General features: G+C 38.9%; 1 protein-coding gene across 1 annotated transcript; it reads left to right on the forward strand.

Moving 5' to 3' along the window:
• The first annotated feature begins 880 nt into the window (after positions 1-880).
• Positions 881-94,612, forward strand: Hs3st3a1 (heparan sulfate-glucosamine 3-sulfotransferase 3A1). The gene is made up of 2 exons (XM_026390660.2): positions 881-1,482; positions 93,991-94,612. The coding sequence occupies exons 1-2, from the start codon at positions 881-883 to the stop codon at positions 94,610-94,612; spliced, it is 1,224 nt and encodes a 407-aa protein (XP_026246445.2).
• Positions 94,613-144,179: the final 49,567 nt, after the last annotated feature.

Below are 144,179 nucleotides of genomic sequence, written 5' to 3' on the forward strand. Positions count from 1 at the left end.
ACGCCGCGGTCTGCGCCCCATTGCGCTGGTCCGGGGGCTGGTCCCGCCCGGGCCGTTGACGTCACCGCCAAGTTTGCTGCCCTCCGCGCCCCACGTGTAGCTGCGGCGGCCTGGGAGGCGGCAGTGGAGCGCCTGCGAGAACTGGGACCGCAGCCGCTGACAGGTCCCGCGCAGCCAGCCTGTGCCACGCGGCTCACAGGTGGGGCCCAAGAACAGTTTGCAGCCTCCTGGAGCGCACCAAGCTGGGTGGACTGCTCGGGGCGTAGGCCTTCTGGGTCACTCTCGGACAGAGGGACTAGGGGGCACCTCGCACCAGGAGGATCCAAGCCCAGACCTAGAGGGCGCGCCCAGTCGGGCAAGGAGACCAGAGGAAGCAGGGTCTGGGGCACAGTCGCTCAACGCTGTCTGGAGCGCACGCAGCTCAGCGGCCCTGGAGCCGCGCGTCCCTTCTACGGGGACCAAACCCAGAATGCACGACCTCTGAGGGAGATCCGCGGGAGAGGACGCTCAGGATCTGGGCTGAGTCGCACTTCTTCGCCACTATCCCAGCGACTCCTAGGGAACTGGGGCGCGAGCGCTGCCCCCAAGCCTCAAGATTTGGGCGAGTTTAAGACCTAAGACGATGGTTTCTTAAGCACGGCATCGGTCCCCCCCTCTTCTCCCCTTCGACTGGAGGCAGGGATCCCGCTCAGGGCTCCCGGTGCTCGGTTCCCTGGAGGAGCCCGGCTGCCGCCTCCCAGGGTAGCTCGCACCGCCGCAGGGGCGCACAGCCTATGTGGCCTCGGTCCAGAGCGCAGGCCCGCTTAGGGGATGTCATGGCACCTGGCGGAGTACCGGCCTAGCATGGCCCGCGCGCTGCCCCAAGTCGCCTCCGGCTAGGATGGCCCCTCCGGGCCCAGCCGGCGCCCACCCCACCTCGATCGAGCCGTTGTCCCGCAGCATCTTCCGGAAGTTCTTACTGATGCTCTGCTCCCTGCTCACGTCCCTTTACGTCTTCTACTGCTTGGCCGAGCGCTGCCAGACCCTGTCCGGCCCCGTCGTGGGGCTGTCGGTCGGCGGCCAGGAGGCGGGGGCCCCAGGTCGAGGCGTCCTGGCCGGAGGCCCGAGGGAGCTAGCGGTGTGGCCCGCGGTGGCGCACAGAAAGCGTCTCCTGCAACTGCAGCAGTGGCGGAGACGCCGTCCTCCCGTGCCGCGAGACGACGGCGACGACGAGGCAGCCTGGGTAGAGGAGACCCCTGGCCTGGCAGCCAGTCCCGGAGGTTCAGGGGCGGGAAGCAGCGTGGCTGAGGCTCCGCCGGGGACCTTGGCTCTACTTTTGGACGAAGGCAGCAAGCAGCTGCCGCAGGCCATCATCATCGGCGTGAAGAAGGGCGGCACACGGGCTCTGCTGGAGTTCCTGCGCGTACACCCCGACGTGCGCGCTGTGGGCGCGGAGCCCCACTTCTTCGATCGCAGCTACCACAAGGGACTCGCTTGGTATCGGTGAGCGGGCGCAGGCCCTGGCGGGGAGAGTCAGAGCGCAGGGGGGCTGGGCTGGTGGAGACTCCTGAGAGCCTTTGGAACCACTAGGTTCCACATTTCCCTCCCCGCTTCTTGCCGAAGGCAAACCCGACTCTAAGTTGAGGAAAAGAAACCCATTCCTCAAAGTACCTTCTCTTCTGAGGGAGCGGGGAGGTGGGTGTTGAAGGAGGGAGCGAGTGGGAGGGAAATTTTTGTCTTAATAATTTTGGAACTTGGGATTCCCTTTCCCCAAAGCCAGTCTCATCTCTTTTCTCCTGCTCTGTGAAAATATGCGCGTATTTAGCTAAAGGGGGTGGGGGGATCGCCCCCCACTGCCTCCTGAGCCCCATAGTTAGAAACCTGTTCATCATTACTAAGTTACCTCTCCCAAGGAAATCTGTTTTTATTTCTTCTTTATCTTTTGGGCAATTGCCTTCGACTAACACAGTCCTTACCATCAGGTATTTATTTACCTTGACGCTTTGCCAGATAGTTATCCGAGGTGGTAAGTCATATAGAGACACAGTGCAAGTGGCGGAGAGTGGACATAGTTTGGATAATCTAAGTCTCAGCAAGTGCCAGCAACCAGTCACCAAGTTTTAAAGAAGCTTCCTTGGTAATCACTTTTGTTTGGGGCGAGGAGTGAGTTCGGTAAAGGGCTTTTGATATTTATAGGGAAAAGGAACTTTTGTCTCTGGACTAGCAAAAAGTTTTCTAAGGAGCTTCCAGCAATCCTTTTTACAAATAAGGTAGCTAATTTTAAAAGGTGGTGAGGATATGAAAAGTAAAAAAGTACATTGTGGAAAACTCTGAGAATACAGTTTAGGAAATAAGTCTCATTTAGACATTAATGTTCAATTTGTCAATCTCTTCAAATTTAGGCCACCTTTAATAAAGGAATTGGCCAAACTCATAAATTGTAGTGTCACCTGGATTTTGTTTGCCATAAAATATTGACTTTTTTTTTTCTTCCCTCCGAGTACAAGGAGAAATTATGGGACTACATAACTTTTACTTTATAAAGTTTATTGTGTTCATAAAATATTCATTCTTGTTATTTTAACTGAAACAATATTATCAAGAGTTACAACACAATTTACATATACTCCAAAAGTCTGCTCAATTAACCATTCATTCACCAAACAGAAATGGACATAATTTGACAAGTTTATTTACTTGAGGGGTCAAGCACACCCTCAGATTGATTTCAGAAGCCGAATTTATAGTAATTCAGCTCATGAGGAAAGGTTTGGTCCTAAAAATCATATCCAAACATTGAATGCTTTTAAAAGAGTAACTTTCCATTTCTTGGAAAGAAAAACAAACAACCTTCCCTTAATATAGAATATATATCATTTAAAATCATCGGCCACTTAAACTATCCCCTTGTGTTTCTGTCATTTATGTTATATCCTCTGGGAAGTTGTTATAAAAATGACCTGTTGAATCTGGAAACAACAGGTCCTTCTTTTTAGCACAAAGGCAGCTCTGTTTTTTTCATCAAGGACACAAGAAAGAGTGAATAAAGACCCCTAAAACTCTTATCTGTAGCAGCGTGCATTGAATTTGGGTTCCTACAGTGCTAGAAGGGAACACATTTCAAGCCGACAGTCTGAACCATCTAATCTAACATTGGGCTCTGAGGTGCTATTAAATATGGTGAAATATTTAGTACTAAACCCCTTTATTTTCATTTTGCCATATAAACTTTATTTCCACAAAGTAGGATTGTTTCTTCTCACTCCAGCCATGAGTATTTGAGGACACAGTATATCTACAGACCTGGATCTTATTTTCTGTAGAACTTTTTGAACTCATGTAAGACAGGAAGGTTTCAAGGTAACTAGAAACACAAGTATTAAAAAAAAAAGAAAGAAAGAAAGAAATAGTAAGAAAGAAAAGAAAAAGAGTCATAAACTTTGAGGCCTCTCCTTTGGAAACTGGATGCATGCTGTAAAGTAAATCTCTGCTTGGATTGTTTATGCCGGCAGAAGAGTTCTATAAAACAATTTATGGTGGTTACAAAAATAACTGCACAGTAGACTTCATGGTTTGGTGAATTTAATTTTCCAAGTGTTGGAGCAATGTCTTTGTTTTACCATTTGCAACTTTTTTTTTTTATTGAATGCATAAATTTAAGCTTAACTCAATTACATAGAAAACTTTTATTAAAAAAAAAAAAAACCAACCTACGGAGCCTGGATTATGTGATTATTTAATGAAATTTCCCCACAGTTCTCTTTCATCTTGGCTCTGAACTTGGAGTGTAATGTTTGTAAGAAAGACTGAAGATTTAGCTATATTAAAAAAAAAAAAAAGTACCACACAGAATGTCTCTTAACTACTAAATGCATTCTCACCACTTATATTTAACTAATATTCCAGAATAGGGTATTCAGTTAGTCCTTCCTGAGTTGCCCCAAATTTGCAATATAGGATTTCTACTCACCCTAAAGACCACACACGTACACATACACACAAACAGAAAGAAAAAGCCCAATATTTCACCCTAAAGTGAATGATGGAAGAGAAAAATATCTAAAAAATATTTTTAGACACAGACTGACTTGGGAGAATCCTTGTGGTTTTTTTTTTTTTTTTTTTTTGCTCAGTGGAATCTCTCACATTGCCATAATAGTTTGCTGTGGCAGCGCCCCCTACTGTTCTCATGAGGAGACACTGCTATTAGGAAGTTTGAAGAAAAGCTCTTGGAGAAGGAGTTTGAAAGTTAGAAATGCTTGTTGCCGAGATGTTCCAATAAATTTCCCTCACTCAGAAGAAAATAAAATTATTTGTAAACTGTGTCTCTAGAGTCGAGTCATCAGCTCTTTGTTTTGTATTAAAAACAAAGAAAATGAGTCTGTTAGGTGAGATCTCCAAAGAAAAAAATTATTCTTATTGATTTAAAATGTTTTAATATCCTAAACAAACCTCCTGGCAAACTTTTATATGTGTAGGACTTTGTTAATAATAATTTAGGACACTTCAGTGGAGTTCACCGGATATGAAACTCCACCCTGATAGGGTTTAAAAAACATTCCTCATTACTTAATTTAGCAGACATGATATCAGTACAACAAATGTCTGTGGCTTGCATGTCATGGGAAAGCAATCCTTTGCAATGAATAGTCTCCATTTCCATTGTATGTGTGGTGGGTTCACAAAGGAAAGTGGAAAATTGTTTCATTCATTTTAAAAATGTCGAGATCTCTCCTAGAGGTCTAGACCAATTGCCTCTACTGTAGTTCCAGAGCATGTGAGCTTACTTTAAGAACAAGAATTTCTTCTCTATTTATTTATACCTGCACCAACTAAAAGGTATGTTTTTTTAATCCTAAGATAATAGACACTTACTTATAAACTAGTTAAAAGATATATACATATATATATATATAATACAATACACAAATATATACACATATATACATCTAAATGTGTATATACCTCCCCCCACACACACATAGGCACACTGTGGGGGATTGTTCTATGACCTGCTATGTGTACCAAACTCAGATTTTCAAGTACCTTATAAATGGCATGATATTTTGTTATAACCTATGTACATGCTACTTCAAATTATTTCTAGATCAAATACAATGTAAATATGTTGTAACAGTCGACTCTTATACTGTATTGTTTAGGGAATAATGACAAGAAAAAACATCTGTATATGTTTGGAACAGATAAGAATATTTTTCTGAGACTTTGTTTTGTTTTCTATTTTATCTTTTGAAGTAGGGTCTTGCTATGTTCCCCAGTCTGGCCTAAGACTCATGATCCTCCTGCCTCAGCCTCCTGAATAGCTGAGATTACAGGAATGTGCCACTACTGCCTGGCTTAGTTTCCGAATATTTTTTTTTATCTGTAATTATGAATCTGTGAATTAGGAACCTGCAAACGCAAAAATCCTGCTATGAGTCTGTCTTTCTATCTGTGTGTCTATGTACATATAAACACATATATAAGTAGATTTTATGACACGTTAGTCTCTTATTTTGGTATAAAATAGGAAGTACTCATTATAGGGTTTCTTATTCTGGCATGTCTACTTCGTATATTTTCATTTCTTTGATAAGTCTGGACAATTTCAGCAGAGAAGAACATCACTAGAAGCACTTTTTAGTGTATAGGAAGATCAAAGATTACTCAGCTTGGGGTATGAAGTTAGTACTCCCTTGACTTTAACAAAATTTGAAATCTTATGGTCTCTAGTGATCATGGCCTTATTTTTCGAGGCCATTGGAGAGACAAATTGAGCAGAGGCACTTTCGGTTCCTATAAGGAGAAATCCTCATTTTGTAGCAGCTGGGAGCAGCTGCGGAGTACCTCCATGTGCAGTTTCCCACCCTCCTGAACGGAGAGCCCTTCTGCGTGAAGGGTTTGAAATGAAATTGGAGCCAAGGGAGCTGCAGGGCTGGCCACCCATGCAAGGCCATATGGACTGAAGTCCTAAGACTCTGACCTTAGAGCAAGGGAAGAACATTGGGAGAGGCTAACGGCTGGGAACAGGGTAGGAAGAAATTGCTTTGGACTCTTCCATGCTCATGGAAGAAGAGGGTATAACTTCTTTCTTGCATGTAGTTCTCAGAGTCTCTTAGTGACTAGACACTTGCAACCCAGCAAGAGGTTGATGTGTCAAAATGCTGTCATTTTTTCCCCCCTCAACTCTGGGCTCATCCCCAGTAGTGATGGAATGCAAGTCAATCAGCCTCGTTCCTGTGTGCGTGCATGTGTGTGCACACGCATGCCCTCACGCACATGCATGTGTGTGCAAAAACAAATACCTAGAATGTAGGGAAAATGTAATTGAATTTTTAAGAGTAAAGTCATTAATTGGTTGGGGAGCTTCTAAGCAATATCAGACATCATGGGTATGGAACAGGCTTTAAAGACATTTTTGGTGAATCTCAGAATTGGAGTACCTTGTATGAGTGTACATTCCCTTATTATGATGAGGTTTATGGTATACTAATAGACTTTACACGAAAGTATAGGCATCTTTGGGTAGAAGCTCACTATAGCATTGTGTTCTCTTGCCCTCCCCTCAAAAAGAAAACACTCTGGCCAAAATATTTGTCTCATATAAATAAATCTGTTGATTGGCCAAGGAAGAATAAGTGCCAAGTCTGTATTTTGGAGGGGTCATGGGAATAAAATAAGCCTGTGCAATTAATGACAACAGGGACTAAACTTACATAGACCAGATGCTCACATAATGAGAAGAAGAGTGTCAGTCTCAGAGCAAACAAACCTTCCTGATATAAACAACACAAAAGGGGCCTCATAGATCTATTTGGGATGAATTTGAACAATCACAAATTGCAATTACCATCGGTCAAATTGTTAGGCTCATTCAGGAACTTGATATTCTTAGTTCTTTTCCTTAGGGGGAAATCTTCCACCATGAAGTAATAATAACTCGGCTGATAAAAAAAGCACCATGGCTTGGTCTATGCTTCCCAATGACATGAGACCCTAAGTTTTTAGAAATTTGTTTCTTGCTTACACAATGAGTTATAATTGTGAAAATAGACTGCTATTAAATATATGACTTTTATATTGTAATTGGAGGAAATTGCACAAAGTAATAGCTTAGCTCCCTAGTCTTTGTCATTCTAAGAATGTCTTAAAATATTTGTCAGCAGTTTAAATTCTTTGCTAATTTGATACAGTTTTAAAATCTCTTTGGGAGTATATGAAGATAGTTAACAAATACACTTACGTGAAGCCAAAATTTAGATTATATGAAGCCAAAATTTAGATTTGAGGCAAATGCTGAGTTCAGCGAATCAAAGAATCTATCCAAATTCTTGCCTGTAATGATGTGATCCTTGAATTTTTTTTATTTCTCAAAACTATTCATGCTCAGTGAAAATTTACAATGATCCTAAGGTCACTTGAGTACTATATTCCAGAGTTCAGATTTGGCTCATTTCAGAAGTTGTCTGGTAACAGTAAATTTGAAAAAAGGAAAGGGGAAATGATTATTAAGAATGCATTAAATGCTTGCCATTAGAGAAAATCTTGCAAAGGTTATAAACAAAATCTTGTTCACGGAGAGCAGCTTAATTTGAATGTGATGTGTAGTGCCACCTAGTGGTAGGGGGGAGCATCAAAGACCCCCCCCCCCAAACAAACACACACACACACACACACACACACACACACACACACACACACACACGGCCTCCCCAGAGGGAGAAATTGGAAAACTTCATCTCCATCAGGGTGTATTTGCAGTCTCATTTAAAAGAAGAAGAAAGAAACAAAACAAACTGTGTTTCGGTAGCACCCATAGCAAGTCTATTTTCCTAGCACTGCTGAGCTGTACTTTGCCTCTTTCACACAAGGATAGTTCACGTCGGTTAGGAAGGGAGTTTATTATTTGGAAAGAAAGAAAAGAGACTTGACTTGACAATAAACCTGAAAACCAAGATATAAATGATTAGAGGATTTATATTAGAAATATGTTTGGCGGAAAGGAATGCCATATGCCCCAGATTACTTTTGTTAGTGTGTTTTGCCTCTGCTTCTGAAAGCCGGCTTCAGATGAAAATACTTCCAGATGATTTCATTTCAACATCCCTAATGCAGACTTATTCCTTCCCCTGTGTGGTACAGGCTCTGGAGGAGGGTCCCCTGTTTCCTAACAGGCAGCAAACAGAAGCCTTTTTAACCCTTAATGCACCTGAGATACCCTTGTGGAATAATCCTGCCCTTTGCACCAGGAGACAGCTTCAGTGATCTAGCAGTTCCACAGCAGGGAATTTCTGTGCTTGCAGTCTGGGGACTAGGGACAGTAGGTTGGGAAGCAGGGTGATGGTTGGGTTAAATCGAGGACTGGAGGAAAGAGATGAATAGAAAACATTATTACATTGGGGGAAACCTGGCAGACACCCCCTTAATCAAGTGACCAAGGTTAATATCCCTGGTTATGTTGAGGTCATGTTTCCCTGGTGTAATCCAGAGAGAATGATGCTTCCTCTCTGTGGACTACTCTTCTCCCACGTCCATAAATCCAGTCTGACCAGGAGGAAAACATTGGACCAACCCAAATTGAGAGACATTCGGCGAAGTACCTCAGCAGTATGCTTCAAAAGCTTCCTGACCATGCAAAGCAAGTTAAAACTGATAAACTCTCTCAGATGAGAAGAAACAAAGGTGACTCATTAATATGAGTAAATAAATATAGGGATAACCTCTGATTGGATTCTTGAACAACAACAACAACAACAATGAAAAAAAAAAAACTAGGCATCGATGGGAAAAAAATGTGAAAATATGTGTAGTTTAGTTAACGGTATTAGACAGTAGTCCTCCCTCTTATCCAAGGTTTTATTTTCTGAGGTTTCAGTTACCTGTGGTCAACCACAGACTTGAGAATATTTAATGGAAAATTACAGCAATAAACAATTCGTAAGTTTCAAATTTCCTGGCTTTCTGAGATGCTACTCACACTGTCCCACTAGGATGTGACTCAGCCCTTTGTCTAGTGTATCCATGCTGTATACACTACCTGCCTGTTAGTTACTTTTAGTTACCTCACTTTCTAACTCCATTGTTGTGGTCTCATAGTGTTTGTGTTCAAGTAACCCTTCATGTACCTAAAGTTCTCAACATATAGGAGTAGTGATGCGATGTGTATACTAAAGAGAAGCCACAAAGTGCTTTCTTTAAGTGAAAGGGTGAACATTCTCAATTTAACGGGAAAAATCAGATACGGAGTCTGCTAAGTGATATGGTAAGAATGAGGCTTCTACCTTGGAATTTGTGAAGAAGAAAAAGGTAATTTGTTTCAATGTGGCTGTTGCTCAAAATACACAAGTTATAGCTACAGGGTGGGATAAGTTCTCAGTTAAAATGGGAACAGCATTAAATTTGTGTATATATGTGTAGGAAAAAATATATGGGGGGTTCAATAACATGTGCAGTTTCAGGTATTCACTGGGGTCTTGGAACATGCCCTCCTACTGTACTAAGCTAAATGTCTTTTTTTGGATCATCATATTGTACTAAGGTTGTATAAGATGATATAACCTTAGAGGAGTCTGGGTGAAAGGTATAGGGAATTTCTCTGTGCTATTTTTTTTTTTTTGCAATTTTAATATCTAAATTAATTCTAAAACCAAAAGTGAAAACAGTAAAGGAAGAGCCTAACCAGCCTCCAAGAAGGAAGGCTGGTGCTGAGATACTCTGCGCTAATTTCCTTCATTCTGTGCTCTTGCTTTCCTTGGGAAGGGCCCTGGGATGGGCCTATTGGCCTCCCTCCTTCTAGCACCTGTTGCTTCCAGACATGCTGATTCTTCCCTCAGAGCTAATTGCATAATAAAACTGGCAGGTGGCTTCCCCACCTATTCTCATATCCTTGAAACCCGCATAGAGAACTTTGTGGGTTTTTTTTTGTTGTTGTTGTTGTTTGTTTTTGTTTTTTTAATCTTTCTTCCTCTGAGATGATGGGTAAATGTAAAATGAAGAAGGTATCAAAGAACTCCACCTCTGATTGATTCCCTCCAGTGATGGAGAGCAAAACCTTTCCTGTAAATGCAAGGTCTTTGAGGACAGAAAGGGCCCAAGTAGGGGTCAGAGGAAAAATGAATGGGGGAAGCTGGTGATGCAGTGAAAACCTGGAACCAGGGTTGTGGATGTTCCTGAAGGCTAAGGTGACATCATGATCTAGATTTTCCAAACCTACTTAAGCATTCTGTCTACTTTCCAGACTTGTTTTTTTAACCCTTGGCTGAAGTACTATGGCTTATGGACCAGATGCAGGAACAAAACAGACCTAGAGCAAATATGGTGTTCAGTAGAGAGGGAAGAAGAGAGAGTCCAAACTCCAGAGCTTGCAGGACCAGGTCTCCAGCATCCTACAGCTATGAGTGGTCTGTGAAGCCCTGACCACCAACATTGCCAGACTCCAAGTCCCCTCTCTAGGTGCCACGCTAGCAATTTCTACTTATGTTTTTAAATACAAGGTTGTGTTGCTGGGCTTTTGGGTTAGCAGAGAAATGAAAATCTCCCTCCAAACATTTCCCCTTTGATATTTATAACAACTGTAAAAATAGTTTTCTCCACATTGTATTTTCACTTAAGCAAAACAACACCTGCTCCATCTAGAGACTCCAGGAAGCTAACAATATTTTCTTCTATTAGTTGATTCACTTATCTTTATTGAGTCGATTTTATAAACCACTTTTATGCAAGGCATTGGCTGCAAATGCTTATTTAGATAAAAAATAATTTCTGTGATTTAATACTTTTCTCCACTTGTAGTTTCTTTCATCATTCTACTGGGTATATGCTGTTTTTTTGTGCCCTTTGAATCAGTTTTAGAATAGTAAAATATTTGAACCCTGTAATGTACATCTGATAAAATCCATCATATCAGGTGAAAAGTGAAAATAACTAAATATGTTGAGCCCTCACTAAGCCCTCAATGAAGTTGAATGATCTTCTGAATAGTATTATTAGTCCTATTAAATAGTTTTAAAGAGGTCTATCATTTTCTGCATTTTATATATTGGAAAACAGAGGCTCAGAATGGTGAAGTAAAATCTCAAAGTCAAAGAATTAAAAAACTCATACAATTGGTGCTGAATCCAGAGCCACCCACCTGGGGAATGGCAGTGCTTCCCTAGTAGAATATTCTATGATGTTCTTTGACTGAATTTCCCATATATAGTTCCTCCCCAAATAGCAAGCCGTCATCATCCACAAACAGAGTGGCCTTTGAAAGGCTGTCCCATGCTGGAGAGTTGATTAGGACACATTTGACCCTGATCTTTGACCTTCCGATAGAAAATTGGGCAACACATCAAAATTCAGTTTAAAAAGATGAATTTTAAAAACTGTTTAAAGATCCACATTAGTTTATTGGCCTATTATGTGGCATAATCAAAGTCACCTGGTTTTTGTCAACTTTTTTTTTTCTCTCATCTGATCACAGAACTCATCCTGTTGGACCCATCAGAGAAATCTTATTTTTGTTTTGTTGTCAAATTTTTTTTTACTGATTCATTAAAAGTTGAAGTAACCGCTACAGAGACCTCTTCGGTAGACCAAATTCTAAACTGTTTCAGGAAGAAGCCAAAATATTGTTAAGAAGTAAAATCAGCAGGATGCTTATGGCTCCTGTAACTGGGCAAGAAGAATTGATGGTCTTGGGTCTCATCAAGTGGTCTGTGGTCCCTTCTGCACTTGCAGGGATAACCCAGTGAACATTCTCCCGGCTCAGCACTGTCTTTCTCATTCTTTATATATTTTCACCTCTCAAGTGACAAAAATGTCAATTTTTATCCTTTAGATATGTTAATCCCTCCAAGCAGAGCACAGCCCCCAAGAACTATCCTATCTTCATTGCTTTTGTTATTGATAACTTTCATCTAAATGATTTCCTGACAGTTGGTCATTATTAGCACTAAGCCCTTACTAAAGTGACCAGGCTGTTAGTCTCAGAAGAAATGGCTGTTGATTTCCTTTAGTTCCAGTGAGACAGAAATGCAAACCCATAGCATGTTGGACAGAGTAGGTATCTTAGTGATAAGGATCAACTTTTACATATGAAGAAGCAAGGGGTGCTTTGCAAAACTTAAAAGACCAAAGAGACTATACATGGGAAAAAACTTGGTGTGCCCTAATTTATATATATATATAAGTTTGGGAGGCTTTGCAGCAATGATACACATATTCCTTGAATGGAATCAGTTACAGCATTATCTTTTTCTTCTCCCAGAACTGGTGAATTAAAGCATTGAATTGAGTTGGATCAGGGGTCTATTCATCTTTAGATTTCTGTTTTTCATCTCAGTTGTTTTCCTCAATATTTTGATGCATATAGATTTTGCAACCCAGCTAGCATGATTGGCCTTTGGATCCTTGTAAGTAATTTGTGTTTTATGGTTGTTGCCTGCTTGTAAAAGATTAGTGGGAGAAATCCGAGTACAGACAGGAAAAAGTTTGCTTTTTCTCTCTTGGGTGTTCAGAGTAGGAAGTAATCCATCAAATTATGGGAATAAAATTCCTTTTCCCTTTTGCAGAGTTCTTACTTGGATTCGATCTCTTCTTTCACTAGGAAATATCAAAGTTGCCAGGCCGGTTTGAATGACAAAGTAAAAAAAAAAATGATGTGTTTGTTATGGTCATAAATCTTTGCAGATTCTCTTTAAGTTCAGGTATTTAACAAAAGGAACTGGGTTAAGCTACAGAAAGTAACCTTCCTGGAGCTAGGAGCTGGCTCTCCTCATCACCTTTCTTAACTGAAGCCTTGTTGGCACACACTTCATGTTTTGAAAAGTTCTGGTGGGAGGGAAGAAAATGCAGCAGCAAAAAGCCCTGATTTTATGTCACAAACAAAACTGTTTAAGTAAACAAAAACGGGGCATCTGTTTTTTCTTTCTTTTTCTTTTAATTTCCTGGTGGACTCTAATTATTCTTGTAGTTTCTTTCATCAAATGTTGTGGGTTATTTTATTTTAGTTTTTTTTTTTTTTTTTTTTTTTTTTTTAAGAAAGAAAGGACGTTTGTTTTTCTTTCTAATGGGGCTTACTCTTTCTTCTTGGTGTAGGAGGCCTTGGGATTACAACAGTATCTGTTAAAAAGCCTTTCTCTGAAGCCAGAGGGTCTACTAGAATGCCCTACGAGGATTTAATGATGGAAAGAAAACAAATTGGATCTGTTTTATATTTGTATGGGGGGAGGTTCGTGGGGAGCTAATGTACTGTGATGAAAATTCTTGGGATTTTCAGGTGCATTTACCCTGTGGCGAAGGGTAGCAAGTTAGCAAGCACTGGAGAAAATTCTTCTCAGCTCCAACTGATGATTACTGGGTAGGAAAAAGGGGACTTATGATTTCCATGTCCTCTGATTTTCCAAAAGAACATCAGAATATGGAAATTTTTAACATTTTTGAAAATAATGCATCTATTAAAAACCTGAATGAAAACAAAACAAAAATTCTGCAAAGAATGAGTGAGTCCATCTCAACTGAAGCTGTGGTGAAGACCAGAGTTAGACCATAGAAAGTGGTCCTGCACCAAGACTTTTTCAACCTGTGAATCACAGGACATCAATGTATAAGAAATCAATCTTTTTATTTTATTTTATGTTTTTAATGGAACTACTGTAAAGATAAAATCTGCAGAGATATAAGAGTTGATCCTGTGTAGTAAGCAAGGCAAAGGCTACTTTGAAAAATGTTAGTTCTGTTTGTTATTTGCATATACAGAAAGGGTTAGGTATACAATCTACCTGTTATTGTGGATCTTAAAAATTTTTTGAAAAACACTGAATAGTGTAAACACAAGTTCTGTTTGAAGAGGCTAAGGTCAATGTGTTTCAAGGACCCTTTAGAAACTATGAGTTTTCTGTGCTATGAATTCTAGGTTCTTTATCAACCTTGCATGCTTGGGACCTGGAACTATACCTACCTGTCACATAATGGATTTACATTTTTTAAATGAAAAAAAAATTGTAAATGACCCCTTAAGCTAGGAGTCAGCAATGTTTTTCTGGAAGAGGCCGGATAATTAACATTCTAGGCTTTGCAATTCTGCTTTTGAATAAATGAATGGGCGTGGCCGTGTTCCAATAAAACTTTATTCACCAACCAACACCACAAGACCACTGGCTATAGTTTGCCAACTTCTGGGCTAAGCTAAAGTCCTCACACAGCTCGTGCACTCTTCCTTTGTATTATTTCACTTACTTTCAGATAAGCACCCCCCAAAATATCCAGGGGAAGTGAGAGAATACACAACATAAGCAAATAACTTCCCATTCCAGATCCATTCAGAAATGACAGAGCCCCCTGCTGTTGTGCGGGAGAAGTGAATTGGGATCCTCCACCTGCAACTGCAGGGCAGTGACATAGGAGGAGATTTTGGAAATTTGCAGAGCTGTTTGAGATGAGGTCATTTTCTATCAGTGTGCTGAGTGATTCCAACTACAGCCATTCTATTTTGGAATGGGCCCATAAGCACCAAAGAAGTTGTGTTTTATGTTTTTAAGCTGAATAATCCATAGATGTGTCCGTGACTCTGTACTTGAGTGTTTCATTTACAGATCTTCTCTACTCACCCTTTTCTTTTTTTTTTTTTTTTTTTTTTTTCCTTTGGATGCTTGGGCATCATGCGGATCATTTCAAAGGATTAGTAGATCACACTTATTCCCCCTGACCGCTGCATACAGAAACCATCCCAAAATGTGGTTTCCTGCAGCATTCTTTAGGTACATCAAATTGGGAAACAAGGTGGGAGAAAGAGTTTTGAGGATTATTAAATGGAATATTTGAGGGTCTTGGACTTTAATCCCCATCAGCAGAATGTAGAACTGTGATTTGAATATTCCTAACACAAATGATCAATGCTTAGGGAGATGGAAATGATAGTTATCCTGATTGTTACACCTTGTATAATGTATCAAATTATCACACTACATTCCATAAATATATACAATTATTATTGAATAAAAAAGATTTTTTTAAAAAGAAATGCAATGGAAACTGTATGTTTAAACTTTCTTGTAGCCACCTTAAAATGGTAAGAATAAAAAGGCGAAGTTAATTTTTAACAATATTATAATTTAGGACCATGTCAAAACATAGTTCAATAGGTGATCAAAATATAATTTAAGTGAATATGTCTAAAATTTACTATAACATGTAGTCAAATTAAACACGATTAAAGAGATAGCTTGCATTTTTCATACCAATTCTTCAAAATCTCATGTGCACATCACACTTACATCACATCTTTATTTGGATTAACTACATTTCGAGAGCCCAATGGCTCCATGAGGCCATTGGCTACCATACAGGCTCCGCGTAGCTCTAAAGGCAGCATTGGGAAATATTGAAGCCTTTTATCAGAGGACTGTTTCACAGACGTCCTGGTTCTGCTTAGGAAACCTAATCCTTAAGGTGGCTTCTGAATGCATAGTCAGGTAGGTGGCTGTTGAAGAATCTAGAGGATATTATCGATGGTGGAGGCAGGGACTTACACAACTCAGGGAGCATGGGAAGTGGGGAAAGATTAGCTGGATGTTTTATTAATGGGAACTATAAAACTGTGTGCGGAATGCTAGCAATGAGGAAAAGGAGAGAAACTGGAGAATATTTGACGATTATTAGCTTCAGCATATTTATTAGTAACTATAACTCTGATAGTGAACCAGAAAGGGGAATATTAGCATTAAACAAACTAAACAACTGTAGACACATGAAATGGAAAGTGCCCTGGGTATGTTCAAGTTTGTGAATAAGGTCAGACTTAGGAGCTATCATAGGACATGGTTGCTGAGGTTGTGTCAGTTGTCAGCAAAGCTGGGGAGCAAAGATGCTCAAAGGGAGCTAGTTTCTGTAGTTTATGTCCCGTCTGCAGAAGTGTTTAAAGCAACTGTATCAATGCCTATGATTTACTTTTGAAAAGTGGATTGATGGATGGATGGATATCTTGAAAATTTTGATAGAAGGATGGAGAGAGACATGTCAATAAAAGAATAAAAATACACATTTAGAATTAAGTTCATGGGGAGATAGGTGTTTGTTGTATAGTTCTCAAAATGAATTTTTGCTGTATTTAAAATTTTCATAGGTTGTCGGAGGGGGCGGAGATAGTTTCAAGTTCAGTGGTATCAACTGCTCTAAGGAAAAGCTGGAAAGAGATTTGAGAGTGTTAACCTTGTCAGTGAGGAAGTCATTGGTGATCCTGTCTCAGTCTCTCTCTCCTCTTTGTCTCTGTCTCTCTCTCCTCTCTGTCTCTGTCTCTCTCTCCTCTCTGTCTCTGTCTCTTTCTCTCCTCTCTATTAATTGCTGACTGTGTTCTTGAAATGGATGCTGATGGTTTCCTGCATTAGTTACTGAACACAGGCATCTGATATGCCTGTTTATTTTTCTCGAGTATTTTAGTAAAAGAGTAGTGGCTCCTTTCCAAAGTAGTACTATACCAGCCTATTCTCAATCCCAGGACAAGAGTGAAAAGAAAATCAAACTTGCTTTAAGCATCTCTATTTTTTTTTTTTTAATACTTGTTTGAAAGTTCCACGAGACAGTGAAGAAATTTAAATACTTTTATGTTTTCTTTCACACACACACACACAAAATTGAAATTTTCCTTTGAAGCCTCACCTGTTGGCTGTTTGTCCATCAGAACATGGATCCTTATTGCTTCCCCATGAGCATCAAATACCCGATAAAGTTCAGACACTCTGTCCCCACTCCTGAGACTTTCCTTTCTCTTCTCTGGAAATGTTGGTATTGAGGAGAAAGCATCAGAAACAAAACACACAGAAAATCCCTGAGAATGAGAAAAAGCAAAGCAAACCAATTGACTTCCCTACTGTCTGACTCACAGATCTATTGCTTGTGCCCCCAAAGCACATGGTGGCAGGGTTTAATTTCTCATTTAATTGACAGTGACTGGGACTGGAACACTGCAAATAATTCATTCATTTTCCTATCAGTGGCCTTCTAGTCTGCTCAAAAATCTACCACGGAGCCTTTAGCTTACAGATTAAGGGGATGTATTTGGAGGATATGAGGGAGTTGGGAAGAGGGACCCAGAGAGATGAAAAAGAAAAAAGCTATTGGCTTACATTGACACAAATAAGTGCAAAAAAATATTTCCATCTCTAATACCCTGATAGAAAATAGAGGCAGCCTCCAGGTGACCCTCTATGCACGTGTGACAGGACTTCAAATGTTTCACTGCGTGACCAGAAACTCCACAAAACTGGAGAAGAGGGGAAAGTAGGAAATTAGAACAGAAAAGAGAACGTACCACTGATCAAACGCTTCACAGGCCAACCCAGAAAAGCACCAAGGGGCCACCAGGAAGGAGGCCAGTTTAAAAAGCAGTTCCAGGTTTTTTTCCTTCGTGGTCCACCTGGATATTTTCACGGGGATAACTCTGGAGACTTTCATGAGTCCTGAAGTTCACAGGTGTTGAAATGCATGTCCTGACTCTCTCGCATCTCCCCAATTTCGTGCCTCTCTGTGGTCCCGGGTTTTAGTGAATGTTCTGGTATCCTCAATTTAGAGTCCTTTCAGTTTCCGCTGTCATTTGGTTCCCTGGGTCTGTCTTTCACAAAGAAGCATTTCTCCCTTTTTCTGGAAAATAAATTGCTGTCCTGTTGTCCCAGGAATTTCAATGATCTACCTCTGCAAAATTGTGCAAGGTACTTACATGTGAATTGTGCAGGGTACTTACACGTGAGCCGTGTGAACCTGTGCATGCTGAGGGTCTCTGTGGATGCCAGTGTTAGTTTAAAAATATGGCATTTGGAAAGAAGTCACAGTGTTTCAAATACAGCTTCTAATAGAGTACTGATTTGTCAGTGGGAAGAAGCATGGAAATCCTTAATCAAGTATTAAAACTAATGAGAAAGCAGTGCTATGCAAATATAAAAATGTGATTATTATGAAATGCTTAGAAATCTTTCAGATATGAAATATATATATATATATATATATATATATATTTTTTTTTTTTTTTTTTTCCCTAAGCATAATCCTTTGGTCATTCATCGAGCTACACAAGTGGATTGATTGTATTTTGGCTTTATTCCTCCTAAAATTTATTTTTTAAAAAAGCAAATAACCAATAGTTCATTTAAACAGCTTTATGAGTATATTGATTTAGACATCTTAATTATATAGACTTATTATCCTAATATGCAAACCGGGACTGAAAGGTTTGAAGAAAGTCATTGCCCTTCAAAACAGGAAATTCTAAAAAAAAATAAATAAATTAACCATCGGATTTTTAAGCAACTGAAATCTATTGATTTCTACATCTTACATTTTATATGTGTCTGTTATCAGACTTTTGTAGAATAAGCTGGTTCGGTTTTGAAAGCTCAGGCAAAATCATTTTCCTTGAAAACAGAAAGTTCTTTTTCTTCCTCCCCAAGGCCTCTAGAAATTTGAACTATTGAACTCAGATTTGAGTGATGATGTACTATACTTTGCCAAACGAGTTGTTTCCCCTTTTATAACATCCATCAGGAAAAAAAAAAGGAAGTGTTTAGTTGGACAAACTGTTCTTCAGAAAAGACCTTTTTTGTATTTGTTTATTTAACTCAAGGTAATTTTAAAATGAGAGGAAGACTTCACACTGTTCTCAGGTAACATTTAGGTGTGGGTCTGTGGGTTGTACTTTATTGACCCAGAAATGCCAAAATAGTAGTTAAAAAAATACATGTTCTCCCTTACTAGAAGAGAGTAATTTAAACTGTCTAATAACATTGTGTTTGTAAAAAAAATAGTGAAAATGAGAGATATTTCACATATTAGCACCTTATTTTTGAGACAACTACAATAAAGTGCCTTTTTAAACATTTTTTTTTTTTATAAATTAGAATTATGAAGTCTCAGGATGGTGTGACTGAATTTACTTTCATTCTATTTTTATTTGAAAATCAAGGAGCTTGTACCAAATCTCTACCCTTTGGGAACTGAACTTATTTATTCTTATCTAAAAATAAAGTGCCTGATTATGAAGTGAAACGTGCACTATCATTAAATCTCATTATTAGCATTGGAAATGACCTGGGGGTCATTTAGTTCAGTACTTATCTGATAGAACAAAGTTTATTAAAACAGTTCTATAGTTATTCCTGTCATAAAAAAATGTTTTTAAGATAAGTTCTCAAAATATTGATATAACATAATTTATTTGGATTGTCAAATATTTAGTTGTTCCATTGCTTGTTTTGCCTACTCTTTGCCCAGGAGATTCTTTTTTTCATGTGACTGGTTGTTTGGGGGATAGTGTAGTGAGTGTGGGCAACTTTGAAAATTTATTTTATTAGCTTGTATTAAAATTTATTTATTAGGAAGATATCAGTTTTGCAATTGTGAACTGGGAAACCATTGGAGCATAACGTGAATTTTGCATGTGTCTTACATATGTTCGTCCACAAGAAAACACAGGATGAATGCGGAAAACTGCACCCAGCCATGCAGGAAAACACAAACATACACCTACATACCTCAGCTACCTGACAGAAACCTTGGTTCCCATCCACGTATGATGTCTTCTAAATAATTTTAAATAATTTTCTAAAGTGCAACTTTAAAGAATTTTTCTCCCATCACTTCACAGTAACTCACGAGCTGCATTCCTTGCAGTTCCCACTTCCACATGAAAACCTTAGGGCTTTTTCAAGAGCAAAGTGTCATAGTAATTATAGTATTTATAGGTTGCTTAACCATTTAACATGTGTAAAATTTTGCTCCCGTTGTTATTAAGTCCCTTCCTTTTTTGGGTTTAGTGTGGGAATGAGAGAGTTGTTAAATGCCATACCTTAACCCTGTTTTTCCCATGAACCCTGATTTTTAGTTTGCAGAATTTTATATGGACCAGTGACTAGAAGTGCATACATTGGCATTATCACACAAATGACTGTCTTTGCTCATCCATTACAGAAAATGTAGCAAGTGCAAAAAAATGACAACCTTTACAACCAGTTTAATGTATTTGCTCCCAGGCATTTTTACTGTGGATCACAGTTTGTCTCGCTCTAGTGATGTGTGTATATTGTTTTTAGTCTAATTAGCATAATAATACAGGTACAACTTTTTGTAATCATGACTTAGAAATGTGGCATGAACATTCTCTTACTCTATTGTTAAGTCTTTTGTAAATATTGTAATGACTTTTAAATTCTCTTTTAAGAAGATATCATATTTTACTTATTTCACCTTTTGGATACTTTCCAATCAGGGCTATTAGAAACAGTGCCTTTGATGGAATTTTTTGTAATGCTTATTTTACTATGGAGTTATTTATAGTGTATTTCCAGAAATAAAATCACAAGTTCAAAGGCTAAGGATGTTTGGTATATACTGATAAACTGATTTCCAAAATGATTATATGAATTCATATTCCCATCAATATTGTACAGACAAAACTATGATAGAGTTTGCCTGTCTTTATGATGAGGAAGCGACAAAGATGGAAACATTCACTTAAATGGTAAAATATGTTCATTATATGAATGTTTTGATTTTTTAAAAAACATAACACACTCGATATTAGGCATATGGATATTTAAAATATACACTGTATGATATAGTCAAAAGTGTTCATTTTATCTAATAATAAAATATTTTTTCTAGACATTTAGACATCAATCAGCTACAAGTTGCTTGCATATTTTGTACAAATGAAAAATTTGGATATCATTAGTAATGGAGAATCAATGCCTGTTTTTACAACATGAGGTAATTCAAACTCAGATAATTACCATACTTGCAAATAATTGTTTATATTGACATAATCTTTATAATTCATGGGGTTAAAGTTTGTTATTTGGGTGATCCAGTGTCATGCTAGGAACCTAACTATATCATGCATTCATTTACTCATTCATCAAGTCCTTCTCCCGTATTGAGCACTGTGACATGAATAGAAAGAGAAGCCAAGGGATCCAGACTCCAGATTGGGTTAAATCAACCTTAAGATGACACCGCAGAAACCCTGTCTTTAAAGTAGATTTTAAACATTTATAAAAGAAAAATCAAAAGGTTGCACGATTCTGTTATCTGGATGTGTCATAAGTCACTTGAGCATCCATTGTTTAACTTGATTCCAATATTTCATGCTAACAAATACTGCTGCAGTGTGTTCCTTATAACTAAATCATTAATGCTCACCCATGATTATATTTTCTTAGGATAATTTCTCAGAAGAACATGGTTGACTAAAACTGTACTTATATTTTTTAAAGATTTTGGAGATCTTTTGCAAATTTGCCCTTTGAAAAAGTTGTGTCGAATTCTCACTTGGATTGTGTGGAAGTATATTTGATTGGGTTCTAGATTGATAGCAATTTTGAGAACTTGTTCACCACATTTGTGTGTACATATGTGTGTGTGTGTTTATGTGTGTATGTTGTGTGTATGTTAAAATATTTCTCAGAACATCTGCACATATATAGATAGTACCTACATTATGATGGTTTGATTTGCAACTTTTTTACTTTACTATAGTGTAAAAGCCATATGCATTCAGGAAAAACCATAGTTTGAATTGTGAATTTGGGTATTTTCTCTGGCTTGCAGTATGTGACCCTGTGATCCTATCCTCTCATACCAAGCTGGGCAGGCCTAAGGAGCCAGGGAGCCTCAATTGTCCATTCAGCCCTTACCCCCATCACATGGGAAAACATTGAGACTCTACAGCATTTTTTTTTCTATTTGGTTTTGTGTTTTCATATCCAATCATGTCTACAAAATGCCCATCTATGTGTACATGAGATATCCAACCCTTCGTTATAAAGTGGGCTTGTTTTAGATGTTTTTGCTAAACCATGGCTAATATAACTATCTTGAGTATTTAAAATGAGCTGTGAGGTCCTGTCGGTTAGGTGTATTACATGGTATTTTCAACTTATGATGAGTCAGGATGTAACCCCATCAAAAGTTGAGGAGCACCTGTATGTATTATTGGGTGTGAGTATGCATTTTGTTATAGATATAAAACAAAACCTGTTATCAAAATTCTTGGCTTTCTTTGGGTAGTCATTAGACATAAAAGTTGGTGCACACCTGAATTTGATGTAAATGGCAATCATATTGATTATGGTAATAAAGTGTTTTCCAGTGCGATCTAGACTTGGCTTTGTCATAAATTAGATTTTACAAGACACTTGATTACCTTGTGACTGAGGTTTTTTTCAACTTCCAACTAAGAATGTCAAATCCAATGATTTCGATCAGTTCCCTTCAAGCCTGAAACTGTGCTATTCTTATATGTGTTCTGTACTGTGCTGAATGAATATGGACTGGGGAGAGCTTGTAAGTGGGACTCTCTCCTTCTTTCTTAGGAGGGGCAGTTAGATTTGCAGGTTTCCTCAGACCTAAAGGCTGGGTAGTGTGGAAGCAGAGGGAAAGACAGCCTTTCTTTAGTGAGGTGGCTAGGAAACAACTCCATAGACACACTGGAAACTGAGAACCCATAGTGGCCTGGAGGACAGGGTACTTGTAAGAGCTCATGCAGACCAGAATCAGAATTTATGGAAACCTTAATTGCATGAATTAATAGACTGCTGGAGAGCTCGTCCTCCCAAAAAAATACCTGCCACATCATCATCATTGGTGCTGGACACGAAAATTGTAATTAATCACACTAATCAAGTTCCTGCCCCCCCCCAAAAAAAAATAATTCCTTTAGAGTAGTTGCTTGCTCTAGGAACAATGAACTAATTCTCAGGATGTCTCTTGATCACCCACAGTGACCAATTCAATTTTTTGATGCTGGTGCTGGTGCTGATTGAAGCCAGGGTCTTGCACAGGCTAGGCAAGGGCTGTACCATTAGCTGTGCCCCCAGCCTCCCGTGGTGATCACTTTTAAGTAACATTAAAATGAAAAGTCTAGATTCTCTGTGCTATTTAAGGTTGCTGGACACCTCTAACATTGTTGAGTTGGGTTTAAGGCTATGCCTCTCTCTCTTTCTACATATCTCTTCCATTATAGTATGTGATATATTATCATGTATATATAATGTATATATAATTATAAATATATATCACCTGGAGGTCCCAAGTGATCCTGATGCTGCTACATAATTATTATATTTGCTATTATATACTATTAGTGTTCTTATTATTTTAAGTTATAATATATAAATATGTATAATATAAATATATTCATATTTATATCTGTTACTCCATTTTCAAGAAGTGGAGATTAATCTTCCTCTTCTTAAGTGTGAGTTGAAGCCTCACCTGTGCAAGACAAGCACTGTACCATTAGCTACATCCCCAGCCTCTCATGTGATCACTTTTAAGTAACATTAAAATGAAAAGTCTAGATTCCCTGTGCTGTTTAAGGTTGCTGGACACCTCTAATATTGTTGAGTTGGTTTTAAGGCTATGCCTCTCCTCTTTCTACATATCTGTTCTATTATAATGTGATATATTATAATGTATATATATATATATATATATATAATGTATATATAATTATAAATATATATCACCTGGAGGTCCCAGATGATCCTGATGCTGCTATGTAATTATTATATTTGCTATTATGAAAGGGTAAAGTTTCTAAGCTGGAAAGCTTGAATGTAAAAGATTAGGTATTATTAAGTTCCTCTGTTACACCCAGAACCTGAAATTCCTGAGATAGTTAAAACAACGCCCTACTGGCCATTTAGCCTAGGGCCCTGTGCAGTTCCTCACAGGGCCCGAACCAATCAGTTTGAATGTGTAACCGGCTTACGAATGACCAATCACCCTCGCCCGCCAATGAATGTGCCAATCACATCTCAGAGTTGTTGTTCAATTTCCCCGCGCCTCATGATGATTTGTTCTGATGTATGCAAAGCCCACCTCCCTCTCCAAAAAGTGTACTTAAGCTCCACCTGACCTCCGTTCTGGGCTCTGAGCCGCTCTCCCTTCTTGAGTGGGCACAGAGTCCCAGCGGGCTGGAACGGATCCCTAATAAACTTCCCCCCCCTGCGATTGCATGAAGTGAGTCTCTTGTGTGGTCTCTCCCCTCCGATGCTTCGCTGCACCCCAACAATTACATACCACTAATGTTCTTATTATTTTATATATTGCAATGTATAAATATGTATAGCATAAATATATTCATATTTATATCTGTTACTCCTTTTTCAATAAGTGGAGATTAATCCTCCTTAAGGGTGGAATGAAGCAAGTGACGCACTTAAAACAAATTGAGCAGAGGTAATGCCATGTTAACTTCTAGGATTGGCTTATAAGAGACTATGCTTTGGGTCTTGGGGGGGGTGCTTCTGTCTGGGGCTACTTGGAGTGGGAAATCAGCTGGGATGTCTGGGGACAGCCCTCTGGAGAGGCCCACGTGGCAAGCAGCTCTAACCTCCTCCTCCAAGAGCCAGAGATGGATCTTCCAGTCTAGTCTAAACATGGCAAAGGCAGCCCAAGCTGACAACTGTCATCTCAAGGGATAGGCTGAGCCACAGCTACCCACATGAACTGCTCCAGGATCCTGAATCCTCCGCAGTGTTGTGAGCTAATCAATGTTTGCTAGCTTAAGTTATTAAGATCTAGAGTCCCTTGTTAATACAACCAGCACGTGTTTGCTAAGGCACTGCTTCTCAAGCCTGAGTGTGTGTTTAAATCACCTGGAGAGCTCATTAAACCACAAATTCCTGGGCCTGAGTCTCAGAGAAGCTGATAACGGTGGCTTAAGGTGAGGCCAGAGCATTTGCATCTCTAAGCAGCTCCCAGGTGATCCTGTTGCTGCTAGTTAGGCACCATCCTGTGAGGGCAAAGGCCTTTATCTGCTTCCTGGAGAGCTTGCTGTGAGTAGGCTCCCCTCAGCAGGGGAGAGCTTTTCTATTCTGCTTTCCTGGGAGATTTTTCCAGCTTTCTCAATCCACCTGGAGTCTGTCTGTGTTTACTCCTTAGCCTTGAAGGTAAGGAGTGCAATAGTTAAATTGGCAACCTTTCTTTCCCTCCCTTCTGAACTTCTGTTAGTTGGATTCCTTGAGAACCTTTTGCATGGTCTTGTGCTATGAAGAAATCTTTTAGACAAATGCAGAAGGAGCTAAAATCTCTTAACCTATAGTATGAAAACTGTGAGCTAAAATGATTTTTCCTTCCTTCCTTCCTTTCTGTTCCCACCCCCCCCAACAGAAGTCTCTACAATTGGAAGAGATGGAAAGAGCAAACCTACTTAGTTGAAACTAAGAATCAACTAGATATCAATTTATGTTATGAGTCCAGAGTTTCTGTGGCTCCTTCTTCCAAAAAAAAAAAAGTCTCTGCTTTTATCTAACCAGAGCAGTTGCATTTCCAATGTCTTATCAGTTTGGAAAAATTATGAAATCATGATTGACGCTGAGAATTTCATTCCTTTTAAATTTCAAGCATCATTATCCAACTTTCCTGAGCCCCTTAAAAGCACTCTCCACCCCCATAGTGATGGAGCTTGCAATTTATGCAAAGATCAGCAAAGAATCTCAGGGTAGCACAGCCTATGCAATGCCAGGTAAAAGGTTCAGGTCACTAGTATCAGGGGATTTCAGAATTGAGAGTGTGGAAGAGAGCTGGGGCATATGGGAAAAAGCTTCTTGAAGCCAATGATATTATTATTTTTTTAAAATGGTAAAGATTGGGTAAACAGACATTGGAAAGAAATTCCAGGAGGATCAGTTGCAAAATGGTGTGGGAAGGGAATAATTTTAGATTTTTTTTTCTATATGGATATAGAGAACTTTTGGGGGCAGAGTAATGACATTTGCCCTTAAATTTATTTTTAATTATTTTTTATTTGTTCTTCATGAATACACATGATAGTAGAGTATATTTTGACATATTATACATACATGGAGTATAAGTTATTTTAATTAGGATCCCATTCTTGTGGTTGCACATGATGTAGAATTTCACTGGTTGTGTATTCATATATGAGCATAGGAAAGGTAAGTCCCATTTATTATACTGTCTCTTCTATTCCCATCCCCCTCCCTTCTCTTCATTCTCCTTTGTCTAACCCAATAAAATTCTATTCTCCACCTGCTTTATTATGTGTTAACATCTGTATGTCAGAGAGAATATTTGGACTTTGGTTTTGGGGGATTGGCTTATTTCACTTAGCATAATAGTTTCTAGCTCTATTCAGTTACTGGCAAAAGTCATAAAGGCATTCTTTTTTATGGCTGAGTAATATTCTATTGTGTTTGTATATACCACATTTTTTAAAATCCATGCATCTGTTGAATACCCTTAAATGTTTTAGGAAGATTTATATAACAGTATGGACAAACTGAAGTAATTTGGAGAGATGTTGAATGAGGGGACAGAATATTGGAAGTCCACCATGGAGACTGTCTTAGTCCATGTGGGCTGCTATAACAAAAAATACTGTGGAGTGAATGGCTTACAATAACAGATATTTATGCCCTATCGATGTAGAGACAGGAAAATCCCAGATCAAAGCACCAAGTGATTTAATGTCCAACAGGGGCAATCTTCTTATTTGCAGACCACTGTCTTGATATATTCTCACATGGCAGAGAGAATCAAGCAGACGTAAGCACTCTTACTTAAAGGGCATTAATCCCATCCTGTCCCCCACTCGGTGGGGTGACCTCCTCTAAAACTAATTACCTTCCAAAGGTCTGACCTCCCAATACCATCACACTGGAATTTTAAAGGAATACAAACCTTAAATCTATAACATCTGGGTAGATGTCGGTTGTGAGGGAAGAGGGTACCAAAGGTGGGCACTCCATCAAGGGATGACTGTAATCCTTTGATGGTTCACAGGTAAATGAAGACCTGGGCCAGGAAGACTAGAGAGGAAGGATCATGCAGTTTTGGAGTCTGATTGGTTTGGGAGAATAAAAAGGATTAAAAAAAATAGCATCACTCTGAGCTTTCTGTGTGGCCGTATGGGAGTGGGTGAAGCAGGTGTATGGAGAGGTGGCCATTCCGGGTGGACAGAGCGAACAGGCCAGGGAGATGGTTAAGTTTCAGCTGGAACCTTCCAAATCAGAGAGGGGCATAATGTTGCAAATGCAGACTTGGAGTGATCTGCTTTGAAGGAGAGGTTTAGCGATAGAGACCTTGGAAGAAAACTTAGTGGGGTCATTGGGCTATGCAAAGATGTTTTAAAATGCTAAGAGAAACTGAATCCCAAAGAGGGCTTCTAGAATGCCTTGGGACTGAGGGTAGGGGACATTTTAAATGTGGACAGGAAGGAGGCTCTGTAGAACCAAACTAACTAAACATTGAATGGTTGGTCAGGATCAGCAATCTCACACATATTCAATATTGTGACCGAAGTCAAGATATAAAGGTAAAAGATCTACTAGAGTCAGTTGGACCTCCTGATCTCCAACCTATACCCAAAGAAAGAAAAGAAACAAACAAAAACCCTTTCTGCCCCCATTGGGGACCAACCTGTTAAATGAGCAGGATCTAAATGGTGGTAAAGGGTCATCTGTTTTCTCCGATTCAACATATAAAAGTTTAACTTATCCTTTTTGTGTCTAACAGGATGTTTAGTTCCTTGAGTCTGTTTTGCTTGATTTTTAAAAAAAATTTTCCTGTGGTTTCTGGCACCGTGCCTGGCACATGGTAGAAACTCAGAAAATAGCTGTCGAATTCCCCATCTCCTTAATCCTGTAAAATAAGAGCTCAGGTCTGAAGACCAGGCAGGCAAAATGACCTTAGCAAATTAAAATACAGCCAGGACCCCTCCTCTTGGGACCCCAGCTGCTGTGAACAGAAGCCAGAAGTTCGATAGCAGCCAATTCAATTTTGTTATCAACCTCGGGGGCTCCAATCCCTGTAAGCAGTTCTCACATCTCCTCCGCTAGCCGTCTCCGGGCCTTGTTCATGGGCAATCCCTGATACCCCAACTTTTTCAAAACCTCCATGTACCATTTCCAAATGCATTAGCTCTCTATGCTTTCCAGTAAGGCCTGATTAAAAAGAAATTCAAGTGGTCATCCTCTCGGAAGGGACGTGTTTATTACATTGTCATCTGGGAGCTAAGAGACAGAGAAGCCTAACTTCTGTGGCAAACTTGACATAGGATGACTCTGTTTGGGATCAGTCATCTCTCTTCTTTAGGACTCAGTTTTGTCCTCTCAAAAATGGGTTCATCTCAGTACATTCTGATCCTATTTGGAGACTGTTAGTAAAATGTCCCCAAGCAGTGAATAGAGGGGAAAATGATATGTCAAGCGGTGAGATGAAGAGAGATTGGGGGGGCGGGTGATCTATCTAGCAGCATTTTCCTATAGAGTCTTCATGTTGTTTAAAAATACCACTTTATTATTTTTTTATTGTGCCTTCTCTTTTTTAAATTATTTTTAAAATTTATATATGACAGCAGATGCATTACAATTCTTCTTACACATAGCACAATTTTTCATGTCTTTGGTTGTATGCAAAATAAATTCACACCAATTCCTGTCTTCATTCATGTACTTTGGATAATAATAACCATCACATTCTACCATCATTTCTAACCCCCTGCCTCCTCCCTTCCCTTCCCACCCCTCTGCCCTGTCTAGAGTTCATCTATTCCTCCCATGCTCCCCTCTCCCTTCCACACTGTGAATCAGCCTCCTTATATTAGAGAGAACATTCGGCATTTGTTTTTTTGGGGTTTGGCTAACTTCACTTAGCATTATCTTCTCTAACTCCACCCATTTAGCTGCAAATGCCATAATTTTAATCTCTTTTATTGCTGAGTAAAAGTCCATTGTGTATATATGTCACATTTTTTTTTATCCATTCATCTATTGAAGGGCATCTAAGTTGGTTCCACAGTTTAGCTATTATGAATTGTGCTTTTACAAACATTGATGTGGCTATGTCCCTGTAGTATGCTGTTTTTAAATACTTTGGCTATAGTCTAAGGAGAGGGATAACTGGATCAAATGGTGGTTCCAGTCCCAGTTTCCCACGAAATCTCCATACTGCTTTCCATGTTGGTTGCACCAATTTGCAGTCCCACCAGCAATGTATGAGTGTGCCTTTCCCCCCACATCTTCACCAACTCTTACTGTTGTTTGTATTCTTAATAGCTGCCATCCTGACTGCAGTGAGATGAAATCTTAGAGTAGTTTTGATTTGCATTTCTTTAATTGCTAGCGATGCTGAACTTTTTTTTTCATATATTTGTTGATTGATTGTATATCTTCTCTACTTGATTATTGAACTTTCCAATAAACAGCAAGTTAAAAACTTTACATGAACACCCATCTCCCCACTGCCCAGATTCTATTCTTAACATTTTCCTCTACTGGTTTTATCACATATCTTTTTGTTATCTATCCAGTTGGGGATTCCCTTTTTTTAATGTTTTTTGTTTTGTCTTTTTTTTTTTTTTTTTTTTGATCCCTCTGGGCATTATCGCCCTCCTCAGACTCCACAGGCCTTTAAGAATATCAGAAAACATTATCAATTAGCCATGGAGACAAACTGGAGTTAGCAAATTTGTAATCCACACCATCTTGGATGCCCTCTGAACAAGATTTCCTTCCTATAATCTCAAGAGCAGTGCATTTGCTAAAAGAATGAATCAACAGAACCATATAAAACACTAAGAGGAGAAAATTGAGTTACAAAAACAAAATAAAACAATGTATAGATCCAAATAATTAATGTTCATCAAAGCAGTATTCAGCAGAGGTTATATATTTATTTCACTATTCCCATCCCACATAGTACTTTGGGGGGGGGGCTATTTTTCTTCTGGAATTTTCCCTCAGAAGTATGTCTTACAAAAAAACAAAAAACCCAACAACAACAAAAAACAAACAAACAAAAAAACCTTACTTTATTGTACTTTATTGCTTCTGAATAGGCCACGAACTGATTGGGCCTATAATCACTACTACTCAAAACCACTCTTTTCTCCCATTAAATCCATCTGTGCTTCTAGTTTTTATCACCTGTTAGTTTGTGTAGGCTGAAGCAGCCCATGTGGATTCCCTACCAGCAGTCCTACCAGCAGTGTATGAGCGTACCTTTTCCCCCACATCCTCACCAACACTTATTGTTGTTTGTATTCTTTTTTAAAAAAATATTTATTTTTTAGTTGTAGTTGGACACAATACCTTTATTTTATTTATTTATTTTTATGTGGTGCTGAGGATCGAACCCAGTGCCTCACGCATGCCAGATGAGCGCGCCACCGCTTGAGCCACATCCCCATCCCTGTTTGTATTCTTAATAGCTGCCATTCTGACTGGAGTGAGAGGAAATATGAGAGTGTGCAGACATCTAAGGAGAGAGCTTAAAAACACAAGCTTCCCCAGACTCTCTGGGATCCTGAGCAATTCACTGTCAAATGCCTGTGCCTCTATTTCGTCTTCTGTAAAATATGGCTAGACTTTTTACCTTGCCCTTAATAGAGAGTTGTTGTGAAGAGAGAGAGATTGGTTTTCTTAGGAACATAAAATCCCGGTCAATATGAAAAATACATAGACATTATGATTTTAACTATGTTTAAATAAAAGCCAGAAGGAAAACAAAACAAAACAAAAAAAGGAATACAGCCAAATACTAGCATGCTAGAATTATAGATGAGTGATGATTTCTTTTTCTTGTTTCCAAAGTCATTTATAATATGATATTATCTTTATCATGAAAGAGTGTATTAGAACGAAACAGTGGCTGTTCTTATCATTTTCGGACAAAAAGCAATGATTTTTGGAACAGTTGGCTGCAGCAGGAAAAATTAAAAAAAAACAGCCATTTGGGAGAGAAATTTAAATATCATAGAGCTGAGACATTGTGTCGAATAATAGTAGCTCCGACCCTGATTTATACCTTCCGAGGTCCTAAGATCATTCCTTTACTTTGCATTCCCCCTGGGGTAACAGCTGGAGGTTCTCAAATGTGGGGAGAATATCCGAATGTCACTAATTCTTGAAGATCTTATCACTTTTGAGCTATAAGAGGATTTGAGGAGGTTAGAATAACTGTTTATTAACCTGCTCACTCTTTATCTTCTGCATTATGCTGCTTTCCAAGTGGGATTAATGGCGACTCCCAAAATAGACTCGCCAGCCTACACATCCAAGACAAAGCTCCTGTGAGCAGGAAGGTGGGTGGAGTGTGGAATGGCTAAAGACCCACTTTGGATGGATTTGAACAAAGAATGTCCCAACAGGGAGGTTACAGCCAGTGCTAACGATAAGCCCGCTCCAAGAAGGACATAGCTTGGAGATTCTTTGGCTGGGCTCTTCTGTTTTACCATTCTTTTTCGCTCCACATCCTTTCTCCAGGGGTTGAGGTTACATCAGAATTTTACTTCCAGGCTTAGTCTCTTGCATTGAAGTTTTAGACATTGATAATTGTATAAAAAAAAAAAAAAAAAAAAAAGAACATTTTTAAAATTGTTACTTGTTGTATAAAGTGAAATGGAAGGATTGGCAGGGTCCAGCCAGAGGACCCCAGCAGTGAATCACCTGATTCACTCTGGTTCTGTGTACCTGATTCCATCCTGTGCCATTTCACACCATGGTGTGTGTATCGGCCCTGTCTTAAAGTAAAGCATACAGATGGTGAGTGCTACCCTGCTCTACCTAGACAGCCTCATAATTCAGACTTTTCATTCTCTCAGAAACATTTCTAGCAATGAGATGGACTCAGCTAGGGAAAGAAGGGATCTGCTTCCCTCCTCCCTCTACCCGCTGACAATAAACACCTAGCTCATAACATATAACAACCACCATCATTAAAAGGAGGACACTAGCCCAAGTTCAAAGAAAGGTGATCTGTGGGGACAGGAAGTGACGCTCAGGAAGCAGGAGACAGGACCTAGGGCTGAAGGCTGATGATGTTGTAGGATTTGGCAATAACCTGCATTTGTCCTGAGAGACAAAACTAAAAAAAAAAAAAAAAAGCCAAATGTCTTTCCAAACCTCTTGGCTTCATAGATTAGAAAGCTTTCCTTTTTCAGGTTCAGAAGAAATTGCCAGGAAGCTTGCTCCTTCTCTGTAGACTTTTGGACAAAACAAACAAACCAAAATCACCCCCACAGAATTAAAACCCCAGGTCCGAGCTCTGTGTTTGCTTGTGGTCTGGGTTCCTGCTTCCTGTGAAGTATGAGAAACCAATGAAGAACTGGTCTCAGGGCCACCAAAACTCTTGGTGTCAAAGGCAAAAGAAAGACAAAAACTACTTTGGGTGATTTTTTTCACAAGTTGGTTCTCAAGAGACTTCCCCAGAATGACCCACCACAGTCGAGGATGAGTACCCAATTAGAAATTTCAATCATGTGAGGAAGGAAACCAACCATGAGGATAACCATGTAGACACAGCAAACCCCAAGACAGATGTCAGAAATATGACCCTTAGAAAGACACTCACATGCTTGTCCAAAGAACTAAGGAACTAGAATACAAAAATCATGCTGAAAAAAATCAGGACAGCAGAAAAGAGATCTGAAAAGGAACTGAATAGAATGTGAAATGAGAAATCTGGAAGGTTGAAATGAAATACGCAAGGGCTAGGATACATCGTAGATTAAAGCAGCAGAAAAATCTTGTAAGAATGAAAAGTTAAATGATCAACTTACCGAAGAGCAGAACAAAAACACCTGAAAATATTAATAATGGAAAGATTCGAGAAACTTACCAAGGAGATAAAGGCATGGGAACTATAAAAGGGTGATTTGCACAGAGACTGGACTGAATAGGTCCAAGATTCATTTAATAAGACTTGCAGAGGGCAAGATGTGAAGATCTTTCACATAAACAAAGAGAATTAACTGCACGTAGACCTTTGCTGAAGCAATTACTAAATGACATGTTACTGTAAGGAAAAAAACTGAATCCAGAGGGAAAGCATGATGTGATAAAAGTAACAATGAACCAAGAAACTGGTAAACATGCTCATACATATAAATATGCAATAGCTACAAAATTAATAAAAGGAAACACATGAGTTGGATGAATAACATCTTTAATAGGGCTAAGGTTAGAATAAGTGCAAGGTGGATTAGAGACCACAGTCAGAATGTTTTAAACCCTTGTATTAATGGAAGGATTGCAAACTTGCACTAGATTTTCTTAAGTTAATTACCATACTCTTCCTCCCCTCCCCCCAAAAAAACCTCTTAAATATAACCACTTTCAGAATAAAATAAACTTGGCCTGCTGGGGTGGTGCATACCTGTAATCCCTGCTATTTTGGCAGGACAAAGCAGGAGAATTGCAAGTTCAAAACCAACCTCCAAAACTTAGTGAGACTCTCAAGATAGATAGATAGATAGATAGATAGATAGATAGATAGATAGATAGATAGATAAAATAAAAAGGGTTGGGGTTGTGGCTCAGTGGTAGGGTGCTTGCCCCTCAACCCCTTCAATCTCTAGTATAGCAATAAATAAATGAATAAATTACTTCTAAACTAGAGGAGAATAACGCAAAATTAAAATAAAATTGGTTACACCAATAGAAGAAACAAAGAAACAAATATCCTATGGTCAGGGAGCATGTCCAAAGCTGTAAGTCATCAAAATAAATGTAAATGAATTAGAATCAAATATTAAAGTATTCTCCGATTGGATAATTGCCCTTGGAAATATCAATCTCTGTCCAAAAGCTCCCGAACATTTTGAAAACTTGCCTTCAAACTGCTTCAATTCTATTTCAGTTCTGTTTTCTACTGTGCAAGGGGTAAAAATGCATGTTTCTGTGAACAGGCAGAAGAAAGCACGGTATATAGAAAAAAATATCATAAATATCATTGACCCTTGTTATGAGGGGCTGATGATGGAAGCAAAATTGCTTTCTTGGATTAAGAGTAAAAACTTCCTAAAAGTTGTCGACGTTCTTTAGCTTCCTAAAAAGAAGAGGTAATTCAGCCTTTGGGTCTATGGGACTAATCCAAATGTTTCATGATGTCATTGACCCTTTCATTCAACAGTAATTAATTAAGACAAGCTATATGCCTGGTGCCAGTGCTGACAGTTGCAGTTGTGTGATTTTTCAAGTTGCTCCCTCACATCTACTTAATAGTACTTAAAAAATACAGAGTGCTGGGCAAAGTGGCAAGTGATTGTAGTCTCAGCTACTTGAGAGACAGAGGCAGGGGTTCAAGAGCAGCCTAGGAAAAATAGCTAGACTGGAATTCTGTATCCTCTGGACTCTATCCTTTTAGTGATTCCTAGAATCAGAGTGTGTCAGAAAGAACCTGCTGCATTTCCAACCCATGAAACTGTTACAGAGATGAGAACAACTGAACCCCCCACCTCCCAGCCTATGCACACGTGCCTGGGGGATCATCATCACAGAGTAGCAGGACAAATGGCATCTACATTTGCTTATGTTCTTCTCCTATATTATCCACAAGAATTCTACTCCAGTTCCCCAGGTCCTGGCTGACGTAAGATCCATAGGTGTGATGATTTGTGTGAAGTGAATCATTGAAAACCAGCCCACATAGGAACACCTCAGGTAACTGTAGGAGCAGAGAATTTGTCCTTCTCTTTCTTCAGTAATTAGTCCCTTCTAAATCTCTTCCCTCCTCTTGTGTTCCAAGTTCACTTTCCTCCAATACCATGACCAACCTCAAAAGAAGTGACTATGGGTCTGGGGTTGTAGCTCAGTGGTAGGTAGATCACTTGCTTTGCATGTGTGATGCACTGGGTTTGAATCTCAGCACCACATTGAAAATAAATAAAAAGATATTGTGTCCATCTATAACTACAAAAAAATTTAAAAAATTTAGAAAAAAAGATGTGACTCTGCCTGTTCCCAGGGTTGAGAGACCCCTAATTTTCTTTCTTTCCAAATGAAATCCACTTGTCTCTGGAGGAAACAGGATCTGGGAAGAAGAAAATGTCTCCTTCTTCCACCTGCAGCATATGAGATAACAGATATATAATTTTCCACCTTTGGGTGCACCTCTGAGAATCTATGGAATCTTGTTTAGGGTCCCTTTAAGTCTGATTTGGTGCCTTTACCCCACCAAAGTGATTGAGTAACAGCTGGCTAACTTAGACTCTCAGGCTGTGCGTTTTTGCATTCGATACACACTCCTCTTGTTAAAAAAAAAAAAAAAAATGGCTAGGTACCTTTCAGGCAACCAAACGTAGGCAAAAATCATCTTTTTATGAACTCCAATGCTGGCTGTCATAGTAAATACAAGATGGTTTACAGTCACAGGGCACACCGATTGGCTTCATAAAGACAGACTCCTGGAACTCAGCTGGGTGCCTTGATATTTGACTCTTCAGATGGAGTTGGGCCCAGTGGAAATGTTTGCCAGTGATTTCCATCAACGTAGAAAAACAGAACTTGCAGCCCATAAATTCTCTGCCTGGCCAGGGAGGATGGGGGTGGGGAGGGGTGGAGGTGGGGTGTGTGTGGTGGGGGTGGAGGGTGGGCATAGTCGGGTCTGGGGGCAGGACCAGAAGACAGAGGGTGGATGATGTTAAAGAACTTCCATCAGGATAATGTTTCTTGGTTTTTTTTTTGAATCTGTCTTTCACGCTGGACATTTTTATAGGGCCATTCAATCCCAGGATGTAATGGAGATCAGAGCCAGGAGGGAGGGGGCTGCGATGTCAGGAATTGGATAGGGTTACTGTCCCCCTCCACCCTCTGTCCCTCGTGTGTGCCCTGGCTGCCACACTGGTGACAGGATGTTAAATGTTTGCAGAATGGACCAGGGTGTCTGTGCACAACAGACACGTTTGCCCCCCGGCATAAGAGAGAGCTTGGCTTGTCCCAAGCCATGCATGTCTGACTCATCTCCTGGCACATGGAAGGAGCTCCATAAACTGTTGCAGGCTGTGGGAGCTCCTTTTGACTAGAGACACAACCAACGTTACTATTCTTTTATTCCCCCAAAGACAGTGGTAAAGGTGGTGGGGAGAAGGAAAAGAACAGGCACAGTCAAATCTGTCATTTGTTTCCGTTTTTTAGGTATTTTTGAGAAGGTAAAAACAGTGGTGTTTGCTTGCGGGACTCACTGTCTAAAAGGGACATTTCCAGTGTGACTTTATCAACTATGGGTTTCTCTTCCAGCAGAGCTCCCTGGCCCCATGGGAGCCCATCACCACTAAGCCCTTGTGAGTTTGCTGGGAGATGCAAATTCAGATGCAGATCAGGGTCACCAAATCCTCTCTCTGCCCCTTGTTGTCTCTCCTCTCTGCACCCTTGTGATTGAATTTTGGCACTGGCAAAATGCACAGCTCTGTCTTTTTGATGCTTGTGTGAGTGAATTGCCTGCCCTTTGGTATGATTTTTTTTTTTGGTCGCCTGTTGGAATTCCCGTGTCTCCAGCCTGGCGGCATGTCTGATACGATTGTTGCCAATGCATTTAGGAATGGTTCTGGCCTGGCAGTATCTCAGGGTGAATGCTTTTAAGAAAATCAGCAGCAGAGGCAAAGAAAAATGTAGGCTCCTGTTACCTCCTAGGAAGCGAGGCGACTTGGTGGTGATGGAGAAAAGTACACCACACCCAAAGTTTGAGCTTTCTGTGCACCAGGGCAGTGGGTCTCTGGGCTGGCTGCTCATTTCCATCACCTGGAAAGCTTGTAAATGCCAGTGTTTCGGTTTGGTCCTCAGAGACTTGAATTTTATTGGGTTAATGTGGGCTCCAAGGCATCAGTGCCTCTTTTAAAATCTCCCAAGATGATTCTATTATGCATTAAGGAATGGGGACCTCTGCCTGAGATGTGTTATAAACAGTAACGGGGGATATGGAAGCAATTTGATTCTTGTCTCTTAGTGTGTCTTTTATACCTGCATTTTCCATGGGCTAAACATTTCAAGGTTTTGCACTTTGCTGAATGGTATGGCTGGGATTGAAGTTTGAATTTCACCAATACTTCCTCAGTGCGTGAATTTGAGGAATGTCACTTTTATGTGCACATTTTCATTTCTCTTTTAAAAAGAAGAAAATGTTTAAAGTTAAAGTTTTTCCTGAAGTACTAAGTACTTTTAGTTCAAAGCCAGAGTTTGTATCGGGCACCTGTCATGCAATTGCACTTTGAACAAAATAGAATTATAAGGTTTAATTATGTAGTGATACTTATCTATGATATTTACTAATAGAGTTAAATTGGCCTTGAGCAAGATGGTTTGACTCTCTTATTTAGTGCATTTCTGCTTGGTCTTCTCTCTCTCTCTCTCTTTCTTTCTTTTACCCTTATACAATTCTACTTTATGATTTTTTTTTTTTGCTTATCTAACTTCTTTGCTCTTCATTTTACTTTTCAAAATTGTTCAGGGATGCTTTGTTGCAGCTGTGTCTCTGCAAAGCTGCATATTGCTCGCTATCTTTTGTTGTTTTCTTAATACCTGTACTGATGTTAGGGGTTCATTTCATTTTCCTTTGTGCATATGTGACTCATATTCGTTGTTTAACACAACTGTATTCCGGATCCTATTCATTGAATTGCGTAATTGTTACAATCACTGCATGAGACATGTATCATTATGAGCCCTCCTACAAAGGGAGTGACAAAGACATTGTCATTTGCCTAAAGTCACACAGCCATTAAGTGGTAGAGGCACAATCTGAACACAGACTGATATTATTCCTCAAGTATTAAGCCATTGGATGATACCTCCTGAGACATTTTTATTACTTTTAAATAACACTGGATTTTTTTCGTGGGCTAATTTTTCACACTGATATTTTTAAAAAATTTAGATTTTCACATTCAGCTTATTTGATTATTAAGTCTTTTATTCTCCTGTCTCCCCATTATTCAGTTCTTTAAAAAACAAATTATATATAATGCATCAAGCATACAAATGATTCAAACAATCTCTCATGTATCCGACTTGTTATTTTGACCATATTGGCTTCAGACACAGCTGTAGTTGGAGATTTTGTGTAAAGAAGTAAACTGGTAGAGTTATAGGTGAGCCTCTCTGTGCCTCTCTTAGATTCTGCCATCTTCCCTGCTCCCCTAGTGGTAACCACCATCTGAATCTGCTTTTATTTTTAATCATCTGTTTACATTCATTGATTTTTTTAAAATTAACTATTATTTTCTGTTTAAAATTTTACATAAATTTTTATGTAAAATTTTGTTTTGATTTCTATGGATCCATTGTGGCTTAGGGGTAATATCTTTAGCATTTCATTAAGATTCTTTGGAGGCACTGAGATTGTAGCTGAGTAGTAGAGCCCTTGCCTAGTATGTGGGAGGCCCTAAGTTTCTTTGCCAACTCTGAAATGAAAGAATAAAGGATAAAAGATTTTTATACATCCAGTTAATTTAAAAAAAAATCTTCCCTTGCAAATGAAATTTTGTAAAATGTAGTCATAGGTATTTTCCTTCAAAATTCTGCAGTCTGATTATCTGATTCCTGATCTTATGGTATTTGGTGGTATGAAGTAAAGGCTTTAGACAATTTCTTTTGTCTTATTCTTAGTTAACTTGTAGAATTCTGCTTTTATTCTTAAAATCTCAAACATTTATAGCCAGGCACAGTAGTGCATGCTTGTAATCCCAGCTACTTGGGAGGCTGAGGCAGGAGGATTACAAGTTCAAGGCCAGTTTCAGCAATTTAGCAAGGCCCTAAATAATTTAGTGAGACCCTTGTCTCCAAATATTAAAAAGCCTGGGTGTAACCAGGCACGGTGATGCATACCTGTTGTCCCAGCAGCTTGGGAGGCTGAGGTAGGAGCATCGTGAGTTCAAAGCCAGCCTCAGCATTTAGTGAGGCACTTAGCAACTCAGTGAAACTCTGTCTCTAATAAAATATAAAAAAGGTCTGGGGATGTGGCTCAGTGGTTAAGCACCCCTGGGTTCAATCCCCAGTACCAAAAAACGTAAAAAAGAAAAGAAATTGAAAATGTGAATAGCACACATCACATGATCATCCCTTGCAAGTAATTTTGTAAATGGTGAACATTTTCTATCTGCAGATGCAAGGGCTTGGAGTTTTTTTTTTTTTTTTTTTTTTGCCAGAACTCCAAATTACCTACATCGTGAAGCTGCATTCTCTAATCCATCTGCCCTTCTTTCTTCCTTTCTTCATCTCCTGATAGCTTTCCTCTGCAACCTGGGAGAAAATGCTTTTAAGTTTGCCTTCCACATTGATAATCTGTCTACTTTTGCATCGTTAGTTTCTTTTCATGATTTTACCTGACCCCTTTTCCTTTCTATCTACCTCATAGGCTATTCTTCCTGTTAGTATTTCCAGTTCTGTCTTTGTATTGATAAAGCTCCTTTTTTGATTTTTTGTGAATTTTGGACAAGTCTTATTAAAAATGTACCTCGGGTTCTGTTGGTTCTATTTTTCCTCTAAAACATACCTTTGCCGTCTCTTCCGAGTTAGGATTTTTTCCTTTCCTCTAATCTTGCGGCTTCTCTTTCTAGAACTTAGGTTGGTTGTTATCTGTTGACTCATGCTTGACTGTTCAAGGTTTTATTCAGGCTTTTAATTTGCTCAGAAAGTAGAGTGTGTGATTCACTTCAGATAAACAGGAGGTTCAGCTAATGAAAAAATCCATTCTAATTAAGTGATTCAGCCACTGCCAGGAGGGGAAGAGAAGCTGGATCTCAGCACACACCCACGGAGAAACATTCCTGGGTCTTGCTCATTTTTATTTATTTATTTATTTTTTGTGAATCAGCTGGGTTGGATGGTTGCTCTCTCCATGTGCTCTTGTTCCTGGGGAGTTTATTGTTAGTGTATTTAATTTGGGTCAGCTGCTCCCTCTCTCTGGCTATGCTATTTGCCTGGGTCTGACCTACTGGCTATACTGTACTCTGCTCTTTCAGGGAGAATTCCCAAGATTTTGAGGATTTCCTGCTGGGGACAAGCATTGCTGCCCTTGAGAACTGTGGTTCTCTGTTTGTCCTGTGACTTTTCCTTATGTTCTAACCCTCCCTAGATGTAGGGAATTTGAGGCTCTGATGTAGCCCCCTACTTACCATTGACCACACAACGCTATTTTACCAAAGGGACCTCAAGTCCATCCCTTAACCTGATTCCATCTAGATTATATCCACAGAGGTATCTGGAAGCAGAATATGGATGGTTGCTGTTCACTTCTGTTCAGTGCTAAAAGGAAGGCTTCCAGAATATTATCATGCTCCTTTCATTTTGTTGGCATGGGGTTGTGGAAGGGACATGAGAAGAAGGAAACATCATGAAGCCAACAGCATCTCTTACTTCCTAATTGGAACCTTGGCTTTTATTCTTAGGAAACACCTCTCTAGGAATGTGTGCGTATTTCTCCCTCAAATTCTGAAATTAATATAACTACACGTTTAACTCTTCACACCTCTGGAATTGACTTTTGTATGTGGTTTAAGGTGCCAGTGGAACTTTATTTCTTAGTTAGGTGATTGTCCCAGCGCCATCCGTTAAATATCATTCTAGTTTTCATTGTTTTGTGGAACAAAACATTTACTTTGTAAGATATAAAGTCTTACAAAGTCTTCGGTGGAAGTTAGGTCTTAAACTCCATGTGTTGGTCCGTAGTTCTGTTGTTATAACAAAGTACCTGAGACTGGACCATTCATAAAAATAAAGGGTTATTCAACGCACTACTCTGGAGGTTGGGAAATGCAAGAATATGGTCCTTGGCACCTGCTGGGCACGTGGCAAGTGTCTCGTGCTGCATCATGAGATGATGGAGCACCACATAATGAAGAAGGAGCAATTGAATTGCTAATTCAGGCTTCTCTTCTTCTTCTGATAAAGCCACTAATGTCATCCTCCTGGCTCTACTGTCATGACTTCTTCTAATCCCCAAGGGTCCTACCTTCAAATACACTTAACATCGGAATTTGGGGATTGAGTTTCCAGCACACTTTAGGGAACACCTTGGAACCATGGCTGGCCACACGTCAACAGGTTCTTAGGTGGTCTGACATCAGCTGAAGTAAACTCTCTATTCAGGTCTAGAGAGATATAAGGCAAGCTGTTTCCACTCCACAGGACCCTGTGGGATGTGAGACTTTGGGAGGAGACTGGCAAACCCCAGCACTCCTTCCTGTTTTGCCGAGAACCTGCTCCCAGTGGAACATCCATGCAAGGAACTGGCACTATGTCCATTGTGTGTCTCTCTGAGTTGCTGAAAAGAATCTGTGTAAGTCACCAGGACTCAGTGTTCAATGTGACACCCCCCTTTAAGCACGGGGAGGTTCTGTTTTCCCCTGCACCTGTTCTGATCCCTGCACTGTGAACCATGTTGTAGGAAAAGCACTGAGGGGAAGGTTCCTGGAGTGGATGGAGGGTGGATGAGCTCCAGGCAGACAGGGACCCGTAAGGAGGCAAGAAGTTTCAGTCTGGGCCCAGGAGCCATGGTGTTTCAGATCAGCAGAAATGCAGGTCGTAAGCTGGGGAGAGGTGGGTGATAATGCTGTAGAGGTAGGGAGCGTGGGACCAATTGGAAACAGCCGGGAGTTCCAGATTGAAATGTTAGTACATTATTTGCAAATCAGCCAGGTGCTTCTGAAAGAGTTTAAGTAGCACTGTTATCAGGGAGCTTGAGGAATAGCAATTTGGCACACATCCCTGCAGGATGGAGTAGAATGGGGGGAGATGATATATGAGGATATTGCCGAAGTTTAATTTCAAGATAATAGTTGGAGAGGTGGTGGGGATGGAGGTGATGGTGGCGGGAGGTGACATCTCTTAGAATCTCAAGGATGGCATCTTATCCTATCCCAGCAGGTTTTAAAAATCTGAATGAGCATTTCCTTTTCCTGCTTGAAAAAACAAAACACTGGCCTTATCTCTCTTCTGAAGGAAGGCTGAGCTTTCTTCTAACTAGATTTGCCTGGAAGGTTTGGGGACTTGACAGTTCCAGTTAGCCCCCCCCCCCCCCCAGCTCAGTGAGGAAGGCAGTAATCAGCCCTGCACCATTCAGAGGTTTGCAGGGAGCTGCCCCTGAGCTCCCATCCTGTGACAGTGTCACAGAGATATCAGCTCCTTGCAGGGCCTGGTGGCTGTCAGATGTTAGCTCTGGTAATGACTGTATCTTGTAAAACTTCGCAAATTTTTCATCCCCCTTGTGAGAACTTTTATTCTTCATTTTTTATTTTTTAATAAGCTTGATACATTATACATTGCTCATTTGCTGCTAAAATTGGAACCAGTAGAGCAGTAACTGGCAATTACCTCCCGAGCACTGTGAAATTCCTTGCTTACCTTTCTGGAATTGGTGGAAGGCTCAGAGCTGCTCAAACCAATGAGACTTTGGCCTTGGGCTTTGCGGCTAGACTGACAGAATCGCTAAGCTTCTATCCTGTTTGAAGTGCATGCTGGCTGGCCATTCAGTAGAAACTCGGAGAGAAACAAAACCCTTCGGTTAAATGTTCACAATATCTTGTTTATGGGGCAAGAAGTCCCCAAGAACGTTCTTTCTCCTTTTGAATATGTGATTTTTTTTTTCCCGAGTCTCCTTATGTCCTATTGAGATCCACCCCTTGCCTGGATGCCTAGTTTACTTTACAGATCCCTCCCTAGAGAATTGATAGAAATATTCTCTGATCATGCATTGTCCTACAGCGCCTCTATGTAAGGGGTATCAAAGGAAGACATGCCCTTCTGGATCATTTTAGGGGATGTGTGATAAAAATTTAGATATTTAAGCCAAGAGCCTACTTATAGTTTTAAAAGAAAGTATGTGAGAGGGAAAATGGGTGAGAGAATAAGAGAATGAAGAACTTAAAAAATACATATTATTGGCCAGGCATGATGGCACATGCCTATAAACCCAGCGGCTAGGGAGGCTGAGACAGGAGGGTCACATGTTCAAAGCCAGCCTCAGCAACAGAGAGGCACTAAGCAACTCAGTGAGACCCTGTCTCTAAATAAAATACAAAATAGGGCTGGGGATGTGGCTCAGTGGTAGAGTTCCCCTGAGTCAATCCCTGGTACCCACCCCAATGCCAAAAAAAAAAAAAAATACATAGTTTGAGGAATTAGTATTACTTCATGTATCTAGAAATAACTCTAGGAGCAATCAGAAAGGAGTCAAGTAGCTAACCAGGGACATCTCAGAAGAGAAGGCTTTAAAGAGTGGTGTGCACAGATATTTGATTAATGAGGAATCAAATTAAAGAAATCGAGGGGGGATTTGAACTTCTATTTAGAATTTGGAAATGTGGATTTTTAAATTTAGAATGTATTCTGATGTTCACAGGTCTTGAGGACCCTAAAGGAACCAAGGCTAGAAAAGATGTTAGTTTGCATGTATGTGTTTACATACACTTCACTGTCATTGTTGAAAGTACAATGTCATCACAAAGGGAATCCTTGTGGATGCTATTGTGAAGCTGTTGGGATGAGCAGTGACCTCTGATGGTTTAAACCACTAGTAGGTGCAGCTGTGAGATCCACTTTTCTCTGGAAGCAGCTTCTCTTGTATGGGCTCTATTCAGGTAGTCTTGCGGCCATTCTTAGGGCTGCTGCTGGTGAGACATGGGTGGGTGTCCTGTGCCCTGGACTCTCATCACACTTAATTCATTCACCTCACTGCAGCCCTCCACTGTCATTGTCGCAAGGAGGGACATCCCCAGCTTCATGCTCAACCTTAAAGACACACTGGAATCCCTTGTCATTAGGACTCTAACTACATTTCCTATGTGCCTTTGGGCCAAAGCAATCCTTACTTATTGTGTAGACTCTGTGTAACCGAGGTGATTCTGCAATCTGTATTTGGGGTAAAAATGGGAGTTCATAACCCACTTGATTCTAATGTATGAAATATGTTATGCCAAGAGCTTTGTAATGTTGTGAACAACCAATAATAAAAAAAAAAAAAAGAAAGAGAATTTAAATTTATATGACCATGGAGAGACCAGGAAGCAGCCTTGAACTTAGGACACTTAACAGGCCACTTTTCTAGATAATTGATTGCAATCTCCCTCGATGTTCAAGGGAAAGGAAAAAAAGTCAGCACCCTGGGAGTGATGGGTTCCTTGATATTGAAGCTCAAATTTACTTCCGTGCAAAGGAAAATGTACAACGCATCTCTCTACTGCCATCTATTTCCACTTCACAAGTACGTGAGCTGATGCTGATGCTGGATTAGGAGAAGTATGAGTTGTACTTTTCTCTGTCTTTATCCACACTTGGAAAAGCTCTCCAGACCTGCCTGTAGTAGTTGATCATTTTCGGTTCAGCGCTCTCTCTTTGGCCAGTATGCAGAATTCTGGAGAAAACACATTTCCGTACAGACAAGATAGAGCCAAAGTCAACCACCTAAGGAAAGGCAGAAAGATCCTCCCCTGGACTCATCGTCCATCCTGCCCTTGAGAATGGGGAAGATGTGTCAATCAATACCATAATCATATTTTGCCCTGACATGCTTGGTTCTTAGAGGGTAAGTACCCTGGTCAGCCAAAGGGAAATTAACATGTTAAAGAACCAAGTACAGTAATTGCTAATCAGACAGTGATAGCATCAGGTCTAAATCAAATCAGTAAGTGCCTACGCCTGTTGGCTCTTTTTCATAGAGGGGAAAAAAAAAAGAGAAATAAGATTGTCCACACATTGACAAAGCATGCCGCTTTGGTGAATAGAGGAGGCTGAGACCTGGAATCTTACATAGTAACTCTTGAATTTAATAATATTTTTTTAAAAAGCATAGAAAACAGGAAGGGAACTTTCACAGGAAATTCTAAATGTGTAGAGAATAGATCCTATGGTAAAGTTGTACAGAGGAAGTAGTTGGACCTTGATTGATAAGGGTTTCAGATGAGGATGAAGATAAAGGATGAAATTCTTGGCGTGGGAAGCAGTTTAAACACAAACATGAAAATGAAAGCAAAAACGATTTATTTAAAAGAACATAAAGAATGCCACCTTTTTTTTTTTTTAAGAGCAAAATTCACTTTATTGGGGAAAAGAGTTTGGAGTTTGAAAGTGAACGACTCTGGCTGAGCAGGTTAGAGTTCTTGAGAAGCAGGGCAGTAGCATAGTCACATGGAGGGGCAGTTCATCTACTGCTATGTGCAGACTATAAAGCTCTGGTCAGTTCAGAGGTGGCTGCTAGAGCAAATAAATGGAGTATTTAAAATATTGATAGTCTGTTCATGAAGGATGTTGCCACATTGACTTGAATTTTTAAAACATTGCCTCTTATTTGTCTTTATATCTGAATCTTTTTGGTGCCCTCTTTCCCACCCCTACCCCCACCTACACTTAAATTTGGTATTCAAGGCAAATACTCACTTTTCTTTTCTTGGTCTTGGCCCTGAATGAGTTTCTATATAATTTGAGTGTCCACGTAACAAAAGTTTATATTTCAACTTGTAAAATGGACCATGTAGGTGTTCTTGCACGTGACTCTGTTTAGGGACTAGGGCTTCTAAAACAGCAACCTCAGAGGCTTCTCTCCATCCTAGCAACCAGAAGTGGGAAACATTGGAGGATGTCTGTTGATGTGTCAGACTGGGAAGTGATGTACAGCCCTTTACTCTTGTTTCATTGGCTGCAGGTCCATTGGAAGAGGTTGGCAAATGTGGTATAGCATGTTCCCAGGAAGAGGTGAACTGACTGCAAACTCCTCTGTCATAGTCCTGAAGTAATATAGCTACAAAGTCATATAAGACAATGAAAGTGGTTACTGTGGAGCATGGCAGTATGAAAGAGAGACTTTGAAATTAATAGCATAATTTTGAAATGGAGTTTATCAACATCACATTTGACCCTAAAGGGGTTGACATTTTCCTAACCACCCACCAATTCCCCAACTCTGGACACTGAAGACAGCAGTGAAATGAAATGTTATTTAAAGTTCAGTCCATTTGCCCTGTATATATATTTTTCTAATTTTTGCCTTTCAGTCATCAGTTGCACATGTTCTATGTTGTCATACCTTCTAGAAGATTCACAATTCATGCCAGTAATATAAGACTCTGAGAATAAATGAAATACAATGATTTTAATTTAATCTTATGTTGCATGTATACATATATAAACACATATACACACACACATATATACATACACATATTCACACACACACACACACACATATACATCCATCCATACGAACATTGACTCTTCTTTTCATAGAACATCTATCAATAGCCTGTGGGAGTTTTCGAAGATGATGGGCTTAGAGGTCATCAATAAGAAATAAATAAAGGATCCTGTAACATTACCAGTTCATTTACAGGAGTTGGACTACTATGAAGTTTAGGAACAAAATAGACTGGAGATCAAAATTCTAGTTGGTTTGTTAATCTGAACATTCTCCAGTGTATCGAGAAACCTAGTGGAGATATGCTGTGAGCTAAATGTCTGCATGCCCCCTAATTCTATTTTTTTTTGTACCAGGGATTAAACCGAGGGGTGCTAAATCACTGAGCCACATCCTCATTTTTTAAAAAAAAATTTATTTAAAAAAATAAAAGAAGCCAGTATTGGTGAGTAACTTGATTTCCTGAGTTTCGTGAGTTCTTCTAGTGTTCTGTTGAATCTAAGAAGGCAGCCATTTTTTTTTAAATTTTATTTTGTGACAGGGTCTCACTGAATTGCTTCTGGCCTCACTAAATTTCTGAGGCTGGCTTTGAACTTGTGATCCTCCTGCCTTAGCATCCGAAGCTGCTAGGATGACAGGCATGCACTGTCATACCTGGCTTTCCCTAATTCTTATGTTGAAACACTGACCTCCAGTATGATCCTATTTAGAGGTTGGGCCTCTGGGAGGTAATTGGAATCAGGTGATGGCAAGAGCTCTCATGGTGACATTAGTGCCCTCAAAAAGAGCAAGAGAGGAGATTGATGTGAGGAAAACCCAAAGAGGTGACCATCTATAAATCACAAAGAGACAGTGAATGTGGCCACATCTTGATCTCATACCTCCCAGACTCCTGAACTATGAGAAATGAATGTTTGTTGTTTAAATCATCCAACCTATGACATGGTGTTATAGGACCCCAAACTGGATGGTAACAATATAAAAGATATTGAAATATGTAAAAGTAATATAGCTACAAAGTCATTTAAGACAATGGAAATGTGAAACATGACAGTATGAAAGTGAGACTTTGAACTTAAGAGTATAATTTTGAAATGACACTTGCTGGGTGTCTGACAATTGAATTCCATCTTGACATTTTCTATCTAAGGGTCGAGTTCGACCCCAGGAGTTAAAGTCTCAGTCCTATAAGAATGTTTCTTCTTCGTATGTCAACCACAGTTCTCCTGGACTCCTGACGGACTCACTATAAATTGGGGTTTCCGTGGCTGCCTTCTGAGATTCAACAGAACACTAGAAGAACTCACAAAACTCAGGAAATCAAGCTACTCACCAATACTGGCTTCTTTTAAACAATACAACCCAGGACGAGCCAAATGGAAGAGATGCTTAGAATCAGGCCTAGTGGAAGGGAAGCTTCTACAACTTCTAGGGGGTACACCATCCTCCAAGTACCTTGAAGTCCACCCATACAGAAGTTCTCTGAACCTTAGCTTAGGGCTTTCATAAATGGGAGGTTTCATTATGTAGGAATGATTTGCGGGATCTTTGGCTTTTGATGTTTGACTCAATCTCTAGCCCCTCTCTCCTCTGCATGGATTGGAGGTGGTGCTCAAAAATCCAGTTCTCCAATCATGGCTGTATTAAACAGTTTTTCATCACTATGACCAAAATATTGGACATAAACAACTTACAAGAGGAAAGATTTATTTTTGCTCAGGGTTTTGGCCCATGGTTGACTGGTTTCAAGAAAAAAATGAGGGAGAAAAAAGATCAAGGACAAAATGCAGTTTCCAAGGGCAGACTTCCAAGGACACACCCCCTACAGTGAGGTCCCACTTTCTGTGGTGTCCACCACCTCCTAGTAATGCCATCTGCTACAAAGCCTTCAATAGGTCAATCCACTAATAAAGTCAGAGCACTCACAATCCAGTCATTTCCCAAATAAATGAACCCTCACCTCTGAACACTACTGCACTGGCGACCCGCCCTTCAACCCACGAGTCTTTGGGGAATCCTTCATATCCAAACCAGAATACATGAGTTGGTCTTCTGGCAATCTGAAGCTGTTCAAGAGTACTTAGCCACAAGGCAGTGCATACAAAAGACACTTTTATTCCTCCAGAAAATCTCAGGGTTCTAGGGACTGAATGCCAAGAACAGGGTCATAAAGACCAAATAGATACTTTTTATGGTCATAGGACTTAAAAAAAAAAAAGAGTGCTAGATTCTAGGGTTGGGCAAGGACCAGGTTGAAGACTCCCTTTCTTCCCCTGAGATGGATAGGAGTGAGAGTTTGGTCTCTGTTTAAGAGATGTGGTCACAAAACTTAATAACCAGAAGGAAATGTGGTAGTCACTAAGTCTAATATGTGTTTTGGGAGGGGTGCCTAGGCAACATGCAAAACACGAATCCCGTGGTTAAATGATGGTTCAATGAGCCTGTTTTTTGTTGCATACAATATAATCTTGGGGTTTCATACGGATGATTAAAAAAAATCAGAGGATCATGGCTCATGTATTTCCATTCATTCTCAAATACTTATTAAGCATCTACTACTTTCCCTGTAGAGGGAAGCCTGGTGTTCTAGAGAACATGGTTTGAGAAATGGTGACCTTGTCCAAGTTCTTGTCCATGTGAAAAACTGAAGTCTAAAAGTGATCAGATTTGGGTAAAGGGCGCAGGTAAAAGGTTGAAAAGGACTGGGGGTGTACTTTCCATAGAAAATTCAGCAGGGAAAATCTACAGCAGGACCTTGGAAATCAGAGCGGGCAGTCATGAAGTCCAGGAGACAGATTTGTTTTTTCTCTAAGGGTGACATAGAAAGATAAAGGACCAGAAAATGAGAACACGCAACATCTTGGTGAGGAGAGCCTCTGCCTGGTAATCATAGGAAAGTGGAGAGGCATGCCTGGTGGTAAGAAGTAGAGAGATGTACATAGGTAGTCCCACCCTCAAGCAGTCCCCACGACAGTGAGACTGGAGTTACACACTCACCTGCTAGTTTTTGAGTATTGTGCTGGATGCTCTATCTAGACAGGGACATGAGCAACAGCGGTTTCTTCCACGGATGCATTGGAAGAGTCTGCAGTCTTGGCTCAAGGCCTATACTCATTCATGTCCCAAGCTCCATTGTGTTACTCTGGAGGTCACAGGACACCCAGGACCACAATCCCGGGAGCCCAGTTCAATGTGACAACTGACAAAAATTCCTCTCCTAGGCATAGAGACACTTAGCTCCCAAGTACAGCTTGGAAGGACTGAGGGAAGCTTCTCAGATGGTGAGGGCATCCTAAGGGAAGAGAAAAAGCCAGAAATAAATGCTCTACTTTGATAACCAGCAAATTCTGCCAGGAGTTGTTCAGGGAAGCGCTCCCATGTGGAGCGAGCGCTGATCTCTCCATTCATTGTGCCGTGTCCCTCTGGCACGACTTTCATTATTCGGGCCCTATCTGGTGTCATTAAGATATCAATTTTATTTAGGTGTATCTGCATTGGCAGTTTAATTATGTCTGGGTAAGACCCTGTATTTATTCATGGGTGATCTTTGGTAGTTGTCAGACACCAGCCTGGTGATAAAGGCAGAGTGCCTGAGGAATGCTAATGCTCTCCTCCAGCTTGCCACTTGACAAACACACATGCCAGTTATGACCAAACTGATTATTTCAATCATTAACAGCACATACATCAGCCTCCTTCACCCGAGATTGCCACATGCATCCGTCTTTTCATAACCAATTATCTGACAAGGGCACTGAGAATTGATGCTCTAGAGGGAATTGTCCCACTTGGGTCGGCCACAGGATGCAGCAAGCTGAACACCCCCGTTAGCATCATTGTTTCATTAATCAGATTAAGACAATCACCGGCAGCCGAGGGAGCGGAGGGAGCTCGAGCCATGTTCCCAAACAATAACCAATCAGGGTGCCTTTGTGTTGTTTGGAGTTGTGGATGCATTTCTTTCTGGAGGATGCTGCTTTGCAGATCCCCTTGGAAAACCTGGATCTCTGCTCATCCTATTATCCATCTCATTTATAATAATTAACTCTTGTGCTGAGGAGCAGGATGTGAGAGAGACACACTGCATTTGCGGAGGTGCCATCTGCTCCTTATGGCTCACCTGAGTCACAGCCTTCTGACATCACTTCTCCACAGTAATGTGAACTAGACTGAGCACACAAAGAGGCTGGGCTGTACCAGGCAGCACAGGGCCTGAACCGTGATGAAGGAAAGAAATGAGAAGCAGGGAAAACTGCTCCCGGGTAGAGAGCTCTTTCTTCAAAGGGTGACTCACAGGAAAGGAGTCAAGTGTCCAGACCTTTAAAACTGAAGGACTAATTTGTGCTACCTGTGCTTTTCTGCACTTAGCACTGGTTTGAGTGCCATCTCACCCATTCTGGAAAAGAGAATTCTGTCTAACTTGCCTTGGGCTTTTGGTTATTCTTCTGAGATAGCACAAACTTCCAGAGTTGGGTTTTTAATGATTCTATATGATTCCCTTTTTAATGGTCATATATTTATATTTGTATATTTCAAGCAAACCCAAACTAAGAAAAAGATGTTATTTCTATATTTTTTATTTTATGCATGTAAGGTCTAATATGTATGGAAATCTTTTCACTTCTGGGGATATTGTCATTGGATGCCACATATAGTGTGATGATGATGATAATGATGATGGTGATGGTGATGGTGGTGATAGTGATGATGATGATGATGATGCTTTCTATTCATAGTGCTACACTGATACATTCTTTTTTGATTTTCACAAAATTACATGGGCTTCAAAAGATGTTTTGTAAACTGAGATTAAGAAACTTTTATGCAATTTTCCCAAGATTAGGAGCTACTTAAAGATAGTCCTTGATGAAAAGTTTTCTTAATCTTACTCTTATTACCTTAAAATCATCTTCTATTGTAGACTGATAGATATTCTATGTGATGCTTCAAAATCCTGATAAACGGTTACTTATGTGAGGAGTTCTTATTTCCTTTGGGTATATATCCCATTCATCTTCTTCTTTGAACAGCTTTAACAGTTGGAAATTTTATTTTATAATTGTGCCAGACTCTTTCTATTTACATTTTCCAAGCAGTTCTGCATTCCTTTTTAGGTGCACAGAGAACAAATCTGATTCTCCCTATAGGAGCCCCCATCTTCAGATACTTAAAAAGCAGCCCTAATGTCTCCTATAAACTTCCCTTGCAGGTAATTTCAGGTATCTAAGCTGTGCAGTAACGCACTATTGGGCTGTGTTAGACAGGTAAATGGTTCTTTTCCTATTCCCACAGACCACTCAGCACAACACTCCAAACACTAGATCCTCCAGCAGACCCCAGCTGAGTGTCCTCCTACCCCATTCAGGTTTTACACTCTTCTACCTGTACATACTCATACCATCAGATTCCACAGGCTAAGAACTCAGTCCCACAAGACTGTCACCCATTCAGATTCCAGTCTTAATTAGTAGGTTGTCACCTCTACTTCTGACCAAAAAATGGCTGGCTGTATATCGAGGTTTTCTACTCCTTTATTTTGGGATTCAATTCATTGTCTCCTGGAAACATTTTACTTGTTTTTTTTTATAAAAGTATTTCACTTGCTTATTGTTTACTGTATTATAAAAGGTGTTACAAAGGATATAAATGAACAGCCAAATGGAAGAGATTCACAGACCTAGATGTGTCAATTTTCAGGGAACGCAGTTGAGTTCATGACAAGGATAGAAAGTTTCCATGCTTTCTCCAAGCACCTCCATGTTTTGAGCTAACTAGAAGCTCCCTGAATCCATCCATCCATCCTTCCTTCCTTCCTTCCTTCCTTCCTTCCTTCCTTCCTTCCTTCCTTCCTTCCTTCTTTCCTTTCTCTCTCTCTCTCTCTCTCTCTCTCTCTCTCTCTCTCTTTCTTTCTTTCAATAGTCTTCATTATGATTGATCACATCATTGACCAGTGATGATCAACTGACCTTTCAGCCCCTCTCCCCTCCAGGCTGGAGAGTGTGTTTTGGGGGCATGGAAAGAAAGGTTCAGCCCTGGGATCTTATTGGTTGCCTTGGCAACTAGTCTCCAAACTAAGGCTGTCCAGGAATCCCAGTTAGGAGTTATCTCATTAGCATGCAAAAGACACTGACCACTTCAGAGATTCAAGGGTTTTTGGAGCAGTGATACAGGAGGAAAACCAAATATGTATCTTAATAACCAGTACCATAGATGGATTGGCTTAAAAGAAATTTATTTTATCATAGTTCTGGAGGTAGGAAGTTCAAGGTCAAGGTCTTGGTAGATTGGTCTTTCCTGCATTCTTGCCTTGATTTGCAGATGGCCATCTTCCTACTGTGCCATCAGATGGCCTTTCCCCTATGTGGGCATGCTCCTGTTGTCTCTTTCTTTTCTTATGAGGAGATAAATTCCACCAGATTAGGCCCCCAGTTTTATGTCTGCATCTAACCTACTTATCTCCTTTAAGTGCCTCTATGAAATACAGTCACATTGAGGGTTAGGACCTAGATGTGTCAATTTTTCAGTGGACACAGTTGAGTTCATGAACAGTTACCACTGAAGTCAAGGCATCCATTTCTTTGGTGTACTTTATTAAATATACAGAAACCAGAGAAAGCCTACACCATTCACAGGTGCAGGAGGGTTTGGGGGTCTGTGTGAACTATTTGACCTCCATTTCCTTACTTCAAGTGGCCAGTCAGGATTTGTGTCCACTGAATGAACACTGTGTAAACAGCCAACAGATGCTCCTCTGGCCAAGATGTTCAAAGGCTCAACCTCAAACAACATTGAAGCTCGTCAAGACGAAGGCAAGGGATTTGATTCTACTCAAGAAAGAGAGTTCTCAAGGGGCAAGAGCGTCTTGGAACGGACTGTCCTGCAGCTCAGGATGTAGAATTGGAAGCATCACCCTTTCAAATCTCAAAGAAACTGGACTTGGGGATTGTTTTCTTAGGATAGGTTTGGAAGTTGGAGACGGTGATTATATAAACGGGCCCTTCCATTCCCAACATGCATACCAAGAGCCAGCGAGACAGTGATGAATTACCCAGGATGCGGTTCGAATAATTTAATAAAAAGAGGTGGAAATGGGGTCTTTAATTCCTAACCTTTGGCGCTGTGGCTAAAATCCATTAATAGAACATGGATTAAGAAGTCCAAAGTAAGATTACTCTGCATCACCCGCCAGTGAATCACTCTGGCACTTGGGTCAGAATTAACATCTGAGAATCCTTTGAAATGTTATGGCTGGGATTTCTCCCCTCCCCACCCCCCTGGCTTGGCTTCTTAGCCTCTTTAGCAGAGGAGATAGGAAATCTTTGACATCCATTCAAAACTCATTCAAACCACAGGGTAGAACCTTAAAGGAGGCCTTTGGGGATAGACGAGGTCAATCTGATGGCTTATATCATAGTTTTCATTTGAAAAAAAAAAATTCTTTTATAGTATCAGGAGGGAGATCGCAATATGTAAATAGATACAGCAGGATTTACAAATCCACATGCGCTCCCTGAAGCAGTAGTTTTTCAAACTTTTGATGACCTTAGAACTCTTAAGTTCAAAGGAAACTTTACACTGAAATACAAATGAACTAAACTGACAAGAAGTTGCTCTGCTTCAATAAGAATGTGGGGTCCCTAGATCTCCAGCCCTTTCCATTTCATACTTTTTAAAATAATCTTCTAAGAAGAAAGATTCAATGCCTTTTCTGTAGGAATCTGATCTCCTTCTACACTGAATTTCTCTCAGTGAACTGCAGAAATGTGTGCAGGAAAGCTGACTGTTCAGTAGGAAGTCACACTTATTAAGTTTAGAAAAATATTTTGAAAATGAAGTGTGGTCTTCCTACGTAATGTGGATATTAGAGGGAATACATTTCCTCCACTGTAGGAGCATTTTGAAACTCGTTGTTGAAGGCAAACTATTTTTTTTTTTAAAAAGTATCTTTTATCAATTAAGCATGCATTTTGAATTTGCTAAGGCTTGCAATGTTGAAGATGTAAGGAGACCCTATAAATTTAAATCAAGGGAGATAATTACATGAAAGTACTTTTGACCTACAGCATATTTTGCAATAATAAATGTTGATGAAGATGATATTCTACTCCTTCTTTTAACTGAAGCCATAATGTGCCTTTAACATTCAACCCTAAACCCCTTAATGGAAATTCAGAAAAAGGAAAATTATCTTGCCCGATGTCCTGCAGTTAGTTACTGACACATATAACACTAGAACATAATAGATTGTTGCTTGAGGACATTGTGATCTGTCATAAAAACCTGATAATCAGAGGTCAATTGGAAATTAAAAAGGAATAATTTACTTTGTCTTGTACAAAAACATGTTTCATTTATACTTAACCTTTTCATTGGAACTCCAAAGGATAAATCTGTCTGGACCTGCAAGTATAAACCATGTTTTATGGAGAGACCTTAACTTTATTTTCTAAGTAAGGTCCAAAGCATTATAGCTCTACAATTGCAAGTTGGGAACCTTATAGAGTGGAATCTCATCTTACATGATTGGTGGTAAGTTTTTAAAGTTAGGGAAGAAGGTAAAGATTGTGCAAAATAATAATTATTCTGAGAATCCTTTGGACTTTTAGAATCTCAGTGGAAAATCATATATTATCTTGTCCATGGAAATTTGGCTGACATGTTCCTTTTCCTGATATTGGAAGCCAAGATCTCTTTTGAATTGAGAAAGGTAAGATGAATAAAGGGGAATTGTGTCCTCTTTCAGCTTGATTGTTTGACTATTCTGAGGATTTGCATATGATCAGATTCCTATACAAGTTTAGCTGTTCGATTCACACATTGATGATTGGTGATAGCACAGACTAGAAACTCAAATTTGAAAGGAGGATATAGTAACAATGACACAGTGATGTTTAAGGAAAAAGGTGTTCTCTGGCAAACACCTCTTACCTGTGGAGTGAAATTATGGATCAGGACCATTAACTCTGCCAAGGGACCTTCAGTATCCTCATCTGTGCTAGAGTCGGGGTTCAGAAGAACATTGAGGGTTGCATTCATTGATTGTCTCCCCAGGTCCATGAGCAATCTCTCCTATCTGTGTTTGTGTGTGATGTCAATCACAGGGAGCGGGGCAGCACTTAGCCACCCCTTCCAATGCTTCAGAATCATAAGCACATAAATGTCATGTATTATATTAAGCATGGAGTTTTGGGGTGCTTCGTTCTATAGCGGCAACTAACATTCAACCGGGGGAATGCTGACAGATTTTGTTTCATAGACTCTTCCCTGACCCTCTTCAGATAGAGTCTTCTGCTTGGACATCCTCTGATGTTGCCCAGAATCACTGCAAAGAAACAAAAACCAAAATCAAACCCCAGGGAATTTCTCAGCGGTGGACCTTGGATGAACTTCCCTTCTGCTCAGATGATAGAGCTGGGGGAGTTACCCTTTTGGAATCCCTTGATGTGGTGCTTAGCTCTGTAGGAGCGGTCACCGATGTAGATCCCGGTTTCTTAAATTTCACACTCCATTTTATTTTACTGGTGGTTAGTTTTCAAGTCCCATTACCAAGGTGGCATATAAAGACCAGAAATAGGAAGAAGAGACAATTAAGGAGTAAGCAGGGTTAGCAGAATGAACTTCCAGGGAAAGCCGATGGTACCGTTAATAAAATAACAAGAGGCAACTTCATTGACTTACAGAATGGTGAGTCTACTTCCATAGTGAATTTGGATGAATTTTGGAGCCAGACAGTAATCATGTCTTTTCAATCATTTGTAAAATAAAATTGTCTGGGGAAAAAAAAAGTTGAATCACTTTGTAGAAACCCAGAGTATCTTATCCTTCTAGTACCACAGTAAACCTTGTTCCCTGAAACACAGTTGTAGGATGTAACCATCACCATTAAATAGTAAGAACCACTTCTTTTGGATGGAAGAAACACTATAAATGTGATGTGCCCTTTAAAATACACAACGGTAGATCAGATAGAGATTTCTTGATAGAAAACACCTTCTAAAATCTTGGCAGGGTAAAACAGTCTGCTTCCTTGTATCAGTTTGAAAACTCGGTTAAATTCAGTGGTATTGTCACCTAATCCCAGATTTAAAATTTACAGAAATAATCTCATACCTGTGAACTATAGAAAAATACTTTGCCACTGTCATCTGCTTTCCCTTGTCCCCTCCCCTGTATCAGACAGAGGTAGTTCTATCCTCCGTTGATTGGTGTCTGGTAGAAATTTTATAAGAGTTTGCAGTGCGGCATCAGTTGCCTTTAATACGTGGAAGAAAATTGAATGGAAGGATTCAATTACTCATGTGAAAAATGAACCTTCTACCCAAGGTTTGGCCACGGCTAGTATGCTTGTTTTAAAACTGAATTATAGTTGCAATACATTTGCCAGAGACACAGACATTAATTTCTCTCAAACCATTCGAGATGGGGAGGACAGAATAGGAAGGAACAGAGAGAAAATAAGATAATAAGAGCTTCCCATTGATTTATTCACCTTTGTGCAAAGTAATGGGGACAGGCAGGAGGCTGCCCTGGGAGTCTGAGAGAGAGAGATGGAAGAACTGTGAAGGGAAGGATTTCAGGGCAGCCTGCCAAACACAGAGTTAGATTGTTGTTCTTAGATGATATAAGATCACTTTATTTCTCTAGCTGCTTTATAAAAATACATATGCATAAAATATACCGCGTGATGCGGCTCGAGCCAGCGAAAGCCACTCTGTTTATACAGGAAAAGTTTGTATTCCTAACCTGCCTGTCTGTTAACTCATTCTTTAAATAAAGATAAACTCAGCCTGTGCATAGGGGAGCTGAAGTTGTGATTCCAGTGCGTTTGATTCTGGTAGTGCGTGAGAGATTGGATCACAGCCCACCCGGGCAAAGGGATGGATCCAGAGGCACAAAATTGACAGCACACACGTCTGTGTAGGAGAGCTATCCTGGATCCAGGGGAGGTCCTGTCCCTCACAGATGGGATCAGATCAGTTAGTGCAGGTGGGGAGAAGCATAGGATCACAAATTCATGTAACTCCTTCTCAGACATTCATGAGCTCCTTGTAGGACCCGGGCAATAATTTGAGTGGCCCAGCACAATATGCAAATGTAGGGCTCCTTTAAAAAAAAAAAAGATTGGAGAAACTTAAGAATGCAATGTCAGGGCATTAAATTAAAGACAGAGCCCTTCTTCACATGGGGCCTGAGTGTGGCGTCTGTATTATGGCACAGGGTTGCAAACCCTGAAAATCTATCTTGGCTTCATGATTGGATGACAAGAAATTTCTTGTGTATTCAAATAAGCCAATAGCAAGTGACCAGTTCTTTTACTCTGGGGTGTGGAGCACCGGTGGGGACAGTTAGCAATGTTGTTGGTCAAGTTCGACCTGCTTTATATTATGGAATATGTGTTTTAATTCCCAAAGACTTCTCTTCCTGTTTTTAGAATCATGCAGAGGGTCCATGCATCCTCTTTGTTACCTAGGTGGCAGCGTACAAAAAGCTGGTGGCCATTAGTTTCATGGAGCGCGCGCACACACACACACACACACACACACACACACACACACACACATAAAAAAAAAGATTTACATTAACAAAGAAAAATCATATTTCCCCATCTATAAAAGAAAATCATGTTCTTTCAGTACATTAAAAATTAGTCCTAGCCTTTCTTTTAAAACAACTTATATACCTCTTTTTGTCTCCAAATGGAAATATTACAAAGTATGAGCTTATTTATTTTGGAACTGGCATTATAGGTAAAGCTGGCAGATTTATCCATGTGAAAAGAGAAATTCAAACCTAAATTCTTCCTTTAGAGTTTGGGCTCCAAAGTTGAACTTCTGGGGAAAAAAAAATGAGAATGGTTGGAAGTATAACTTTTCTTGCTTGAACCATAGAAGTACCACCAAACCCAAGTGTATGACTTTGACTTGTGAGTTCTGAAAAATATCCTTCTCTGCCTAGCAGCTGCAAAATGCATAATTCTGTGGTTCTCTAAGTCATTCCGTGAAGGTTCTGGAGTCACACACACAAAAAAAAAATCACTGATATTTCAGTTTGTGGGCTTAATGAGAGAATCTAATCTAATTGTGTGGATTTGCTCTTTTTCCTGTTTTCATGGCCCAGAGTATAGCCAGTAAAGTCCAGAAGCTACTCATTAGCAAAAAAGAAAGCCATATGATATCAACTTGCCATTTGTCATTGAATTGAGTGTGTTTATAGCCTACACACATTTTTATAAGAGAGGAAAACTGATTTGGGAGAAGAAACCTATCATAATACCTTTGGTCAATTTTTTCAAGTTTTAAATTTTACATTTTTTTTATTCCCCCATCTAACAAATATAGTCTAACCTCAATTATTCCCAGATTTGCACTTGCAAATTTGTCTGTTCAATTAAAATAGATTTGCAATTCCAGGATCAATATTTGCAGCACTTTCATAGTCACTTGAGGGTATGCATGGAGTTGAAAAGTGAATTGCTTGAGGTTTGCAGGAGAGGTGACAGTCTGCTTTCTTGCTCAACTTTAATGCCATAAATTGTTTTTCTTATTTTAAAAAAATTACTTAGTGACTTTTTTTTTATATTTTTATGCTTTTGGCTGGTAATTTCACGGCTTAATCCATTTTGTTCTTTTATCCCAGATGAGGAACACCTATAAAAACTTTAAATAGAGTATATAATATATGATATAATTATATAACAGTTAAATGATAGTAGGAAGAAAATTATATTATAATCTAATATATTATAATGATATACCTAATAAGCTCTAGATTATTATTTCCAATCTACTTTAATGTATCTCTGTCAATTTCATTGAAATATCCTCAGAATTGAAAACTTGAGACTAAGTAAGTTAAACTGGCCCCTAAGCAGAATATTCTAGTTCAGCCTTGAATCTGTTTAAACACTAGAAGAGAAAAATGCATGTGTTAGATAAGCATCCTGAAGGCATGTGTTGTGTTTTTGGCCGTGGCTCAGTGTTAATGAATTGATAATGTATACTGTTAGGGTCTGTAAACAAGTCAAGATGGCGCCTGGCATTTTGCCAGAGGGAGTGGTTTGTGAAGTAATGCCAGCGAGCCATTAAGTGTGGAGATTCCTTATTGGTTGACTGCTGTATCTAGTTTATGTTAATTAAGATAAGCTGTGTGTAATGTATATATACCCCTTCTGTCCTACAATAAACGGCTCCCACTCCTGCTGTATCAATGTACACAAGTTGCAATATTAGTTGTTCACAGTAGCTTTATAGAACATAAGTGTGGGGACAAGTGCATGGAGTACTGCATACATGGCATACGTTAAGGGCGGCTGAGTGGCAAACCATTCCCCTGTGCTAGGCATGTGAGCGGCAAACTGCTTATCCTGTAGACCCAGTCCTGGGCATGAGGCCCCGTGTTGCAATCTCTGCACTTGCTCCACAGCCCAATCCTGGATTGGTTGCTGCAGGGACAGTTGGCCAGAAATTGCATTGGTGGCTGCCTGTAATCTGCTTAGCTGCTTCCTGAGTATATATACATTGTAGCTGCACAATAAAATCAGACCTGCTTCCTGCTTGGTCTCTAGAGGTCTTGATTAGTGACCCCGCAGCCACAGTCTCCTCTACCCTGTTCCATGGACCTCCTCGCTGGATAAGACAGAGCCCACGCACATAACTAGTTAGAATAATCAGCACTGACTGTATGGGTGAGTCCATTCAAAGCCCCAAGGATTGCAAAGTGTGACACAAGGTATCCTATCCTCCAAGAGTGTTTTGTAGTCCTTATTTCAAGCACTTTAAATATAGTATCTACTCTAATTCTATCAGCAATACTGTAACTTTAACTTCTTGTGTAGAAACAAGTCTCAGGTTAGCACAGCTACTCAGTGGCACAGATGGGATTTGAACTTGAATCACTGACTTTCCACATCTGTGCATTCACCCATCCTCTTGTGCTCTTCTGTCTGTGCAGCCCAGAAACAGAAACCTTGCATATTGCTATTGTATGAAAAACAAACAAACAAACAACAACAACAACATCAAAACCCCAAATACCTTAATGGCTGTGATGGCTCCAGGGTCCATTGAGTTGAGAAAAAAAAAAAAGAAGCTACTAAAATAGATATTTTTCTGGCTATTTTTCTTGAGTTCACCCTAATTTCTTTCTCTACCTTGCTTCAATACATCATTACAAATGTTTTCAGAGAAGCTCTGGAATTTACAGTCCTTGATATGTTTAGTCCACACTCTTCCAATTTATGTCATTAAATATAAGGCAGGAGTTTTAAGCAAACAAGAAAAGAACTTTGTACATGATCCTAGACTACAATAAATGTCATTTTATATTTTGTTTGTTTGTTTTAGTTTGGTCTTCTGTTTCATTCATTCTTATCCTGTTTGAACAATATATATACCCCACCCAGAGCTTTAGGAATTTGTTTCCATGAAAGTAACATCTTTCTATCCTTATACAATCAGATTTATCTTATGTTTATGTTTATATTTATCATATTTATTTTTTTAGATTTATAATGTGTCTTAAACTCATTACCAGTGATGTGGCTCATGTTAAATGACACACACACATACACACATGCAAAGTATATGTATGTGTATATGTATGTACATATATGTATATATATTATATATATGTAGTTATATATGTATACATCTAGCTATGTAAGCTTATTTTTCAGATTATGAGAATTTTTATGTATTTTTATTTATTTTTTTCTTATTTCACTTTAAAGGTTTGGGGATTATTTTAAAGCAGGGTCTGTGTTCCAGACATTTTTTTTCCAGACAGAACTCAGGACAGTGGCTTTTTAAATTTTTTTATTTTATTTTTTTAATTCTCTTGCTCCTTCAGGGTTGTTGTAAGGATAAAGTGAAGTAACTTCCACAACTCACCTTAATCGGTATCTAGATTGTAGCATATACCTGTTAAATATTAGTTCCTTTCTTCCTTTCTAAGCAGTTAAATTTCTGTTCAGCACTTGAGGTCATTTATAAAGCTACTGTGTAAATGAGAAAGCCCAACTTGTATAGATGTTACTCTGCGTAATAATGGAATTCTTTTTACAGTTCACAAAGGACTCCACCCCCACCCCCACCAAACTCCATCCTATTCAATTTAATCCTTATGAAAAGTTTGGAGTAGGCAATATTGATCTTTTCTTTCTTTATTTCTTTTCTTTTCTTTTCTTTTTTTTTTTGATAAAATAATGAAATAATGAGATTGATGTCTAGAGAAGGCAAGAAGACTATTTACTGATTAACCAAGAAATCAGGTGCATGTATGAGATGGATTCTCTCATGCTTTATGTAGAGCACACATAAGATATAGATATGCTTTATACTATAGCAGGTGGAAATGATGAGTCATGATGGAAATAGAGGAGATATAACAAGTTATTTTCAGTGACTTAGTAACACATATGCTTTTCATTTTAGCATATGCATGTCATGTGTATGAAATATCATTTTGCTTAGTTGCAAATATTTCATAGGAAAATATTCAACAGAGATTATTAAGAAAAAAAATCTGACTCCTACATGCTGCTTTTGATGCGTTTATCTTCTTTTCCCAGAAGTCCCCAGTTTCAGACTTCTATCTGATAGGATTATGGAGAACGGTTGTCTTCCCTCATCTTTGGTGTCCTGTCAACAGATACTGAAGAATACTTCGCTCTCTTGTAAATTCCTAATCCCCACTTTCCTTTGCTGTATTGATTTCTACCATGTTTCACTTTCATCCTGAGGCCCCTTCAGCCCTTGGATTCTCTTGGAAAACTCTTCTCCTTGGTCACCAGGTCTTCAGCTTGTTCCTGCAATGCTGGTCTTTTGTTTCTGATTTTTGTGACTTTGGCTTCCTCTTTAGAACTTGCTTCTCTCTCCCTCTTTGTCAACCTTAAAACTGCTTTTGGTGGAATTGAGCTCTGAGCTTCCTCTTGGCTAACTCCAGGTCTTCCCTGTGTTCCTTTGCTAATAACTAAGATAACGCTATTTGTGTTCTCTCATGTTGTTTGATGACCATCAGTCAGTTTGCAAGTGCAATTGTAAAGGAACCTGTGTGCAGCCAGCCCTTGCAAGGGCACAGAGCGTGGAAGATCTTTATGAGCACAGGACACCCCATGTCCAAGTTTAGCGGGAGCCCCCCTTCTCCATCCTGAACAGCAATTACCGGAGGAATCACCGGTGAGGAGTCTGTGGCTTTTCCAACTCCGAGTGGGCTGCTTCAACTCATCTGGCTGATTGTGCTTGCAGAGCGGCTTGGTTTTCAACTCTAATTACCAGCCACTAATTCAAGCCTGGTCTTCTGATCATTCATCTTTTAAGTGTTCAGCTTCTGAATCCCATTTGGTTCCCTGTCCTCCCTCTCTTTCCTACCACCTCCCCTTGATGTGGCCAGAATAGTTAACTCGGACAATTAGTAAATGCTGAATCATTGAGTCCATGAATGAAGCAAGTGTCTGTGTGAGGTATACAACTTCCTGAGTGGGTTTAATGGAAGCCGAAAGAGATTTTTCACAGATTCATGGGTTTTCAAAGGAGAAATTTGCATATTAATAAGAAGCTGTTCAGACTGATTCGCTTAATGTGTTTGGAGTAAGTATAATTAAATGTCAAGGGAGATATATCATGAAGTAATGAAGCTGAAGCCAATTTATCAAAAATAAGGTCTGGAGAGAGACATTTCAAATAATAAACAGTTCTCTAACCTTCCTTTTTAAGGTGATTTGCTTAGTCTGGGCCAAGATTTACATGTTTTTTTTTTTTTTTTTTGAGACTCAGTTCAAACAAAGATGCTGGGAACGAGGTGGGGGTGGGGAAGGAGAATGGACATTTTTCCTATTCAAGTTTATAACATTCAAGGAGGTCTTTCCTGTCTGAACCATTTTTAAAGGAGACACAACCTATTTATTTTCCATCAGATATTTGGAATATGATTAGGATCGTCATCCTGTAGGCTTCCCTCCCACCCCAAATATAGCCGCCATTTGCAAACTTTTGTTCGGATGGAAGGGGAGGTAATAAACATAGGAATTGTCTCTACCAGCAACATGGATGAAAATCTCACCCTGGGTTCTTGATCTTGAAGAGCAAGGGCTTGACTGTTGAGCATGTCTAATGAGTGGTCACTGATTCTTTGAACACACTCAATTCATGCTTTGCTTGAAATTCATGTAGGAGAAGTTGTGACAGATTTTTTTTTTTCTTTCCTTTTTCTTTCTTTCTTTTTTTTTTTTTTTTTTTTTTTGTAGCTATCTTTTTGCACTAGGTGGATTCTCTGACCACATGGAAACCTGACCACATGGAAACACCCAAGAGCATCTCGATTGTGTTTATCAGGATGTCAAAGCCATTGGGTTTGTTTTCAGACATAGCAGACCAATCAAGACCCTCCCTGGCCCATCCTGAAATGATCTCAGGAGGAAAGAGGAGGGAATTGAGTCAATGACCTAAAACCACTACACAGAAGAGGGGCAATGCCTGCCTTGTATTCATGTTTCACACTCACAGAATGAAAAGCCACAGACACAGAGAGATTGAGTTGTTACACTTTGACCGACTGGATCCTGTTGACTGTGGCCAGTGGGAGGACTAAGCAGAGAAATGCTACGATTCAGGAATATAATTAAATTTAAAGTTTGCATGGTAGCACATTCTCCCAACTCCCACAAAGGGAGCTTATCCTTGAAAAGCATTGAGATAAAATCTATTTTGTCCTATATCCTAACAGATTTTTTTTTTTTATGCACAATTTTTAAAATTTGGTGTGATCCTCTGCCTTGATCACGGTGCTGTCTTTGAAGTCGGCCTGTCTGGATTTCAGGTTCTGCCACCTCCCCTTGTCATCTGGGTAACTGTGCCCAAGTTACTTTAGTTTCATCATCTGGAAAGTGGAGATAATAATTCCTGCCGCATTCGGCTTTTGTCAGGTTTAGAGGTAGTGTGTGTGAGCTACCTTGTTGTCATTTCTGTTGTGATTTTTTTATCATTCAACCCATGACCTTATGTAGCCACCTTTTTTTTTGGACCTATTTATAGACATCCTTTATATTTAAAAATGATTGGAGGCACTGAGCCCTGCAATTTCCTGTTTATTCAAAGCTAAAAATAAGAACTAGATTTCAGATGGGATTGGGTATGTCTGAGCAGGAGAGTATTTGGGGAACTCTGTTGTATTTGTTCAGAGAAATGAAAAATAAAGCATTTCTTGCAGATATCAAGCCTGTAGGCATACCCCCCCCCCTTTTTTTTTTTTCTGATGACTTGGCTGATTTGTTTCTCTGTGTATGTGTAGTGTGTACCTAACTAGATAGAGAGACCCCTAGGTCAATTACAGTTGTGGTTTCCACTGTAGAGCTCATTCTTTAAAGAACAATCTGTTGCCAACTCTGAACATATAATAGAACTACTACTGACTGAATGGGGAAAGTATTTAGCACCCATCTTTTTAACCGCCCTCTTAGCCCATCAGGTGAGTCTCAGACTTTTCCATGGAACTTCTAGGGTTGTGTTCAGTTTAGTTTGAATGCAAAACTCATTGGCTTGCATTTTTTTCTCTAGCTATGTTGAATAGGTTTGAATGGTTTAGTAATCATTTTAGTAAGGGACAATTGTAACTCCACCACTAAAACTTAAAAATGAACACATGAATATTATTGCATTGTAGTCACACACTGTTAAGATGACTTTATAGAAATGTGCCTTAATTTTGCACTCTAGAAACTCTTTCCACAGACAATTGTTTGGCAGTTCAGCAAACCCTAAGACCTGAATATCTTATTCATACATTCAAAAGTGTGTTGCCAATTGTGAGTTTTTCTTTTCAGAAACAGCCAATTGAATACTCTCAGGTCCTGCTGTTAACAGAAATCGCCACTGATTGATGCTTGGAAGAACCCTCCTGATACCTGATTGGGAAAAAAGTCCTACCTTTATTCTTGGGTCTAGATGTAGGAAGTTTAAAAATAAGAGATGAAGCTTTGTGAAACTAGAAGGCAATTCTTTTTTTGTTGTTTGTGTTTTTACTACTATCAAATTTTGATATGAAAGGCCATTGAATTCCTCAAAGTCAACCCACAAAAGATATTCCATATGTTATTTCCATAGTGCTCATAGAAGTTACAAAAATAGGAGGATGCATGATCAAATATGAATGGGAAATTGATTCAACAAAGTTGACTTTTAAGGGCTGTTTCCAGGGTTCACAGTGAGAAATCAAATGGGATTTGTCATACAGTTTTTCCCATATTAAAACAATTGGGTGACATTTGTCAAATAAACCTCATAGGACTCTGTTCTTGGCACAGTTTGGGGAAGGCATTATTTTTGTTTGTTTGTTTTTGTAATCAATGCAAATCTTTATTTATAAAAAGAAATCTTCCTTATTGTTAGAATCTGGTATTAAGGAAATTATTCCAGGACCTCATTCGCGGGTCTTTTTTCTGTCCTGGAGAAGTAGACTTCGAATTTCTTTCCTGCAAATGTGAGCCTGGAGAGTGAATTTTACATGATAGATTGATGTTATAATATGATTGATTTTACTGTACCATGGGACAAGCAATTCATTCTCTTCCCTAACAAATAGCAGGTGCTATTCGTTCAAGGAAACCACCTACATAGAAGTAAAATATCTTTTTTTGAGGGCTGTCAAAAGTACTATGCTATGGAATTCTCCATATTTTATTGCTTTGGGTAGCTCATTATTCTCCAAGGGCTACCATTTTCCTTTATCAGAGTCTATAAGCCAATAGGAGCGTATATATGAGGCATTTATGACAGCTGTTTATATTGGCTCCCATATTTCCAAGCTTTACTCCCTGGTCCACCCCCACCACTGCATATGTCCACACTCTTTTTTCCATTCTCTACCCATGGCATCACATCCTGCAATTTTATATCATTGTTCCTTGATGCATGTGTTCACCCATCTAATGAAAAGCCCCGATTTCTCTTTTTCTACCCCTTAAACTTCCCACTGATTCTCAAAGGTAAATTCAAATGCCACTCCCTTCATGACTTTGCATTCTCCAGTCCCCCCCACCCCCGGTATGAGATTCAGGACACCCTCTCTGGGTTGTATTTCTCTTTGTTTGCAACTCATGGTATACCACTGTTTGAGTTTTCTGGGAAGTAGATCGGAGATGGAGCTTGAGGTACAGAAGGTGTTTGGGGGGAGGCACATCTATAAAGGAGAAGGGAAGGAAGGTGCTTTGGGTAAAACTCTTGGATTCTTAAGAGTCTCTTTCTGCCTGGTGAGGCACTCTGGAGTAAAGATGGCTCATGCCAGGAATCTCAGTACTATGCTGAAGTCTGGGTACCACCACTTTGTTCTGTCATTGATCCAGATCTACCTGGAGGAGAGCATGTGCTGAGTTGGAGCCTAATGGCTGTAACAGCTGAGACCTGTCAGCTAACTCCAGTTTCAAAGCTGGATGGCATCTGAGTTGCTGGTGCACCTCTGTGTCTGACATATTTCCCACCTTTTTATTGTCTATCAGAATTTTTGTTTCTTGACTATAAACCTAGACTGTTAGATGGATGTAGAAGGGACTTTGGACATCATGCATCCCACTTCCACATTTTGCAGATAAAGAGACAATTTGTTGCTCATGTTGGGTTATGATTTCCTTGATTGTGCGATCCCCACTGAAGTGAATCCTACATCAGAATCTAGTAGGTCAGTCTAGTCATTCCAATTGCTATGTCCTATCCCGATCACATACATCATGGTGTCTGCTCTCGGGTCACCCCAGGAGGCACTGCCTTTTCCAGGGGGCCAAGAGGAAGGAGTGTTGATAGATGTCAGGTAATAAAATGAGAAAATGATTACCGCTACAGAAGAGTGGGGTGTTCATGAACAAACCTTTGTTCATGAAAGGAAGAAAAATCAGTGAGCAGAATGGGAATCCATTGCAGCAGAATTTGCTTCCATTTCTGCTGGTCAGTCACCCTTCATAGAGACGGCTCGGCTGCACACTTATTTTAGATGCATTTTCAAAAACTCTGCCTGCACTCTTTGGCACTGTGTGGCGAGCTGTCTCTTTGCTGGTGGCAGTTGGAGCTGGGAGCGCCACTCCTCACCAGGGCTCTGTCCCACTCCCGGGGGTGACTGATAATGTCTTAATTACCAAACCCAAAGCAGGTGATGTCTGTCTGCTGGGTCCTGAGGGCTCTTGATCAGCTTCCTCCCTAAAAAGGAAACTCTTTCCACATCAATAATTAAACAGAGCAATTAGGGGAATTTAAAAAGTATAATTAGACAGAATCAACTCTATGTCCCTTGAGCATTTTATCTCTTTTTTTTTTTTTTTCTTCATGCTCCATTCCCTCCCTCCTCTTTCTCTAAAGTATCCTTTGGTGGAGGCAGCAGGACTCTGTTCTGGGTCTTTAAAGCCCAGACAGGAGAGAGAAAAAAATAATCAATTTATAAGGATGAACGTGAGGAGCCGAAGGTAGGCACAGACCCAGCCTATCTGGTTTCTGTCCTGGGCTTTCTGCTTCTTAACCATCAGACAGCCTCAGCTTTTGTGGCTGCAGGAGTGGAAACAGGGTAGGTTATTTGGGGCTGGCACTACAGTTTTGCAGGAGATCTCTGGCAGTAAGTTCCCCTGTCCTTGGAAGACTGCTGAGGCAGAAACACAGTGTGCACCAAGCAGCCCTGAAAGTCACCCTAGGAAACAACCTTCGCAAGTACCTGTCACTTGCTTCATCCCCATCTGTCTGGTACCCTCAGGTACAGAGAAACGAAAAATCAGTCATGCACGGTCTTAGCCTGGTTTGTGTTGCTGTAACAAAATACCCAAGGCTGGATCAGAACAAAGAGGCTGATTTGGCTCACAATCATGATGGTAGAGGGTTCAAATAGCAGGGCTGTCACCCTGGCAAGAGCTCTCTGGTTGCTTCACAACATGGCAGAGAAACACAAAGGAAAATAGCCCCAGGCAGAAGTTGCAGAAGTCAAGTGTGTGGCATGGCCTTGCTTTGAACAACTCACTCCTGTAAGAATCAACCACTCTCACACCAGCAGACCAATGCTAATCCAGTCAGGAGGATGGAGCTCACTTGACCTCTATACCTTTCACTGGGACCCACTTCTTAAAGGTTCCGCCAAACTATAACACACCAAGACAATTTAAAAAATGTGGAAAGATGAAAAAAATTTAAAAAAAAAGAATAGCGGTTTCCATCAAACTGAGAACCAAGCCTTTAGCCCCTGAACACTTAGGGACATACCATAGCATGAACCCACCAGATAATATAAAAAAAAAACATAACAATAAAAGACACATCCTACTTTAATATGGTAATACGAATAGGTCTCTTCTCCTAAAGTCCCAGCATAATAGTCACGGAAACAGTGGCAACAAGAAAAAAAAAAAAAAACATACTCTCGATATTGGAATAAGACCAGTCACCATCCACCTACCAAAAGTTTTGTTAACCTCTCTAAGATACGATGCAGGGAAGTTGTGATTGAGGATGGGCAAGCAAGTCAAGAACCATGAAGGGAAAGCTCACTTTCAGGAGCTCAGACACCAGGGTAGAGCGTGGGCATGCTGCAACCCAGTGACCAAGGACAGACCCCAGGACACCCTGGGGAGACACCAAGTGTCCAGGATGAAGAAGCATCACCCAGACCTGTAGATGGCCAGTTTGGGGCTGTAGCACTGATCTTGGGCCCTCCAGGGAGATCATGTCAGGGACAGTTGGATGCTTAGTGCAGCCTACCTGAGGTCCTGCTCTCACTCACACTCTAACTCCTCCTTCTGGGATATTGGACTTTTAATTGGACGACGGAAATCACAGACCAAAGGTAGCCATTCTCTTCTCCCTTCCTCTCCCCTGACAGATTTCCCGAGGAACTCAGAAAAGCACAGTACCTTTCGGCCCTAAATATGTATAAATATAGATTCACCTCTGGTGCCCTTTGTGGTTGGCAAGGAGAAACGTGATCAAACATAAGAATCCCTCATTTGAAAGAACAGAACCCATTGGTGGAAGCAGTGTGAGTGTCCGTCTTTTCTGTTCCCCTGTTATAGGGTTTCAGTGTAAAGTGGGAGAAATGTTGAGAAAATAGCCAATTTGTGCTTTCAAGCAATTTTACAGCCTGCAATTGTAAAAGATTAACTGAATACCACACGAAGATAATGAAAAATGGACCCAAAGTATCTTGATTCCAAAAAAGAACAATTTAAGGTTATAAAGGGGACAACAAACACACAGGAAAACCCTTATGATCAATTAGATGAGAAAAACGGGTTGCCTCAAAGAAGAAGCAGGAAATAGGCACTGGATGCCTCTCCCAAAATATTATTTCCGAAAACATTCGCCTAAGATTTGTAGTTTTAAAGGGAAATATTTATGGCTTAACAATTTTTAGCTATCCAAATGGTTAGTGTAAAGAACATGAAGCCTTCCAAATAAAGAGGAATGAACTAAAATTATATAACACAAAGGGAATTAAACAGATGTGAGAATTATTTTATATCAGACATATTAAAACACTATACAGTAAAATCTAAAAATGTAAGGATGGCTAAAACTGACTTTCCAGATTGGTGTGTGTGTACACACTCAAATAGATAAAAAGAAAGATAATAAAAATTAAGCAAGATGGGTCCAATTAACATCAGACTATTTATAATTTAAGGTAAAATACTTTAAATGAAATAGAATTGTTTTTTATCAATCTAGCACAGAGTTTGTAGCTTAATATTCATGAACCTGAATGTGCTAGATGATATGATCATTGAACCTCAAAATATGTGAAGTTTTGATGCTGTCAGAAATGCAGTTTTTTATTTTATGGGTTTTTTAATTATTTATTTGACATAACTGCAGATTTACATGATTGCAAATAAATGTAAAGATAGTCCTGTCTGCCTTTCACCCAGCCTCCCACAATGTCACCATCTTGTGTAACTATAGTAAAACATCAAAACCAGGAAACTGAGATGCATATAATACATATAGCAGGCAGAGATTTTTGAAAATATAGTTCTGGTGGATAATTCTAATACACCCATTTGAATCTTTGCCAGAATAACTGAAACAGTGTGAATAAACATATGGAACTGTAAAAACATACTAGATTTTAATAAGTAGCTATCAGAAAGCTTCCTAGTTTAACTAGCCACCTTTTCAAATGTTTATAAAACACTTATATATTTAGTCACAGGAAAATGTGAAAGATTTTCCAGAAAATTTAAATAGTATTAAGCTTAAACTCTGACCACAAGTAAAAAGTAATAATAAAGGAAAAATAAAATTCATAAAATCAATATTTTTGCTGGGGAAGGGTGGTACTGAGGATTGAACTCAGGGGGCAGTTACCATTGAGCACAGTCCCATCCCCTTTCATCTTTATTTTTAGACAGGGTCTTGCTACATTTCCCAAGCAGGCCTGAAACTTTGATCTTCCCACTTCAGTCTTCCTGGGGCAAGTGTGACTAGGATTACAGATATGTGCCCTAGTGTTCAGTGAGATCAGTACATCTTAAAAACTATTTTCAAACTTGTCTCAGTAAGGTAATAATAATAATAATAATAATAATTACTCATAGACTTAGATGAAATGCATATTAAATTTAAAAAAACATAATGCATGAAATATATTACTGACGACAAAGGAAAGTTTCTAAGTGGAAAACAAAATCCATCTCTTAGCATAGATAAATAATAGTTTTGTTTTTTTTTGAGAATCAAGATACTCTTATCAGTGCTTTAAGTTAGTTTTTTTTTACATCATCCACATTATTTATATGAATACACAAATACATACAAAAAACATGTGTATGGAACAATATTTACTCTTACAGTGTGTTGTCTGATATTTTATATCTTATTTTATTCTTCGTCTTGTTTTTAAAAATATTGGTTGCAATCTTCTAAAGCAGTGGTTCTCAACCAGGGGGCAGGAGATATTTGGCCATATCTGGAGATATTTTTGGTTCTTGTAACATCCTGAAAGGGAAGTCGGGGAAGGGAGGATGCTTTTGGCATTCTCCTTGCAGGGATGTTCTCAAATCCCACCATGCACGAAGACAGTCCCACAACTAACATCAACAGTACCAAAGTTGAGAAACCTGGGCAGGGATGTGCACAGATCTCAAAATGCTTCTCCCAGTTCTGGGGTTACCGAGAAGGGAGAGACATCACCTGTAATGATAGGCTCAGTTCTTCCAAGAGAAATACCTAAGAGCAATTTGCATCTTTATGAGGACCTCACAAAGTAAGCCCAATGTTCCCTTATTTATAGTGCTTGATGACCTACTCTTTCTTCAAGTTTATGTCAACTTGTGGAACTCAGGTCCGCAAGGCCACACAGGGCACTTTGAGGTGAAAACGTTAATGAATGCCTCACTAAGTGTCCATGAAAGCTGATTCATCACTCTGGGTGATTAGCTGTGTTGGGTTAGAACTAATGAGCTTCGGGTGCCAGTAGCTGATGTTTGAGCTTAGTGGGGCATTGAGACTCAACAGCACTCAACTTCTTTCTGACCTGCCTGGGCCTTTATTACTTCAATACCCAGTAGGGAGAAAACTGCTGAAATGGCTGTTTATTCCCCATCAGGCTAATTACCTCTTTTCCCAAGATCAAGACTATATTTGGGAAGGGCTGAGACATCTGAAAGCAGAGAACATCCTGCTTACTGGGGCAGAGAATCTCAGGCAGTTTTTGTGCCCCTCTAAAGAAATAGGCTATTAGCAAAGAATCTGAAAGCAGAACACAAAATGGAGAGATTTCTTATGTAGTCTTGACCCACCCAGCCAAGAGGCAAGTTTGAGCTAAAATTGAGAAGCAGGAGTCCGGGAGGTCTAATACCTTGGACAGCTATTGCCACGTAGGGGTGACTGAGGGACCAGAAAAGCCCGATAGAATCTTCACAAATGATGAAGAATTTGGAATGATGCACATGAAGTGTTTTGGGTTGGAAAGTTTGAGGTCGTCATAGCAAATGCTAATCAAACGTGACGCATAGGGATATAGTTACTGGTTGTCTTATAAGTAAGCAATCTTCTAAAAACTCTCCATGGAAACATTTGCATATTCATCAGCATTGTCAACTGGAATCAGAATGAATTGGTTTGATAGACATACATGGATGGGAAATATTTTAGAGGTTGCCCTGGCCTGAAAGTGAGTGCCCAAGATTTTTGTTCCTATTTGGTCGGTATAACATTGACAAGTTACTTTATGTTTCCTCACCAGCGTCTCCCAATATGTGAATGTGTGACATAACTTCTACAGATCTGTTTCCTCTCCAACATACCATTTAAGAGGATTGGCTGATAATGGAATGGCTCAAAATAAAGTATATCTGATCTTGTTTATATTACTACTCAAGCAGACAGAAAATAAAAACATACTGGAGAATAGAAAGCTAGTAGTGAGTCAAAATTTTCTAGTTTAAAAATATAGAGTGTCAATTCCACCAGCCTACTAAGTCTCCACTGCTTCTTTCCCAGGCATTTTAATAATTTCAAGGTAAAGATAGGGAGCTGGTAGCAAATATCCAAACTTGACTTCTATAGCGAAAGTACCTTCATTATTTCTATTCAATGTTTTTGAGAGTTAGATATGGAGAAATTAAGGTACTATGGGTCACACAGTTATTAGAAGATGGAACTAGATACTCCTGGTCCTCAAACCTGACCAATTTGCTTGTGATTTTTCCATTCTACTCTAACAAATCTGTGCTTCATGCCAGAAGACAATTCTCTGATATTTTAGATGCCTACCATTATTCTAAGTGCCTTGCAGGCAGTTAAAAGTATTTGTTGAAATTTAAGGTAGGGTGACTGAACCAATTGAATCAACAATAATTTGCAATTACATTTTTTTCCTGAACTTGGTGAAGTTTGAACAGTAGCCATATCTTCTCTCAGACCATTGGCATGAATGAATGAAATAACCATACACTTCAGTATATATAGTTATTTGTAAAGTAACTGAACTATTTTAATCATCTGGAAGGCCAAACTAGAACAACCTAGAGGAATTTGATAGATCTTATGGTGATCTGCTATTCATTGGCTAAAATCATTGTTACCTTCATCATCATCACCATTGCCATCATCACCATCATCGTCATCATCACTATCCTAAGCACTCTCAGTTGTAAGACTTTTGCTCAGTGTTTCAGGTATTTTAAACACTCTCTTATACTAGGGCCTTCCCTAGTCATAATAGACACAATCATGAACTTGGTGGCTCCCCACCCACAATAGGGGTGACTTGCATTTTTGCAAAAGAAAAAATGGGCAATATAGAGACGAAGGGACACTTTCACTATCAGCATTGTAGACAAGAATGAAAACGATGTATTCTAAAACACTCAACAAACAATCTCAGAACAACCTCTACTCAAACAATCTTTGGGTACTAGGCAGTTATCAGGATTGACTTGTTTTTCTCTTCTAGTTTTTTTTTTTCTTTTGGCATTTTAAGAATAAGTTAAGGAAATAAAATGGATAAAACCAAAAGTAGTAGCTATTCTATGTCTGAAGATGCATCAATATGTTCATTGCTTGGAAACACAACAGTGGCTAACGATTTCATTCCCTAGAGGTAACCATTGTTAGTAGCTTGGTATGCATCTGTCTATGCTTCTGGTAAGCTTACATTGTATATAAATACAGCGGATCAGTTATCTATAACTAAACTATGTTCCATAACATTACCACAAAACCTTAGAGACACACAAGAGTTATTTATTGTACAAGTCTACAGGGCTTAGCTGATCCAGGCTCACTTAGGATCTCAGCTGGTGTTTCTCATGTAGTCAGCTATGGGTCAATCAGATGGCTCTGCTGATCATGGCTGGGGACTCAGCTGCTGAAGGCTGATCTAAGGAGGCTTTTGCTGGGATAACAAGGGTGACTCAACTTTGTATTTCATCCTCCAGAAGTCTGTTCCAGACATATCCTCACTGTGATGGCAAGGCACAAGGGTAAGAGCCGACTATGTAAGAGGTTTTCCAAGCCTCATTTTAGATTATAATTACTAATGTTTCATTGACCAAAGCAAGTCACACAAATGAATTATAGATCAAGGTATGAAAAAAAAAAATCCCCCCATGTTGAAAAAGCTGCAAAGTTCATGGGAAAGGGCAAGAATAAAAAGCAGGATGAAGACTTGGGACTCACCGAATCGTGTTCTAACACACATGGTTTCCTTATTGCCTGTTTTCACAAATGTAAGATAATAGCCTATTATCCCATGGCTTATTTTGTGACCTAGAACTATTTTACAGATCTTTTTAAGTCATTACAACCAGATCCATCTTTTTTAATACTATAAAACTGTACATTATATGAATATTCCAGAAGGTTTTTCTTTTTCTTTTTAACATTTTTTTCTAATGATGGATTAGGTGAATACTGACTAAGATATTTCCTGTGTTGGGAACTTTATAAATAGGACTACAATGGACAGACAGTCTTTTACATAATATGTGCACTGTTTTTTTCTATAAATTATTTACTGTCCAGCAAGACTGAGTCACTTATAGTTCCCTGAATATGCCACAATTCATTAACACTGCTATATCTTCAAACATTGCTTTTTTCTAAAATCTTCCCTGTCCCAAGTTGCCCTGAGAAACTGTAATGAAAATTTGTGATAAGATGAATTTACATACAGCATGATTGGTGATTAGCTCCCATCCTCCATATCTGATTCACTCTGTATTTTCTCAAGTTTATGGTCTATGCAATCAGATTCTTTGAAGGCCACTCACAGGCCAACTCTCATTATCTGTTGGCATCAAACACTTCTTTATTCATGAAGCCTTCTCTAAATCCCTTAGGCATATTCTGTACTCCTTCTGTGAATGTAATAAACATTCCCATTACATTAGCTCTCCAATGAGGTACATTTGCTATTATGTCAATCTCCCAACTAGATGGTAAGCTCTTTGAAGGTAGGGGCATAGTCTTTTATTTCTTTTCCCCATGTAGTTACATCTTCTACGGGGATAAATGGCCAAAGTAGACACTTAGTAAATGTTTGCTAAATCAAGATCTTGCACTTAAGATCAAGCCTGTCATTAGCTACATACTAGCAATTTGATAAGTATTTATTTATTCATTCACTTAATAAATATTTAATGGGCATGAGCAGTAAATTATACATACAGATGGTCCCTAACTTACAGTGGCTTTATTTATGATTTCTTGACTTTTGTGCAAAAGTGATGCACATTCAGTAGAAACCATAATTCAAATTTTGAATTTTGATCTTCTCCTGGTCTAGGTGTATGTAGTAGGTTACCCTCTAATAATGCTGGGCATCTGTTGCAAGCCACAGTTCCCAGTCAGCCCCAAGATTGAGAAGGTGAACAACCGGTACTGTGTTGCTCTACCAGGGTGGTGCGTAGGTTAAGTGTTACAATTCCATATGATGACATTTCCTGCCAGCTTGCAGCGGTCTTTCAGAACATCTCCTTCATAAGTTAAGGAGATCTTTATTTGAGAGGAGAAGGTAGAGAGAATGCAAATGTGCTTTATTGAAATGTGATGGTCTTTTTAGAGTATCTGATGGAATTTCTCACATGCTCATTGTCACATGTTTAAATATACGTATTGAAAGAAAGGTCACTGATTCTTGATACTCATTCTTGGCACTCAAGTTAAGAACTTATAACTTAAATTGATCGGAACTTGTCCCAGTGTCAGACTTAGATCTAAGGACAGATTTGGGGGACTAAGTTTAGACCATCTGTCATGACACACTTGGTATGATCTTTCACTCTTTTTTTTTTTTTAAGAGAGAGAGAGAGAGAGAGAGAGAGAGAGAGAGAGAGAGAATTTTTTTAATATTTATTTTTTAGTTATTGGCGGGCACAACATCTTTGTCTGTATGTGGTGCTGAGGATCGAACCCGGGCCGCACACATGCCAGGCAAGTGCGCTACCTCTTGAGCCACATCCCCAGCCCATCATTCTTTTATTCTTACTTCATAACAGGTGGCCTAAATATGGATTGTGTCATATCCATATCTTCATCTACATTTTAGATATCTTGCCTATCCCATTTTTAAGATTCACATATTAGTTTAGGCTACTGATGATGAACTATATACCAATAGAAAGATTTACCACAAAGGTGTCTCATGGCTCATGTGACATTACTTACTATAATTCTGTCAATATATACATCTATTTGATTTATTGGAAGACAAAGAGTGTCAAAAAGATCACTGGATAGGAAATACAATGTCTGTGTCTTTAAAAAAAATTTAATTTTTAAGGTTCTGGATAAAATGAAACATCAATATCTCAATCAAAAAAGATGCAAAAAATAGAAAATATTTTGGAATAATCACAATAAGAGGGTGGGTGACTTGCTTATACAGAGCCATCCTAGGTTTCATACCTGAGGATAAGCAAAGAACTCTTATATGTGTACTAAAGCATAATCCACAAAATAAAATGATACATTGGACTTCATTAAAATGAAATATTTTACTCACCCAAAGACACTGTTAAAAGAATAAAGAGAAAATTGCAAACAAAAAAATTCCAAATCCCTTATCAAATAAAATACTTCTAAATTATATATGAATCATATATGAAATATATAGTGGTCCCACATGTGTGTGTGTGTGTGTGTGTGTGTGTGTGTGTGTGTGCATGTATAAACATTCAACAGAGGCAAATGAGCACATGAAAAAATGTTCTGTATCATTAGCTACTAGGAAAATGTAAATGAGAACCACGATGTGATACCACTACATGACTATTAAATGGCTAAGATTGAAAAAAAAAATCAAAAAGTATTTGTCAATGTAAAGTGCTGACAAGGATGTGGGGAAAATGAAATTCTCATACATTGCTCTGAGAAATACAAAAGGGTACAACCATTCTTTAAAACAGTTTGGCAGTTTGTTATAAAGTTAATCATATAGCTGTCAGATGACCCAGCAACTCTTTTCCTTGCTATTTTTCTGCCTGTAGAAAAAAAATTTGTTTACATATAAAATCTGTACTGAAAGTTTATAATAATTCTGTACATAACTGCTGGAAACTGGAACCAATCCAAGTGTTCTCTAACAGCAAATAGATAAGCAGATTGTAATGCATCTCCACAATGAAATGCTTCTTAGCCACAAAAAGGAACAAGCTATTGATTCATGCAGCCGCCTGAATGAATTTTCAAGGCTTTATCCTGAGTGAAAGAAACCAATCTCAAAAAGTTATAAAATTACACCCATTGGACATTCTCAGAAAGATGAAACTAAGGTGACAGAAAACACATCAGTATTTGCCAGAGGTAAGAGTTGAGGGGAGGGTAAGACTACCAAGCAATTGCACGATATCAAAGTGATGGTATTCTCATAATCCGATTGTAGCAGAAGTTACACAAATCTACACATTTTGCATTTCAGAGTTGTACTCCAAAAAAGTCAAATTTACTACATGCTAATTTAAATATAAAATAAGAGCTCAACTGAACATTTGTATAAATGAAACATATCATTTTCTTAGATTGATGGGGCTTGGTATAGTAAAAATGTCATTTCTTTCCAAATTAGTCCTGACATTTCATGAAATTCAGATTTTGGTGGAAGAGAAGAAGAGAAAGGGAAAAAAATTGTAATTCTGCTGTCCATTTGGAAGAGAATAAATCCAGCAAATTACATGCGAAAGTAGAATAAATAGAAAATTTCTTGTTAGATTTGAGATGTATAAAATTGCATTAAATGAGGGTTCTACTAGTGCCAAAACAAACATAGAACAGAATATAAAAAGTTCATGCACAAAATGAGGGTTATAAGAGAATTTAGTATCTGACACAGTGGCATACTGGATGAAGGGTACATACCTGGTTAGTATTCCAAAAGAAAAAAATACTTTGAATTCAACCACAACCGTAATTTAAAGTGAATATCCAAATGAGTAAAAATAAAATCAAACATAGATATTTATTTACTTAATATTAAGTTAAGAAAGCCCAGACTCAGAAAACAATGGAGGTAGACCAAAAGACATAGGAAAAAGATGGATAGATTTCAAATCATAGAAAATTGAAAACACCGTGAACAAAAGAGAAATAAGAAATGAGAAACCAGAATAAGGGGTAAATGACATTAATATAAAGAAAATATTTAAAATCTAGGGAAAAAAATCATGCCAGTGGAAAATAATAGGTAAAATACTAAGCTGAACGAAACCAAAACATAACCAGGAAATAGCTCTTAAAAAGCATATTCTTCATAAATAATCTGGGAAAATGTTCATGCATTAAAAATAAGTATTAAATATTGAAAAAAGTTTCCCTTATCTTTACTGGTAGCAATCATGCAATATAACACAGTATTAATGAGTACACAAGAAAACACATATACTGAAACAGAACTAAAATATTTAAAATAACATGGCAACATTAGAAGACAAAATTTTATAGAAAGTTACATGGCAATATGATTCAAGAGCCTTTAAAATAGGCATGCTATTATTTCTACTCCAAGGAAATAAACATGTGAATAAAAATATTGGTTTCGAAAACAAGCCAAGTATTCAACAACATAGGATTCATTAAACACTTTATTGGCACTTCATATGTAGAATACTGCACAATCATTTGAAATGAGGTAGAAATGGATTTAATAGTAGGAGTGATGTTTTCTGTTTATTCCTAAGGTCAAAAGCAATTTAGAATAAATATATAGATAATATCATTTTATTTAGTAAATTAATTATAAAGATCTACAATAGATCAAAGTTTGGATGGGTGTATTTTAAAATGCTACACCAGATGGATGGGTGAGTTATTCTATTGTGGACAATTTTGTGCCCCTCTGAATTTTCTAATTTTTCTCTAATGGACCTTTTTCACTTGCGTGATTTTAAAAAAATATATGTTTAATTAATGAAGAAAAAGCTCATTTGGAAGGCAACTGTGTTCTCTCTGGTCTCATCCTAGAATTTGTGATGTTTTGTTTTCCTGCGCTGAGAGGGGGAATCCCTGTTTAGTCAGTCAGATGTGAGATGTGGGTGACATCTCTGCTGTGGTGGAACCTCTGAGCACAAGTAGAGTGCTTTGTTTGAGAAGTTCATTTGCTGACAGCCCTCAGGCTTATTGGGAACCAAAAGCCCTATCTGTCTGCCTTGCTTTTCATTATAATGGCTTCTCTGAGTCCTGTTGGATTTTCTTCAGGCCCACCCTTAACATTTTCAAGTCCCTGGACAAAAGTGTAGATGAAGGCTCACATACCATATGTCTAAACATTTAAAAAGTCATAAATCAAGCTAATATACGATTAAACGAAATACGGTCTATTCTCCTATTTTGACAAATATTCTTTCATAACAACAAAATAGAAAAAAAAACAGGCTTCAATCTATTGTTTCTTTTTTATGTCAGAAAGTTGGCAAAATACCAAAGATGACTCAATTTAATTATTATTGCTCATTTGGGTATTCCATTGATGGCCAGCAATGTTTGGATGAGTAATAAAATAAAGACATACACAAATCATGACCTATGACATACTTACACAGCACGATTTATTTTTCATCCCTCAATTTCAGCAAAATACTAATTATGTTACAATCATGATTTTTTATATTAATTTTATTCTATTGACGGTAATGGTCTAAATCACGGGTAGAGAAATGTTTTCTGAAAAGGTTCAGGCAATAAATATTATAGACTCTGCAGGCCATATGTTCTCTGTCACAACTATTCAATCCTGTTCAAAACTCCTTAGACAATACATAAGCAATTGGGTATGGCTTTGTTTCAATAAAATTTATGGAAATAGCTGATCACCAACACTACCTAATTCCAGAACATCTTCATGACCTCCTCCTCCCTTCGGTCTCTGGCAACATCTAATCTGCTTTTTTTTTTTTTTTTTTCACTCTGGGCTCAATTATCTTGATGTTTCATATAAATGAAGTCATCCAATAATAGAAAAAAAAATATCTAGGTTTAGCTTGTGGGTCATAGCTCATTGACCCTTGATCAAAAAGATTTTTTGAAGGGCAAGTGTATGAACTGGAATATATTCTGATCAAAATTTTAAATTAAAATTAATGTAAAATTTAAGAAATTTTGTTGCCAGGCACAGTAGTGCATGCCTGTAATCCCAGCAGCTAAGGAGGCTGAGTCAGGAGGATCATGAGTTCAAAGCCAGCCTCAGCAAAAGTGAGGTGCTAAGCAATTCAATGAGACCCTATTGCCAAATAAAACACAAAATAGGGCTGGGGATGTGGCTTCATTGGCTGAGTGCCCCTGAGTTTAATCCCTAGTACCAAAAGTAAATAAATAAATAAAAGAAATTTTGTTCATGTCTTCAAAAGTTGTTTTTTTTCCTCAAAAATATTCCAAGTAAACTATCAAAATCCAAAGACTAAATACAAAGTATAATTAATCTGTATAAAATTTTGAAATACAAATATTTAAAATGGACTTTTTATGAATTTTTTAAAAATTGTGATTCTTACTAATTATTTTTGTGAAAATGAGAACTGTTCTTAGTTTCAGGTTTTTGACATCCATCTAGCTGCCCATAGAAAGAATTAGTGTCATGCTTGACCTGTTTCACCAAGATCCAGCTATGTATGAGTGTCTGGGTAGCCCCAATCATTCCACCATATGAAATGCCCTTCTGCCTCCATGTGCAAATGCTGTGAGTACTGGGGTAAGGGGTGAGTTCCTTCAGGACAATTTACTAGAATAGGAGGTGAAGCAAAGAAGTGAACATTCATTAATACTAGGAAATGATACTTTAATACTGCGAAGTGGTTTCATGCTACCCGATACAAAACACTTGGTAAGTTGCTAAATTTGTTTTTCCTCTTAGCTAACTTACCTTACTTAAATCCTTGTGCATTCTGGAAGCATTGTTCCTCTTCAGTGTTTGTAGCAAGGAAACCTGTGCATATATTTTCAGCATTCAGAACTTTTGGTTTGAAGATTACAAGGCAAGGTGTTTGGAGAAGCATTTCCCTGGAGCCTGATCAGAATTTGTCACAAGATTGGTTGTTTAGGGCTGCAGGTTGCACGGTGCTAATGTCTGAGTGATGATTCCTGTAATGAATTTGTTCATGTGAGTATGTGATTTGTGGTTCTTTCTAAATTGTGGACTTAAACTAGAATCCACCTTGTCTGTCTTTCTATGGCTAGGTGGTTTTACCCCTTTGTGCTGATTTGACTCATCGGTTGCTTTCCTGAAGGTTGTCTTGCCTGTATGCCTCATTTCAGAATGACCTTTTTATTCTGGAGATTTTTTTTTTTTTATCATAAGAGTGAAATTATTCCAGAAGTTCTGTTTGGATCTTAGACACAAAGTATATCATTTTTCTTGTTCAAGGAAGCTGAAATATTCACTAGAGTACTCACAGCAGATTTTAGAAAGAATAACCAGGTAGTCCAAGTCCCACACCACCACTAAAATCTTGCCTATAAGATCCTTTTTCCTATTTCAAAGTTAAAAGACCTTCTGACTTAGCACCTATTTTGTGTCTAGATCTTAATGAACAGAATAAAACAAACAGAAAAAAAGGAAAAAAAATAAAGAAAAAGAAATACCCATCATGGCCAAAATATAACAAAGATCCTTTTTAAAATTTCAGATTTATCTTTATCATGGTCCTCTCTTAGCTTCTCCACTGCCCTTTGATTGTTGATTTCCAAACAAGGAAAGCACGTTTTTGCCCCCTTTATCTTCAGCTGCACATATGCAGAGACCTGATAATTCCAGGCTGATGAAAAGACTCTATTCTGAAGCAGCTGTCCCTAGTAGCACAAAAGCAGATAGCGCAGCTCTTGAACTAATCATTTATAAAACTCCTGTCAGGAGCCAAGATGAGCCTAAGTCGGGAGGGTTTGCTGTGGCAGCGACCAAGGATTCCAGAGAGTGCCTCCCCTTAGTCCTGATCTCCACACTTGGATTAAGAATTCCATTTCCCTCTTCTAAGTTGCTGACCCTACATTGTGGTCAAAAGTAAGAGATAAGTGGAAGAAAACTGGCTCTCCCTTTAAAGTGAGGACACACATTTAATATGACTTTCCTGGTTCAAAACATGACAGGGAATTTTACCTCCATGGATGAATTTAATATTTTATATTTCAGGTTCTTGAGGGTGGTGGAGCCCTGGGAACATTATATTTCCAGAATTAAGGCAGAATGACAACACGTAGATAGAACAGTGACCTAGGTGTCAGGAGACAGAATCTAAGGCCAGCTTCAAGTCCATTTGGCTACAGAAAGAGACAGTTCTCAGAATTTTCAAATCTGAAAAATTAAGGAGCTGAATTTTGGGGAATTCCTGAGGCTCCTCCTAGTTCTAATGTTCATTGGAGCCTTTTAGGAAACAGCAGATTTTGAACTTTTCTGTCTCTGGATGAGTTCTCTCTCTCTCTCTCTCTCTCTCTCTCTCTCTCTCTCTCTCTCTCTCTCTCGCCCCCACACACAGCTTCTCTCTCTCTCTCTCTCTCTCTCTCTCTTTCTCTCCCTCTCTCTCCCCCCCACACACCTTCTCTCTCTCTCTCTCTCTCTCTCTCTCTCTCCCACACACACACACCTTCTCTCTCTCTCTCTCTCTCTCTCTCTCCACACACACACACACACACACACACACACACACCTTCTCTCTCTCTCTCTCTTGCCCCCACACACAGCTTCTCTCTCTCTCTCTCTCTCTCTCTCTCTCTCTCTCTCTCTCTCTCACACACACACACACACACACACACACACACACCTTCTCTCTCTCTCTCCCACACACACACCTTCTCTCTCTCTCTCTCTCTCTCTCTCTCTCTCTCTCTCACACACACACACACACACACACACACACCTTCTCTCTCTCTCTCCCACACACACACCTTCTCTCTCTCTATCTCTCTCTCTCTCTCTCTCTCTCTCTCTCTCTCTCTCTCTCTCTCTCCCACACACACACACCTTCTCTCTCTCTCTCTCTCTCTCTCTCTCTCTCTCTCTCTCTCTCTCCCCCACACACAGCTTCTCTCTCTCTCTTTCTCTCTCTCTCTCTCCCCCACACACACCTTCTCTCTCTCTCTCTCTCTCTCTCTCTCTCTCTCTCTCTCTCTCTCTCTCTCCACACACACACACACACACACACACACACCTTCTCTCTCTCTCTCTCTCTCTCTCTCTCTCTCTCTCTCTCTCTCCCACACACACACACCTTCTCTCTCTCTCTCTCTCTCTCTCTCTCTCCCCCACACACACACACACACACACACACACACACACACACACACCTTCTCTCTCTGTCTCTCTCTGTCTCTCTCTCTCTGTCTCTCTGTCTCTGTCTTTCTCTCTCTCTCTCTCTCTCTCTCTCTCTCTCTCTCTCTCTCTCTCTCTCCCCCACACACACACCTTCTTGATTTCTTCTTCTCTTTCTGCTTGTAATGTCTCCATTTCTCCCTCTCTCTCTTTATCCGCTCCCCATTTCTCTCTGTCTCTCTGTCTCTCTCTTACACACAGGCTCTTCTAAGGGCTTATTAATACCAGACTTTAGATTCTAGATCCAACTAGTACAGTTCTATTTCGTTCCTGCTATTTGTACTCATTTTTATAGCTGCATTAATAATAATTCCTAAGGGCCTATTTTTATTCTACATGATTTTTAGATGTTTGGGTTTTTTTTTTTTTTTTTTTTTTTTGTACACAGACTTCCAACTTCCTCATTCTGGGGTTTTTAATTTTGTTCTTTGTGTTGTTCATTTTGTTGTTTGCTTTTGAAACGAGGCCTGTATGCATACTAGGCAAGTTCATTGCCCCTGAGCTACATCCCCACCCCTCTGCTGTTCAGTTAAAATGAACTTGTAAATTTGGTTTTTCCAAAATTTACACAGGTGTTAAGTTTTTTAGATCTTTGCATATCCAAAAATGTTGTTTTGATATTACTTCCAATGAATGAAACTCAGCTGAGTATAAAGATCTTTTTCTCCTTTTAAGTTTTACTATCTTTGGGCACTCCCACTGAAGTTCAAGGTGCACTCCCCAACCTCTTCATTTGTCAGTATCTGGGTTGTGGTTTCTTTGTTTCCATTTGTCTATGAGTGCTTATGAAATTCTTTAATCACAAACTCTGAAAAAAAAAATAATTCTAGTATTTTTTAAAGTACCAGGTGCAGGACAAGGATAAGACAAGATATACACCCAGATTAAAAAAAAAAATTTAAGAAGGCACTTTGCTTAGAGAAATGCAAGTGGGTTGAAGAATAATCATTACTTTTTGCTCCGAATACAACTAGTGTCTTGAGACAGACAGGCCCCCACTATGGGGAGGTATGACATGTATCTATGCTCTCCAGAGGGATTCTTAGGCTCTGTAGATTAAAAGGAGCACATTGGTTCCTAAGCGCACTTGAAACAAAGTTTGGGACAGTGCATACAATGTTATAAACGATAATTTAAATCTTAGGGATACATGAATTTTTCCAATGAAGTAATCCTAGAAGGGATGATGCTGGTGAAGCAATAAGCTTTGTAAGATATGGTTCTGTTTATAAAATTTCTCCCGCAATGAATGAGATAATGAGTGGACTCACTTGGGAAACTTCAAGGATCAACATGAACCATTTTTCCCTTGAACTGATCATCAAGATAACTCTTACCTCTTCCCTCTCAAGATAGCTTTTAGACCTGAGATGACCACAGATGTATTCATTCTCTGTCCTTTTTTTTTTTTTTTTGCAACCTCCCAAAATTAGCAATCAAGAATTCTCAGCTTGTCTCTCCTCCTCTGGAGTTCAAGGAACATTGTATTGCTTTCCTAAAATCGGCTCTGGTTTTGTGCATATCATATCATAAATCCTGGTGAGAGTCAGAACCATTTTTTTTTTCTCTTTTCGTTACTCGATCCTTCAGAGTTCTGGGAGGAATCTACTATTCGTAGCACTGCAAAGAGTCTAGCCTCTAAATCGGATGTTTAGCTTGATGACAGTTTGATTCTTGGACTTGCACATCCAGGCTGGCCAGTGTGGGAGCCGGTCAGAAACCTCAATCTTCCTCTCCTACAGAAGCCAACTCAAACATCATCTAAAGGGAGTTTTCTTTCCAGCCTCACAAGTCACGTTTTGAGTGAGGTCTCACATAGCAACAGCAGGAAAAGAAATATGAATGTGAGTGGGGCTTGGCCCCAGGGACAGTGGGCTGACAGCCCTGTGTTTGCAACAGTTTCCTCCCCTCCCAGGCACATGCCATCAGGGACCCCCTGGAACTGCCTTCATGCGGTGGCCATGAAAAGAGCATGCTCTCTCTAGCATTTGCTGCTGTTGGAGGCTTACAAAAACAGACACAAGGTCCTGTTGAACTGTGCAGACTAAAAAAGAAAAAAAAAAAAGTATGTGTATATGGGGCCAGATTTATTTATTCCTCAAGGTAAATTGCTTTTGCATTACAACTCGGGAGTTCCTCTGGCAGTACATTCTTCTCAGACAGAAGACAGCTTTTGAAAAACATGTTATGTGTATTAGTTGCTTGTGAGATTCAGGGAAGGGTGATTTGCATTCTACAACGAATAGGGAAGCCATGTACTTCGTCCTCAAATGTGTTCTTTCAGAGTGTCAAAGTCGGTTAGTGACATCAATGGTGGGTCACGCTCATGCTGCCTGGCTTTTGGGGGAGATTGAAAGAACATGCACTTTAAGACTAAACAGACCTACATTTTCACTCTCTCCCTCTTATTCATGACCATTTATCTTTGGACAAGCCATTTTATCTCCTGAACCTAGATCCTCATCTGTGAAATTAGGAAAATAATTCCAGTTTTCCACTGTGGCTGGGAGACTCGAGGAATATGACACCAGGTCTTTGGTCCAAGGTAAAAGCTTAATAAATATGCGTTTGCTTTTGTCTTTATCACAGTCTTCCTAAAGCCTTTGAACTTGAATTCCTGGCTGCCTTGCATCTGTTATTTTTATTGTAGCCCAATCCATGAACTTCATCTTCTAGGGTGACATCTTATTTGATGTTCCAGGCACAGGGGAAGCATGATACAGACACAGGTCTCCTTTGTCACAAACTTGCCTTATCAGATACACTAAGACCGTGAAGCTGATGGACTTCCTGGTCTTTCTCCTGCCCCCAAGCACAAGGGAAGTGCCGAGTTAGACTTCACTTGAACTAACCTCAGCGCTTTTTCTCTTGGCATCAATTATCTGAACTATATTCTTTCAGGCTTCATTGATTTTTGAAATCAATTTTGTCGATGTGGAATTGCCCTGCATAATTATTTATACAAATCTCTTGATTTGATTGGTGGAATTGCCCTGGAGAACACAAAACCATTCAAAGCTGTGCAAAACTTCAAATTTGAGAAATTAACATGGATTAAAGTCCCAAGCTCTGCGTGGGATCTTAGAGGTGAACACTTCTAGAGACATTGAGGACAATAGCTTTCTTTTGCTTATGAAGAAACTGAAAGTGACTTCTTCAAGATCACAAGGTTTAGGCAGGGCACATTGGCGCACACCTGTAATCCTAGTGGCTGGGGAGGCTGAGGCAGGAGGATCCAGAGTCCAAAGCCAGCCTCAGCAACTTAGCAAGGCTCTAAGCAATTTGGTGAGACCCTGTCTCTAAATAGAATACAAAATAGGGCTGGGGATCTGGCTCAGTGGTCGAGTGTCCCTGAGTTCAATCCCTGGTAACCCACTCCACGCAAGGAAAAGTATTACACAGTTTATTAATAGCAGAAAAAGACTGAAATTCTTATCCCTTTTCTCCAAAACCACCTTGTCTTCATGGGGATATGTGACTTAACTGAGCCATGTTTTTAGAATAGAACCAATGGTGTTTTGTCTCCATTAGACTCCTGAAACAAGAAATCCTGACTACTGTTTGAAAGTAGGTTTCACTCTATTGAAAAAGAAAATTACAAGCAATTTAGCAAGGCCACCTGCCTTCTTTTCCTGCTCCACTCTAACTGGAACCCTGCCTCAGATTTGATGCATCCCTGACGGTAACCATACATCATTTCTTCAGTCTTATTTCATACGACTCCCCAGTCCAAACACGTAAACTCCTTCACCTCATTTTTATTGTGTTAAGAATTTTGGTCTTTCAGGATCTTCTCAGCTATGTTCTGGATAACTCAGGCTCTCCTGTTCTCCATCTGTTGAATTTATTCCATCTGAACCATTGTATGTTTACTCTTTGTCTGAGCTCCTTTGACTGATGACTACCTCTTATCTGATGTAGCAGAAACAATGTTGTAGCAGCATTGGGAGGATCCCCATCACCTCCCATGTTTTGACTCTGAGAAATTCAACATGCTCTGAGCTTGCTCTGAATCTCAGCTAGGAAGAAAAATTGGGGGATCATAATACTTACCTGATCTCTAGGACAGCTATGTCACTCACCACCTTTTCATGAGCTCATTGAACTCTTGAATATTGTCCCTTCTATGAAGTTGTTATTCAAGGTTCTTGTTCAATTTTTTTTCTTATGCTGATTTAGTTTTTCCTGTGACTAAATTTCTATGACTAAATTTATAGGATCTCTGCACACTATGGATGACTTTTATCAGATAAATGTATTTTAAATAGTTTTACCCATTCTGAATTTTGCCTGTTGGTCAGTTAGTGGTACCATTTGATAAAAAACAAAAGTCCTTATTTTTAATTTAGTCTAATTTGTCATTTTTATTATGGTCATTCCTTTAATAAAACTTTAAAAAATCTGCTTTTTCCAAAATCATCGTGTTATTCTAGATTTCCTTCCAAACATTTCATTGATTTATCATTCATATTTACAAATGCAAACAATATAAAATGATTTTTATGAATAGTAAGAGGCAGAGGTCAATCTTTATTCTTCCTTTGGAAGGACCCATCGACAAAACACTATTTATTAAAAAATGCAATAGGGGAAGAAGTATTTATTTATTTATTTAGGAGGGGCTACTTACAGAAAGGTCCAATAGCAATTCTAGAGAGAGGGTAGAGAAGGGAGAAGACAACATGGGGGTAGTGAGAATTTAGTGGAAATGGCCCAAATGGATTTCAAGAAGGGTGAAGCAATGGTGGGTTCTTTTTTTAAATACTTATTGTACATATTAGATAAATAACAAATACGTGTTGTTGCATGCTACTGAAGGCTCCTTTGGATGGTGCTCCTAATCATAGAGGTGTCATGGTGTGGCCAGCAGAAATGTATTGGCTCTTGTATCCAAAGGAAGGATGTGACTCTTAGACCGTCAATGAGGCAGGTCCTTCCTAGGAGCAGCATGTCAGAGGAAAAGCCTCATTTTAGTACTCCAACCTTAAACTACTGACTTGGTCCAGGGCTTGAATAGAAAAGAACGGTCTATTTAGCCTGTCTATCATGGTTCCTCCTTGGTCCTAACATTTCCCACAACAGAGATGGACAGCTGCACAAACAACTCTAGGCCCACAGAGATTACCCAGGGTGGTTGATCAGATCAAAAATGAAATCTGCTGCATAGCAGGGTGGCACGGCGTTTGCATCTGATGGATGTGTATGGAAGGAAATAGTATCCCCTTAGAAACTAAGCTCCTGTCTCTCACACCGTAACAAGCTAGTCTCTGTCCTTCCAGAGAAAGCGACCAGCTCATGGCCTTCAAACCAGACTGCTTCATTGTCTAAACATCAAATGGGCAGATGTGTGAATGCCCCAGGTCTATCTCTGACTTCCTCTGGACCCTTCTTATCTGTGCTGAATGGGGTTCTCCTTTGCAGTGGGGAGATCACAGCACTGGACTTCACTTTCTTAAGAACAATGCTTGGTGTATTCTCTGCAGCAACAGTCATGCAGGCATGGCTTTCCATTAAGATCCTGATTTCCTGGACATTTGGCTTGATTTTTTTCTTGGATAAGAATAAACGAAATTTAATGACATTAAATTACTAGCTCGTGGTCACCCAAGAAGCAGTGGGAAGAGATAGGCCCCAGACCGCATTTTCTGATTTCAGATCAACTTCACAAAATGTCATGAATTATTTTATTTTTCTTTGGTCTAGGAAGAGGAAAGAAAAAAACCACAGCTTCCTCTAGTACTTGTTCTCATGTTTAATTACCTGGAAGGCCAAATGACCCTTTGTGTAACTAAATCTTATAATGCCATTAAAGCCTTTTTCCTTTCTTGAGTTCTTTTTTTGTTATTTAACAAAACTTTAGATAAATATATATATATATATTTATATATTTATATATATTTTTATATATTTAATATATTTATAATATTATATATTTATATATATTTTATATTATATATTTATATATAACATAAAATTCACTATGCTAAATTTATTTTTAGGTTCAGTAATGTTAAATATGGGCACTTTGTTACTCAGTCAATCTCTGAAACTTTTAGTCATAGCAAACTAAAACTGTACTCATTAAAACAATTCCCCTTTCCCAGCCCCTAGTTGCCATCATTCTTTCTGACTCCATGATTTTGACTAGCTACCTCATATAAGTGGAACCAGGCAGTATTTGCCCTTTTGTGACTGGCTTATTTCTCTTAGTGTGATATCCTCAAGGTTCATCCATTTTGTAGCATATGATAGAATTTCCTTTCTCTTTGTGGCTGAATAATATTCGATTTTGTATGGATTTACCACCTTCTGCCTACGATTCATCTGTTGGTGGACCCTTAGCCTGCTTTCCAATTGGGGCTATGGTGAATTGTCATTGAGTTCTTTAGAGACAAAGAACAAATATATATAACTCATCTTGTAATAATCCTTAATTTGCATGTGAAAGCTCTGCTTATGTTTGACTTCTTTAAGAAAATCAACTATTCCTTTCTAATTTCTTCTGGTAATTTTGGTCTCTACCCCATTCTCCACCCCCATACCTATTATAGAATTCTTCAAACCCTATTCATAATTTAGAGTTGATGTTGGAATAATCTATATACTACATAATCTGGAAATAAAGTCCTCCTCGGGCCTCATCTTCCCACCTTTCAATTCTCACCTGCTTTGCCTTCAGGGAAACACCATGTGTCTTCTCACACACCTTGTTCTCCCATAGCCTGTCTGGTATTTCTAAAAACCTCTCCCTCTACTGAAACAGACTCTTCATTGCCCATCCTGGGCCATGTGCTTACACAGAGTCAAGTCAAAACATGGGCCTTTCTCAGATTAAAAAAAAAAAAAAAAAGGACAATTTCCAAGTTTTCCTAAATACCTGAAATGCAGTATTGCAATTTACACGAGCATTTTGTCTTTTTGTGAAAGATGAGTACTTTGGGGGGATACTAAAATCCAAATTGCAATAAGGAAATGATCTAAAAATTGAAAAAAGGATATTACAATGTAAAGAATCCTGCAGTGTGACCATTTTAAAAAAAAGCAACTTTTTTTTACAATCTAAATTTTGTTTAGGATTTATTTAGACTATCACTTTATCCTTTTTGAAAAAAGTAACCTGCAGGCAGCTTGTAGTTCAGCCCAACTCTCCCCCGACCCCATGCTAACCAGTTGGTTCTCCTTCTCCTGCAGATGAGAGTATATAGTTCATGTGTTTTCCTTTTAAAATCCTATTTTAGCTGCTTCCTCTTCAAACTCCTATTTGGGATAGCTCTTTTCCCTACTCTATTAAAATAATTTAAAGTATGGCTTCTTTTTTTTTTTTTCAGAGATCTTACTATTTTGGGGGGGGGCAGCATAATCTATAGCTTCAATCTCTGAGAGGAGTGGTAAGTGTACTTATCCCCCCCACCCCCCAAGAGAAGCCATCCAGGAGATCTGGAGTGAAATCAGCTATCAGGACTTTAGATTTTGGCCAAGACTTGAAATAAAGTAGTCAAAATCAAAGATTATAGGAAAGAAGAAGGAATGCTGACTTATTATATTTTTTTAATCAACAATTTTCTTTCTTATCACTTCATGTATTCGATGTTTGCTTTTTTTTATAGCCTGAAATTTTTCCATGCATTTGGACAAATTTCAGAGAATTTCAGCCATCTCTGCATGGCTGAAATTGCATTTTGTCTTTTTGTGAAAGACAAAATTGGATACTAAAATCCAAACTGCAATAAGAAAATAATCTAAAAATTACCAAAAAAAGGATATTACAATGCAAAGAAGATTACTCTGACCAACTTCTCAGTTCTAGGACCAGAGTCATACAATGGAATAGGCATGCATAGGTGACAAAGGACAATGTGTGTCCCCTCTCAAACTCCCTGTTCTTTGTTTAATATACCCAAACTTTAAGGTATATTTCATAGTGGCTAGTGAGGAACATCACAGTTATGTTAAAAAAAGAAATTGCAAATTTCTTTTAACCATTATAAAAGCAAGAGAAATCAAATATCTAATGATCTTTTTACCCTCTCCCCCAAAAGATAAAATTAACCTCATTGAAATTACCGAAGAAAATGAAAGTAGATGAAAAACTGTGTCATTAAGAGGAAAGGATTATCAGTGACAGGTCATCATAAAAGTTGCAGGATTTGTGTCAGATAATCATGCAGATGGAGTATTTACAAACCAAGTGATATGCTAACCTGTGTTGTCAATATAATCCAGTTGACATGGTGGGGCTATGGAAATGAGGGGATTGATAAGTAAAAAAGGTTATAGTTTTTAATTTTTGAAGCTGAATGTAAGGTACCTGTAATTCAGTTTGCAATTTTCTCTACTTCTATGTTTGACATTTTCTACAATGGATGCTCATTAAAGGGGATAAGCAGGACATAAGGGTATAAGTGGGACAAAATTTGAGGCAGTTACAAAGCCAAACTCACAACACAATATATGTCCTTTCATTGCAAATGCATAGCAGACGCTGATTACAAAATTAATAAGATGATGAATTAACAGATTTAAAAATAAGCACACCCCTGGATAATGCTTGCCTGAATCAAGAGGGAAATCAAACTGTAAAATGTAATCACTAAATATTGACTTAGTTACCATAATAACAAGAATGCATGTCAAAGCTTTGGGGATTTTTGACCAAGACTGTACCTGAAGAGAAAAATATAGCCTGCAAATGCTTTTATTACTTAAAAGATAAATTGGAATCAATGAGGTAAGATTCCATAAAATAAGTTTGAAGAACCATAAAAAATATAACTTTAAAAAATAGAGACATTAGAAAAATAAAAATGAAGATCAGTGAATTAGAAAAGATAATTGAACCAAGAAGACAGAAGGAAAGAAAAAAATACAAAAACATGGTTGAAAATGGGGATATAACTCTAGCTACTTAGTGAATGACTTTTAGAAAAATAATGATTTCCCAAATCAACAAAACACAAGGCAGAGCATTGCAAAAAGGCGAATACGTATACAAGAAAGTGAGAAAATATTTAAAGATCATATTATCTTTGCTACTTTCATTCCCCAGAATAGGAATATGAAATGGCTTTGTAGATGACTGTCAAGAAACATTTATAGAAAATTATTTTGTTAAATTTTTAAAAGACACAGAAAAATATGGAATGGTTTCAACCCATTTTATATGTAGAATAGTATAGAATAATTTATAGTCTAACAATTGATTAAGCAATTAACAGAAGAAAAATGTCAGGAACGTTTCATTAATGAATGTGGATGAAAACTTCAAAACAAAATAACGACTAGTCAAATTCAAAACTATATGCAACTAACAGCACACCATCAACAACAGAGTTTATTCCAGGAATAAACGTAAATGCAATATAAGGATATTTATAAGTGGGATTCTTTTTATCAATAGATCAAAGGACAAAACACATTGAGTCATTGCAATAAATTTCCCAAAATCATTTTATCTAATACTTATTGGAGCAACATCTACTTCTTAGAAAACTTGGAATTAGAAAGACAATGCTTTAATGTTAGGAAAAAATACACAGCACATATTTCAAATAAATAACGCTTTTAATGGAACCATACTTAAATTGGAAGAGCAAGTAGGTTTTCTCTCTCCTGCTCATGTTTTTTTTTTTTTTCCCTATATGCCCTGCAGCTCTGTTACCTAGTACCAGAGTTAATCTGTACATTCATTTCTGTGACCTGATGCTCTTGCACTTTGGGGCTCTTACTTGAACAAAAGCACTGCCAAATGTGACAGTCAAGTTGTTAACTAAATCTGCTACCAAGTGACTAATGGATAGGAATGCAAACATCATGGCTACACTGGGCCAAGGAACAATTCACATCCTGGGCAAGTCAGAGTGGGACATGGTGAGATTTCATCATGCTACTCTGAATGGCATATGATTTACAATTTATGAATTGCTTAGTTCTGGAATTTTCCATTTAATATTTTTGGACCACAGTCAAGGGCAGGTAATTGAAACCAAAGAAAGAAAAAATGGTGGATAAGGGAGGACAACTCTATGTTATGGTATCATGTTAAATATCATTGCTTTGTCCATAGGAATACCCTGAGAGAAATTACTGTATTATTGCGTCAGGGACAAGATGGACAGTCACCAGAAATAGAATAAAATATGGATAGGAAGAGCATGAATATGTTAATAAAATCTCATAGCAGTGTAATTGGGTTTATTACTGCTCTATCCAGACTCTGGTGAGATTTCTATTCAAACATGACAAAATGGTTCTATTACTCATGAGGAAGAATCCACAAGACAGAAATCGTCACGATCATGTTAATTAGCAGAGTATTCTGATTTACCTAAAGAATTTGACCAAGGTTATTTTCTCCCAGCATTGTAGATCCATAATAAAAAATGAAAACTTGGGCTGAGGCTGTGGCTCAGAAGTAGAGGGCTCACCTAGCATGCTTGAGGCACTGGGTTCCATCCTCAGCACCACATAAAAATAAAATAAAGATATGTGTCCATCTATAACTAAAAAAATAAATATTAAGATAAATAAAATAAAAACCTTAACAGATATTAAAATAAATAAAATAAAAACAGAGTACTTATTCTGTGCCTAGCACATTTCTAAGCTGTTGAGGTACATTTACTCATCTAATTATCTTAACAACTGCATGAAAAAGGCGACATTATTCTCCACTCTATGCATGCGGCACCTAGAGGTCAGAGTGATTATGTGACTTCTCCACAGTTAGTAAATGGGGAGGTGCAGTTGGAAAACCCAGGAAGTCTGGATTAGATCCCACGTGGAGCTTGCCTGTCCTTGGAAACCACCTCTGTACCTAAAGGTAAAGCTCTTCCGTCACTAACTTAGATACTTCTCTGCTTTCCTCAGGGACCTGATGCCCAGGACCCTGGACGGGCAGATCACCATGGAGAAGACGCCCAGCTACTTTGTCACGCGGGAGGCGCCCGCGCGCATCTCGGCCATGTCCAAGGACACCAAGCTCATCGTGGTGGTGCGCGACCCAGTGACCAGGGCCATCTCGGACTACACGCAGACGCTCTCCAAGCGGCCCGACATCCCCACCTTCGAGAGCTTGACGTTCAAAAACCGGAGCACGGGCCTCATCGACACGTCGTGGAGCGCCATCCAGATCGGCATCTACGCCAAGCACCTGGAGCACTGGCTGCGCCACTTCCCCATCGGCCAGATGCTCTTCGTGAGCGGCGAGCGGCTCATCAGCGACCCGGCCGGCGAGCTGGGCCGCGTGCAGGACTTCCTGGGCCTCAAGCGCATCATCACCGACAAGCACTTCTACTTCAACAAGACCAAGGGCTTCCCCTGCCTCAAGAAGGCCGAGGGCAGCAGCAAACCCCACTGCCTGGGCAAGACCAAGGGCAGGACCCACCCCGAGATCGCCCAGGAGGTGGTGCAGCGGCTGCGCGAGTTCTACCGGCCCTTCAACTTGAAGTTCTACCAGATGACGGGGCACGACTTCGGCTGGGATGGATAACAAATATAATTTAAAAAGAAAAAGAAAAAAAAAAGTATGGAAATATAATATATTTTTTTACCAATCGGTAGAGAAAAGGCAGTTTAATATTTGTGCTGACAATATTTGTTTCAGGATTTTTTTTTTGCAATGAATGATTGTTCACTCCTCCTCCCCATCTTAATGTACAATCGACGTCATGCATTGGGATAAACAGAAAAAGAAACCTTCCTTCTCTCATATAAATACGTTCAATTTTATTTTATGTTCTACATACCCAGTCATCAAGTATATGCATTTTAATTTCCATTAAAAAAAAATTTGAAGAAAATCATGAGGGTAATCTCCGCCCCCCCCCCACCATCCCTTTTCTCTCTCTCTTTATTATACAAGACCCTGATAAAATTAATATCCATCTTTATGTTTTTCTCCCTTCTTCTTCTGCCACATTTTTTTTCATAAATCATTTATCATTTAATAACACTATATATTTGCACATCACTTCAAGGTTTTTTTAGTGCTTTCAGATACATGTTTTGATCCTTATAGGACTAAGAGGTTGGTATAAGAACATAGAACATGGGGATCATAATCTCAGATTTTACAGATAAGGGAAACTGAATCTCAGGGAGGTTAAATGATGTAAGGCCAGATGAGGAATCCTGGACAAAATCCCATTTTCCATTTGTTTTCTATTCTGTGCCACTTTTTTCTAGGAAGAATGAGAACTAAACTTTCCAGTTTAGAAGTTAGTTTTAGGATGATCTGAAAAGGGACAGACAGAGATTTCTTATTGCTTTCTAAGTTCTAGGCTAGCCTTATGCCATCCAGGATCATTACATAGTTGTACTCCAGAAAACCACTAAGACCTGGACATAACCTCTTTGGTGAGCCAGTCTTAGCTATTGGCTGATCAAAATACCTTGAGACACAAAAAATTTAACTGACTAAAAATTTGACTTGAGTTTGCAAGAAATCACTGGATTCTTATATTTTGGGCTATCATTTTTTTTTTTCCTTAAGAGAGACCCACTTCAATTAGAACCTCCAGTACCAATCTCATTTTTCCTTCTCTCACTTTGAAGAAAGAAAATCTACCTTTCTTTGTAATATCTCACTGTTAACATTGGAGCTAGTACTAAAGAAATGCTCAATTAACAGCTCATTGACAATGCTCTTATTTTTCATGGGTGGAGGACTGATACTTGGTCCCTTTATTCTTTATTGCTCCATTTCCTCTTTCTACCAATTATCACCTACTGCTCATTCACATTTGGAAAATATTCTAAGACACGCAGTTCTGGGTAAAATGGTGACTTTTCCTCTTCTCCCGTCTGTTCTTCGCCTTCCCGCATTTAAATCACTCAAATAAATCAAGAGTTTATTAAGAGCATTCCTTTGCTCTCTGAGTGGTATTAACAAGATTAGCATTAATGGGAATTAAATTGGTCTAGAGAGGAGCACATATGCACAAAATATATAAAACATTTATAATTAGCCTGTCAGCAACGTTTTATCATATGTTTAAACCCAAGAGGAAAAATGTCTCTTTTTCATGGAAGTTTCCTTTATCTGCCAAGATTTAAAGGACCAGATACTCTAGTATGAAAAAATATTGTTTCTTCTCCAATGTTGTCCGTCAAAAACAAACAAAATTAAGTTGTTTTTTTTCTTTTTAAATGTGCTGTGCAATTGTGCATTTATCATAAATGCTACATCCGGGGATGTAAATATTTCTTGAGCAGCCTAACACAGGATTAAAATGAAGGAAAAAAATGTTTTTATTTTCCAGATATTTTATCATTGCTCCAAATCTGTGGGTTTATTTGTTAATATTCCATTTACGGGAGTTAAGTAAACCCCAAAGCCAGGTCACCTTTTCTCAGTTGATGTCCTTCACTTCTGTGCCCTCAGTTTTCCAACACTTACAGCCTGTTTGTGTACTACTTGAATGTTGCTAGCAACAAGAAGATATTTATTTTAAACTCTCCTCATCTTTTAACTCATTTTGTCTGTGCTTCTGAATCTTTTGTGTTTGTTTGCTTGACATTATGCAAAAAAAATGACTTGCACAAAGAGACAATTGCATCTAACAATTGCGTTCAGTAACCTTCCTCTTTTTGTGTGGAAGAAATAATAAAAGAACAAAAATTGAGTGCTGAAGATCTCTTCTTACCCATAGATGTTTTCGTTCCTTTTATTTTTAAAAAAGAACACTGCAGGAAAACTGTCAAACTTCTAAGATTTCCAGGAGGAGTGTTTGAAGTTATAGGTCTCAGAAAAATGTAAAATGATCCAGACTCACTATCCTTTAAGATTCACCCTCAATAGGACTGTTTCATTTTCTGCCTTCAATATAGTTGTTACTCCAGCTGTGCATGGAGTCGGCCTCCCATTTATTTTGTCTATTTAGCTGCACCAAATAATAAAGTGTTTGATCTTGAATGGACCATTTTAGCCATACTTTCTCCAAGTCATCTTCTCCAAAGTCATGACTACCAACTTCCTTCAGTTTTCTTAGAGGTAGAATATCTTTGCAGGAGCATATCCAGAAAAGATCTACAGCTTCAAGCTGAACAGTTTGCTTGTGAGACCACATAGAGACATGGACAGCACATAGTTTTAAAGCAAGTCAATTTTGTTCTAACAACCGGGTATCAATAAGCTTCTAGAGAATGGGTATTTACTATTCTGGAAAGATTAATCCCACACTATTTTTATTTCCCTCCCACAGGATCTTCAAAGCTAGAATAAACCTCAGTGGTAATTTGGATCAAATATCCATTTCAAACTCAAATCATAGATGTGTCTGTAAATTCTTAACTATTGATTTTGCAGTTAAAAGGGGGGATACATTTCTCCTGAACACCCTCATCATGTTCTGCCACCTGAGACCTGTTACCAGTGGAGATTTCTTAAAGGCAATGTGAATAAACAAATGTGACTCTAAAACAGTAACACCTAATATTTATGTAACAGATGCATCATTTCACCTTTAAAAAAAAAAAAAAAAAAACAGCCTCTCTCTACTTTCATTAGGGTCACTTTACAGAAGAGGGGAAAGTCAGGCTGAAGACTGTGGTTAACAAAAGGAGCTTTGCATCCCAGGACGAGGTCTGGGGACATTTTGGTTGTGTCAAAAGTGGGATGTAGGATGTTACTGACATCTCATGGGAAGAGAGGCCAGGAGTGCTCCTAAACCTGCTTTAATGCACACACCAAGCCCCATGACAAAGAATCATCTCAATCAAAATGCTAGTCATGCTGAGGTTTTCCTGGTTTAAAACAAGGTAAGTCACACAGCTAGTGTGTGTGCGAACTAGATCTGAAAGCCACTTTCTAATTAATGGTGATTCTTGCAATTGCCATTTTAATGTTTCTTTCAGAAGTCACAATAAGAACAACATTTAATGTTGTGCTTTGCCTTCAGGAGTGTTAAAGGAAACTGAAATGGATTTTTACATCGCATATATAGGAGTAGCTCATAGAAAATGGATAACTGCCTTTCTGTGGAGTGGAATCAGTCAGCTTGAGGTGAAACAAAACAAAACAAAGAAAATAACAACAACACTCCAACAAAGCATTTCTAAAGGCTCTTCAAGTTCATGTCTTGCAGTTTCCATTTGTTTCCATGACAGTGCGGTGACAATATTTCTTGTCACCTGAAAAAAAAAAATCAAAGAGAGAGAGAGAGAGAGAATTAAATATCTCCACTTTTGTTAAACAACTAAATTCAGATGGGTGTGCTATGATTCCAGATATCCTCGGGTTGCTAAGTAATAACAGAGGAAAGCAAATTCCTGGTGCACATATCCTAGAAACGCGGAACTCGGTGCATAATTTCTATAGAATCGGGGAGAGAAGAAAGTTATGCTTCCCAAACAGGAAGAGTGTTTCTGAAATTCAGTGCAATGTAAACCTCAATGTAGAAATAAAATTGGAACCTGTAATCATTGAAGAAGAGTGGGACTTTAAAATCCCAGACCTTAAGCTCTGTTGGAAAAGCGTTGGTGTTATTGTAGAATCTGTGGCCCTTGAAATATCTGCAACATGCAAAATAGATTTGCATTCAGCGTCTCCATTAGACGGGAGAAGAACACGAATAGGGAAATTATAAATCTGTTTGTTACATAATGGAACGTGGAAATGGCAGGTCCTCCCTTTAAGGCTTGAAAAAGGATGAATTTGGGGAAATTATGAAGCAGTGCAACGTTATACACAAAGTAATAAAACGATGGAGTTTAGTTATGCCAGGAGGAAATAAAACTGTAAATAGAAATTGCTCCTTATATATGGATCTATTGTGGGATATTAGGAAACATTAGGATGTTTCAGGCTATAACCTGGATTTGTTTAGTTCAATTTCCAACTGTTCGTGATGTTCTTTTAACAGCTATATGCTCAACTACTCACTTTCCGCTAGTCTTACTGTCAAGGGGAAAAAAAAATGTGATGATAAATGGGGAGCATATGTTCTATTGTGAATTCTTTTTATCCCCAAATATCTGGGGATGATGTTTTAGGTAGATTTGAAGGAACAGATAGGATAAGATATGGTCCTTTGTTAGCTTTGCTGGGTGGTGCATGAGGAGGCAATGTTTGGTGCTTGGTGCTAACTTGATCATGATTAAGGTCCCCACACTGGTAAACTATGGTCCATGTACTCCAGACCTCTCTCAAAGCCACTTTACAGTAAACCTGGACTATTAACCCCCGCTCCCCAATGGGGTCTTGCTTCATTGCAAATGCAGTGACATTTTCCCGCCACCCCTACATTCATACTTTCTTCACATTCTGGTCCTTCTCCCACCCCCATGCCCTGCTGGCCTCCAGTGATGACTGGCATCCCAGCCTCTACTGGCCTCCATTCTTCCCTCTCTTCAAGTGCGCCATATTTGACGATGTGCCTTTCCTATTCAGATTCCTGGGGAGATCTCTGCAGTCCATCTTGAGCATCCGTTCTGAGTTTCAGCTCTAGAAAAATCAGTCTCAATATCTGATATTAATACCCAGGGGGACAAAAGTCAAATAGATTTTAACTTTTCCCCGAGAAAATGTCATTAGGGGAACAGGATCTAAAGGAAGAAGGATGAAACAGAATATGAATGTATGAGGCACTTTTGAGATAGGAGATGAGAATGTTGTTGGAAGGGCACTTACCTGCCTTCTAGTACCTACCTCTCCTCTCTGGACCTGGGAACCAGTGGCAGAAATTTGTCATTCCACTTCTGAAAGGTTGTCCGCCTGTGATTTTGGCAGTGACACTTTTCTTCCACCTGTTTCCCCAGAAAGCCTTATCTAAGCTCAGATTTCTTTATTTCAAGCCTGCAACAGCTGGTGAACCAGAGAACAGTAGGAAGCAAAGAAACTTTATAGGCATTTCACTGGAACTTCTCAGAAGGAACAAGGGCATTTGATTAAGGACCATCCACCAATACCTTTACAGTCGAACCTAACTCTTGTTTCTGACAACTTGATCTTACTCCTAAATCCCAGATCAGTTTTTCTTTGTTATAAAAAGTCCAAGTAAATAATCTATAATGGTATTACCTGACCTTTATATTGGATGATTCAAAGCATGTTTTCATTGTACTTTAGACTCAAAACGGTTTCCTTTTTACTTTCCTTTTAGATTAAAAAAAAAATGATATGATCTTTTGTAGCTCTTTCCCATTTCAAATAAACCTAACTAAATTACTTAATAAAAGCATCTTTCTCTCCATCTTTCTTGCTTCCATTTCTCTTCCAAATAAACTTTTACCTTTCAATATTTTCCCATATCAAAATCCATATATCAAAAGTCTTCTTACATATTTTTTTTGGATTCTACCTTGCTTCTCAATAAGACATGAAATGGTTACTTTTTGTAAGAATCTGGTCCAAAATGATACTTTACTTTTCACTTTAAACTGTTCTGTTTTCATCCGACTTTCTTGTTGTTGTTTACCTTTTCTCCTATCATAACTTTGCATTTCAGGAATAGTCCTCTTTAGAGAAAATCTCTCCTGCTTCCCACTAGCCTTCAACTCTGGGATTTCAAAGTTGCTTGTGACTATAGCTTTCTTATCCTCTCTGCTGAATTGGAAAATCACCAAACAGCACTGGCTTCTGATTGTAGATTCCACAGTGAAAAGGTCCAGCTATTCTTCCATCTAGACATAAATAATGAGCTCTTTTTCAGACTCTTTGGCCCCGGCTATCTGATGAGGCCATTAATAAAAAGTTATGCATCAACAGGATGATAAATTCTATTATCCCAAGCCATATATAATGAATACACAGAAAAATTGGAAACAGATCTGTTTTGACCAGCCTCTGTCTTCTGACTTAGGTTGCAAATCTCCCACGTGGTCGCAATGCCTCTCATCTGTTTCCTTCATCATTCTTTCAATGCTTGCTCCCAGGTATCTTACCATTTGGGTCTCTGCTTGTTCATGTCCATTCCTTCCTGTGATGTTTTTATTCTTTAATGGCCCCCTGTTCAAATTTCTGCATCCTGACTTCAACATTATGTTATGGCCCTTATTTATGCTATTGCCATGATGATGTTTTCGGGGAATCTAAAATTGGACTATTTACCTGTCCCTGATACTCACCCTCTACATGAATTCTTCTCTACTTATCATACATAGTAGCGAATAAAATATCTTCATATGTTTATTAAGCTTATGTGGCACTCTACTCTGAATTTATCTTGAAAGATGAAACCTTGGCTTACCTATATCACCACCTCCCTTTTAATTTTCTTAGATTCACCAGCTCTTTCTGTGTCCTCATGATAAAAGCCCGTGGCATGTTGATAGTCTTGTGAGTAGCTCTGATTTATCCACAGAGAGCCAAATCTTGCATGAATCACTCAACACCACTGACCCTTAATTTTTTTTCATTAATTAGAAACAATAAAGAAGAGTTTTGGTTGTGCTGTTAAGTTCTTTCCAACTGCAACAGGTCTGGAAACGTTTATGAGAGGGCCTGTCAGGAATAATTACTTTCCTCCTGTTTTTTTTTTAATTATTATTATTAAATCAGTCACTCTTTCCCATAGGCTACTGGAAACTGTGACCAAAAATTTTGCTTTTATTACTAATAATCAGTGCTAGCTGACCACAAACCTTTCTTTTCTCTAGAATGTGACCATATCTGTCAATGTTGTAGGAGTGGTTACCACCATTGAATGGTGTGTTTCTTCTTATTTCTTCTGAAGTCTTGACATTATTCCCCTTCCTGAACACTAATGTCCTCTCTTTTCTGGCTTCTGAAACAGTTATATACATATATATATATATATATATATATATATATATATATATATATTTTTTTTTTTTAAATCCATAATAACAGTTTCTAAATCAGGGTTATTTTAATCCATTCATTTTGGCCCTTTAATTTACAGACTACCCCCCACCTTCAATAGTAAAGTATAGCTATAAAGAAACTCATTCTGTGTTAACCATTACTTCTCTCATGGCTTTGATCTGGTCAAGACAGACTGTGTTTTGTTTTGTTTTTTCCTTAGACATATGCTATTTTCTGTGATTCTTAGGCTCTGTTTTTTTTTTTCTGCCATTTGCACCATTTCCTGGTTATGCAGAAGAAAGAGAAAGGAATCTTACCTTGTGAATCCATCCTACAGAGTGTACACCACTTATGATCATCTGGAAATGAGGACTGTGATTCTTGTCTCTGATCAACCACACAAATGCTCCCCGAGTTTAGAATTTGCCAGAAGATCATCAACGAGTGACTGGAAAAGTGAATATCCACTGCTTCATGACTTGGCCTCTCTGGTCCTTAAATTAGACTCAGACAGCTTTGTTGCTGAAATTTCTTAAGATTCATGCAGTCTTCTGAACTCCATTTAAAAAAAATCCTTTCTCCTTTTTAAAAAAGTACATGTAAGATTTACCATTGTAAAGTTTCAGTGTAAAATCCAATGCACTAAGGTCATTCAGGATGTTGTTCTAGATCCATCACCTCTATCCATTTCTGGATTGACTTTATGGGCCCAGACAGAAACTCCATACTAAATAATCCTTCACTCCCCATTTGCTCCTCTCCTGGACCTGGCAACCACCATTCTCCCTCTGTCTCTGAGAATTAACTACTCTAGGTACCTCACAGGAGTGGGATCATGTAACTTTTGCCTTATGTATATGATTCCTTTCATTAAGCATGAGGTTTTTAAATTAATCATGTTGTGGTATGTGTTGGTCTTTCCTTCCTTTTTAAATGTGCATAGACCACATTTAAAAAATCCATTCTGCCATGAGTGAGTACTTGGGCTGTGTTCATGACAATATGAGCATGCTGTAGACTTATCTTTTCAAGTGTTTGCTTTTAATTCTTCTGGGTACATGAATACCAAGGACTAGAATTTGCTAGATCATAGTAATTCACTGCTTAAGTTTTTGAGAAGTTACCAAATAATTTTCCACCGTAGCCAGGCCAATTTATATATCCCACCTCCACAACATCCAAGGATTGATTCCAATTTCTTTGCATCATCACCAACACTTCTTATTTTCTGTTGGTGTTTGGTTCTGATTTTGTAATAGCTACTGTATCCTAATGGGTCATGAAAGAAAAGGATCCTTTTTCTCTGTTCCTAGTTCTAACTCTGTGTTCCTGAATTCCCCTTTCCTCTTGTAATTCTACTTAGGGACTTTATAACTTCTATTTTTTTTTTTAATGGAAGGTGAATTTGATTCTCAATCTCCTGGTCCTTTCCTGTCCTCATTCTTTCTTTGACCCTTAGATAAAGTCAGAACACCCCCACCCTTTTATTTTCCCAACAGGAACCATCTACTTCTCTACCTTCTTTAATTTCAATTACATCCTTCTTTCAGACTTTGCATATCTTGGTAATCCTCCTGGACATTTACCCATTCCACCTGAATGCATTCTGCTTTCTAAGCTCATCTGCCCTTTCCCTTCTGGATTCTTGAAACTGAAAACACAAGTCCAAGGTGCCAACACTTACTAGCCCTCATGCACATTTTTCCCACCCACTGGAGAGACCATGCTAAATCACATGTCATTTTGAGGTATTGCCAGATCCTTGTTTTGCAAGTTAAGGGCACTCTCCTATGGAACACTTGAGTGACTTTGAAACCTGCTCCAGGCTATGGCTGAATGGTCTAGGTCTCTAAATCCCAGACCTAACCCCACAGGTTCCCCTACACCATTTCCATACCACTTTGGCACAACATAGTGATCACCATAAACCCTAGGCTGGTTTGCCAATCTCAGCTTGAACACGTATGCAGTGAGGTGCCAGTTTACTCAGTTATGATTTCTCCCTTGCCTTGAAGAGATAAGCAACAATGAACTTGAGCCTACTTAGGAAGATCACTGTACATAAAAGCAAATCTGGTTCATTATTTTCAGTTCATAAAACAAAAATATCACCCTGAACAAAAGGATCTTCCTGAATGTGTGCTGCTTTGGAGGTCACACAAATGCAATCAGAGTGAATTCAGAACCACCCAGGGGTCAGAGGTCAATTATGCCCTTTGATGTGACATAAAAGGCTTAACCTTAAGTAGGCAGCTGCATTCACTGTGGCCCCTGCAGCCTTGACATTCCGCACAAATTCTGATACAATCATCCCTTGTCATCCATGTTCAAAGACCCCCAGTGAATACCTTGAACTGCAGACAGTACCAAACCCTAAGCATGCTCTGTGTTTTCCTATATGTGCACACCTATGATAAAGTGGAGTCTATCAATTCACCAAGTAAGACTCCAACATCAATAACTGATAATAAAATAGAATAATTATAACAACATGCTGTAATAAAAGTGAAGTGAATCTGTATCTCTCAATGTCTCTTCAAACATATTATTATATATAATTTTTATTTAAAGAAATCATTTTATGTCTTCCTTTTGTCACATTTGAATCACCAGCACACTACCTTGGAGAGATCATTAAGTAAAATAAGTGTGACTTTAACACCCGCCATGTAACCAAAGTTGTTCTGATGACCGTGATGGCTACCGAGTGACCAACAGCAGGAGAGTGGATACGGTGGATGCATATCCTGGGTGGGACACAGCAGGATCGTGCAAGATTTCATGGTACTCTCCAGAGCAGCATGAGAGTTTAAAACTTGTAACTTGTTTAGTTTGGGAACTCTCCATTTAATATTTTCAGGCTTGAGCTGACCATGGTAACTGAAACCTCAGGAATTAATTCTGTAACTCAACTCATATTGTGATTCTGTGTCCAAGCTTCCAACCCTGCTATTGTGCTCATTAGCTGAGTTTTAGCTCTTCTACCCCCCCTCCTCCAGGATCAGGATCAGCATGTGTGCCCACATTCCTCTCTTTGGCCATACTCCTGATACCTGTTATCTACCAAGGCCGATTAGAAGATTGGACAGTAGTCTTCTAGTTCGATTCACCTAACCACCTGCACGGTCCCTGAGCCCTCTCTGCTAATTTTATTCTCTTAGTGATCTTCTCGGTGGTCCATTCTAAAAGAAAAGCTTAGCTATAAAGAAACTGGTCCATTTTTTTTCCTTCATATATATTTAAGGAAAATCCATTTTTTTCCTTCTAAATTGAACATATTGCTTGTAGGAATCGAAGAATAGCTCTAGCAACTTTGGTTTCTCCCAATTTAATTGGTAGCTGTGTGGTTGCTGCTTTCCCTGAAGGATTCTCTTGGAGAAGTCTCAGGTTCACCTGGGGCACATAGGTAGCATAGCTGACTTCTACACACGCAGGAGGGGATTCATTCTTCACTATCACGGAATAAAGCTCACGCTTCATATCCTTGGCCCACAAGTCCCTTCCAGGCCCCTTTAGCATGTTACATTTGGATTTTTGTAATTCTTTAACTCCTAAGACTGTCAGAGCATCCGTCTTCATGGAATCCTTTACCCCCTTCTGCTTGTTTAGGGACACATTTGCCACACCACCAAGATGTGATTTCTTCCCCCATTTGCCCCCTTTCAGTTAGTACATCCAAACTCCACCCTCCCCTAACTCTAAGGCTGTATCTCTGGCTCCTGGTTCTCATGCTTATCATTTGCACCTGGCTGATCACTGTAACTTGACAAAGGGAGGCTTATGGATTGGGTGAGAAATGAATGATAAACCACTGCAATGGGACACCATTTCTGTCTGCTTCATTAGAAGGAACGGTAATGATACCCTTTAATTTTAGCTGGTAGTGCCAGATAAAACTGATGAGCATAGGCCTAAACCCCTAGTGATTTGGCAAGCTAGATATGGCCATAAAACTCACAAATCACCTATGTTTAACATAAATTTTTATTCCTGATAGTGAAGATTATTAGTAAACAGGATGGACTTTTGGGTTGAATTCTGGATTTACCCATTTTTAACTGTGTGGCTCTGGGAAAAATACTTAATTTCTCTGTGCCTCCATTTCTAACCTGTGGGGAAAAGAATGATGGTAATTGCAGATATCCATAAGGTCATTATGAAGAATAAAAAATGATATGAAGTACTAATAACAGTGTCTGGCACACAGTAAACAGAATATGCTTTACCTTTTATATTCGCTGTTATAAGGGTGTTTGTATTAGCTCGGTTTCTTGGTTCTATGAAGTGAATCTGTTTGCATACATATTCATTTATTCATATATTTTTATTTTTTTCTATGCACTCGCAGACCTCTTAGCACTGTGCAATTCAGGATCATTCCATAACATTTTAAGATTATCTTACTTTGAAATTAGAAGAATCTTCAAAGACACAGTGGAAGTTTCCAAATCCTCAAACTCTCTAACAGCTAAGTAGAAATTAAAGGAGAGAGGAGTAATTTATACCTATTGTCTCCGTCAGTTTGGGCTGCTCCAACAGAATACCATAGACTGGGGGAATTAACGGTAACAGATATTTATTCTCTTTGGTTTTGGAGTCTGGAAGTCCAAGATCAAGGCATGGGCAGATCTGTTGTCTGGTGAAGGCCCCTCCGTAGGCATCTGCATATTACAGAGGGACCAGTGGGCTCTGTGGGTTCTCTTTTCTAAGGACAGCAATCTCCTTCATAAGGGCTCTGCTCCTGTTATCTATCACCTCTGCAAAGCGCTGCTTCCAAATAAGATCATCCTGGGGATTAGGTTTCAGCACATGAACTTGGGGCAGGGCACAAATGTCCCATCGATAATATCCATTGATGGAGTCTGATGTCATCATGGTGTAGTTTGTGTCCGTCTTATCTGCACTGACCAGTCTCAGCAAGGGCTTCCCTATGGTAAGTCATTCAGCAGAAAGTACACTGAGGATGTCTTGGTGGAGTGGCCACCGTCTCCACCTTGCAGGGGTGTGGGAATCTATAAGAAGACACCCCTGAAAGCCTCCAAATGGGGACTTTGCTCATAATTGACATAAGTCCTTGGGTTTTTTTTTTTTTTTTTTGAGTCTCACTTTACTCATGAGGAAGTGGTTGAAATGATTTTCCTACTATCGGTAAAGAAATATAAACGCAAATTTCTTGGAATTACCTGGAACACCAGTCATGACACATTTCCATTGTAGAGAACACTTCGGGGTTTGCACCAGTCTCTTGTAGGCACAGATGAGCCCCGTGAACAGGGATATTTTTCCACTTTCATCCCTGAACACTGCTAATCGCACCTATTTTCAGGGACACTTCCTTGGTCATACCTTTGTAAAAACGTGACCGATTATTTTCTTTATCTGGAAAATTACTATTCCAGGAAGAGTGCCCTTCTGGACAGAGGGTATGCCATATTCCACTTCTACAATCTTCTCATGAAGAAACAATTTTCATCCACATTTTATCTTCTTCTTAGAGGAAGGATGATGATAGGGCTCCTGAGCATGCACTGATTTTTCAATGGATAAGCTTTAGGGAAAAATAAATAATAAGAGCTGATTCGTATCCTAGCAGGAAGGTTGTCCAACTTAACAGCTATCAAAACTAGCTTCCTCCAACTGGGTTGCTCTGCTGATCAGAACGTTTTGAGTTCACGGGATACATTTCCCTGCACAGTTGCCAAGTTTTCACATGAAGAAACTGGTCTTTAGCAGCAGTGGCACGAGATGAAGATATTGACCATGAAATAGGACTGACAGGCTCTGAAATAAAACTTTACAAGTCTCCTGATTTTATAGACTAGGACCCCGAGTCTTTTTATATATCCATCAAACCGTTTAAACAGTTTTACCTTCCCTGAATTTTCTTCAATTAAAGGCTGTAATTTTTCAAAGATTCATCTGGGCTTCCAAGGGCCTTTTGTAAATATATTAGGATTCATAATAAACAAGGAAATTAATAGCTTCCCTTAATGGGTTTGGTTTCATTCGTTCAATTGAGCATTTTTGTTTATTTTCTTCCCACGGTAGCGGAAAGGGACCTGAAGAAAGACCATTTGTGGTGGTGGCTGTTAATTTGATGCAGTTTGTTTTCTTATATGTGTTGAAGCAGAAATCATGTTTTTATGCATGCTATATTAAGGAAGCACGCTATTTGAAGTTCCAAGTTTAGGGTCTCTACTTAATGATCATTAATATTTTTTTAAAAGTCTCAGTGTTCCTCTAAAACATTTTTCAGATGTCTGAGTCATCCAAAAGGGAGCTTTTATGTACTTCAAGTTGTGGAAATAATTTTAGCATCCAAATTTTCCCCACCTGAGAGAAATGACCAGTTTGTTTCTCAGCAGAAATACCGTTTCTTCTTCTGCTTTATGTCTACGGCTCTTGACTATTTCCTAGGAAAGCTGTGAATTGCTCTTCCATTCAAAACATTTCTCTGAGCATTTTCTCAATTTGGTAGCCTTTTCTTTAACATTCTGACGCTTTATGTTGAAAACTGTTCAATGTATTAAATGTGTATTTATTTTAATAAAACTACCAAGAAAATCATGGACCATAACAATAAATAAAAATTGGAAACTTAAAATGGGAAAAATCTCACTTTAAAAGTACTTTATTAAATTGCATACTACACCAGGTTTTCCTTCTTTGAATGTTTGTTTTCTTTGATAAAAGTTAAAAGAGTATATTCTCACAATAGTTTATATTGGACATTTATTTTCCCACTCAGTATTATTGCTATTAAAATATACATTTTGGCTTGTGGTTTATATTTGATTTAATATAAGGCACCCATTTAATATAATATAGGGACATATACTGTAATTCTTTTTTTAAATTTTTTTTTTTTTACTTCTTATCTTTAGTGATATGTAGGGGAGTGGGATAAGTGTTCTAAGGAATCATCGTTCTGGTTTTTAGAATGGTTGCACCAATGTGCAGTCCCACCAGCAATGCATGTGCTCTAATTCACTGATGCTCATTAGCAGGATAATATGCTGAGGGTCCCAATACTACTGATGATGTGAGTATTACTTCAATATTATGGTCAGTCCTAGGTTCTATAAAATAAAAACTTTTCAAAATTTGACTCGACAACTCACTTTCTCCTGGTTCAAAAGTAAAATGCAGAGAGCATATTGGTTTTCTGATAAATAAAAATTGATCTAGTTTACTTATTAAACCATTTGTATATCTTTTTTTGTTTGAATTTTCTTTATAGTTTTGAAAAATTTTTTAGATGTTGATAGAGCTTTATTTTATTTGCTTATTTGTATGTGGTCCTGAGAATCAAACCCAGTGCCTCACACATGCTAGGCAAGCACACTACCACTGAGCCACAACCCCAGCCCCCTCCTTTATATTTTTAACAGATTGATAAATATATAGTTGGACATATTCAATAGTACATATTTAAAACATGTGGCTTTTTGTTTTGAAGATATGTAAGTATCCATGAAACCATCACCATAATCAAGATAATGGACATACTTTCAACACTTCAAAAAGTTTCCTATTTCTTATTATGGATAAGTATCCACATATCAGAAAAAGCATTCAACTTTTGTTTTTTGGGGATTGGCTTATGTCGCTCAGCATGAGATTCTCCAGCTTCATCCATTTACTGGCAAATGTGATAATTTCATTCTTCTTCTTTTTAAAAAAATTTTTTTAGTTGTACATGGACACAATACCTTTGTTTTATTTATTTACCTTTTTTTTTTTAATGTAGTGCTGAGGACTGAACCCAGGGCCTCGCATGTGCTAGGTGAGCACTCTACCACTGAGCCACAACCCCAGCCCCAATTTCATTCTTCTTTAAGGCTGAGTAATTCCAGCATATATCACATTTTCTTTATCTATTCCTCTGTTAAAGGGCACCTAGGTTGGTTTCATAGGTTAGCTATTGTGAATTGAACTGCTAAAACATTGATGTGGCTGCATCACTGTAATATGAAGATTTTAAATTCTTTAGGTATAAACCAAGGAGTGGGATATCTGGGTCAAATTGTTGTGTAAGTGGGGAGGGGGTAAGGAAGAATAGAGTTACTTTAGGTAGAAAGGAGTAGAAAAAGGGAAGGGGGATGGAGGTAGGAATGATAGTAGAATGAATCAGACATTAATACCTTAAGTACATATATAACTATATGACTGGTGGGATTCTATATCATGTACAACCAGAATGAGAAATTATACTCCATCTATGCATGATGTATCACAGTGCATTCTACTCTCCTGTATAACCAATTAGAACAAAAAATGTTTCTATTTCTTATAATTCTATCACATTTTATTTCATGTATTTTAAAATTCTGTTATGAGGTACACTAGGTGCAGTTACTATTGCTACATTCCCTCAATGAATTAAACTTTATCATTATAAAGTAACTTTCTTTATCCTTGGTAATATTTGCTAAAATATCTATTTTGATATTAATGGAATTAGTTCAAGCTATGTTTTGATTAGTATTAATATGATATGTCTTTTATCTTTTTACTTTTTTGTTTTAATTAGTTATACATGACAGTAGAATGAATTTATGCACTTTGATATATCATACATAGGTGGGATATAATTTCTCATTTTTCAGAATGTACATGTTGTAGAATCATATTGGTCATGCAGTCACGTATATACATAAAGTAATAATGTCTGTTTCATTCTACTATCTTTCCTATCCCCACATCCCCTCCCTTTCCCTCCCTTCACTTCCCTCTACCTAATCTAAGGTAATGTTATTCTTCTCTAGTTCCCCCCAAATTATTGTGAATTAGCATCTGCATAGTAGAGAAAATATTCAGCCTTTTGTCTTTTTACTTTTAATCCATAATTCCATTTAAAGTACATTTCTTGTAGGCTTTATATATTTGGGTATTGTTTCATCCATTATTGTAATCTTTGTATTTAAATTGAGATATTTAGACCATTTACATTTAATATGATTAAGTAATATAATCAGAATTACATTTTTCATTTTGATCCTTGTTTTTTTTCTTAATTTTTTTAAAGAGAGAGAATTTTTTAATATTTATTTTTTAGTTTTTTTTTAAATGTTTTTTTTTGTTTTTTAATTTATTCTTTTTAGTTATTGGCGGACACAATATCTTTGTTTGTATGTGGTGCTGAGGATTGAACCCGGGCCACACACATGCCAAACGAGCGCACTACTGCTTGAGCCACATCCCCAGACCCTTTTCTTAATTTTTTTGATGCTTGTTTTCAACTTGACCCATCCATTCTTTATTTTCTTTCTTATTTTCTCCTTACTTTAGATTAATGGGTTATTTCCTATGATTCCTTATTATTTTTTTTTCTTTGGTGATTATTCAAGAGTGTTTTTGAAAGGTGAGACATGACAGTTGAATCCATTCTGATAAAATTTACATGCATAGATTATCTCTTATTCTGATTAGGACTTCATTCTTGTGGATATACACAATAGGGGGATTCACTTAGGTTTTTTATTATTTGTACATAGGAAAATTATGTCAGATTCATTCCACGGTCTTTCCTATTACTATCCCCTATTTTCCTTTCATTCACCTTTGTCTAATCTACTGAACTTTTCTTCTCCCCATCACCCCTTTTTCCACATATCAATGAAGACATTGGACCTTTGACTTTTGGGGATTGGCTTATTTCACATAACATGATAGTCTCCAGATCATTCAATTTACCAGAACTGTCATAAAGTCATTCTTCTTTATGACTCAGTAAAATGCCATTGTGGTACACATGCCACAATTTCTTTATTCATTCATCTGCTAAAGACATCTACAATTTGCAGTCCCATCAGCAATGTATGAGAGTACCTTTCTCCCCACATCCTCACCAACATTTATCATTACTTGTATTCTTGATAATTGCCATTCTGACTGGAGTCAGACGAAATCTCAATACAGTTTTAATTTGCATTTCTGTATTGCTAGAGATGTTGAACATTTTTTCACGTATTTGTTGACCACTCATATTTCTTCTTTTGAGAAAGGTCTGTTCAGTTCCTTTGCTTATTTATTAAATTATTATTTTTTTGTGTTCAGATTCTTGAGTTATTTGAATATCCTAGAAATTAATGCTCTGATATGCATGTGACAAATATTTCATCCCATCCTGTCAGCTCTCTTTCAAGTTCTTGAATATTTCCTTTGCTGTGAAGTTTTTTAGTTTTAATCCATCCCATTTGTTGATTATTGATTTTACTTTGTGTACTTCTGGGAGTCTTGTTAAGGAATTCAATTCCTGAGCTAACATGCTGGAGTGTTGGGTCTACATTTTTTTCTAGCATGTGTAGTGTTTCGGTTCTAATTCCCAGGACTTTGATCCACTTGGAATTTTGTGCAGGGTGACAGCTAGGGATTAACTTTCATTCTATTATGTATGGACTTCAGGTTTTCCCAGCACCATTTGTTGAAGAAGTTATCTTTTCTTCAGTGCAAGTTTTTGGCACCTTTATCTAGTATAAGATAACTGTATTTATGTGGGTTTCTCTCTGTGTCTTCTATTCCATTCCATTGGTTTTCTTGCCTGTTTTGGTGCCAATACCAGGCCGTTTTTGTTACTATAGCTCAGTAGTATAATTTAACATCTGGTATTGTATTGTATTGTCTCCTGCTTCATTTTTTCTTGCTAAGGATTGTTTTAGCTATTCTGGGCGTCTCCGTTTTCCATATGAATTTTGTGACAGCCTTTTCTAATTCTATGAAGAATATCATTGGAATTTTGATGGGAATTTCATTGAATCTGTATAGCCCTTTGGGATAGTATGGCCATTTTTTTGACAATATTAATTCTGCCTATCCAAGAACAGGGGAGATCTTTCCATCTTCTAAGGTCTTTCTCATTTCTTTCTTGAATGTTCTATAGTTTTCATTGTAGAGACCTTTCACCTCTTTGGTTAGGTTGATTCCTAAGTATTTTATCTTCTTTGAGGCGATTGTGAATGGGATAGTTTTCCTCATTCCTCTTTCAGCTGATTCATTGTTGGAGTACAGGAATGCAAATGATTTATGGGGTGTTAATGTTGTAAGAAGGTTGATATGTTTTGTTCTTGTGCAAGGGATGTTTGAAGACAAGCGGGATTGTCACAGTGCCTCCTACTAATACCACAACAAAAACAGGACTTGGCTTCTGCTTAACAGTAAACTTCACCTACAGTCTACTTCATAGTGGTTTAGATTAGCATGCGTGCACATCCACACTCTCCTTGTTTCTCCACTGCGCTCATCTGTTCCTGCACATCTCGAACTCTGTCTTTGTAAAGAACACAGATTTAGGGTTCTCCAGAACTTGAGTGACTAAGTGTATTTTCTAAGGCGTCCTTATTATTTTATAGGGCTGTTCTAATAAACTGCTACAAATTGTGTGTGACTTCAAACAACAAAAATTCATTCTCTTCTAGTTCATGAGGCTGGATGTCAGAAACCAAGATGTTGGGCAGGATTGGATCTTTCTGGAAGCTCCAAGGGAGAGGGAACCTGATCCACCCCCCTCTGGTAGCTTCTGGGGGTCACCACAATCCTTGGCTTAAGGCTGTATCCCTCCAGTTTCTGCCTCTATGGTCGCTGGCTGTCTTTCCTCTGGGTGACTATGTGCTATTTTACTTTCCTTATAAATACACCAGTCATTGAATTTAGCAACCCCTATCTATCTAGGATGGCCTCATCTTGACTTTGTCTGCGACACCTTTATTTCTAAATAAATTGACCTTCACATGTACATGGGGTTAGGATTTCAGAACATCTTCATAGAGGTTGCAGTTCAATCCAAAGCAGCAAGATATGAAATAAATATCTACCGAGGAATACTGGATTGGTCATAGGTAAATTATTTCTCTGTCATTTCATGTTTGTGTTTTCTATTACCAGGGAACAAATTCCCACAAATTTATTGCTTTGCAGTTTCTACATGTCCAGGTACCACTTTGCTGGGTCTTCTGCCTGGGGTTCTCAAAAAGCTTGCACTCAATCAGGGTGCTTTCTCATTGGAGGCTCAATGAGGGAGGAATCTACCTTTGAGTTCATTCAAGTTTATTGCAGAATTTGTTTCCTTGAGGTTTTGGGACTGAGGACCAAGTTCTTACTGAACATCCTCTGGAGTCCACCTCAGCTTTTAGATGCTGCTCTCAGCAACAAGATGCTACATGCAGTTCCTAGAAGCCACCTACAGCTCTTCACCAAGTGGATTTCCTCAATATATCTGCTTGTTTCCTCAAGAGAGCAAGGAAACTCTTTAGAGTGAGTCTGTCAGCAAGGTGGAGACTTACACTATGCAGTTGACTCTTGATCATTATGTAACAGGACCTTTGCATATTCTGTTGGCTGGAAGGAAGTCTTACCCACACTCGAGAAGAGGAGATGACACAGATGCATATATACCAAGAGGTGGGATGAGTAAGAGCTCTCTTTGAGTCTCTCTGCCCTATGCATTTTCACTTGGGGGATGAGGGACTGAAATAGGTGCTCATTTAGCTTAAGTGCATGAGGGTTTGGGTGCTAACTTGAGCTCTGGTATCTATGTGTCTAAGGAAACCCTTGTCCCCTTCTGTCCCACTCCTGTCATGCAAGCACAGTGTCACTCCATAACATCATGTAAGTTTTTGTCAATAAAACCTCCCATTATAACTGCCCTTGCTTAGATGGGTCACCATTCACTGATAAGTTTCTTTAGCTAATCCCAAGGTGACTTTTAATTCCCGTGTGAAACAATATTTTGTCTTCTGCTCCTGGGTAGAATGGCTTGAATTCCTAATATTCTTCATCTGGTTTCTCTTAATACTTGCTTTGGTGTATACTTTTAAAAAATAAGAATATTTTTTTTTGATCTGAAGTTATCATCAGGAAGTTATTTGCTTCTGAAAGAGTGAATTATAGAACGACAATTTTTTAAATTCAACTTATTAATTTTAAAGGAAGCTTATCATCACATGTTTTTTCCCCCCTGGGCTGCTTTGCTCAAATCAGATCTCCACTTTACTCTCACTGGGGGAGGTTTTATTTCAAATGACTTCTTTTGCAGGCTACTCCCTGGATTTCCCCAATCTTTTTTCTTGGTTTCTCCCTTCCTTCTCTTTGCTCCGGCCTGCTCTGGTGACCACCAACCCACCCCTGACAAGATAGGGTAACTGCTATGGCCATGAGGGTAGGAGAAGGCACCATGCTACCTCTGAAAAGCTTCCCACGATGCACAAATTGATGGATTAGTTCATCATCGTTGCAGGTCAATACTGAAGCACTATCTTTGTTTTCTGTGGCTGTAACAAATACCTGAGGCTAAGTAGTCTATAAAGAAGGGAGATTCATTTAGCTCACTGTTTTAGAGGCTGAGTCCAAGACCAGCATCTGTTTGACTTCTGCTAAGGGCCATCGGGTTGCATCTCAACATGGTGATGGTGTCACCTGTCAGTGTGTGCAAGATCCGTGAGCAGCATGTGTGGAAGAGATCTCGTGGTGAGAAAGGAAGCCAGAGAACAACCTTGGGAAATCCAATTTGCCTTATGAGAACTCACTCAGGCTCTAACCAACCCAGTCCTGTGAAAGCAAGAACTCATTCTCACTAAACCTTCTTTATTAACCTAATTACCTCTTAAAGGAACAACCTCCCAATACCACTGCATGGGACCAAGCTTCAACTTTGGGTTTGGAATAGAGACAAATCATATGCAAATTACACAGTACCACCAGAGGTATGAGTGATCCTGCACAGGGTGGACATTACCTGGCTCACCGCCTTTGTCCATGTCCATATCAGATATTTTTTTTAACCAGAGTTTACAGGCATATTGTTCCCCAGTTTTCCCTGAGAATCCTCCCAAGTCCTTGCTTCAGGAAGTTACGGTCAACGGACTGAAACTGGTACCTGTCATGAAAGCCATTCACTAACCCTGTTTTATACCCTGAGGACTATAAAAAGAAAAAAAAATGAATCTAGAAAAGAAAATGGACAAGATCGCTGGGTACAGTAAAAAGGGAAAACTTTCTCCTTTCCCTTTTTACGGTCCATTTAACTTTACCATATTTCACTGTTCCCATCCCATAATGGACATATGGATACCCAGGAGTCAGTCTGAGTTCTCTAAAGATTCTAAAGTGGATTGCCGGCATTTTTAACTTGCTTGGTTTTCATTTGTAAACTGAGGATAATAAAGGCATTGGATTTATGGAACTGTAAAGATTCCCTGAAGTTATGGACGGGTGTGAGGCTTTTGAGCAGTGCTTGGTGCATGGTGGGTGCTCTGTCAATCCGAGTGATCATTGATCACGGGTGATGAGTGTCGGTTAGGGCTTCTAAGCATCTACCCCCTGGATGAGGGACATCTTTTACCACGGACACAGCCTTTCTTGTGTGGGCTGGGTTTCATCCTGCCTCTGCCCCAGGGACAAAGCCATGTGAAGGAACTGGCAAACTCACTTAGCTCCATGCTTCACCGTGTTGAGGCAGAATGGATCTGTCTGCAGGGTCTGCCTAATTGTGTGAATCATAATAAACTTCCCCTCCATGCAACCTGACCAGGGCCCCTCACTGTGCTTCCCTTTAACTTTGACTTCACCTCCGAAAGACCTTCATGGGAAATGTGGTTTTAAAAGTGTTGGAGGAATGTGTCATCGGGGACCTCTTTAGTTACAGGATCCAAGTGAAGTAAGCAGGGCAGGAAATACATCTGTTCCACAGCCCTGGGTACACAGCCCCTCCAGCTCCAGGGAAACGTCCCTTCACCAGCGTCCTATATCACAGCCATCTGCCTCGATAAATCCTGCACCTATTGCTAGTTAAAACCCGTGGTACCCAGGGACACCGTGTTTGATTCATTCACTTCCGGTGGGGCTAAGACTCTGAAAATCTGCCTTCTCTCCATGACATTCAAGAGCAATTTAAAAAAGTGATTATTTTTTTTTCATCATGCTCTTGTCAATAAATGCAGTTTCTTTAGGGCTGAGCTGTCGCACCCGGGTGCGAGAAAAAAAGGTCATAGGTTTCTATCGCATTTTTGAGGTTGAAGCTAGAGATGGTCATTGTCGCAACCTTTTTGTCTCTTGGCATCTTTATTTTACAGTCTCAAAATAAAAGAGGGGATGGATGCTCTGACCTCCTTTCAACAGAGCAATGAAAGTTGGAGCCAGCTGGCCTTGAAGGGGCCTTCTTTTTTGCATGATGGGTCATGCTTTCTGTCTGAGATGCTCAGAGGAAAGGTTACTATTCACCCTGACCCATGGACCAGAGGCCAGGGGTTTGCCAAAAGCCCGCCCAGATGGATGGACTGTTCTGAGAGTTCAATGTCCATTCCAGACCTGGCAGGTACATCATTTCGGTTTCCTTGAACCTTCAGGGCATGTTCTGCAGCACTCCAAAGAACTGTCAAAGGGAAAGGGGCTGATATTAAAGAGTTTGGCAAAATCTTTAGAACTTTGCTCTTTCTTTCTTTTTCTTTCTTTCTCCCTCCCTTTCTCTCTCTCCCTTTCTTCCTCCTTTCTCTCTTCTTCCCTCCCTCTCTTCCTCCCCCATCTATCTCTTTTTCTTTCTTCCCCTCTTTCTTTCTTCCAAGCAAAAAATATTTGGAAAAAAAGAGAGAAAATATACCCCAAAATGAAAGCAGTGATGCTATTCAGGGTGGCTAAAAATGTCTAATTTTAATTTCAATTATATTCACAACTCACACTAACTTTTTCACATGCAAAAAAAAAAAGAACATGCATTATTATTTTTTTTAAAGTTTTCTAACAACTTGGGGTTTAAAAGAGAGCAAAGCAATTCAATCCTTCTCAATCCTCTGACCAAAATCCAAGAATTCATTAGGAATGGCCTGAGGCCTAAACAAAAGCTCAGGACTGTCAATGAAATGTCAAATGCAATGAGGAAAATATCTGTTATTTTCTACATTTTGATTTAATTTGATCTGATAATTCAAAGAAACTTTTGGACTTAACTGCTCTAACTTTCTTAGAACTTGGAACCCAAAGCAATCACTTCCATTGGTCCCATTCTTGTCTTCTTGACCCTCCTGGGTTATGCTCAATTTTACCCACTTCAGTAAATGATAGGATTCCATTTGTTCCCTCTTTATATTCATACAATGAGGGAAATATTAGTACTCCATGGCAGATGGATGACTGGTTTTCTTTTTTTGACATTGTTTACCAAACTCTACTTTTCATTAATATTCTAAATTCTGGTCCCTGGTGGAGGCATGGTGATTTCTTCAGTATCCCATGGTAATTTTCTGGCTCTGTTGTATCCTCTGTGCTCATGGAACTCTAAAAGATGCTTATTTAAAATGATATCCCTCTTTGGAGGTGGCTGCTGTAATTTCAGGCATAATTCCAAGAAGCTACACCCCACTTTAAGGAAATGCGTCTTGCACATTTTGCCTGTGCTGACCTCTACAAACCTTGAATGCCACGCTAGCAAGTAAGAGAAACCCAGCATCAACCACCAGCCAGTCTTTAGGGGAAAAAAATATAATATTCAGATTTCTACATTGGCTTTCCTCTATATGAACATTTTTTACTCCAGGGCGATAACTTGATCTGCCTTCCGACTGTTCTCCTACCTTAAAGATGTACTCCTACTTCTGGCTGGGTGGGGTGGTGCCTACCTATAATTCCAGTGACTCAGGAAGCTCCTGAGGTGAGAGGATTGAAAGTTGGAGGATAGCCTCAGCAGTTTAGGGAGACCGTAAGCAACTTAGTGAGACCCTGTCTACAATAAAACATAAAAAAGGGCGGAGGATGTAGCTCAGTTTTAGAGTGCCCCCAGTTCAATCCCTGGTACCAAAACAGAAAAAAAAAATCTATCCCTACTTTTGATTTTAAATTATAAACTACTCAATTAAACCAACCATCATGGTTTTAGGGAGAAGCTTTACCTCAATGCCCTTTCTCATCAAAGCACCCATGTGAGAGGCTTCCCCACGTCCAGGGCCCTTCCTGCTCCCAGTGTCCTCTCTCCTCTGGGCTGACGGTTGTTCTAGGACATTGCATGGGCAGAATGGAGTGGTGACGGGAAATGAGCGAATCTACTGTTTTGTTACAACAGCAGAAAACGGACCAAGACAATGAAAGAAATAGGGTCCAGGAGGAAAGACTTCTTTCTTAATGCTTCTGTTAAATAATGGGCTGCCAAATGCATCCCCACTCCATCTTCTCATCCCCCCCTGGGGAAGGTGATTTGGCCTGACCAGAGACGGAGGAAGAAAGGGCAGGCTGGGGAGGTCTGAAGCAATTAAGAAGTGCTTACAAGTTCCAGAAAGCCACTCAAGGATGACTGAGTGAGAGTTCACACAGTCAGATGAGCTGAATTAAGACCAGATCTCCAGCGAGCAGCAGAAGACCAACGGTCACAGGTAAACTTCAGAGGCATGGACATGTTCTGGCCTCCTTCTGAATGTCAGGGGACATTCAACCTCCATCTGATGAAGGCAAAGGTAAATAAATGCTCAGTAAAGAGAAGCTGCTAGGGGCTCTGATGTTTGTGGTGTGCTTCCCACGTGTTCGATGCTGGTCTAAGTGAACGTGTTGATTCGCTTCGTGTTCCCGACAACATTTCGTGATCAGTCCCTTAGGAACATTGGTTTCTGGAAGAGGAAACCGAGACACGAGGTAGCCACGTGCAGGTACAAGTTACAAAGGAGGCAGGGGATGGAGCCTGGCTCCAAGCTAGACCGTCTGGCTCCAGAGCCTTCACGCTCAATCACGGCTCTACCACCTCTGGTATATTACAGGCACGTGACCACAGGGGACTTTGGCACTTGACATTTTCAAAGTCAAGCAAGTCCCATCAGTGAAAGGGTTCTGAGCGGTTATGACATGTTAGGTGCTGTGCTAGATGGCTTTATTCTTGCTTTTTTTTTTTTCAATAATCCTGATGAGACTGTTCTCCTTCTTTCTGAGCTTATTCTTGAGACAAGAGGTTTGTAATAGAAGTGCAACGGCTCTATGGAGGCTGCACTTCTATAGAGGAAAAACACAAAGAAAATTTTAGTGAATGAATCCTATTATTTCTGCTTCTTTGGATTATTCATACCTCCTTCTTATCAATGCGTGCAGTCTACTTAAGCAGGGATCGCTTTTCCAGAATGGCAGTGACCCAAGCCTGGGCAAGATGTCCAGACAGAAGTCACCTGCGTCCTGAGCTGGCCTTGCAGATCTCACATAACCTTTGCACCAGTGCCAGATGTCGTATCCATTGTTGCTGTTTAATACCAACAGCATCCTGATCAGAAAACATGTCAGTGTTGGATTATTTATATGGATGGAAGGATGAAGTAGAATCTTATTTCTTTTGTGTTCCTGGCTTCAGACGGTGGGTGACCAGGGCAATCTTGCATAAGTTCCTGAGGGCTCCTCTTGGTCAGAAACTTTTATTAACTCATCATTGATAGAGTGAAGTCCATCTGTTCAATCCATCATTTAAAATCTTCTCATAATCTGATCTGAATTATTATTTTTTCCTGATTTTTCCATGACTCCTGGGTTAGGATGGACCTGATCCATGTCCACGTCTTCTGACTCTGAAGCACCAGGGTGTGTGCTTTTCTGGATGCTTTCTCACGCTCCCCCTCCTCATGCCTGCACAATTCTTCATACTGTCAACCTTACAGGGCCCATTGGCAACGATGTGTCTGTCATCCACTCCTAATCCAATTGCTCCATCGCTTCTGTCTCTGCTTCCCATAGCCCTTCATCTCAGATCTTTGGTGGCATTTCAAATTCTGTCATAATTTACAGACAAGCTTTATATCCTTAAGTGGCTGCTTCCTTGAATGCAGGACCAGTTTCACTCTGGTTTAGAAATGTGGACATGCGTGAGTCCTGTGATGAAGGACGTCAGGGAAGGAGAGTGGGGTCCCAGCCGTATCCATGCTAAAAGTGTCTCTCACTCATTTCTCAACCTTGACAGAGCACCCACTGAGGGAAATGCACAGCTCCTCTGTGTTTACCTATGTTTTTCTAAAATGGGACCCAATTGGTTCATTTTGTTACCACACAGTATACTTAATCCTACTGGTAAGCTTCCTCCCCGGATCACCCCGAAGGGTGATTGATCATTACCATCCCCAGCCCATATACAATCACATTTGGAATCAAGCACCAATTATTAAACCGACTCTTCAACAAACCTTGCCTAGAAGCCACATATGGTGGCATTTGCCTATAAGCCCAGCAACTTGAGAGGCTGAGGCAGGACAGCAAGTTTTAAGATCAGTCTCAGCAACTTAGCAAGACTCGGCCTCAAAATACAAAATAAAAAAGGCTGGGGAGGTGGCTTAGTGGTAGGCAAGCCTTGGGTTTAATCGTCAGTATCACAAAAAAATAAACAAATAAACAACAACAAACCTGGCTAGAACTAATCAGGGGCATATAGTGGATTCTTACAAATTTAGTTTAGCCACTGTAGCTTATATAGAAAATAACTGGTAGGATCATTTTTCTTCAAAGGTATTTGGAAGCCTTCCATTGGCTGTCCAGCATAGTAGACTATGGTGAGTTCTAGAAAAACTGGATGAATAAAGTTTGGTTATAAATTCTGCTTTTCTCCCATCTTATGGCTCTACCTAGGTAAGATTTTGAGGGTTGAGAGAGCAGCCTGTCCTCATGGCCTGCTTCAGTATCCCGAGTGGGCAATGAGTGGTTCTTCTTGTTCTGGTTTTAGGCTGCAGCATATAAATAATAAAGTGTATTATTCTGCCTAGCCTTGACCACAGCCCATCATACATGTTAGGATGGCCTTAGGCCGGAGCCTAAGCAACTCCATTTTAAAAACTCCAGTCTGAAACCTGCAGTCTCACCAGGAAACACCCACAGAGCCCTCCAGTATGGCCTCAGACAAGTTACTTCCCCTCACCCTGATAAACAGGGTGAAGCCCCTGGCAGGCTGTCCTCGCCTGATAAGAGGGAAAGGAGAGAAGATCGGGGTGGAGACCACCAGACCAGGTGTTTCTGACCCCAGGTAAATGATGTCACTGAGAAATCCGGTGGTAACTGATAAGGATTGAAAGGGGGGTCAAAAGCCCCAAAATTTAGTATAAATGATAGAGCAAATGAACAGGGATTCAGCCAGCCAAAACAAGGATGCACTCGAGCTGGAGAGTCTGATGAGGACCTGACATCCCATCGCTTGTCATTATTCCCGAGCCTCTGTGTGATCCTCACCCCTCTCAAACTCTACCACCTGTCTGGACCTGGGTGAGAGCTGCAACTTCTCCCTCTGCAACTGGTCGTCCATTCCACGCCAGGAAAAGCCTGCCTTGGTTCCGGACCTGATCGCCACGGTCTGAGTGAGTGCGCATCTCCGCTGGACTCAAAGCCTAAGGCGTAAGACATTTGAACTTAGCCTGCAGAGGGAACGTCTGTCATGAGCCTGTCATGACTAAGTGTGCTTTGCAGTGCTTAGAATTAATCTAGAATTGTTTGCTCCGAATTAATTAATCTAGAATTGTTTGCTGAGAATTGATTATGTCTATGGCAGTGCCTAGCATTAAGGATTGTCATTTTCTTGATTAAGAACCGATAGAGTGAAACTGTATTGAGTAATCTGAGTGAATAAAGCATCAAAAGGGGCAGAAGCGCGTGGACATTGTTTATTTCTCCCCTCGACTGCATACCTTGCAATTTTGCCCCCTGGCGACAATACATTACTCCTAGATCTGTTCTCTCCACCATTTGGGTCAGGACCCCTTTTACTATCATGATAGCTCAAAGAACACAGGTCAACCAGAAGCTCCCAAGACTGTGCCCATCACGGGGGGCTTAGTGTAATCAGAAAACAAGCTTGTGAGGGTGGAGTGTGTTGGTTCTAACTCCTACTGGATCAGTACATCTATTGTTTGTATCTTTTCTTGATTCCACAGAGTCTGAATCAGTGATGACATGCATAGAGCCTGAACTCTACCCTGGTGAGAATATTTACACTCTGGAAATTGGCAAACACTATCAATGTGGCCTTGTTTGGGGGAGAATTTTTGGCTGTTTAGAGAGGATATTTAGCAGATGCTACTGAAGTCAGCCCTCCACTACTCCTCATAGCAAACATAATCCAGAACATCAGTTCACAGGAGCCTTATTCCACCTCTCCTAATGCAGAGGTTTCTCTGAGGCCAAGTTCACATGAAGAAGCTGAGGTACTCAGACCCTTGCTCTATCTAAGTAAGGTACAGACCACAGAGGTGAAGCTTCAGATATAACTCAGGCATCTTATTTCCACTCAGTGCTGGCCGAAGAAACTGTGCATCTGTATGACTCCAAGAGTCAGAGAACCTAGACAAGACGGGAGGAAGGGGGGGGGAGGAGTCTATGATCAGATTAACTTTTTAAAAGGACAAATTAAGTCAATAACTGTAGAGAATAGAAAGAGCGGCTGCCACTCCAGGGCTCCGGCAAACCTCTAGTACATTTCCATGTCATGCTGGCCGTAATGGGAAGTGACAGTCGATGAAAGCTGCTATTCATGGTCATCTGAAACAGCTTTTCCTCCCAGATGAAATTCAGTGTGGCATGAGTCTAAACACACAGACCAAAGGCCGGGCCAATGTATTCCCCAGGTCCCCGAGGGCTGGCAGAAGCGACTCTGTTTGTAGAGGAAGCTTCCTGACTGGGCATCAAAGAGGTTCACTGTAAACAATGGGGGTCTTTATGCCCCTCCGAGGCTCGGGCTCGAGATGGTGGTCCTGGGCCTTAGACTCTGTCCGTCTCAGGCCCTCCTCTTTGTTTATAATCAGCCACAGGCATTGGGGGGGGGGTGACTTTGGGGTTTTCATGACTGGTATTTTACATGCCGAAAGGGAACAAAGCCCAGATTTATCCTCAGTGCCTTCGAGGTGACCCATTTCCCTGTAGGTATGATGTTGGGGTGGGCAACAGGATGCCATGAGCTGCTTCAGTCTTCCGATGACAACTCTGACACTTTGTCTGGAAGAACCAAGAGAGATGGCAAGTTTCAGCAAAAGGGACATTGGTACAGGGTTCGGGAGTGGGTAATCCTGGTAGCCTTTGGTCCTAGGTTGGGTCCATCAATACTGGCATTAATGGAGTTATTTTTGTTCACATCATTTTTTCTTGATTAACTTGTTGATTCATCCATCTCATCTTAGTAAAAAGGCTTCTCCGAGCCTGGCATTTTCTATATTGGAGGTGGGGGCAGTGTGGATGCAAGGTAAGCATCCGGCCAATATTTGGTTCCTTTCTACACCACAAGTTCTGAGAGCTTCAGTACTGGACTCATCTCGTCCATTCCTATTCTACAGCTCCCTTGCTGGCCAGGCACTAGGAAAAGAGCCGTTTACTTCCCCAAGCTCCACAGGGAAGAAATACCCAGTCCTCATCATCCTACTTCTCCAACCAGCATCCCAGAACCAGGAGTCTATTATTTGGATGGGGTAACTCAATTCTCCAGTGTTTATAAAAACATTGCCAGGTCATGTATGCCCTTGAAGCCACATGACCTAGGGCCATGTCACTTCTAAATCTGATTCTTGCAAAACCATTTCTCCTGCCAAGGGTTTCCAAAATCAGTTTTGATCCAAAAAAAAAAAAATGACTTAATGTTTCTTCCACTTGGCATAGCTGATGAAATATTTTCCTGTTTTAAGATGTTGAGAGTGGAATATTCTAGCTGGCTGGGTTGAGAGAAGTGTCATAAGGTGAATGAAGAGTGAGAGAAGGCCTTAGACTCACACTTCAAAATATTATTCTGCTTACCTGCTGCTTTTGGTCAGAGGGATGCAGCAAGATTCCTACAAGTTGCCCTCTGAGCTGAGACTAGGACCCCAAGAGTTTCTTGGGAATATTCGGGGGAAGCGTTCTGACCTACAGTAGATACATTCTGAAACTAAAGAAGACCCTAAAAGTGAGAGGGCTGCCAAACACTTTGGACCTGTAAGAAATTATATCTTGCTCTTTCCTCTGGTCTTGCAGATGGGAGACGCTTCCCACCATGGTAGATTTTACTTTCCTTCAGCATTTACAAAGTGCGTCCAGAATGTCTGTCTTCTCAGTATATGATAGTACTTAAAGTTGATGGGGAATGGATTTAGACTCAAGAGGTGTCTTGCATTTTTTTCAAATTGTGTGCATTTCAGGGACCCTTCCCAGTGACAGGGAACGGAAATATGGATGCTTATCCCTGATAATCTCTTCTTTCAGAACTCTGGAATGGTTAAGCATAAAAATCAAGGCTATTTGCTGTATTTCAAACCTCTTACAGATAATTTCAGAGTGTTATGATCTTTCCTTATCAGGTCTTTCTGTGTGTGTGTTTGGATGAACAACCACAGGACTTAAAGTTGGATATGGGAGTTAGCAAAAATGCCTAAAGGTGTCCCCTAATCTATTGCCTTTTAGTCCAGAACAAGTGAGGATGGTGATTCTTGAGAGCTGTGTGTGAGGGTTTAAGTGTGTGTGTGTGTGTGTGTGTGTGTGTGTGTGTGTGTGTCTGTGTGTGTGTGCACACTGTGGGCAGGGGCAAATACGCCAGGATACCAGGAAAACTGCACTTTCCGACCCTCCCACCCTGTTTTCATCCCTGCTCAACATTCATCATCACACATTCTGAATGCCAGTGATTTATTTGATGCAGCAAATATCTTTTTAAAAAATGATATGATCAAAAAAATGTAAAAATTGAGCAACCCATTCCCATTGTTATGTGAATCCTTTCCTCAGAAAATACTTTCAAATACTATAAACCAGTTAACATGGGAGAGAAAACCGAAGCCAAGGAAAATTGAATTACTTATCCAATATCTATAGCTAAAGGTACAGACAGCACCCTGACTTCCATGGAAATTACCTTCCCATTCTATGTGTTTAGCAGATTTCTAGAAGCAGGAATAATATGTCCTCAGGGTATTCTATCAAGGATTCTAGATGAGGAGCAAGAATGAGCTTGGACGGGGAGAATTCTGATTTGCGCATGGTAGTCAAGGTCACCTTGAAGCCACTGAGTAACAGGAGGTTCCAGAAGAAATAGGTAAAGAGAAGTGTGGATAGGGAAAGAGTGAGTGAAATTTTATTGGGTCTTTATTCAACAATTATGACATTATATTTAATTCTGTGTGAGGCATAAAAGATGATCAAGTAAAACAAATTTAAAAGCATAGGAAAGCTTCATCCATTCTTTTTTTTTTTTTGCAAATTTTGTCTTACTTTTCATTGTTTTCACTTAAAGGATGTATCTTTCTAGAAGGAGGAGAGGCAGGAAAAGAACACCTCAAGATGATGTTCCACCAAGTGCTCTGCGAAGAGTAGAGACTATTCACAAAATAGTTTTGAGCTTGTTAATGATATAAGCTGACATTGCATGAGATTTTTACCTCCTTCCAATCTTCCACTGAAAAGGAAAAGAAGAGAGTAGGATTTTGGAAAGGACAGATAGAAGTTACACAAGCAGGACCTACAGAGTGCGAGGAGTGTGAGAAGGAGAAAGGAGAATCCAAGATGTCAGTTGAGGTTCCTCAGAAAGCAGACACTTAGGGTTAGGGTTAGGGTTAGGGTTAGTGGTGGGAGCTCCTGGGGGAAATCACTGCTTATCTTTCAATAAAAAGGAGATGGAACAAAAGAAGGTGAAAAGGAACATAATGTGGCTCTGCTATCTATGAAAGATGACACGGAAGGAAGATTTGGTAGGAAAAGCCTCAAACTTCCCGGAAGCCCCAGTAGGGAAGCTGCCCATCTGGGGGCAATTATGGCTTGGCTCTCATCCCTCTCACTATCTCAGTCATTGTCTGGAGAGCTGTCTGGTAAGAGTGGCTTCAGAGTAAATGCAATGTAGATCCAAAGATAAAGCAGGTGAAGGCTAATGATCAGCCATTCTCCTGTGTAGGTTCACCCCAAAGGAAATCTGAGCCATGCACCTGTACAGGTACCACACTTGAATTGCCTAAACTGGAAGACATACTCAGGGGTTGATTGCTCTATGGAGGTACTGGGTCAGGTACCAGGGGTTTGTCCTTTGCAAGTGGCACTACTCAACTGCCTCAAAGCTATGTTGGATCAGAGTCTTGGCCAGCCTACCACCTAAACCTTGAATGAGGGAGGGCTTGACACTCTGTGCATCAAGAAAGTCTTCAACACCTGACTGCAATAATCCTTGGCTCATGCACATACCTTCCCTTGGTAACAATCTGAGTACTGTGGTAGAGGGGTACTGTGTCTGTGCTGGCCATTGAAGGACCCCTTGGAGAACCTACCCAGTGGGCTTTGGTCATCTCTATTTCAATTATTTTCATTTTCCACACAGACTATGGAAACCAGATGTCCGATCTGGCAATTTGGTGTGATGGAGCTAGAGTCAATGGGAATGAAAGTCAAAGGTTAAGGGACTCTAATTAGAATAAGATAAACTCCATGTTTGTATAAATAAGTCAAAATATACTCTCCTGCCAAGTATAATGAAAAAGAACAAATAAAAAATAGACAATTAAGCAATGATATCATTCTGATTGCACCCTGGTTAGTCAATGGCCTAGGAGAATATTTGTTCCCAGAATATAATCAATGGTTTAGTGATGTAGTAATTCTATTGTGGGGCGCAGTAAGGAAAGGGAACAAGATGATAGTGGCTTTAGTTGAGAGTGGCACAATAAGCAAGAAATCTTTTTTTATGGAACGTACTAGTTACTGCAATGTCACGTGCTTTGAGACAGAACATCGACCACAATCAAAAAGAAAATTACATGTTTTAAAGTAATAAAAACAGACATGCCCTCCTGCACACAAAAAGCTTCACTTGAAGACAGAGAGTTCTGAATAAATAATTGATGTTTCTTTCAGCAAACGGCACAATGGATTTTTCTTTTGCATCATAAATAAATGAGCAACCTTTTATTTATCCAGTGAGACCTCCTTTAGCACACACATAGAACATCATTCTTGTATCATTGTGTTCATTGAAGGGCTAACCAGCTGTTTTCTCCTGTGCTCTTTGGAACAGGAGAAATGGTTCATGCAAATGAAAATAGCAAATAAGTGTCAGCCACAGGTACAGCGAAGGCCTTGCTTTTATGATACTTTGTGTTTTTCTTAAAACTCCACATAAAGAAAAATGGAACATTGTTTTCTGGAAGATGGGCTTTATAGATCTACACAGGGGAGTGATGATATGTTGTAAAATTTTCTCTGTATACTCGGGTGCAAAGGCAGGATGCAAGAAGTTAATCGTTTCCTCTTGGGGATTGAACTTCCTACGGAGGGAACAGTTTTACCTTGCTCTAAGTTCTCCAGGCCAAATGACAGAGTTCATGTTTCAGGTCTCAGGGCACTGAATTTTCTAGTCAACTAAATAGCATATCATTAAATAATTAGGCATAGAGACTGTGATGGTTGGAAAACACATATGCCAACTTTTGACTTTCCTGTCCTAGGGAAGTGAGATCTCTGCCCCCATCTTCTTGACACTGATCAGTCCCTTATTGATCAGTCAACCCACATACTCTGTTGGAAGTGATGGGTTATGATTTGGGAGGTTAGATCAAAAAGGCGTACCACCTGAGACTCTGGTACGACGAGGCTAGTGTTCCTAGCTACCATGCAAAATTACTGCCATTCTGAGGACACCATGTTGTGGGGAAGCTCAAGGTAGTGTGTGTAGGAAAGGTATATAGAGAAGTCCAAGGGGGGATGTGGGGTGATGAAGAGAAAGAGAAAAGAGAAGAGAGAAGAGAGAGGAGAGAGTTGGTCAACCCACCGCTGCTCAAGCCATCATCTCCAACCAGTGCTTGAAAGTGAGTGTGACACCCAGAGCCTAGCTGAACCCTCTCCAGATTCCTGACCTATAGAAATTGCCAGTGATCACAAAAATAATTGCTTTTATTTTAAGCCACAAAGTTTTGAGTTAGCTTGTTAGACAGTGATAGAGAACAGGAACCCAAATTAATCACAGCAGTGTAGAGAATTATAGACATAGACATTACTCATCAATTTATTTTAACTTCATTATAAAGTTAAAATGCACAGACCATGTTCATGATACCCAGGCCATGTGTGTGCAAACTCAGTCTCTCACCGTGTGCCAGGGCTTTCAGAAGCATTCTTATTTCTTTCTTTCTTTATTTATTTATTTATTGTGGAAACTTAAGAGTTTACAAAGTCTTTTTTGAGATTTCTTCCATCCATAAAAAGAAACTGTGTGTTTGCTTTCCTAACCTCTTTTTTCTTTTCCCTGCTCCTACATCTATGTAAGAGGCAAAGGTAGCAGTCTTTATCCTCAGAATATCTTCCTCTCCACCAGAAGTCTGGCAGCCACACTATGAGACACATAAAATTTAATCATGTAGGAATAAATTTCTTCAAATCCAGAAGCATCTTAAAATCATTGTATACCATGACCAAGTGAGATTTATTTCAGGAATGCAATGGTGATTCAATATAGGAAAATCAATCAACATAATATGCTACATTCACAAGACACAGGAAAAAATGATCATATCCATTGAAGCAGAAAATATATATATATATATATATATATATATATATATATATATTTGACGAAATTTAACATCTCTTCATGATTTAAGAAAAAACTCAAAAAAATAAAAAAATAAAAAGGGAAATCCAAGAAAACTTCCACCTGATGGAGAATATTTTTGAAAAATCCACATTTAACAGTACAATCAATGTGAAAGACTGAACGTTTTTTAAAATCAGAAGCAGGAACAAGATGTTCAATCTCACTGTTACTGTTCAACATTCTACTAGAAATTCTATCCAGGGAAATTAGGCATGAAATGAAATTAAAGGCATCCAAGTTGGAAGGAAGAAGTAAAACTGTCTCTTCAGAGATGAATGCTCTTAGTTCAGAAAATTCTACGGAATCTGTTTGTAAAAACCATTAGAGCTAAATGAATCCCCCAAAGTTTCAGAATACCATAATAATATACAAAAAAGCTCATTGCATTTCTACACCCTATCAATGAGCAATCCAAAAAAATAAATTAAGACAGTAACATTTACAATAACATAAAAATGAATAAAATACTTAAAAATAAATTTAACCAAGAAGGTGCCAAAATTATACACAAAAGTAGAAAAACGTTGCTGAAAGAAATGAAAGATGTAAATATTGTAAAAGGTTCTTTTTCACGGATTGCAAGACTTTCTATACTTAAGATGCCAATATACCTAGCCAGGCGCAGTAATCCTAGCAGCTTGGGAGGCTGAGGCGGGAGGCTTAGAAGTGCAAAGCCAACCTCAGCAAAAGTGAGGTGCTAAGCAATTCAGAGAGACCCTGTCTCTAAATAAAATACAAAACAGGGCTGGGGATGTGGCTTAGTGGTGGTGTCTCTGATTTCAATCATCGGTAACCCTGCTTCCCCCCAAAAAGATGCCAATACACCTCAAAGCAATCTATAGATTCCATGCAATTCCTACCAAAAAATCTCATTTTGCAGATATGAAATAAATATACTAAATTCATATGGAGGTTCCAAGGAACCCTGAACAGCCAAAATGATCAAGAAGAACAAGAATACAGCCTGTGCCTTCCCATACCCTTATTTAAAAACTTTCTACAAAGCTATAGTATTAAAATAGGGTAATACTGCTTAAGGATAGACATATAGATGAATAGAGTACAGAAATAAACTCATCAATCTCTCCAGCTGGCTCTCAAAAGGGGTACAAAATCATTCACCAGGGAAAAATAATTTCTTCAACAAATTTTGCTAGTACAACTGGATAGCCCTATATATACTGAAGGTGGACCCCTGTTTCACACCATGTATAAAAAAATTAACTGAAAACAGATCAAGCCCTAGATGTGATGGCTAAAGTTATACAACTCTTAGGAGAAAACATTGGTGTATATTTTCATGACCTTAGATTTGGCAGTAGATTCTTATCTACAATACCAACAAGCAACAAAACACAAAACAGATAAATTGCACTTCATTGAAATTATAAAGCTTGTGCATCGGAGAGCACTATCAAGAAAGTGAAAAGACAAACCACAGAATGAGAGAAAATGTGTTAAAATGACACATCAAGTAGCCTTTAATATTCACAATATATAACTCCTAAAACTCAACAACAACCCTCCCTGCCCTGGTATTCAAGTACATACATATGCATGCATATTATAGCAACACTAATTACAATAGCCAAAAGGTGGAAACAACCTAATTAATGTCCATATAGACAAAATGGACAAAATGCTATATTAACCAAACAAATTACAATGAATATTTAGCTATGGAAATCTATAAAAAGTGCTGATATATGCTGCAATGTGGCTGACCCCTAGGAAACATAGGAAGTAAAATAAACAAGATGCAAAGGCTCACCTACAGAATGATTTCATTCATATGAAATATCCACAGCAACAGAGAACATGTTAGTAGCTTCCAGGAGCATGAGGTACAGGGCCTGTGGAGTGCTTGCTTAAAGGACATGAGGGTCTCCTTCAGGAGTGATGAAAATGACTTGGAACTACATAGATGTAATGATTGCAAATATAAGGAATACCACTGAATTTCTTGCTTTAAAATAGTTAATGCTATGTGAATTTCACCTTAACTAAAAAAATTAAATGCCTTCCTAATTTATATTTGATATATGGCTTGACTACAAACATGCATAAATGGTTAGAGTTAGAAAATCTACTTCGTAATTCAAACTATCCTCAAAGAGTCAATATGCATCCCAGAAGAAAATAAACAGAAAACTAAAACTTTCTTTTAAAATATGTATAAATATGTTTTCTGACGATCTTAGTGCTTCAAAGGAGGATGGACAAACTTCTTCGAATCATCATGCTAAATGAATTTTAAACTGTTGAAATTACTAGAATGTTTTATTATTACATACTGGCTGCAGAATATTTTGAAAATACAGATAAGGAAAAATAATGTGTATGTGTGTGTGTGTGATCCATCTTCCTATTCCTCCCACTGACATATTAATCTATTGGAATGCATCTCTGCACTTTTCTCTCTTTTCTATTCATTTTTACAATTAAAAACTACAACTTCATGTGCTAACATATAAGGCTTACATTTGTAAAACAAAATCAGTTTTGCTGGTCATTAGATCGTTGGTTCTCATATTCATTTCCTTCCCCTGCGGTGTGCTGAGTTTTGCTGTGTGTATCTCAGGGTCCCAGCGGGAGGCCCTGGCTGGAGATTGGCAGGCAGGAAGAGGACTGAATCCAGGTTCTCTCCAACTTCTTGAGACCTTTTCAGCAGGTGCTACATCTCATGTGGCTCCAGCTTCTGTCAGACAGTCCATGTCTTCATCATCCGAAAATCTTGGTTGTTCTGATCCCTATATCCCCCCAAATAGAGGGTTTAGGCAGCCCTGGATCCTGACATGTGGCAACACTACATTTTCTGTGTCCTCAGCCCCTGGCTGCAGGAATGCGGCTTATTTATGGCAATTATTAACCTCAGTCTTGGTTCTTTTGACATTTCTAATACCTGTTGTGGGATCTCCACCCCCATCCTGGCCTGACTCACACTCTCTCTCTCTCTCTCTCTCTCTCTCTCTCTCTCTCTCTCTCTCTCTCTCTCTCTTTCTTTCTCTACCTCATTCATGCAACAGTTTCTCCAGAGCCCCATACAACTAAGTCTTTCACAACAACATCGCTGCAGTTGAATCTTGTCCTCAGTCATTTCCTGCATCAAGACACAGTGTACTTTGTACTTTAGTTATTACTACTCGACTCTTGAAAACTTTCTACAATAAATAATCTTGGAATATACGATTGGCTAAAGTGTTCTATGCATTCCTCTGTAGTTTCTTCTCATCCTGATTGTGTTTGGCACATCCAGTTTTCATTGATCTCTACTCTTTACGTGGTGGATAAGACTGGAGAAAGAAATTGAGCTTTTTGTTTTTTTTTTTGGCTATTAAGCCCTGAATTATAAACCATTATAAACCACATTTTACTCATCCCACACCACACCCATTTACTTTTTTTTTGTATTATTCACTCATTTGGGGCTTCAATTGATGGCCAGCTATTGAGTCACCATACTATGTCTGACACGGGGCTGGTCACCAAAAATACAGTGAACAAGCAGTCTCTGTCTTTCAGGACTTTGCTTGCTTTTTGATTAGGTAGATAATTAATATGTGTCCACTACTACCCTTCGAGGATCCCAGGGAGAAGACAGATCTTCCAGCCAACTGGTTGAGAAACTGACCATAGGATGAGAAACGAATTACCAGAACAACAACAACCATAACAAAATGTCCCTTGAACTTTGTGGGTAGAAGAGTGAGACCCATTTGGGTCAACAGTCCCCTCTTGTTCTTGTGCATCTTGGGCTTGAAATATCTATATAAGTTAGTTCTACTTCAACTAGCTGTACTAAGTCTTGAATCTTATAAATTCTTTTAGTTTTTGTGGATATTCCAGCAAATCTAGCCACAAAGCTCCCTGTAGTGTCCAGAGTGATGCAAGTCTTGCTATATATTAGTGACTTGATGTTTATTTGAGTGAATTAATGATGGACCTTGAAGCCCCTTTTTCATCTCTGAAACTCCATATCCCCTTCCTTTGGACACCCTCATCCTGGTGTCTGGGCTGTGCTGGATGCTGATAAGCATCTGTTGAACTGATTTGAACTGAGTGAGGGTCAGAAAGCAATCTGAGGCCCAGAGATTGAACTCTGGGAACTCATCCCTGATGAAAGCAGAAACTTTTCTCTACCACAACAGAGACATTGTAGAGGCCTAAAAATGATCTGTGGAATGTATTTGGAGATTTTTTTTTTTAAGAAGGCACTTTAACACAGTACCATTTCAACTCAGTCTGACAAATTTGGTTTGACTGTGTTTCCATTGGTTTTCTATTTTTTCTGTCCTTTTTGAGTCCCCTGGTCATCTTACCCATAGGGAATTGTTCTGTTCTGCATTTTATCTCTAGTGCATTCCCATTGGCTGAGGCCCTGGACTGCATGGGGGAATGCCTTCAAACCAGGGTGAAAGAAGGTGGTGTCTGCCTGGTCAATTCTTGGTCTCTTCCTCTAAGACCTTGTGAGGCTGCCCCAGGCACAGATGTCCCCAGAATGTTCTGCAAAGAGGACACATTTAGAATAGTCACTCTTTCATTCTTTGAGCTATTTATACTTTCTTGTCCTCTAGACTTCAACAGTTCTATGGCCATTTAATTCTATTCCTAACAAACCCTGGTCTTTAGGCTACAGCTTGAAACTTTGTCCTTTAATAACCCCAAGTGGTTTTTTTTTTCCTTTTTATTTAAAAGGCCTTGGGAGGGTATCATTGCTAGTCTCAAACTTCTCGGGGGATTTTTTTTTTTAAGTTGCATCTCTACACTTTAGGGAGTTAAATTACCAGAAAAAAAATATTGTTTATTCATAACCTTATTTGCTTCATTTTGTTGAACTCATAGAAAAGATAACCTGCATCCATTAAGGACATTTCTCTTACTTTTAATCCCTGATCTGAGAGAAAGGGAGTTGTGAATACATCCAGAGTCCTGTGAGAGTTGGAGCTGGCACCTCCCAAGGGACTGGCTGAATGGAGGATGGTTTGTGTTTATTGATTTGGCTGATTTACCTACTTTGTTACAAGTCACAGGCATTGGAGCTATGAAGCCCCTTCAGTTTGTAGAACCGCATGACTTACTATCCTGCAGTGCTGACCCACTACTCTGTATTGTGTTAGGCTCCACATACTCAGAGAAGTGCATGAGGTGGGACAGAGAAGCTTAAACATTCCTAGCTCCCTTCTTGGTCCCCCCAATTTCAGTACTTATGACTTTGCTAGACTAATAGGACCAGAACAATTCTCTGGTACTCAACCACGTACCAGATGCAGAACACACTCTTTCATTCACTCTGCAGTTATTTTCTGAGCACCAACCCAGGACCACTAAGTATTGGGTATGAACAGAAAGAAAAGACCTGATCTCTTCTCATAAGTGGTTTTAGTACGCTCAAGAGAGACATCTTACACTCCCCTGAATGAGATTCTAAGAAGAAGTATAAATTAAATATTATTTTATTAAGTCAGATCCTATTGAGTCACAACTTGTGAGGTCTTGGATGGAGAAAAGAATGCAAAGTTGTTGAAGAATATGTAACTTACAGAAATGCATTTTCCAAATTCTTTCATAAAATAAAAAAGAAAAAAACAGTAACTCTCAAGCATATCTTTGCAAAACAACCTCTTGGAAAATTTGTTTCAAATGTAGCTTCCAGAAAGCATTGAGAGAAAAAAGCAAGGAACAAAGGGTCAATAGAACCTGGTCATTTTAGTGTGTGTGTGTGTGTGTGTGTGTGTGTGTGTGTGTACCTGGATGAATATAATACCTCTGAAAACATGTGCAAACCATAAGTAAACAACCAAACCACTTTTCTTACTATAATTGCATCATGACAGGAAATCTGGGTGAATGATGCAGGGAGGTAGAAAGATTTATTCTTCTTTAAATCCTCACCTATATGATTTGAAGGCTGTACCATGTGGATGTATTTGTCATCTATTCTAGAAATATGTCAAATCGTAAGAAGAGGGAAATACATGCAATGCCTCCAAATGTGTGCTTCTCCATGAGTCATTCATTTGTTTATCAAACATTTAAGAAAGGGGTGCTGCTCATGGTCTAACCATTGCATAAACATGATGTCATAGGATGAGGTGAGATTCACGCCTGGGCAGCAGGAAATGGAGGAGGGGGAATCTTACAACCCTTTGTGGGAAAAAGGAAACTGAGGACTCTGACCTTTAGCAGTTTCCCTTATCTGCCAAAAGTAAGCCTGCCAAAAGTATCTCACACACTCCTCCCATGATATGTTCCTGATAAATCCTATACAACTCAGACCCTTGATGTAGCCAGTCGCCATTTTCCTCTTGAAAATGGTCTTTCCACTCTTTAATAAAGCATGGCGGATCTGTTGAGTTCTGTCACCATTTCTTTTTCTTTTTGTAATCTCTTTCCTTTGGTGTCAAAACCCAGGATGAGATTTGGGGTTCCCTGCCCCTCCCCATGCAAACGATCCTCTTTCATTTGCTTTCAGGAAAGACATGCAAGTATTCCACTGAATAGTGGTTTTTTAAATTCAGCAAGAATCAGTCTCCCCAGGAACACTTGTGAAAACACAGATTTCTGGGCCCCACTCCCAGAGTTTTTGATTCAGTATATCTGGGGAGGGATCTGAGAATCTGACTGTCTCCTAAAGTTTGCAAATGATGCTGCTGCTAATGCTCCAGGGACCACATTTTGAGAAATTATTCTTAAACATTCCTGAATTGTTGTTAACCAAACTCATTAAATATCTCAAGATGTGTTTGAGTGTGGGACTCGCTGCTTTTCATACACAAGATTCTTTTTTTTTTCATTAAAAACAAAAGCTACACCTAATTAAAGCTAAAATAAATTTTCCATAGGTTAAAATAAAGTTTTCCGTATAGCTGCCATTCACACATGCTCTATATTCACATTGACATTGAATTTCCTGTTCGGGAGGCAGCAGTGCAGGTTGGTGGAAGGGCTGGTTGGTACTTGACAAGGATTCCATCTCCTAGCTCCTCCCCTGATGAGATATCACTGGTGCAATGAAGGTTGTGCTATTAACCTAAGGGTTAAGGTGAGGAGCAAACAAGGTGATAGATGCAATGTACCCAGTGTGTTTCAGACTCATGAAGTGTTAACCAATATCTTTTCTCACCATATCCTATTCTCTGTGGGTCAGAGAGCCCCCTCAACATCTCCCAACTCTCCTGTAGAGCCCAAGAACCAACCTTTCTCCTTTTGCAAAAAAACAAAGACCCCTTTGTATATGTCCACATGTGCCAATGGATGCAATTCTGGATTGAACTCGGTTAGGATCCTCTGTAACATTTTCATTATAAAAATAACTCAATGAGACCATTAAGAGCAGGAAGTAGAGCAACATGGCGACTAAGTAAGATCCTGGGGTATTTGTTTCCCCATAAATACACCAACTTGGACAGCCACCTACACACCAAATTACTCCCTGAACTAAAGAAGCAAGGGGGGGGGGTACCATAGTGTATCATATTTGCAACAAACAAGCAGACAAGTGAAAATGCATTCAAACAAAAAGAGAAAAGAAAGAACTGTCTGCATTTGCCCCTCGCCAACTCCAAGCAGCTCAAAGAGAGATGCTCCCCACTTGGGGAAAGAAGAAGGAATTAAGTCTAGACTTTGGATTTGGTACCTAGTAGGCCTGCAGACCTGCCAAGTGCAGTGCCTTGCAGCTCCCCTATGACCCTTGCCCCCAGGCCTACACCAGCAGACTGAGCCTCTGGAACTGTATTCACCACATGACATTGGAAAGATACCACCAACCTTTTCTTTTCTTTCTTTCTTTTATTTTGTTTTGTTTCTTTTTTAAAATTTTTATTCTAATTTATTGTCCACAACAGAAAAATGCATTACAATTCATATTACACATATAGAGCACAATTTTTTCATATCTCTGGTTGTATACAAAGTATATTCACACCACTTGTGTCTTCATACATGTACTTAGGGTAATGATGTCCATCTCATTCCACCATGTATTTTACACCCCTTTCCTCTCCTTTCCCTTCCCTCCTCTTTGCCCTAACTAGAGTTTGTCTAATCTTCTCATGTTCTCCCTCCCAACCACACTATGAATCAGCCTCCTTATATCAGAGAAAACATTAGGCATTTGTTTTGGGGGGACTGACTAACTTCACTTAGCATTATATTCTCCAATTCCATTCATTTACCTGCAAATGCCATAATTTCATTCTTTTTTATTGCTGACTAATATTCCATTGTGTATATATACCACATTTTCTGTATCCATTCTTCTACTGAAGGGCATCTAGGTTGGTTCCACAGTTTAGCTATTGTGAATTGTGTTGCTGTAAACATTGATGTGGCTGTGTCCCTGTAGGATGCTGATATTAACTCCTTTGGGTATAGATCAAGGAGTAGAATAGCTGTGACAAATGGTGGTTCCATTCCCAATTTTCCAAGGAATCTCCATACTGCTTTCCCTATTGGCTGCACCATTTTGCAGTCCCACCAGCAGTATATGAATGTATCTTTTTCCCCCACATCCTCGCCAACACTTATTGTTGTTTGTATTCTTAATAGCTGCCATTCTAACTGGAGTGAGATAAAATCTTAGAATACTTTTGATTTGAATTTTTCTAACAGCTAGAGGTGTTGAACAATTTCTCATATATTTGTTGATTGATTGTATATCACTTTCTGAGAAGTGTCTGTTCGTTCTTTGGCTCATGTATTGATTGGGTTATTTGTTATTTTGGCTTTTAGCTTTTTGAGTTCTTTATATACCCTGGAGATTAGTGCTCTATCTGATGTGCAAGTGATAAAACTTTGCTCCCAGGCTGTAGGCTCTCTATTCACCTCACTGTTTTTTTGTTTTGTTTTGTTTTGGTTTGGTTTTGCTGAGAAGAAACTTTTCAGTTTGAATCTGTCTCATTTATTAATTCTTGATTTTAATTCTTGCGCTATAGGAGTCTTATTAAGGAGTTGGGGGCTTAATCTGATATGATAGAGATTTGGGCCTACTTTTTCTTCTATTAGACACAGGGTCTCTGGTTTAATACCTAAGTCCTTGATCCACTTTGAGTTAAGTTTTGAGCATGGTGAGAGATAGGTTTGATTTCATTTTGTTGCACACGGATTTCCAGTTTTCCCAGCACCATTTGTTGAAGGGGCTATCTTTTCTCCAATGTATGTTTTTGGCACCTTTGTCTAACATATGATAACTGTAATTATATGGGTTAGTCTCTGTGTCCTCTATTCTGTACCACTGATCTACCAGTCTAAACACTGGCCAGAGCAATTAGAGAGACAAGAGAAATTAAAGGGATACAGATAGGAAAAGAAGAACTCAAATTAGCACTATTTGCCAATGATATGATTCTATACCTAGAATACACCCCCAAAAAATTCCACCGGAAAACTTCTAGAACTAGTAAATGAATTCAGAAAGGTAGCAGGATACAAAATCAACACCCAAAAATCAAAGGTATTTCTGTATATTAGTGATAAATCCACTGAAAGGAAAACTACCCCATTTACAATAGCCTCAAAAAAAAAAATAAACTTGGGAATCAACCTAAAAAAAAGAGGTGAAAGACCTCTACAATAAAAACTACAGAACACTAAAGAAAGAAATTAAAGAAGACCTTAGAAGATGGAAAGATCTCCCTTGTTCCTGAATAGGCAGAATTCATATTGTCAAAATGACCATACTACCAAAAGCACTGTACATACTTAATGCAACTCCAATCAAAATCCTCATGGCATGCCTCATAGAAATAGAAAAGGCAATCATGAAATTCGTCTGGAAAAATAAGAGACCCAGATTAGCTAAAGCAATCCTTAGCAAGAAGAATGAAGCAGGTGGCATCACCATACCAGACCTTAAACTATACTACAGAGCAATAGTAACAAAATCCACCACCCCTTTTCTAAACTCTAGCAGCAGAGGGAGCATTAAGACCCCAGTTGCTGAGGGTTAGCATATAAAAACTAGCATGGGACTTTGTCTTGGAGGTCAGGGCCACTCCTGAAGTGGTGAGACCCAGAGCTAGGCAAAGAAACAGAGGCCCCTATACCCAGGCCAAAGTTTGCAGAAGGAGCCTGTAGACCTTCAAGCACCTGGATATTTGTATTCTTTAGGTCTGGGAATTTTTATGCTATGGCCTTTTTGAATGAAGTCAGTCTCTACCCTTTGGACATTATCAAGTCCCTCTTGAACCCCAATAACTCAAACATTAGCTCTTTTAACATTATCCCAAAGGTCCTATGTGATTTTCCATTAATCTTTTTTCTTTTTTTTTTCTCCAAATGTATATTTTTAAATAGTCTCTCTTCAAGCTTAATAATTCTCTCTTCTGTTTCATCTACTCTGCTCTATATGTTTTGCATCATGTCTTTAATTTTACTTAGTATATTTTTCAGATCGAGAATTTCTGTTTGATTTTTTTAAAAAACAGCTTCCCTCTCTCAAGTTTCTCAGCTGAGTATCAAATCATTTCTTTGTAGTTCTCTTGAAGTTTGTTGAGTTTGCTTCAAGTAGTTCTTTTAAATTCTTCTTCTAAACATTTGGCCACGCTGACTACTCTCTGGTCAGTTTATGTTTTTGGGCACTTTATTTTGATTACAAGGTGAGGTCAGTTTTCTGAAAATCCTTAATGTTGGTTGGCATGTGACATTGTGTATTGAAAGATTAGGTATTTTTCCAGTCCTCGGAATCTAACTTTGCTTGTGCCCATCTTTCCAAAATTCAAGCAAACTGCTTATTTTCTTGGTCTCAGTACAGTAAGTTTACTGCAAGTTTGCTTTTGGTAAAGGAGCATTAAAGAAATTCCCTGACAAACAAAAGCTGAGAGATTGTTTCTCCACCAGATGCATTTATAAGAAATGCTAAACCAAGGTCTTCAAACTGAAAAAAGGAGACATTAATATGTAAGATGAAAACACTGAAAAACATAAAATTCACTGGTTAGAGTAACACACAGATAAATTTAGAATGTGCTAATGTTGTAAATGTGGTGGATAAACCATTTACATCTTTAGCATGAACAATAAAAATTAAAAACACATGTGTTAATTTGTTGGGACATAGCCATTATGAAAAGATATAAAATAGAACATCAAAAAATTCAAAAGTTGGGGAGGAATGAATTCTAAGTGTAGAAGTATTTTTACTAGTGTTCTTTCTATTTCTTCTTTCTTTTCTCATAATCATGCTACATTGCTATCATATCAAAATAGTTTGTTATAATTTCTGTAAGCCTCTGTGTAACAATAAACCCCAAAAGTAATAAGCAAGAAATCAAAATAATACTATAGTAACTCATTTAACTACAAAGAAAAACTATAAGAAAGATAGAAAAGAAATACAATGAAACTAGAAATCAAGTGATATAATGATTCCACTGATATTTACATAACTGTACCTTACTTACTAATAACTCCACGAATAAAAATTAAATTCTCCAATTAGAAGACATAGAGTGACTGAATGCATAGGAAAACAAAACCAACTTAATGTTGATTATAAGAAACTCACTTAACTTCTAGAGATGAACATAGACTGAAAATGAAGAGATTACGTTAGATTCTCAGTGTAAATGGAATCCAAAAGAAAGTCGGAGTAGCCATACTTATAACCATCAAATCAACTTTAAATCAAAATCAGAGTAGCCATACTTATAACCATCAAATCAACTTTAAATCAAAATCAGAAAAGAAAGACAAGATCATTACATAATTATAAAGGGATCAACTAGGAAACAACAATTCTAAATACATATGAACCCAAATTGAATCACTCAGATATAGTAGTTAAATATTACTAGAACAAAAGGAAGAGAGAGCATTCAATACAATAATAAGAAGGGCTTTAACACAACACTTGCAGCTATGGAGAGATTAGGTAGACAAACCATTGATAAGAAGACAGGAGAATTAAATTGCCCTATGGGCCAAATTGAAATAAGAGACATTTACAGAACTTAACAACTAAAGAATACACATCATTCTCAACACTACATGGGAACATTCTCCAGGGTAAATTATATAATAGGTGACAAAAGAATTCTCAATTAATTTTAAAAAATTAAAATCATATTAATGCAGTAAAAGCAGAAATAACAAGAAAAATCTGGACATTCTAAAAATGCTTGGAAATTTAAAATAAAAACAAACAAACAAAAACTTATTTTCAACAATGAATGGACCAAGAAAGAAATAAAGAAGAATAAATTAAGAATTCTTAAAACAATTGAAAACAGAAATATTACATACCCAAACCTGTGGGATACAGCAAAGCAATACTAAGAGCAAATTTTATAAGCATCAACACTTACATCTAAAAAGAAAAATTTGGACATTCTAAAACACACCTCACAAGAAAAATTTGGACATTCATATAAACAATAACACACCTCAAGAAATCAGAAAAACAAAAAACAAAACAAACCCCAAATGAGTAAAAAAAAAAAGAAATAAAAAGGATCTGAACAGAAATAAATAAAAGATAGAATAATAAAAATACTAAAGATCAATGAAATGAAGAGCGATTTCTTTAAAAATGTAAACAAAATAGACACTTAGCTAGACAAGAAATCAAAGGAAAAACTCACATAGATTAAGTCAGAGGTGTAAATGGAGACATTACAACTGACACCACAGAAATACAAAGAATAATTAGATTATTATGAACCACCACATCCTAGCAAATTTGATAACCTAGGTAAGACAGAAAAATTCCTGTACATATTCCTTACCAAGACTGAATCATAAAGAAATAGAAAATATGCATAGACCAATAACAGATAATGTAATTAAATCATAATAAAGCCTTTTATCCAAGTCAAGTCTGAGATGGGTGGCTTCACTACTGAGTTCTGTCAAGTATGTAAAGAAGAACTATTAATTCTTCTTAAATTACTTTTAAAAATATGAAGAGAAATGAATTCTTCCAAACTTATTCTCTGAGGCCAATACTAAGGTAGGTACTGAAACCAGACAAGGAGACAACAAAACAATAACAACAGGAGCAGAAAGAAAGGAATGAAAGAAGAAAGAGAAAACTATAGGCCAATATCCTTAATGAAAAATGGATGCAAATATCATCACCAAAGAACTCATAAATGGTATCTAAGAACATGTTAAAGGATTATTCACCATAATAAAGTGGGATTTACCCTGGAATGTAAGAATGGTTTAACATACATAAATCAATAAACGTGATCCAACACAACAATAGAATGAAGGCTAAAACTGTATGATCATCTCAGTAGATGCAGAAAAAGCACTGGATAAAATTCAACATCCCTTCATGATAAAAGTGCTTGACAAATTAAGTGTAGAAAGAATATACCTCAACATAGGAAAGGTCTATATAATAAGCAAACAGCTAACATAATACTGAATGATAAAAAGTTGAAAGCTTTTTCTCTAAGATTTGGAATAAAATTAGGATGCCCACTTTTACTACTTTTAGTCAACATTATATTGGAGAGCCCTAGCTGGAATAATTAGGCAATATAGAAAAATAAAGAACACTCAAATTGGAAAAGAAGTCATATTGTCACTGTTTGCAGATGACATTGTGTATGTGTATGTTTACAGACATAGATATGGGTTTAGATATATAGATATCTCAGAGAGTCGACAAAAAGACTATTAGACATAACAAACTAATTTAGCAAAGTTACAGGATAGCTATTTTATATACCAGTATATCTATAGCTAATCTATAGCTATTTTATATACCAGTAACAAATTATTTGAACTGGAAACAGGAAAAGAATCCTATTTAAATAACTACCAAAAATATACCTATGAATAAATTTAACCAAAGAGGTGAAAGAGCTCTATAATAAAAACTATAAAACATTGATGAAAGAATTCGAAGAGGATGCAAAAAAGGAGAAAGACATCCTATGTTCATGGACTGGAAGATTCAATATTGTTCATACTGCTCAAAATAGTCTGCATATTCAGAACAATTACTATCAAAATACTAATGACATTCCTCACAGAATAGGAAAATATTTGTTTTGGAACTATCAAAGCTTTGAATAGCCAAAGTCATCTCAAAGAAAGAGAATGAAATAGGAGGCATTATATTTTCTGACTTCAAAATATAGTAGTTCAACACAAAGCAAAAACAAAAGTATTATAAGAGATTCAATTACTAATAAAATATAGAGAACATCAGAGTACACAAACAGAAGACACACACACACACAAATCTAATGGATGCTTCTTATAAGAAAAATGTTCAAGTCAACCTAAAAATAAGAACTGAAAATAAAGGAAAAAAAAGAGATAAATGAGGGATGGATATGTTTACAAAGAGGTTTTGGTAATGATTGCACAGTTCTAAACTCATCTTGAAATTTATCAAGTTGTATGCATAACATATGTACAGCTCTTTCTACATCAATTAGACCTCCATAAAGTGGTTTAGAGAAAGAAAAGTCACCTTTAAAAATAATTACAAAAACTTGAATACATACATCATTAAAATATAAAGAATGAATGCCTTAGTCTGAACAGGCTGCTATAACAAAATATCCCAGATTGGATGGCTTGCAAATAACAGAAACTTATTGTTCATAGTTCTGGAGGTTGGGAGTCCAGTTTCAAGGTTCCGATAGATTTGTAGTCTGTCGAGCGCCCAGTTTCTAGTTCGTGGAAGACTGTTTTCTCCTTGTATCCTCACCTGGTGGAAGGAGATAAAAAGATCCTTCGGCCTCTTCTATAAAGCACTAATCACACCACGAGGTCTTCGAACTCCTAAATGAATCCTCTTCCAAGGACCCACACTCCTAA

This window comes from Urocitellus parryii, chromosome 7, assembly GCF_045843805.1.
Source record: "Urocitellus parryii isolate mUroPar1 chromosome 7, mUroPar1.hap1, whole genome shotgun sequence".
Taxonomy (NCBI): Eukaryota; Metazoa; Chordata; class Mammalia; order Rodentia; family Sciuridae; genus Urocitellus; species Urocitellus parryii.

Excerpts from the sequence above, each read along its gene's own strand:
- Hs3st3a1 (XM_026390660.2), top strand. The coding sequence starts at position 881 with ATGGCCCCTCCGGGCCCAGCCGGCGCCCACCCCACCTCGATCGAGCCG. Across the intron at positions 1,483-93,990 it reads AAGGGACTCGCTTGGTATCG|GGACCTGATGCCCAGGACCC; the intron begins GTGAGCGGGCGC and ends TGCTTTCCTCAG.